At 38.2% G+C, this 144,179-nt stretch overlaps 2 protein-coding genes across 7 annotated transcripts; both read right to left on the bottom strand.

The window, feature by feature from the left end:
- Window positions 1-24,317: 24,317 nt before the first annotated feature.
- On the bottom strand, window positions 24,318-32,844 carry Srp19 (signal recognition particle 19). The gene is made up of 5 exons (XM_042692053.1): window positions 32,730-32,844; window positions 31,805-31,880; window positions 26,200-26,271; window positions 26,004-26,115; window positions 24,318-24,815 (listed from the first exon to the last, which is right to left on the bottom strand). The coding sequence occupies exons 1-5, from the start codon at window positions 32,768-32,770 to the stop codon at window positions 24,682-24,684; spliced, it is 435 nt and encodes a 144-aa protein (XP_042547987.1). The 5' UTR covers window positions 32,771-32,844; the 3' UTR covers window positions 24,318-24,681.
- A 9,443-nt stretch (window positions 32,845-42,287) lies between these two features.
- Apc (APC regulator of WNT signaling pathway) lies at window positions 42,288-138,601 on the bottom strand. Of its 6 annotated transcripts, none has more exons than XM_042692160.1 (17): window positions 138,517-138,601; window positions 102,268-102,420; window positions 94,184-94,268; window positions 92,753-92,954; window positions 89,704-89,812; window positions 85,919-86,032; window positions 78,038-78,121; window positions 71,920-72,024; window positions 67,906-68,004; window positions 64,086-64,464; window positions 62,451-62,546; window positions 61,157-61,210; window positions 57,520-57,659; window positions 56,558-56,635; window positions 55,629-55,745; window positions 51,521-51,735; window positions 42,288-49,697 (listed from the first exon to the last, which is right to left on the bottom strand). In XM_042692160.1, exons 2-17 carry the CDS (start codon window positions 102,400-102,402, stop codon window positions 43,127-43,129), a joined length of 8,583 nt encoding a protein of 2,860 aa, XP_042548094.1. In that variant the 5' UTR covers window positions 102,403-102,420; window positions 138,517-138,601; the 3' UTR covers window positions 42,288-43,126. The 6 variants fall into 6 exon arrangements, with proteins under 6 accessions (XP_042548094.1, XP_042548098.1, XP_042548095.1 ...); XM_042692164.1 differs by having other exon boundaries at window positions 64,086-64,161; XM_042692161.1 differs by lacking the exon at window positions 138,517-138,601 and adding an exon at window positions 115,886-116,029.
- Between the last annotated feature and the right edge of the window lie 5,578 nt (window positions 138,602-144,179).

The raw sequence follows: 144,179 nt of genomic DNA, 5'->3' as shown, positions 1-144,179 counted from the left end.
TGGCTCTGTTGATATGTTGGATTACATTTATTGACTTAGGAATGTTAAACCATCCCTGCATCTCTGGGATGAATCCTACCTGGTCGTAGTGTATGATTTTTTTTTATGTGTTTCTGGATTTTGTTAGCTAGAATTTTGTTAAGGATCTTTGCATCTGTGTTCATCAAGGAAATCGGCCTGTAATTCTCTTTTTTTGGTTGGGTCTTTGCCTGGTTTGGGGATGAGTGTGATATTGGCATTGTAGAATGAGTTTGGGATAGCTCCCTCCTTCTCTGTTTCTCTGAAGAGCTTGAGGAGTATGGGTATTAGTTCTTTAAAGGTCTTATAAACTTCTGTTGTGAATTGATCTGGTCCTGGGCTTTTCTTTGTTGGAAGACTTCTGATTGCTTCCTGTATCTCGTTGTAGGATATTGGCTTATTTAATTGATTTACTTCTTCTTTGCTCAGTTTAGGCAACTTGTATTTCTCTAAAAATGCATCCATTTCTGCCAGGTTTTCTTTCTTTAGAGAGTATAACTTTTGAAAGCAGTCCAGCTGGGCGCTGGTGGCTCATGCCTGTAATCCTAGCTACTCAGGATGCTGAGATCTGAGGATCACAGTTCAAAGCCAGCCCGGGCAGGAAAGTCCCTGAAACTCTCCAATAAACCACCAGAAAACCGGAAGTGGCGCTGTAGCACAAGTGGTAGAGCACCAGCCTTGAGCTGAAGAGCTGAGGGACAGTGTTTAGGCCCAGAGTTCAAGCCTCACGACCGACAAAAAAAAAAAAAAAAGGAAGTAGTCCATTAAAAATTGTTTGGATATCTTGGGTATGTGTTGTGATTTTTCCCGTGGCATCCCTAATCCTGTTAATATGGGTTTCCTCTCTTCTTTTTTTTTTTTTTGTCAGTCGTGGGGCTTGAACTCTGGGCCTGGGCGCTGTCCTTCAGCTCTCCAGCTCAAGGCGAGCACTCTACCACTTGAGCTACAGCGCCACTTCCGGTTTTCTGGTGGTTTATTGGAGATAGGAGTCTCACAGTCTTTCCTGCCCGGGCTGGCTTTGAACCGTGATCCTCAGATCTCAGCCTCTTGAGTAGCTAGGATTACAGGCGTGAGCCACCAGCGCCGGGCTTCCTCTCTTTTTTTAATTAATCTTGCCAATGGTCCATCAATTTTATGTATTTTTTCAAAGAACCAGCTTTTAGTTTGGTTAATTTTGGCTATGATTCTCCTGATTCTCTATTTCATTCATCTCTGCTCTTAGTTTGGTTATCTGGCTCCGTCTAGAAACTTCAGGTTCCATTTTTTCATGTTTTTCTAGCTTTTTTTTTTGTCCGGTCGTGGGGCCTGAACTCTGGGCCTGAGCGCTGTCCCTTAGCTCTTCAGCTCAAGGCTAGCGCTCTACCACTTGAGCCACAGCGCCACTTCCGGCTTTTTTTTTCTTTTTGCTTATGTGGTGCTGAGGAATCGAACCCAGGGCCTCAGGCATGCAAGACAAGCGCTCTACCACTGAGCCACCTTCCCAGCCCCTTCTAGCTGTTTTAATTGCAACATGAGATTATTTACTTGGTCTGTCTCTAGTTTCTTTTTTTCTTTTTTTTTTGTCAGTTGTGGGGCTTAAACTCTGGGCCTGGGCGCTGTCCCTTAGCTCTTCAGCTCAAGGCTAGCACTCTACCTACCACTTGAGCCACAGTGCCACTTTCAGCTTTTTCTGGTTATGTGGTGCTGAGGAATCTAATCCAGGGCCTCATGCATGCAACACAAGCACTCTACCACTCTACCAGCCCTGTCTCTATTTTCTTGATGTGGGCACTGAGGGCAAAAAATTTGCCCCTCAGGACTGCTTTTGCTGTGTCCCACAAGTTTCTTTGCGATGTGTTTTCATTTTCATTGAGGAATTTTTAATTTCTTCTTTAATCTCTTCCATTACCTAGGCATGTGCTGTTCAATTTCCATGTATTTGAGTAATTTCTGTGGTATGCTTTGTTATTGAAAACTAGCTTGATTCCACTGTGGTCAGATAGGATAAAGGGGATTATGTCAATCCCCTTGTATTTGCTTAAGTTCCTTGCATCAACTATGATATGGTCTAATTTGAAGAAAGTTCCATGAGCTGCTAAGAAGAATTTGTACTGTGTTGTTTTAGGGTGAAATATTCTGTAGATGTCAGTTCCGCTTGAAGTATGGCCTCACTTAATTTGGTAGCTTCTTTGTCAATCCTCTGGTTGGTAGACCTGTCCTTTGGTGAGAGTGGGGTGTTAAAGTCTCCTAGTATTATCATATTGGGATCTATTTTATTCTGTAAGTTTGAGAGTATTTGCTTAACATATTTGGGTGCACCAATGTTTGGGGAATATAAGTTGATGATGGTAATATCCTCCTCTTGGATTTTTCCCTGTATTAATATGTAGTGTCCGTCCTTGTCTTTTTGTATTAATTTTAATGAAAAGTTTATTTTGTCAGATATCAAGATTGCTACACCTGCTTTCTTCCTGGGGTCATTTGATTGGTAGATCCTTTTCCAACCTTTCACGCTGAGTTTGTTTGTATGTTTGGCTGAGAGGAGCATCTTCGGAAGGCAACAGATGGATGGGTCATGTTTTCTGATCCAATCTGCAGTTTTTTTCCTCTTGATTGGCGAATTAAGCCCTTTAATATTAAGAGATAGTATAGAGAGATGCATTGTGATCCCTGTCATTCCTTGTTTTCTTAAGTTTTTCATCTTTCCTTTCCTTCTGTGCTTGCTCAGTTAGACTTTTATTAATGACTGTCTAGGTGCAGGTCCCTGTTCCTGGTTGCTTTCTTCATGTTGTGTTCCCCCTCTTAGTATTCTTTGTAATGCTGTCTTAATGTTTATGTATTCTTTAGTTTTTCTTTGCTATTAAAAATTTTCAGCTCTCCATCGAATGTGAATGCTAGCTTTGCCGGGTTTATCAGTCTGGGTTGGCAGTTATTGGCTCTCAGGGCTCGTATGTTACTTTCCCAGGCCTTTCTTGCATTCAGTGTTTGTGTGGACAGATCTGCAGTGATTCTAATTTTTTTTCCTGCTGTAGTATAGCTCCTTCATTTTTGCTGCATGCAAAATTGTTTCCTTATTATTCCGATCTATCATTTTTCCTATAATGTGTCTAGAAGTGTTTCTCCTGGGATCTTGCTTGTTAGGTGTTCTATATGCTTCTGTTATGTAGGCAAGATGTTCTTTTTTGAGATGGGGAAATTTTTCACCGATTATCTTGTTGAATAGGAGTTGCATTCCCTTGCTTTGATATTCCTCACCTTCGTCCACTCCAATTATACGAAGGTGAAATTTCTTGGCACTGTCCGCTTGCTCTTGAATTTCCCTTTGGCATAATTTAAGTGATTTTTCCATAGCTGTCATTTTTGGTCCAGTTGGTGTACTCTGTCTTCTGTATCTGATACTCTACATTCCATTTCGTTCACTCTGTTAACTGTGTCTTCCATTGTGGTTTGCATGGAGGAAATGGACTCATTTATGGATTTGATGTTGGTTCTCAAAGTACTAATCTCACCTCTTAAAGTATGTACTGTCTCTATTTTGGCATTAATTTCACCTCTTCGTGAGGTTGTGCTGCCTCTCTTTTTGCATGCATCTCCTGTTTGATATCCTGCATCTCTTTTGATATTTCGACCCTGTGTTCTTTCAATTTCTGGTCTATTTCTCGCTTATTTCTTGAGTCATTGCCTCCAGCATCTATTGGATGTAGCTTTTCTCTTCCATTCCTGCTTTGCTCCCACTGGGGCTCTCCCCTGGGTGGCTGCTGGCTTTTGGGGATAGCTTGCTATTCTGGGTGTTGATAAACCTTGTAATTTTTTTCTGTGATTTTCACATGGGGATTCAGGGATTATTGGAGAGTAATCTGAAATTTTGTTTTGGTCAACAGGTGTCTGTCTTTGCTTGGTTGCTGTTTCTGTGCTGGTAGAGAGAGTCTGTAGCTGATCTCGGTTCTGTTGGGGGCCGACCTCCAGCTGCTGGCCTGACCCACATAGGGTTCTCAGCTCTCTGCTGTAGATCACTAGCAGTTCCCGCCTTTAGAAGGGTTGAGCAGCCTAGACTGCTCCTGTTTGCTCCTACAGGTGCTCTTGGCAAGATCAGATGTACTGGATGCACTCTCCCAGATGCTGGAGTCTGCTATGGGCTCCTGATTTTTTTTTTTTTTTGCCGGTTGTGGGCTTGAACTCTGGGCTTGGGTGCTGTCCCTCAGCTCTTCAGCTTAACGCTGGCACCCTACCATTTGAGCCACAGCACCACCTCTGGCCCTTTCTGCTTATGTGGTGCTGAGGAATCAAATCCAGGGCCTCATGCACCCAAGACAAGCACTCTACTGCTGAGCCACCTTACCAGCCTGAGCTCCTGACTATTATCAGGTGCTGGAGGCCTTTGTTGTCCAATTCCCAGGCTAGAATTTATGGGTCGGGTTCTGGTGGGGATTGGGCTTCTCTTGTCCTGAACCCCCGGGTCTTTTGCTGTCACAGGCGTGCGTGATTCCCAGAGGGTGCAGTTCTCTGTTTTCCTCCCCTTTGCTGAGGTGTGTGCCCAGCTTCTGACTTCAGTTGGGAGGAGTTGGTGTTGCTCAGGCACCAGATCCCCAGGTCTGGTCCTGGCCCCCGGCCTGGGGCATGCCGGTTGGACCTGTACTGCTATGTATCCCACCTAGGTTATGCAGCCTGCAGTACACAGTTCAAATTTCTTCCACTGTTGAGTGTTTTGACGTAGGGGCACTGTTCCTGGCTTGGGTGTTTAAGCTCCCTTCCAGGGGCACTCTTGCTCTAGTCTGGCCAGCTGAGTGTGCTCCATGGGCTGGTGGAGCTCTCGAACAGTTCCCAGTTTTAGTGGGTCCTGTGGTCCAGGTGTTGCGGTAGAGGTCTGGGTCAGGGTCTGGGGATTTCCACCAGCTCTGGTATTCCTTGAGAGATACACTGTCCCCTGCGGGGTACTCACCCTGGAGCTAGTTGTTGTTTCTGTGTGATGTAGGTCATTGGTTGCTGTTGCAATCAGAGTTCAGTTGAGGCGGTTGTGGGCTGAGTTGGGCAGTGGTGGCTCTGCATGTTTCTCTTCTGTCTCTGCCTCAGTTGATGCTGTGGAATGGGCTTCGGGCCTCCGGCCGAGGGGAGAGGGAGGGGCCTCCGTGCAGGTTCTGAGCACTGGGGTTTCTCCTCTGTCTCTGCCTCGGTTGACGTTGTCTGGGTTCATGCCATGGGATGGGCCTCCGGCCTCCGCCCAAGGGGTGGGAGTGGGGGCCTCCGTGCAGGTTCCGAGTGCTGGGGTTTGTCTCTGTTTGCGCTCTCCGGATCAGCACCAGTTCCTTGAAGGTCTTCTGCTCTGGTGTTCTGTGGGCGTCCTGGGTAGCTCTGGGGTTCCCACCGTGGGGCCGAGTCCACTCCTCTTAAATATAGTTTTGGAAACCTTAGCCAGAGAAATTAGGCAAGAATGGGGGAGAGGGGGGAGGCTGGGAAGGAATGTGAAGGGTAAACCAAAGGAGGAGGCTGCAATGCTTGGTAAGAAATGTACGCATTATCCTGCCCATGTAATTGTAACCCCTCTGTACAGTATGTTCACAAATAAAATTAAATTAAATTAAAAAAAAAGAAATTAGGCAAGAAAAAGACATTAAAGGGATCTGCATAGGGGAGGAAGAAGTTAAACTATCCATTTTGCAGATGACATGATTTTATATCTTAACAATCCCAAAAGCTCCATCCCCAAACTCTTAGAGCTTATAAACCATTTCAGCAAAGTAGCAGGATACAAAATTAACCCACAAATATCAGTCGCTTCTCTGTACACCAACAATGTACAAGCAGAAAGGGAAATCAAGGAAACAACTCCATTCACAATAAACTCAAAAAAAAAAAATCTAGGAATTAACCTAACCAAAGATGTAAAAGATCTATTTAATGAAAATTATAAAAAGTTAAAGAAAGAAATTACAGAAGACACTAGGAAATGGAAAGACCTCCCATGCTTTTGGATAGGTAGACGTAATATAGTGAAAATGGCAATACTGCCAAAATTAATATACAAATTCAATGCAATTCCTATTAAAATCCCAATGACGTACATCTCTGAAATACAGAAAACAGTCCAAAAATTCATACAGAATAACAAAAGATCTAGAATAGCCAAAACAATTCTAGGGAATAAAGACAACATGGGAGGAATATCCATGCCAAACTTCAAACTCTACTATAGAGCCATAATAACAAAGACAGCATGGTACTGGCACAAAAACAGACCCAAAGACTAATGGAATAGAAGATCCAGAAATAAATCCACATGCCTACAGTCAGCTGATATTTGACAAAGGAGCCAAAAACATACAATGGAAGAAACACAGCCTCTTCAACCACTAGTTGAAAACTGGGAAAACTGGGCAGCCACATGCACAAGACTAAAAGTGGACCCCAGCCTATCACCATGCACCAACATCAACTCAAAATGGATTAAAGACCTTAACATTAAACCTGAATCTCTGAAACTACTGCAGGACAGAGTAGGAGAGACACTTGAACTTATAGGCACAGGAAGGAACTTCCTGAACAGAGTCCCAGGGTCACAACAAATTGGAGAGAGACTGGACAAATGGACTACCTTAAAATAAAAAGCTTCTGCACAGCTAAAGCTATAGCAACCAAGCTAGAAAGACAACCAACTAATTGGGAAAAACTATTTACCACCAATATATCAGACAAGGGGTAATATCCAGTAAATACAGGGAACTCAAGAAACGAATCCCTTCCAAACCTAACAAACCAATTACTAAATGGGCAAGGGAACTAAAGAGAGACTTCTCAGACGAAGAGGTAAAAGTGGCAAAGAAACACATGAGGAAATGTTCATCATCCCTGGAAATGCAAGTTAAAAAAACACTGAGATACCACCTTGCCCCAGTTAGAATGACCTATATCCTAAATTCAGCCAACAATTGCCGGAGGGGATGTGGAGAAAGAGGAACCCTACTGCAGCACTGGTGGGAATGTACACTAATACAACCACTTTGGAAAGCAGTCTGGAGGTACCTCAGAAAGCTAAATAAAGACCTCCCATATGACCCAGCCATACTACTCCTTGGCATTTACCCTGAATAACAGGAACCAGGATCCAAGGACACATGTGCCTCCATGTTCACTGCAGCACTGTTCACAATAGCCAAGATATGGAAACAACCCAGATGTCCCACTACAGATGAATGGATCCAAAAATTGTGGTATCTATATACAGTAGAATATTATGCAGCCATTAGAAAGGACAAAATAATGGCATTTGCAGGGAAATGGATGGAACTAGATAAAATAAAATAAAGGAAACTTAAATCAGAATTTTTTCCTTTGGCTTACCACAAAGGTACTTTTTTCATCATAACTGAAAATAACTTGTATGTTACACTGTTTATCCGTATTTTTTGAAATAAAAGAGAAGGAAGGAAAGAGGGGTAAAGAATTCAAGACTTCTGGGATATCATTAAGTGAAGAAACATCCACATTTTCATAATACCATGTCAGAAGGAAAATGTTAAGAACATAGAAGAAAACATTCCTAATGTTGGTAAAAAATGTGGACATCCACATACAGGAGGTTTCTATAATCCCTAATAGACATCAGAAAAGATTTTAATGCTATAGGTTTAAAGTACAGGACAAAGAATTAAAATATGTAAGGGAAAAGAATCAAGTTACATTTAAGGGAATCCCAATTTACTAGATTTCTCAGCCTCTACAGGCCAAGAGGGCATAGGATGATTTCAATTGTGGAATAAAATAACTACTAGCCAAGATTACTATATCTAGTAATGTTATCTTCAGGGATGAAGGAGAAATGAAGATCTTTCAAGATGAGAAAAACACAGAAGAATTCATGATCACCAGACCATAGTTATGAAAGACATTTAAGGAAATCCAGCATCCAGAAGGCGAAGACAACAATCAACATGAACACATGTGAAAATATAAATCCCAATAGAAGAGTAGGTACATGAAAAAGAAATAGAAAAACAATCATGGGCTGGAGGTAAAGCTCAGTGGTAGAGTGCTTACCTAGTATCAATATCCTAGGTTTGATCTCCAGCGACACACACACACACACACACACACACACACACACACACACACACACACACCCCACATAGTAAACCATCAGGCCACAAAGATGGAGAAAAGAGCAAAAAATATTTGAAACAGGAATAATCAGAATAATAGGAGACAATCAACAAAATGACAAAACTAAGTCTTTAAAAGTAGTTACAAAAATAAATAATATTCTGCCTATCAATAAACTCATTTCACCAGTAAAGACACACAAAGTAAATGAATGGAAAATTATATTCCAAACAAGCAGAAATCTATAGTAAGCAACAATAGCTATGCTTGTATCTGACAACACAGACTTTAAGACAAAATGCTGTAAGAAGACACAAATAAGGTCAATATGTAATGATCAGGAATCAATTCAACAAGAAAATATAACTTATAAATCTATATGCATCTAATGTCAGAGTGCACAATTATATAAAAGAAACACTATAATATTATTTTTAAAAATTATTTGTATGTGTGTGCGCGCGTGTATGCTCATGGCTTTCCTGGGGCTTGAATTCAGTGTCTAGGTGCTGTCCCTGACCATTTTTGCTCAAGGCTAAGTGCTCTGCCACTTGAGCCACAGCTCCACTTCCAAATTTTTAGTGATTATTTGAAAATAAGAGTCTTTTGGACTTTCCTGCCTGGTCTGGCTTTGAACCATGCCCACAAATTGGTGCTGGGAAATTGATTATATGTAAATGATTGAAATTTGATTGATACTTTTCATCCTATACAAAAATCAACTCAAACTAGACTCAAGACCTAACACTTGAAACTCTGAAGCTAGCAGAAGAAAATACAGGCTAACGGTATTGATACAATTTTCTAGATAGGATCCCAAAAGCATGAGAAACAAAATTGACAAACAGAAAACAGCAAAAGAATCAAACAAAAGGGAAGAGACAATTTTTAGGGTAAGAGAAAATATTTGCCAGCTTACAGAGGGTTGGTTGATAGCTAGAATATATGAAGATTCAAAAATCTCTTTAAAAATCTAGTAATTTAATTCTAAAAATGAGCAAATGATCTGACTAGACAATTGTTAAAGAAACACAAATTAACTTCAAAGGAAAATAGAGATTACTAGAAACTGGGAAGGATGTACGATAACATTAAACTCCATTATGAATATGTATAGTTTATGGGTTTTTTTTTCTCCAGCCCTGGGGTTTGAACTCAGGGCTTGGGAACTGTCCCTGAGCTTCTTTTTCTAAGGCTAGCACTCTACAACATTAGCCACAGTGCCATTTCCTGTTCTTTCTGTTTATGTGCTACTGAGGAATCAAACCCAGGGCTTCATGCATGCTAGGCAAGTACTCTACCACTAAGTCACATTCCCAGCCCCTAATTTGTTTTTTAAAAAATTAAGACGATGTGGCTTAGTGGTAGAGTGCTTGCCTAGCATGCATGAAGCCCTGGATTGGATTCCTCAGTACCACATAAATAGAAAGAGCCAGAAGTGGTGCTGTGGCTCAAGTAGTAGAGTGCTAGCTTTGAGCAAAAGCAGCTCAGGGAGAGTGCCCAGGCCCTGAGTTCAAGCCCCAGAACTGGCAAATAAATAAATATAAAAATTAAGACCAATTAATTTCTTTTGTTGGATCAGTGTTTCTCAAACTTGTTCTGCAGAATGTCAAGGCCACTGTGAGGGGGGACCAAGATGGCGACGGGGCAGTAGAGAAACGCCACAGCTCTCTCCAACCAAAAAGAGAGTTCGAGTTCCAACGTTTAATCTCCCCAAGAGACCGACAACAACAAAAAGACGAACACTCAGAGAAAAACCAGAGGTGGAAAATAACAAAAAAAGAAAGAGAGGAAAAGAAGAATTTCAGAACAGAGAAGAGCGAAGACTCCTCCCCCAACCTTTACTGGCCGCTCGGCAGTGCGCCAAGCCGCCGGCCAGCCGGCCCGATGGGGGCTGCCGGAGCCACAGAGACACAGGGGGCTGCTTGCAGATCACCAGGTACCGGATTGCAGAACAGTGGATCGCCAGGAACAGAGAAACCTACCAGCCGGGAGTCTCCACGAGGATCCCACCCCCACCCCTCACTCTCCACCGGAGCAGAGAGGCTCCATCCCACCAAAGCCGCCCGGCACCAGCAGCGCGACAAAGGGACCTGTCGGCAGACCACCCGCCCGATCGCGATCGCAACTACCCGGCGGGGGGCCGCCCAACCCAGCCCGCAACCACCCCAACTGAACTCGGATTGCAACAACAACTGACGACCTACAGGGTGAGTACCCCACAGGGGACAGTGAATCCATCAAGGGAGACCAGAGCTGGAGGGAATCCCCAGACCCTGACCTAGACTCCCTACCCCAACACCCAGACCACAGGACCCACTAAAACTGGGAACTGTTCGAGAGCTCCACCAGCCGGTGGAGCACACTCTGCTGGCCAGGCCAGAGCAAGAGCGCCCCTGGAAGGGAGCTTAAATGCCCAAGCCAGGAACAGCGCCCCTGGGTCAAGACTACCAACAGTAGAAGAAATTTGAACTGTGTCCTCCAGGCTGCATAACCTAGGTGGTATACACATTAGCACAGGCCTAACGAGCGCGCTCCAGGCTGGGGCCGGAAGCAGGCCCGGGGACCAGCGCCGGAACAAAGCAAAAAGGGTCAGAAGTGGGGCTGTGGCTCAAATGGTAGGGTGCCAGCCTTGAGCTGAAGAGCTGAGGGACAGCACCCAAACCTAGAGTTCAAGCCCACAACCAGCCCAAAACAAACAAACAAAAACACATCAGGAGCCCATAGCAGACTCCAGTATTTGGGAGAGTGCATCCAGAGCATCTGATCTTCCCAAGAGCACCCGCAGGAGCAAACACAAGCAGTCTAGGCTGCTCAACCTTCCAAAGGTGGGAATTGCCAGCAATCTACAGCAGAGAGCTGAGAATCCTAAGTAAGTCAGAATAGCAGCTGGAAATAGGCTCCCAACAGAATCCAGATCAGGCACAGACTCTTTCTACCAATACAGAATCAGCAACCAAGCAAAGACAGACATACCAAAACAAGATTGAAGAGCAGTCTCCTGAACCCCCATGCGAAAATCACAGAGAAAAATCACAAGGTTTACCACTACCCAGGACAGCAAACTCACCTCAAAAGCCAGCAGCCACGCAGGGGAGAGCCCCAGTGGGAGCAAAGCAGGAATGGAAGACAAAAGCTACATCCAAGGGTTTCTGGAGGCAATGACTCAAGAAATAAAGCGAGAAATGGATCAGAAATTGAAAGAGCACAAGGATGAACTATCAAAAGATATACAGGATATCAAACAAAAGTTGGATGCAAAAATAGAAGCTGCACAAACCTCAGTAAGAAGTGAGATAAACGCCAAATTAGAGGTAATGCATACTGATCTCACCTCATTGAGAGGTGAGATCAGTACTCTGAGAACCAACATTGAATCCATAAAGGGATCCATTTCCACCATGCAAACCACAATAGAAGCCACGGTCAACAGAGTGAATGAAATGGAAGGTAGAGTGTCAGATACAGAAGACAGAATACACCAACTGGACCAAAAAGTGACAGATATGGAAAAATCACTCAAATTAAACCAAAGGGAAATTCAAGAGCAAGCAGATAATGCTAAAAAATTTAACCTTCGCATAATCGGAGTGGACGAAGGTGAGGAATTCCAGAGCAAGGAAATGCAACACCTATTTAACAAGATAGTCAATGAAAATTTTCCCCACCTCAAAAACGACCATCTTAACTACATCACAAAAGCTTATCGAACACCCAACAAGCAAGATCCCAGGAGAAACACTTCTAGGCACATTATAGTAAAACTGATGGATCTGAATAATAAGGAAACAATCCTGCATGCAGCAAAAATGAAGAAGGAGCTATACTACAACGGGAAAAAAATTAGAATCACTGCAGATCTCGCCACACAAACAATGAATGCAAGAAAAGCCTGGGAAAGCACCATACGAGCCCTGAGAGCCAATAACTGCCAACCCAGACTGATATACCCGGCAAAGCTAGCATTCACATTCGATGGAGAACTGAAAACTTTTAATAGCAAAGAAAAACTAAATGAATACATAAACATTAAGCCAGCATTACAAAGAATTCTAAGAGGGGGGACACAACCTGAAGAAAGCAACCAGGAACTGGGACCTGCCCCAAACAGGCATTACCCAAAGTCTAACTGAGCAAGCACAGGAGGAAAGGAAAGAAGAAAAACTTAGGAAAACGGAATGGCAGGGACAACAATGCATCTCTCTATACTTTCTCTTAATATAAATGGGCTGAATTCGCCAATTAAAAGAAAACGAACTGAGGACTGGATCAGAAAACAAGACCCATCCATCTGTTGCCTTCAGGAGACCCACCTCTCAGCCAAACATACAAACAAACTCAGAGTGAAGGGGTGGAAAAGGATCTACCAATCAAATTCCCCCAATAAGAAAGCAGGTGTAGCTATCCTGATATCTGACAAAATAAACTTTTCATTAAAATCAGTACAGAAAGACAAGGACAGACACTACATATTAATAAAGGGAACAATCCAAGAGGAGGATATAACCATCATCAACTTATATGCCCCAAATATCGGTGCACCCAGATATGTTAAACAAATGCTCTCAAACTTACAGAATAAAATAGATCCCAATACGATAATACTAGGAGACTTAAACACGCCACTCTCACCAAAGGACAGGTCTACCAACCAGAGGATTGGCAAAGAAGCTACCGAATTAAGTGAGGCCATACTTCAAGCGGAATTAACTGACATCTACCGAGTATTTCACCCTAAAACAACACAGTACACATTCTTCTCAGCAGCTCATGGAACTTTCTCCAAAATAGACCATATCATAGTTCATGCAAGGAACTTAAGCAAATACAAAGGGATCGACATAATCCCCTGTATCCTATCTGACCACAGTGGAATCAAGCTAGCTCTCAATAACAAAGCACACCGCAGAAATTTCTCTAATACATGGAAATTGAACAGCACACTCCTTAACAAGGCCTGGGTAACAGAAGAGATCAGAGAAGAAATAAAGCATTTCCTACAACTCAATGAAAATGAAAACACCTCACAAAGAAACTTGTGGGACACAGCAAAAGCAGTCCTGAGGGGCAAATTTATTGCCCTCAGTGCCCACATCAAGAGAATGGAGACAGACCAAGTAAATAATCTCATGTTGCAACTAAAACAGCTAGAAAAGCAAGAAAAAACGGGACCTAAAGCTACTAGACGAAGCCAGATAACCAAATTGAGAGCAGAGATTAACCAATTAGAAAATCAGAAAACCATAACCAAAATAAACCAAACAAAAAGCTGGTTCTTTGAAAAAATAAACAAAATTGATGGCCCGTTGGCAAGATTAATTAAAAAAAGAAGAGAGGAAACCCATATTAATAGGATTAGGGATGCCACGGGAAACATCACAACACGTACCCAAGATATCCAAACAATTCTAACAGACTACTTTCAAAAGCTATACTCTCTAAAGGAAGAAAATCTGGCGGAAATGGATGCATTTTTAGAGAAATACAAGTTACCCAAACTGAGCAAAGAAGAAGTTAACCAATTAAATAAGCCAATATCCTATAATGAGATACAGGAAGCTATCAAAAGTCTTCCAACAAAAAAAAAGCCCAGGACCAGATGGATTCACAGCAGAATTCTATAAGACCTCTAAAGAAGAACTAATACCCATACTCCTCAAGCTCTTCAGAGAAACAGAGAAGGAGGGAGCTATCCCAAACTCATTCTACGAAGCCAATATCACACTCATCCCCAAACCAGGCAAAGACCCAACCAAAAAGGAGAATTACAGGCCAATCTCCTTGATGAACACAGATGCAAAGATCCTTAACAAGATTCTAGCTAACAGAATCCAGAAACACATTAAAAAAATAATACACTATGATCAGGTAGGCTTCATCCCAGAGACACAGGGATGGTTTAACATACGTAAGTCAATAAATGTAATCCAGCATATCAACAGAGCCAAGGTCAAGAATCACATGATTATCGCCACAGATGCAGAAAAGGCCTTTGATAAAATTCAACATTCATTCATGCTAAAAGCTCTGGAGAAAATAGGAATAGAAGGAACATTTCTAAAAACAATAAAAGCCACTTATGACAGACCAATAGCCAATATTATACTTAATGGGGAAAAGCTACAACCAATCCTCCTAAAAACAGGAACAAGGCAAGGATGTCCACTGTCTCCACTCCTCTTCAACATAGTCCTAGAACCCTTAGCCAGGGCAATAAGGCAAGAAAAAGACATTAAAGGGATCCGCATAGGGAAAGAAGAAGTGAAACTATCCCTTTTTGCAGACGACATGATACTATACCTCCACGATCCCAAAAACTCCATCCCCAAACTTTTAGAAATCATAAGTCACTTCGGCAAAATAGCAGGATACAAAATAAACCCACAAAAATCAGTTGCCTTCCTATACACTGATAACGCACAGGAAGAGAGGGAAATAAAGGGAGCAACCCCATTCACAATAACCTCCCAAAAAATAAAATATTTAGGAATTAACCTAACCAAAGATGTAAAAGAACTATTTAATGAGAACTATAAAAAGTTAAAGAAAGAAATTGCAGAAGACACTAGGAAATGGAAAGACCTCCCATGCTCCTGGATAGGCCGACTTAATATAGTAAAGATGGTGATACTTCCAAAACTAATATACAAATTCAATGCAATTCCTATTAAAATCCCAATGACGTACATCACTGAAATACAGAAAACAGTCCAAAAATTTATATGGAACAACAAAAGACCTAGAATAGCCAAAACAATTCTAGGGGATAAAGACAATATGGGAGGGCTATCCATGCCGAACTTCAAACTCTACTACAGAGCTATAATCACAAAGACAGCATAGTACTGGCACAAAAACAGACCCGAAGACCAATGGAACAGAATAGAAGATCCAGATATAAATCCACAGGCCTACAGCCAGCTGATATTCGACAAAGGAGCCAAAGACATACAATGGAAGAAACACAGCCTCTTCAACCGCTGGTGCTGGGAAAACTGGGCAGCCACATGCAGAAAACTAAAAGTGGACCCCAGCCTATCACCATGCACCAACATCAACTCAAAATGGATTAAAGACCTTAACATTAAACCTGAATCTCTGAAACTACTGCAGGACAGAGTAGGAGAGACACTTGAACTAATAGGCACAGGAAGGAACTTCCTGAACAGAGTCCCAGGGTCACAACAAGTTGGAGAGAGACTCGACAAATGGGACTACCTTAAAATAAAAAGCTTCTGCACAGCTAAATCTATGGCAACTAAGCTAGAAAGACAACCAACTAATTGGGAAAAAATATTTACCAGCAATATATCAGACAAGGGGTTAACATCCTGTATATACAGGGAACTCAAGAAACTAATCCCTCCCAAACCTAACAAACCAATTACTAAATGGGCAAGGGAACTAAAGAGGGACTTCTCAAATGAAGAAATAAAAATGGCAAAGAAACACATGAGGAAATGTTCATCATCCCTGGTGGTGAAGGAAATGCAAATAAAGACAACCCTGAGATACCACCTTACCCCAGTCAGAATGTCCCACATCCACAAATCAGCCAACGACAAATGCTGGAGGGGATGTGGAGAAAGAGGAACCCTATTACACTGCTGGTGGGAATGTACACTTATACAACCACTTTGGAAAGCAGTCTGGAGGGTCCTTAGAAAGCTAAAGATTGACCTCCCTTACGACCCAGTCATACCACTTCTAGGCATCTACCCTGAACAACAGGAACCAATATATAAGGACACGTGCACCTCCATGTTTATTGCAGCACTGTTCGCAATAGCTAGGATATGGAAACAACCTAGATGCCCCACCACAGATGAATGGATCCAAAAATTGTGGTATCTATACACAATGGAATATTATGCAGCCATTAGAAATGACAAAATAATGGCATTTGCAGGGAAATGGATGGAGCTAGAAGGAATCATGTTGAGTGAGGTAAGCCAAGAACGAAGAGACAAACGGTACATGGTCTCCCTGATAAGACAAACGGTACATGGTCTCCCTGATAAGTGGATGCTAAATCCAAAAGGTTAGGTGATATGACAAAACTAACAGGACTTAAGAAACAAAGAACTCCCGCTCATCTGGTTGAACCACTACTAAATATCCCCATGCTGCTGATCACAAATATGGTATATAACATGTGAACACTGTTATATATTACAGACTGTGGTAGACAATTTGCTCCAGGGAAGTTAGAATGAACTTGTGACTTTGAAATTATGTAATCATTTAATCACAATCAAAAAAAAAAAAAAAAAGAACCTCAGGGAAGGGAGGGAGGGAGGGGATGGTAGGGGGAAAACAATGGAGGGGGTAACAATGTTCAAGAGGAAGTGTACTCATTACCTCACTCATGTAACTGTAACCCTCTTTATAGTAGCTTTACAATAAAAAAAAAAAAAAAAGAATGTCAAGGCCAGGTGCTGGTGGCTCATGCCTGTAATCCTACACTGAGATCTGAGGATCGTGGTTCAAAGCCAGCTTGGGCAGGAAACTTTTTGAGACTCATCTCCAATTAACCACCAGAAAACTGGAAGTGATGCTATGGCTCAGTGGTAGAGCCTTAGCCTTGAAAAGCTCAGGGACAGTACATAGGCCCTGAGTTCAAGCCCCACGATTGGGGGAGGGGGAGGGTTGGTAAAAAAAGAACTTCAAGATAAGGGGAATGTTGGGGCTGGGAAGTTGGCTCAGTGGTAGAGCGCTTGCCTTGCATGCCTGAGGCCCTAGGTTCGATTCCTCAGCACCACATAAGCAAAAAGTTGGAAGTGGCGCTGTGGCTCAAGTGGTAGAGCGCTAGCCTTGAGTTGAAGAGCTGAGGGACAGCGCTCAGGCCCAGAGTTCAGACCCCACGACCAGACCCCCCCCCCAAAAAAAGGGGAATGTTAAAACAGATTGCAGCTAGGACCTAACTCCAAAGTTTCTGACTCAGTAGTCTGGACTGGGGCTGAAAAATTTGCATTTTCAGTATCTGAGGTAATAGTGATTGTTTAAGAAATGCATTCTGAGATTAAAAAAAAAACAGTAAACTATACCTTTAGAGGTAGAGATATAATTTAGAGGTTTTCAGACTTGGCTACATATTAGCATCACTTAAGGAGCTTACTGTGGTGGTGTACACCTATAGTCTTAGGTAACTAGATGAGCATGGAAAACAGAAAAGATCTCTCAGAAAAGTCACCAGAAGACATTGTCATAAAAAAAAAAGTAATCTGTCTACTTTAATAGAAATACTCATTTAATAAATGAGTAAATTAATAAACTCTGGTACCTAGGTGCTGGTACACTTTAAAACTTCCCAGAGTTGAGAACCATTGTTAACTAGTAGTGAAGTCAAGAATCCTAAACTCAGCTGGGAGCCAGTGGCTCACTCCTGTAATCCTAGCTGCTCAGGAGGCTGAAATCTGAGGATCATGGTTCAAAGCCAGCCCGGACAGAAAAGTCCGTAAGACTCTTATTCGGGGCTGGGAAGGTGGCTCAGTGGTAGAGCGCTTGCCTTGCATGCATGAGGCCCTGGGTTCAATTCCTCAGCACCACATAAGCAAAAAGAAAAAGCCGGAGGTGGAGCTGTGGCTCAAGTGGTAGAACACTAGCCTTGAGCTGAATTGCTGAGGGATAGTGCCCAGGCCCAGAGTTCAGGTCCCAAGACTTGACCGCCCCCCCCCCCAAAAAAAAAGACTTATCTCCAATCCAATTAACCATGAGAAAACTGGAAGTGGCGCTGTGGCTCAAGTGGTATAGTGCTAGCCTTGAGCTGAAGAGCTGAGGAACAGTGCCCAGGCCCAGAGTTCAAGCCCCATAACTGACCAAAAAAATAAATCCCAAACTCTTTGTGGTAACTAGTGCATCAAATCCATCAGTTTCTATTGCTACTCTAACAAAATAACACAGACTTCACAAATTAAAAGCAATATAATTTATTACTGTACAGCTCTGCAAGTAAGATGTCCAAAATGGTTGGTTGGGCTGCATTACACTGAGAGACTGGAGAATTCATTTCCTGGTCTTTTCTAGAATCCAGGCATAACTCAGCTCCTTGGTTTGTATCTATTATTGTGCTCTCTAATTCTGTCATTACAGCTCCTTCTTGATGTCCACTTCTGGCATTTTTCATTTTGCTTATGTGGTGCTGAGGAATCGAACCCAGGGCCTCAGGCATGCAAGGAAGCGCTCTACCACTGAGCCATCTTCCCAGCCCCCAATGTCCCTGTTTCTTAAGAACACTTATGATTGCACTAGACCCACTTAGATATCCCAAAACAATCTTTCCAACTGAATTTCTTTTTTTCCTGGGGGAGTGGGTGGTAGTATGGTTTTAATGTTTTGAGCTCAGGGCCCTGTGCTTGCTAGGAAGATGCTTTATCACTTGATACACAACAGCCCTGTTTTGTGTTTAGTTTCTGATATAGAGTCTTGCTTTATGCCCTAGCTGCAATCATCCTATTTGTGCTTTTCTACTTCATTGCGACGATGAACCTGTGCCACCATGCCCCGTCAAGATGGAGCCTGGGAAAATTGGTTAAACACCTGTAGAAAACTAAAGTTAGATCCTTATATATCACCCTGTACCAGAATCAACTCCAAATGGATCAAAGACCTTGAAGTAAAAGCAGACACCCTGAAAACATTAAAGGAAGGAATAGGAGAAACTCTAGGGCTGTTTAGCACAGGCCAAAATTTTCTTATAAAAGCCCAGAAACACAACAAATCAAAGAAAGTTTTGGGATTACATGAAACTGCAGAGGTTCTGCATGAGAAAGGACATAGCTAGCAAGATCAATAGAAAGCCCATGGATTGGGAGATGATATGCACTAGCCATATAACATACAAGCACTTCATATCTAAAATATACTTAGAACTCAATAAATAAATCCCTCCCCCCAAAAAATCCTCAAAGAAACAACCATCTCATTAATAAAAGGGCTAAAGACTGAAGAGGAAATAAGAATGGCTAATAGACATGAAGAAATGCTCAACTTCTCTGGCCATAAAAGAAATGCAGGGGGGCTGGGAAGGTGGCTCAGTGGTAGAGCACTTGCCTTGCATGCATGAGGCCTTGGGTTTGATTCCTCAGTACCACATAAGCAGAAAAATAAAAAGGCCAGAAGTGGCGCTGTGGCTCAGTGGTAGAGTGCTAGCCTTGAGCTGAAGAGCTAAGGGACAGCACCCAGGCCCAGAGTTCAGGCCCCACGACCGGACCGTCCCCTCTAAAAAAAAGAAATATACTTATTACCTTACCTATACAACTGTAATCCCTCTACATAACCTTGACAAAAAAAAAAAAAAAGATGGAACCTGGGAACTTTTGTCTAGCATGTGCTGTCTTTGGACCTTAAGCCCCCAATCCTTGCCTTCAAAGTAACTAGGGTTACAGGCTTGAGCCACTGTACTCAGCTTCCAACCAAAAAGTCTTCTTTTCTTCTTTTTTTTTTATTGTGAAAATACTGTACAGAGGGGTTACAATTACATGGGCAAGATAATGAGTACATTTCTTTTTTTTTTTTTTTTTGGTCCGGTCGTGGGGCCTGAACTCTGGGCCTAGGCATTGTCCCTCAGGTCTTCAGCTCAAGGCTAGCGCTCTACCACTTGAGCCACAGCGCCACTTCTGGCTTTTTTCTTTTTGCCTATGTGGTGCTGAGGAATCGAACCCAGGGCCTCATGCATGCAAAGCAAGCGCTCTACCACTGAGCCACCTTCCCAGCCCCTAGTACATTTCTTATTAAGCATTGTATCCTCCTCCTTTGTTTCCCCTTCCCTTCTCCCCCACAAAAGTCTGTGTGTGTGTGTGAGCCATGGGGCTCGGATTCTGGGCCTGGGTACTGTCACTGAGCTCTTCAGCTCAAGGCGAGCACTCTACCACTTGAGCCACAGCGCCACTTCGTTTTCTAGTGCTTTAATGGAGATAAGTCTCACGGACTTTCCTGCCTGGGATGGCTTTGAACTGTGATCCTCAAATTTCAGCCTCCTGAATAGCTAGGATTACAGGAGTGAGCCACTGGCACCTGTCCCCACAGAGTCTTAAATAACATTTACAAAGCCTTTTCTGCAACCCAAAGCAGCATTTATGGTTTTTTGGAATTAGAATGTGGATAATTTTTATTGGGGCATTAGTCTAACTATTCCTTGGTCTGTCAGCATAATCATGCCAGATATCAGATATAAGCAAAGAGCACCTTAATAGTAGGAAGGAGCTTAAAAAAAAATGAAGCTGGGTACTGGTGGCTTCATGCATGTAATCCTAGCAACTCAGGAGGCTAACATCTGAGGATAGTGGTTTGAAGCCAGTTGGGGCAGAAAGTCCATGAGATTCTTATCTCCAATAAAGTACTGAAAAAAGCTAAAAGTGGCACTGTGACTCAAGTGGCAGGACACTAGCCTTGAACAGAAAGAAGCTCAGGGACAGTACCCATGCTGAATCCAAGCACCAGGACCGGCAAAAAAAAAAGTAAAACTATTTAATGTGGAAAAATAAAAACAAAAACAGGAAGAGAAAGGAATTTAGAAACAATAAAAAAATTGCACTAGAAATTTCCATGAAATTAGAATGCTAGTGGAAGAAAACTTGTAGATGATAAAGTTTAGATAAGTAGTTCAGTAGGGCTATTATTCAAATAAGGAGTTTCAAGAAAGTTTACAAAGGGGAGAAAAAAAATCAATGGAGTTGATGAAAGGAAACTAATATAATTTGTGAGTGGAGATAGGAGGAAGGAATGGGAATGAGGGAACAGAAGACACAGTATGAAATGTAATCCCTTTGTACAACACCTCTATAATAATTAAAATTTTCAATCAAAATGTCCAGAACTGAGCTGGGCACTGGTGGCTCACACCTGTACTAGCTACTCTGAAGGCTGAGACTTGAGGACCAGTTTGAAGCCAGCCTAGGTAGGAAAGTCCATGAGACTCCAAAAAGCCAAAGGTGGACCTGTGGTCCAAGTTGAAAGAGTGCAGCCTAGAGGGAAAAATCTTAGGAACAGCACTGAGGCCCTGAGTTGAAGCCCTACCGGTACTAGCACACCCTCTGCCGGCCCGCCCCCCCGCAACAAATCCAGAACTGAAGAATGACTGTTTCCACTTTGAGGGCTCACAATGTACTGAAACATACTGTTGTGGGATTCTTCAGCTATAAGGTGTCAGAAGACTATGAAGTAATTTCCTTAAAATTCTGAAATGATTTCCTATTGTAACTCTATACACCTAGTCAACTATATAAATAGAATATTTTCAGACATTCAAGGTCTAGGACTTTTTCCTCCCTCACATTTTTCTCTCAAGCAGATAACGAGAAGCTACATCAAACAACACAACACAAGAAAGAGGAATACATGGGCTATAAGATCTCTTAAACAGCAGTGAATTGAGTCATGTTCCAGAAGATGAAGAGTGAACTCACAATGAAGCTGTAGCATTAGAACTGATAGACAAGAGTTTAGAGGCAGGTAGAGCTCCTTTCAAAGATGAAATTAACAAAGTACATGATGTGTACAAACTTTTTGAAAGGACATTGTGACAACTGAAAAAAATTAAAATTAGTGATAAACATTTTAAAAACTGAAAAATTCAAAAAGTAAATTCAGAAAACAAACACAACATATCATAGTGTTTCTCAAATTCTAATATGCTTAAGAATCATCTGAGGGAATCTCATTAAAAGTATATTTGAATTCTAGTCTGGACCGGTGACAACTACATTTTTCACAAGCTCTGAGAGGTTAGTGCATATTTAACTTTTACTTATTTGGGTGCTAGGGATAAAACAGAGTGCCTTGAAATATTAGACAAATGAGCTATCACTGAACAAAATCTGTAGGACTTGACCAAACCTTTAAGTAGCAAAGGTACCACATGACTCAGTCTATGAATAGAACATATTGTAATATAACTATGAATAGTGATTAAAATTATGATGTATTAGAGAAGTATGGGAATTGTGCATGTATATAATGAGAGAGGCAAGAAAATAAAAGCATCCTCTCTTACAAAGGGAAGTTAATGTCTAAAATTGAAACAAAACTAGCCAGTGTTTCAAATTGTGGATAATTTTGGTAACAACACAATCCTTGAAAAGTGGCAAAGGATCTAAGCATATTTCATTAAAATGACACAAAATAGTCTTTCAACATATACTCAACCTTACTGAAAAAGATTCCATTTTTCACCCAACTAGTAAATAAGTTCCTTTATAGACTTACATAAGCAGCAAAACATTGTTAATAGGTGTGAACTCAGAGCATGGGAGCTGTTCCTGAGCTTATGCTCAAGGCTAGCATTCTACTAATTGAGCTACAGCTCATTTCTGGCTTTTTGGTGGTTGGAGATTAAGTGTCTCACACTTTCCTGCCTGGGCTAGCTTGGAACTGCAATCCTCATATCTCAGCCTCCTGAGAAGCTGGGATAACAGGTGTGAGCCATCAGTGCCTGGCTTGACTCTTTTACAGGTGGACATAAGTAACTTGAACAGCCATTCTTCCCACATTGACCTCAGTAAGTGTTTAGTGCTGTCTCAACCCTTTTAGAAGCTTGAGATGCTGAATTGGAGAATGTCAAACACGTTATGGTTAATGGAGTACAGACACAAAGAGGAATTGAACCAATACCTATAACAGCCTCCTTTGAATTTGGTGTTTTCCTAAAATAATAAATCTTTAAATTCCTCATTATTTTCTGTTCTACAAATATTCATTAAGCGATCTATTTTTCCAAAGGGGCAACTCTGAACCATGTATTACATATGCTCCCCACACCTGGAATTTTATTCATATAAGCTGGTATATGATGCTCACTATAAAATGTGTAACAAAAAAATTCTGCATGACAAAAATTACACAAGCATTCTTTTTTCTGAGTCTGGGTCTTGCTATGAGGCTAATACTGGTCTTAAACTCCTAGATTCAAATAATATTCCCACTCAGCCTCTCAAATAGCTGAAGCTACAATTATGTGGCCACCATGCCCACATAAAATTTTTTTTTGCATATCAATGGATCCTTTTCATATAGCCTGGCTGTGTAATGTCATTTAACTGTGCAACCTTGGATTTACCTATTTTGACATCATTTGAGATTTTTTTTTTATCACAAGTAATTAAAACAAAAATAACAGATTAGGAATATCTGAGGTAGCTCACAGAACTCAAGGAAAAGCTAAACTAGGCCTCAGAAGAATAGAAATAGACAGCTCAAAATGACCACTTTCAGGAATGCTTTGAAATGAATTCAGAACCTTCCCAATTTAGTTTCTTCAGAGAAGTACTTCAAGCTGCCAAAGCACAGGTAAATTACTTAAAAAATAATCAAATTTGTGTTGGGTGTAAGTGGCTCATGCCTGTAATCCTAGCTACTCAGGAGGCTAAGGTTCAAAGCCCACCCAGGTAGGAAAGTCCATGAGACTATCTCCAGGTAACCACCAAAAAGCTTCTGGAAGTGAAATTATGGCTCAAGTGGTAGAATGTTAGTCTTCAGGACAAGAGTTCAGGGACAGAGGCCAGGCCCAGAGATTAAGCCCCAGAACTAGAACACAAGTACAAAAAAAAAGCAAATTTGGGCTGGTAAGGTGGTTCAGTGGTAGAGTGTTTTGCATGCATGAGTCCCTGGGTTTGATTCCTCAGGACCACGTAAGCAGAAAAAGCTGCAAGTGGCACTGTGGCTCAAGTGGTAGAGCACTAGCCTTGAGCTAAAGAGCTGAGGGACAGCACCCAGGCCCAGAGTTCAGGCCCCAAGATGGACAATAGATAAATAAATAAATAAAGGCAAATTTAAAACTTAGAACCCAGGACTGGGCAGGTGGCTCAGTGGTAGAGCGCTTGCCTTGCATGTATGAGGCCCTGGGTTCGATTCCTCAGCACCACATAAGCAGAAAAAGCTGGAAGTGGCTCTGTGGCTCAAGTGGTAGTGTGCTAGTCTTGAGCTGAAGAGCTGAGGGACAGCGCCCAGGCCCAGAGTTCAGGCCCACAACCGGACCCAAAAAACAAAAAACAAAACAAAAAAAACCACCTTAGAACCCAGGATTTTCCATAGGACAAAAAAAAAAACCTAGCAACTACACAATTTGACTGAATATGATCTACAAACTGACTTCATTGACCCCATCTCAGAAGCCTAAAGTCCCTTTCTTCTGTTTTAGGCTTATACCTTCCAAGTTTACACAGCCTATTTTAATCTATTTTATTCTCTTCTATTTGCAGTAATTACTTCATAAGCAAAAGCTACAAAAGCCAGTTTAAAGTTTTTGTTTTATTAACTTAAGACAAAACAAGTATTTCAAATCTTATTAAACTTACTATGTGAAATTAAATGTTGACAATAGGATAACAAATACAGAATTTCAAGTAACTTCTAGAAAAGTCCATGGTCCATTAAGTCTTCTTTCTTCCACAAGAACCCATTGAAAGACAAAAACAAAAAATTATACTGCATAAAAGTTAACCACAAACTTTTGATGTGAATTTATTTCACTGTTAACTCCAATGATGAAGATGAGAGGCACAAATGTTCATAGTTCAGTTAAATGGAGTGAACAAAAGAAACCTCGATTCATGTCTCTTACAGTAGGACCATGTATCTGATGTTCATGACAGATCACTTCTTCTTCTTTCCTTTCCCCTTTTTACTTCCCTCTCCTTGTTGAAGACTTGGGTCACCACCTCCTGTTTTTTGTGTCCTTGTTTTTAATTTAGGTATCATTTCTGCTGCATACAACATTACTGACTTACCTAGGAACCAGAAGGTAGGCTTAGTGTTGTAAACATGAAAGGTCATTAATGTATCATTAGGTACAAGAAGGGATCACATAAAAAAATGGGAAGTTATTTTAAATATGACTGAAGACAGTAACTTGACTAAGTGGGTGCCTCTGCTGGAGAAAATGTACTGAGTGAGAACAATGCTAAAAACACTTAAAATGGAAAACGTGAAGATTAAAATAAAAGTTCTTGGTCTAATCATCAGCTTGAAGATCAGTAGAAAATATGTAAATATAGCAAATTAGAAACCAAATCAAGAGTATCATTATATCTTAACCTATAGAAACAGGATCTCTACCTAGTAACAAAGTTGAAAGGTCATTAGGCTATAACATAGCTTACTCTTATGTCCAGATGATCAATAAACAGTTAATTGCAGATCAAGTTCTTCAACTGTTTTTTGTTTATTTGTTTGTTTTTCCAGTCCTGAGGTTTGAACTCAGGGCCTGGGCACTGTCCCTGAGCTTCTTTTGCTCAAGGCTAGCACTCTACCACTTGAGCCACAGTGCCACTTCCGAATTTTTCTGTTTATGTATTACTGAGCATGTGAACCCAGTGCTTCATGCATACTAGGCAAGCACTCTACCACTACACCACATTCCCAGCCTGATAATTTTATATTCAACCTAGGAGCAATGATGTCCTTCTAGAAGTTTATGAAAATGTTCACATTACAATTTCTTTTGAGAACCATTAGGTTTCATCACATCCTCAAAGAGGTATTTTTGTTTTTGTGACAGACCTAGGGCTTGAACTCAGGCCCTGGGCGCTGTTCCTACTTCTTTTGCTCAACGCTAGTTGTGCTCTACCCACTTAAGCCACAGCATCAATTCTGGCTTTTTTTTTTGTAGTTAATTGAAGGCAAGGTTCTCATGGACTTTTCTGCCTGGGCTGACTTCAAACCATGATCCTCAGATCTCAGTGTCTTAAGTAGCTAGGGAATTATAGGAATGAGCTACCAATGCCTGGCTCAAAGAGGTTCTTAACCTAGAGAAGCACCTTTTTTCATTAGCAGTAGTCCTTTCTCTAAATTAACTTGTACAATGAAAATTCATTTATAACTTACAAAAGTTAATTAAAACCATTTTTTCTTGTGTGTTACAGAGGATTAACCTACCTCTGAATCTTAGATATTCATTATAAAACAGAAACACTTACGTGATGGGAACTGTACAAGACAGAGACTGCCATCTTCCTGTTTGAGCTGGACCCGGACTCTGCCTCTGTATTGAACATCACGATTCCATTCTCTAGAGTACATTTTATTTTTCTAACATGAATAAAACAAAAATAGGCTTTAAGAAAGTTATACCAATAAGATAAATATGAAAAATGATAAAGAATCATATCATACCTCAAGAAATACATTAAGTCCAACTGCTGAGCAAACATCTTGAATCTCTGTAGCTGTAGGGTTTTCGACAGCCTGAATAGTTACAAACAAAAATACTAAGTAGTTTTAAGTGGTAAGTGTTATACTGTTGGGTTAAGTCATTTCAACTACGAAGATAAAAACACAGGCTAAGGGCTGGGAATGTGGCTCAGTGGTAGAGTGCTTGCCTTGCATGCATGAGGCCCTGGGTTTGATTCCTCAGCACCACAACAGAAAAAGCCAGAAGTGGCACAGTGGCTCAAGTGGTAGATCACCAGCCTTGAGCTGAAGAGTGTAGGAAGAATGACCAGGCCCAGAATTTAAGCCCCACGAACAACCACCCCACCCTCCACAAAAAAGAAGGGAAAAAAACCCCCACAAACTAAATCCTAAATTGGCCAGGGTTATACCCTAGGTAAAACTGCATCCTGAGTTGTTTTAATTGTAATTTTTTAATTCCTAAGAATGACAGCACTGATGTGGCGATTTCTTTCTCTCTTTTTTTTGATGGCGGTGGGGCTTGAATTCAGGGTAGGGGTGCTATTCTTGAGCTCTTTTTGCTCAAGGCTAGCCCTTATACCATTTTGAACCACAGTGCCACTTCCAGTTTTTGAGTGTTTAATTGGAGATAAGAGTTTCATAGGACTTTTCTGCCTGGGCTGGCTTCACACCATGACCCTCAGACCTCAGCCTCTTGAGTAGCTAGGATTTCAGGCATGAGCCACCAGTACTGGCTCAACCTCTCTCTTAACAGAACATAAATGTCATGAGAGAAAGGACTTGGTCAATATATTCCACAGCACCTAGAAAACTCCAAAAATTGTTATTATAAACTGAGGGGTTAAAGTTTTATAAGTCAGGTAATGAGTACATTTATTTTTTGATAATGTCAGACTTTGTCAGTATATTCCCCACAACCTATCAGAATTACTTTCAATGTAATAAGAGCTCACTATTAAATGGTTAAACAAATGTACGTGCAACTACTTTAGAAAACTAGTAGTATCTATTAAAGCTGAGCACATGCTTATAGCCCTTCAATTCTACAGGGAATATATTCAACAGAAATGAAGAAATTAAGTTCACCAAAAGAATAGTTCTAGAGTATTCTTTGTAATAGGTGAAGATTAGAAGCAACCCAATTTACAATCAACAAAAGAAAGGATTGTGGTATATTCACATAACACAATACAAAAAATACAATACAATAGAGCAGTAGTAGTTAGTAGAGAGTTTCATCCCCTATCTCAGGACATTTGGTAATGCTTGGGAGACATTTTTGGAAACAACTGAGTAAGAAGGGGGTTGTTATCTAGTATATAGTACTAGCCATCTTAAAATAGACAGGATAGCCTTTTACAATGAAGAATTATCTGGCTCAAAATGTCAATGATACTGCTGTTGGGAAGCTTGCTATATAGCAATGAGAATTAAACTACACTCAAAGGAGTAGAGTATTCCTCAGTAATGGAGTACATGCTTAGAGGAAAGAAGGATGGCCAATAGACACATGAAGAAATGCTCAACCTCTCTAGCCATAAAAGAAATGCAAATCAGGGGCTGAGGTGGCTCAGTGGTAGAGTGCTAGCTTTGAGCTGAAGAGCTGAGGGACAGCTCCCAGGCCCAGAGTTCAGGCCCCCTCCCCCCCAAAAAAAGCAAATCAAAACAACATTGAAATACCACCTCACCCCAGTTAGAATGGCTATTATCAAGAACTCTAATAACAACAGATGCTGGAGGGGATGTGGACAGAATGGAGTACATACATGCTTAGTATATATGAGGCTCAGGGTTCAACCTTCAGCATCAAAACAAAATTTACACTTAAAAACACAGATCCATGGGAAGGGAGGAATGAGAGGGAAAGAGAAAACAACTTACACTAAGCAAAAATAAAGAAATGTAAATATCACCTGATGTGGAAGAAATAATTGCACTGTCAAAGCTCATAAAATTCACAAACTTTATAGACCATGATAATGACAATTTGCCTTGTGAAGGTTAAAATGTGTGACTTTAAGGAAGTATCACTATTCCACAATACTGTGAAATATGTGAAATTTATGTAATTACCTAATCTCAATTTAAAAAAACATAGATCCAAGCCTAAAATTCAGTGAAAAAAATAAGATATATAAATTAAAACCAAAAGCAAATGGGAGGGAAAAACTGGGAGTGAGGGAAGAGGTGACATTGTTCAAAAAGGAATGTATTCTTAGTCGGGCGCTGGTGGTTTATTCCTATAATCCTAGCTACTCAGGAGGCTGAGATATGAGCATCACAGTTCAAAGCCAGCACAGGTTGAAAAGTCTGTAGAACTCTTATCTCCCTAAGAAAACCAGAAGCAATGATGTAGCTCAAACTGGTAGACCACTAGCCTTGAGCAAAATAGCTCAGAGACAGCACCTAGGTCCCAAATTCAAGCCCCAGGACCAAAATAACAAAAACCAAATGCACACTTTACCTTATCTATGTTACTGTAATTCCTCTGTCCAACATCATTATAATAACGGCAAAAAAAAATTAAAGATAAAAAAATTCAAAACTAAGCAGCAGAGTATCCTGGAAACCAGGATAATAGGTACCCTCATTTGTGAGGGGACAGTGCATGGGAGAAGATATAAAGGATTCTTCCTGCATGCTGATAATGTTTTTTTGTTGTTATTAATTTGGGAGCTGGTTATTCAGATATATGTTCTAAGTAAAAATTAGTAATTAAAGATGTATTAGCTACTTATGAATTAATAAAAGACAATATGTTTTCTATATATCAATAAAGTTTTTAAAAAAATTATTCTGTCCTTCAGGAAGAATCTGAGTTTATTATCAAGAACCTGCCACCCTGGTTTGATGTTGGGCATTATTCTGATCAAGTGCTTAAGTATCTCTCTTTTCCTCAGAGGCAGCAGAGTAGTTTTTTTTTTTGGGGTCCGGTCGTAGGGCCTGAACTCTGGGCCTGGGTGCTGTCCCTCAGCTCTTCAGCTCAAGGCTAGCGCTCTACCACTTGAGCCACAACGCCACTTCTGGCTTTTTTCTTTTTGCTTATGTAGTGCTGAGGACTCGAACCCAGGGCCTCATGCATGCAAGGCAAGCGCTCTACCACCGAGCCACCTTCCCAGCCCCAGAGTACTTTCTTTTACGTACTAAAGTGCAATGAGAGATATTAAATAATACAAAAATGGTGAATTTGAGTTGTATGCTGGTGGCTTACACCTATAATCTGTAGTTGAGGAGGCTGAGATTTGAGGATCACAGTTTGGAATCAGCCTGGGTAGGAAAACCCAAGAAGTTCTTATCTCCATCTAACCAGTAGATGCCAGAAGTAGAGGAATGGTTCAAGAGGCAGAATGCTACATCTGAATGAAAAGGCCCAGTTAGAGGTCCTGAGTTAAAACACACACACACACACACACACACACACACACATACACACACGCACGCACGCAAGCTCGCACGCACGCACTCATGCACGCAGATTGAACCTGTAATCCTAGTTACTCAGGAGGCTGAGTTGAACCTGTAATCCTAGTTACTCAGGAGGCTGAGATGTGAGGATGATACTTTAAAAATCGCCTGGGCAGGAAAGTCTGTGGTTTGTGAGACTCTTACCTCAAATTAACCATCAAAAAACCAGAAGTGGAGCTGTAGCTCCACCAGCCAGTCTTGAGTAAAAAAACTAAGGGGCAATGCCGAGGCCCGGAATTCAAATCCCACTACACCCAAAATAACAAAACAAAACAAATTAGTTGTTTCAAAGTTACTTTAAAGCTGTCATATGTTCAAGAATGTACTCTTTAAGATACATACATCCTTAGGGTATCTCCCTCCTTATTCTACTTTTAAAAAGTATTAATTTTAAATTAGGGTTATTCTTTTGAAAAATGATAAAACTTAAGGCTTCACTTTCCACATATTCTTTAAAAACTGCAACTGCATTCTGGACACTACTGTACTATGCCATCATTTTAATTTCTTTTATTAAGACTGACATAATCTTTGGTTTAAGAAGTATAAAGGTAGGCTGGGAAGGTGGCTCAGTGGTAGAGCGCTTGCCTTGCATGCATGAGGTCCTGGGTTCGATTCCCCAACACCACATAAGCAAAAAGGAAAAAAGCCAGAAGTGGCGCTGTGGCTCAAGTGGTAAAGCACTAGCCTTGAACTGAAGAGCTGAGGGACAGCACCCAGGCCCAGAGTTCAGGCCCACGACTGGCCCCCCCCCCCCCAAAAAAAAAAAAAGAAGAAGAAGTATAAAGGTGGGCTGAGCAGGTAGCTCAGTGGTAGAGCGCTTGCCTTGCATGCATGAGGCCCTGGGTTCAATTCTTCAGTACCACATAAGCAGAAAAAGCTGAAGTGTTGCTGTGGCTCAAGTGGTAGAGCCTTGAGCTCCAAGCCTTCAGCCTTGAGCTGAAGAGCTGAGGGACAGTGCCTAGGCCCAGAGTTCAAGCCCCAAGACCGACCAAAAAAAAAAAAGGAAGTATAAAGGAGCAGGACACCAGTAGCTTACACCTATAATCCTAGCTACTCTGGAGGCTGAGATCTAAGGATCTGGTTCAAAGCCAGCCTGGGCAAGAAAGTCTGTGAGACTTTTTCTCCAATATACTATTCAGACAAAGCCAGAAGTGGTGCCTTGGTTCAAATGGTAGAGTGCTCTCCTTGAGCACAAAGAGACTCAGAGACAGTGCCCAAGCCGAGTTCAATCCCCAAGACCAGCAAAAACAAACAAAAAATTGCAAATGTCTGGGTGCCAGTAGCTATACTTGTAATCCTAGCTACTTAGTAGATTGGGTTTAAGGAATGGTTCAAAGGCAACAACAAGGCAGGAAAATCTGTGAGACTCTTATCTCCAATAAACTATTCAGAAAAAGCCAGAAGTGGTGCTGTGGCTCAAGTGGTAGAGAGCTAGTCTTGAGCACAAAGAGGCTCAGGGACAGTGCTCAAGCCTTGAGTTCAAGTCCCAGGACTGGCAAAATAAATAAATAAAAAGTGTAAAGGATCAGGTGCCAGTAGCTCATGCCTGTAATCCTAACTACTCAGGAGGCTGAGATCTGAGGATCGCAAGTGGCACTGAGGTTTAACGTGGTAGAGTGCTAGTCTTGAGCATAAAAGCTAAGGGACAGTGCCCTAGCCCTGAGTGCAAGCCCCATGACCCATCGAAAAGAAAGAAGTGTAAAGGGCCAGGCATGATTAGCATATATTTGTTATTCTAACAACTCAGAGACAGAAATACAAGGACAAAACCAGGTGACGATATGAAAAATTAAAGGATTGGAGTGTGTGGCTCAAGTGGTAGAGTTCAATTCCTAGTACTTTTTAAAACAAAAGTGTAAAATACACACACACACACACCCCCACACACACACACCGAGCTTTCATGTTACAAGTACTGGTTCACTGAGATATTTTAAAAACAAAAATCACTTCAGTTATGCAATAGCTCCCTTCTGGTTTCACCAATATTAATGAAAGCACTCCAAGTCTTGGCTGCAGTTCTCAGACCTTAAAGAAATGCAATGAGTAAAAGAATCTATTGTGATCCTAACAGGATAACCTCTTGGAACCCTTCAGAAGTCTACCAGCTACTGCTTACCTTACTTATGGGAATCCGCCTTCCTTCTGCGATGGTCTTCTTGTTATTTAAGTAAGCAGGATAGATACAAATAAACCTGCCACAGAAAAAGCATAGTTGTTTAATTATATAGATTACATCAATTTATCTTCATTGAAAGTACATCTATGACCATTATTTGATGAATAGCTTTTCTCTGAATTGTCTTAACTCATTTAGAAAGAAGACTATTCACCACCGCAAAAACCCATCACCAATTAGAAAAGGCCCAAAATGAATAACGGGAACAAAATAATCAACGTGACAACTCTTACATTCGACATAGCTGCCGGTTAAACAGTTGCGTAGGATGGGTGCTCACTCGCTTACATAAAAACACGTAGGTGCCGGGCGCCGGTGGCTCTCGCCTGTAATCCTAGCTACTCAGGAGGCTGAGATCTGAGGATCGCGGTTCAAAGCCAGCCCGGGAAAGGCCGTGAGACTCTTATCTCCTATTAACCACCAGAAAACCGGAAGTGGCGCTGTGGCTCAAGTGGCAGAGCGCTCGCCTTGCGCTGAAGAGCTGAGGGACAGCGCCCAGGCCCAGAGTTCAAGCCCCCATGACCGACAAAAACAAAACAAAACCATAAGGCACTTTGTCAGAGGTATTAAAAGCCATTCAGGAAACCAAGCAATCCTTTCTAAATGTAACACTCACTGAGTCCATGTCTAAGTCGGAACGTGTCCTCTGAGCACCCCGAGCCCTAGGGCCTCAACTCGGACTCTCCGGGCCTTGAGAGCGGTTGCAGCTGCAACTCCCCTCAGGAAAGCCGGTCTCGGTCAGGGGAGGGGACGGTCCAGGGCCCGGACAGGCGCTTAGCCCGGCTCAAGGGGCGAAGCCATTCTCAAGGGGTGCGAAGACGGACCCCCCGGCCTCCCAGCCAGCCCCTTCTTCCTCAGTACCCACCTGTCTTGGTCGGCCGGGGAACGCGCGGCGGCGCAAGCCATGGCCACAAACACACTCCGCTTCCCCACAGGAACCGCGACAGGTAAACCAGCCGGAAGTTGAGTCGGCGTTCTGAGACAACACGCTCTTCCGGAGGAAGTCCTGCCTACTAAAATGGTCCGCGTCTACAGATTCCCGCCCCCCCGCCCCGCTCCGTACCTGGATCTCTACTCTGACGTGGTCTGCGAACGTCTTCTCGCGAGAAGACTCCGGGACACTTTAGACGCGCGCGCCTTCGTTTGTTTATTTAAGTCCTGCGCTTCTAGTTTCTTTTCGCGGAAGTAGGTATTTTGGAACGAAGTACAAAGCAAGCAAGTTGTCTTTACTGCTGAATTTTGTTCTCTTGTTTCTTTGGAACTTGAAGCTTGCTTTCAAGTTGGCAAAGTGGGATTTTCTCTTTCTCATCTACTCCCCCCTTCTTATTTTTTTCCTTTTCTGGGCTACTCCCAGGGCTTGAACTCACGGCCTGGGCTCCGTCCCTGGGCTTCTTGGCCCAAGGCCTGGCTGGCTTCGAACTGTGATGCTCAGGTCTCAGACTCCTGAGTGGCTAGGCTTACTTTCGTGAGCCACCCAGCGCCAGGCCGCAGAGCGGACTTTCTATACCGCTGCAGGTAGCAAAGTCATTTGTTGGAATGTACTGTTTAAATGTTAGAAACTTGACTGTACACCCTTTTAAACTAATGCAGGGCACCTGCCTTGAAATCCGCCATATTTTTACGTAAGTTGTGGGGAAGAGTACGATAGCTTGGCTCATGGCTAGTGCTCTACCACTTATGCCACATAACCAGCCCTGCTCTTTGCTGGTTAATTGGAGATGGAGACTAGACTAGCTTCAGTCTGTGATCCCATTCTTCAAATCTCAGCCTCCTGAATAGCTAGGATGAGCCACAGGTACCCTGTCACCTTTTGTCTTCTTAATGCCCAGCTGAGTCCCAGAGTTAAAGTGGCATTTAAATAGAGGGCAAGTTTTGCATGACACTGGAGGATGCATAGAAAATAAAGATCTGAAGAAGCAGTTTCTTATACACTAGATTGGACAAATAATAGTTGTGAAAAAGCAATTAAATTATGTGAGGTTTAAAATAGTTAACATCTCTACGTAACTTATTTCAACATATCATTAAGGATGTTGCCTTCTTTCAGTATGGGGCAAGTGTCTTCACATGGGAATTTCACCTTTTACTGTAAGAAATAGTTCAAAGCTCTTTTTTTGGGGGGGGGGAAGTGGGGGGATCTGGTCATGGGGCCTGAACTCTGGGCCTGGGCACTGTCCCTCAGCTCTTCAGCTCAAGGCCAGCACTCTACCACTTGAGCCACAGTGCCACTTCCGGCTTTTTTTTTTTTTTCCTGCTTATGTGGTGCTGAGGAATCGAACCCGGGGCCTCAAGCATGCAAGGCAAGCCCTCTACCACTGAGCCACCTTCCCAGCCCAGCTCTATTGTTCAAGATCCTTTAGCTTTATCAATATGCCAGACAGAATGGATTTTTTTTTATTTGTTTTTTGAGATTGAATGTCACTGTTGCTGAGGCTGGTCTTGAACTGGTGTGAATTCATCTAGTGGCTTCAATCTCCCAGGCAGCTGAGATTATATGGTTGGGTAACAAAGCCAGCTCATATTAGCCTACTTTTATCTTCTTCAGTTACAAAGTACTATTTTCGTTCTTGTAAACACACTCATTTCCATGTTAGTGAAGGCTGTTCATTTTACATTTACAAAGGAACTTGTCAAAACACTTGGGAAAGTTCATCTTTATAGATGTAAACAGACTAAAAAAAATTAGCCAACTGAAAATCTCTTCAAATGCTTGAGTTGCAGTAAGGATGGATAATTTACCTATTTGCATTAATGATGGCTGACTATTAATAATGGCTAGTCTGACTGAAAGCATCTGACTTTTACCCATTACTTCACTTCCTGCATCTAATTCTTCCTTATAATTTCTTAATGCCAGATTAAGCTTGGTCCTGATAAAAATAAATTTTACTCCTTTGGTTGTTGCTTAGTTTTTTCATACAGAATCTTGCTTTGTAGCTCATACTGGCCTTAAACTCATGATCTGCCTACACAACCTTCTTTCTGAGTTCTTGGATTACAAATGTGCGTCATTATGCTTGCCTTCTTACTCCTTTTTGGGTGGAGGAGGATGAGGCATATTGGTACTAGAACCGGAACTCAGGGCCTTGAGAGCTTAGTTTTACTCAAGGCTGGTTCTCTACTACGTGAGTCATACCTCCACTTCTGGCTTTTTAATTGGAGATAAGAGTCTCTTGGATTTGTTTGCTTGGGCTGGGTTCAAATCTCAATAGATTTGTCGCTCCTGAGTAGCTAGGATTACAGTGTGAGCCACAGTATTTTTCTTTTTAAATTCTTTCTTCTTTTTAAAATGTTCATGATTCCTGGAAAAGGAGTGTCAAGCAATGACTGAAAATAAAGGACAATTAGGGATGAAATGAATTTTAAACTTTATTTAATTTAGGATATATCTATAGCTACATATGAAAAGGTGGAAAATTAATAAGGTTGTCTATATTTGATAATACAGTAGTAGCCTACTTACCATCGAGTTGTTTTCTTAGGAACATGTAAGTAACTTGAAACAAAAAAGATAATAAGCTGGGTACTGGTGGTTCATGCCTGTAATCCCAGCTACTCAGGAGGCTGAGATCTGAGAGTTGCAGTCCAAAGCCAGCCCAAGCAGGAAAGTCTGTGAGACTTATCTCCAATTAACCAAAAGGCTGAAAGTGGAGCTTTGGCTCAAGTGGCAGATTTCTAGCCTTGAGTACAAAAGCTCAGGGACAGACCCTGAGTTTAAGCCTAAGGACTGGAACAACAACAAAAAGTTAATAATAAAATTGATGATTGCATTTTCTGACTCATACACAGTAAGGGATTTAATAACAAAGATATTGGAGCTAACATTATTGAGTGCTGTTTTATGCCAGATCCATACTCTTACTTATCTCTACATTATTTTTCAAATGCTATGATCAGGGAGGTTTGATTTCTGATACTGAAAGGAAGTGATGTGGGTGGCAATAACAAGAGAGATCACATGGAAATATTTATTGAAGACTCAAGATAGAAGATTCAGCTTGGTTCCAGGGTCTCATGCCTGTAATCCTAGCTACTCAACAGGCTGAGATCTGAGGCTGAGATCATGGTTCAAAGCCAGCCTGGACAGGAAAGTCTGTGAGACTATCTCCAATAAACCACCAGAAAACCGGAAGTGGCACTGTGGCTCAAGTGGAAGAGCACTCACCGTGAGCTGAAGAGCAGAGGGAGAGCATCTAGGCCCAGAGTTCAAGCCCCATGACTAGGGGGAAAAAAAAAGAGGCTGTGATCTAAGATCATTGTGTGATGTGAGGGCTAGTTGGTGAGACTCTACTGCGATCAGATGAGATTGGCACCTTCATGGTATTATGGCTATAGATGTCCGTGAGACTATTTCATATTCACCAGCAAAAACAAAAACAGAAGTGGAGCTGTTGTTCAAGTGGTAAGAGTACTAGCCTTGAGCAAAAAAAGCTCAAGGATAGTGCCCATGCCCTTAATTCATGCCCTAGGAGCACATGTGCATGTACACATACACACGTTAAAGATTCAAATTTAAAAGTATAGGGTTGGAGCCTTATGTTAATAAAATTTCTATAAAATATTTTAGGATAGTACTGGGATTTGAACTCAAGACCTTATATTGGCTAAGCAGGTACTTTACCACTGAGTTACCTCCCTGGCTAAAATTTTGTTTGTACAAATTTTTTGTTGAGCTACATTTTCAGTCTTTTTCTGTCTTATTTTTCAGATAGAGTCTTGTACTTTTTTTGCCTGGTCTGGCCTGGGACCTAAATATGCCTACCTATACACTTCTATGTAGCCGAGTTTGAAATTACAAGTCCGATTTCACCATCCTACTTCCCATAAATGTAAATATATAACAATGTTTTGCTGTGTAGCTCAGAATGGTCTCTCACTTTTGCCTTAAACTCCTGAGTGCTGGAATTACTGATGTGTACCATGGAGATAGATCAATTTCTCTTTTTTGTGTGTTGTAACTATTCCTGTTCATTTGATATTATATCATTTGGCACTTAAGATTTTATAACTGATGTTTGTTTTCACAATGTTTAATACCATTTTTCTAGAATATCATAAATCTGCCACTACAATTTGCTGGTGCAGGTGTGATTATATAGTTTTAAGTTTTATTTATTTTCCATCATTTTGTCTTTTGTTATTAATTTTTTTCCCTTTTTGGTCATGAGGCTTGAACTCGGGGCCTGGGCACTGTTTCAACTCTTTTGCTCAAGGCTAGCACTTTACCACTTTAAGCCAGTGCCACTTCTGGTTTTCTGGTGGAGATAAGAATCTCATGGACTTTTCTGCCTGGGCTGCTTTGAACCATGATTCTCAGATGTTATCCTCCTGAGTAGCTAGGATTATAGGTGTGAGCTGCCAGCACTGGCTTTATCCACTCATATTATTATTATTAATCGCCAGTCCTGGGGCTTGAACTCAGGGTCTGGGCACTGTCCCTGAGCTGCTTTTGCTCAAGGCTAGCACTCTACCACTTGAGCCACAATGCCACTTCTGCCTTTTTCTGTTTATGTGGTACTGAGGAATCAAACCCAGGCCTTCATGTATGCTAGGCAAGCACTCTACCACTAAGCCACATTCCCAGCCCTCCAATTTTTCTTTTTTTGGCTGGTCCTGGGGCTTGAACTCAGGGCCTGGGCTCTGTCCCTGAGCCTCTCTGTGCTCAAAACTAGCACTCTACTACTTGAGCCAATACCACTTCTGGCCTTTTCTGTTTATGTGGTACCGAGGAATCAAATTCAGGGCTTCATGCATGCTAGGTAAGCACTCTGCCATGTAGCCACATTCCCGGCCCTGCCCAGTGCTTTTGAAATGTCTCTTCAAGATCTGAAGCGAGTATAGACTCCTCCCTAGAGAAAAAACAGCTGATAATATATAGCTTCCCCAGATTACACAGACAGGTAACCTATTCTCTGCCAACAATGCCTATCCAAGCAAGACTTCAATTCAGAAGCAAGCAGCATAGAAGCAAATGCCATATGTATATTTTATGCCAGTAGTGTCAGAGGAACCATTTAGGACTAGTGCATGGGTATTTATTGAATAGTCTCAACATATACATGGTCTGGGTATTGTTTCTGTTGCAGTTTCCTAGACTTACTTCTCTAGCCTTCACATAGATCTTAGACTTACCCAATTCTCTTTAAACAAACATCTTTTCATGTAAAGGATATGCTCTTTGTGTGTGTGCTGGTCCTGGAGTTTGACCTCAAGGCCTAGGTACTGTCCTTGAGCTTTTGTGCTCAAGGTTAGTGCTCTACCACTTGATCCATAGCCCCACTTTCAGACTTTCCTGCTTCGAACTGTGATTCTCACGATCTCCACCTCCTGTAGCTAGGATTGTAGGTGTGAACCACCAATAACCAGCAAGGGTATGTGTCAGATAAATGAGCTGTTTGGGGAATTCTTTGTAACTTGTTCCCTTCTGAATGCTGTAGTTTCATTTAGTGGTCTTCTTTGCCATTTATTAGTGCAGAAACCTTAAGTAAACCTTTTATTTTTGTGGGCAACCTACTACTTCCTTCCCCCTATGGGTTTTAGAATATCATCAGTTTTGAAAAACAAATGTTGTGGGTGTGGCTCAGTACTAGAACAAAGAAGGGGGGGGGCAAGAAACGGAAGGAAGAGAGGAAGAGAGAAGGAAATAAAAGAAAGAAAAAACGTGCTTAAAAATGTGAGGACCTAGGTTTGGTCTCCAGCACCATTTCAACAACTCTAAGATGCATCTAAATATGGTTGCTAGTTCGATCAGGAGCAAATTGAGGTTAATTCACAAGTCTCCCCCACCTCACCCAAGTCAGGAAGAATTGAGGTAGGTCTCAGAAGTAGCGGGGACTAATGTGACTTCAGTAGCTAGTGACTTATCTCTTGCTCTACATGCTTCCCTCCTAAATCTGTTCCCTTCTTTCTCCACTGGCTTTGTGTTAGCTTAACTTTCATCTTGACATCAACCACAGTAACCAACTTTATGTGAACTTCCAGTTCCAGCAGTCAGACTGCACTAGTAGTCATTCCCTCTTCTCCACAAAGCCAGGCAATGCAAGTCTTTTGCTACTGTCCAGCTGATGAGTCTCCGTTAGAACTGAGATCCATGTGTAGTGAAAACAGCTATGGTCAGGAGCAAAGACTGGGTACATGGGTCAGTGATTAATCAAGTGGAGCTGTTTACATCCCAAAAGATAAATGTAAGTAAGGCAGGGAAGGTAATGCTTGGCATTCTTTCAGCTGTTACCTCCGTAGTGTTGCTATATTCAATGGTCACGTGACCTTCACTAGTTTATATTAGTTTTTAATAAAAAAGTTAACAATCAGATAACTTCAAGAAAAACAAGCGAACAGTTATAAATGTAGAGAAAAAATTATCCTGAATATCAAAGGAAAGAAAGTGTATTTAGCACCAAGAATATTATACATATAGAACATACAAATTGAAAGAAGCATCAATGGCCTAACAAAAAGCAGAATAATTTTTTTTATAGACCACAGTTATAAGAACAGCAGGAAGATGATCTGGGTTTACAGGAGCAAGAGTCCATAGATTTCAACATTACATAGTAGTAAAGTCAGCATAATGTGAAGGAAATACACTTATTAGAAAGTGAGAAAAATAATTTATATGCTCCCTTTCAGCCAACTGGAAAAATCAAAAACTTGTTGGATTGTTTTTTTAAAGTAAATTGTAATGCTCTATTCAGTTCTGGGTAATTTACTCAGCTTTTCTGGAACTCTGTTTTCTTTCCTTTGTAGCACTAGAGCCAGCACTAGAGCTTGAACTTGAGGCCTAGCACTCACTCAGCTTTGTTGCTCTTTTTCCTAAGTAGTAAGAAACCCTGTGATTATATGAATTCATGAGTAGTGGCTTCATCCTTAGCAAGACTTATCCTTTCACACATCCTAAAATTAGTATTTTACATATAACTAAGAAAAATTTGACAGTATTTATAGTGCTATTTGGATCATAAAGGGCTTATCTCATTATTTCCCTTGCACCCAATTTTCTTTTAGTAATTTGTAAGGTTTAACATTAATTAACAAATGTCAAATAAATTAACATAATATATTTAATATTTTCTTTGTATCTCAAATCAACCTTCCTTTATTTCCTTTTCCTAGTCTTCTAATTTTACTGCAAATCCAAATTAGTTATTTGTTGTAGGCTGTCTTTTGCAGTAATCATTTCAAAGGGAACATTCGCTGATTCTTCCAACATAGAGGTTTATCTTCAGAATGACTTCTTCATTCACCTCTCAAGTTTATTCCCCACTAAGATATCAAAGGTCTAACTACAGATTTGCTGAGACAGAAGACAATTACTGCTGGAGCTTCAATGTGGTACTGCAGACAGTAATTCTCAAAGTATGTCTCCTTAATCAGAAGCTTCACTATCACCTTTACTTTGTTAGAAATGCAAATTCCTGTAGCTCACTCTCAACTTGATCAAAATGGGGTACATGACTCAGCAGTGTTTTAATAAGCACTTTTGGTGATTTGAACATACCTTTGTTGGAAAAAAAACAACACTGCTTTGAGTTTTTTTTTGCTTCAGTTCAAAGTAAATAGCAACCCTCTTAATAGTCGTCACAACTATTAACTATCCCCACTACTGGGTTTTAGTATGTTTTTTGTAACAAGCATACATTGGGAGTATTTAACTCACTACCACAGTTATGGCAGCACCCTGTGAACTTCTCAAGATAGGATTGAGATCTACTTCTTTACTAATTCAGAGCCACTATCTCTGATGATGAAAGGGTCTCATCCAGCAACCTTTTTTTTCTCAAGGTAGACTAGCCCTTCTCCTAATAGGGGTTGCCCACAAGAATTTCCATCTTCTAGCATATGCAATGAACTCTCCTTTCATTTTCAATATAAATTTTTAAAAACTTGAAACACTCCATCTCTTTCCATAAAAATATTTGAAGTGGATTATAAAAACTGGCATGCAACAATTCAAAATAGAAAATCAGAGGCAACAGCAGATACAACCCATATTCATGTCTCCCTGCTTATTGAAGCCTTCAAGAACACTCTAAACAATATAAACAACTTCAGATAAAATCTGACAAAAATTTAAATACAGATACATTCCAAAGATAAATAAATTGAAGAGTTTACAATAGAAAGAGGGTAGGCATTGGAGTAAACTACCTTAGTTCAAACCAGAGCAGTTTATTTTCTGGTGTTCTAGCTTAAAATCACCTCTAAATTACAATCCTATCATCTATAAAGACAATTAGAGGTAAGTAGATAATTAAATATATGATGTGACTTCCAGGGCACAAGATAGGTGTACTTACTCTCTCACATCTCTTCCCAGTACTCCAATATGTCTAAAAATCCTTTCCTTCTCCAAATGTAGAGTGCAAGAAATTATAGTTAAAAATAGAACTTTCATTTGTTCAGCTAATACGTGTATTTACTTCCACACCACCCTTTAATCTTTTAGGACAAACCCAGGGAAGATACATAATATATATATTATTTTGTTAGTAAGTTTATTTTCCTTCATGAAGGTTTCCTCCCTGCTGTATGAGGAAGTGGCATTGAACACAGCATCCTAGTGTTGTAGCCACCAAAAATAAAGCTTTCCTTATCAGGTAAGGATTTTAAAATATTCTTCTGGCTATATTAATGGTGTTAAACCTACCTCTGAAGTTGCATGTGATCTGTATTAGGAATATAGCAAAGTGACATTAACTGGTTACAGAAAATTTGCCCTAACATAGAGGTATTCATTTCAGACTCAACAGCAACAGGATGATGAAGGAATAAGACAGTAAAGCTAGGAAGAGACCATTTGTGCCTGTAATAACCAAATTTTCAAGTACAGAATACTATTAAGGAAAATAACACATTTTATGTGAGCCTATTATGTTCAAAACCTAGTCCTGCGCTAGAAAGTCTACACTGCTATTATATGCATTTGTTGTGACTGAACTCCAGTGGAGTTAAAAAAATGTGGAAAAATACAGAATACCAAGAATTGCTAATTACATCAAAACAAATTTCAGGAATGGTTAAATGACAATGGTCTTCAGTTTATTACAGTAAGAGGAGTTTTGCTTTTCTTGTGTGTGCCAGCTCTGGGGCTTGAACTCAGGGTGTGAGGGCTGTCTCTGAGCTTTCATGCTCAAGGCTAGTGCTCTACCACTTGAGCCACAGCTCCATTTCCAGCTTTTTGGGTAGTTAATTGGAGATAAGAATCTCATGGACTTTCTTGCTCAGGCTGGCTTCAGACTGAGAGATCTCAGCAGCCTGAGTAGCTAGGATTACAGGCATAAGCCACTGTTGCCTGGCTAGGAATTTTACTCTTAATGCATAGAATCTGAAGGAAAAAAGTATGTAAGCTTTTAAAATAGGCCCTTTTGCTAATAATACAAATGTGAAATAAAACCCTTCAAACAAATACCAATTTCACTAACAGTTTACATACAGCAATAATTTATTCTGAAATGTTCACTTAGTTTCTGTTGAGACACAATCCATGTCTCATTAATAAAAGAGCAGCCATCTCGCCTCAAATACCAGAATATACGACAGTTACAGCATAGCAAAAATTCTACCTACTTTCAGATAAAATCTAGTTCATGTAAAATAGTTTCATTCAATGTTTTACAGTTACACATTTTGGAGCACAAAATAGTGTGAGTTATTACACTGTAGCTATCTCTATGCATATCATGTGACCACAGAACTGTTAATCATTACTTCTGAAATTGAACCACCAGTTTCACTCATGCAGCAAAGCAAAGCAGGCTGGGTAAACTTATTCATCGGGAACCATATTACTGTGAATTTCACAGTCACATGATTAATTATAATGTTAGATGGAATCACAAGGACTAAAACATTTATTTTTGCATAAATACCAATTTCTCCCTGATGTAAGTTTAGTTTATAATCTAGAAATGATTGATAACAGCAATATATCATATTTCTATTTGTAGTGTTCATTATTTTAAGACAAGTGATAAAAGATTATGGGATGGATGCTACTTAAATACGTGTAAAACATACTGTACAAATATACTTGGCTTTACCAATTTCCCCCTAACTATCAAGAGTGCCTCCCAAAATATGATCAGTGAAGACAAAATGTACTATCAAATATGGCTTCCAGAACAAAACCCCTCTAACAAGAATCAAACCTATTTACAAAACTTTTCAATCTTTTAAAGTTTCATTTGAAACAAAATTTCTATATGCAATTTTAATTAACACCTATTTTTTTTTTTTTTTTTTAAGTTTTGTCCTTCCAGTCTTTTAAACAGATGTCACAAGGTAAGATCCAGAATGGCGCTTAGGACTTTGAGTTCCACTGGATTCTGTACTGTCAGTTTTTGAATCTCGCTTCTTTGTGTTATTATTCACTGGCGTTGGAATTTGAGATGGCCGGGCTGAAGTGCTATCTGCGCTGCTTTTCCTAGGGCTTGGGTTGTAATTAAAAGGTGTCACTCTGGCAGCTACAGTTCCACTAGGTGAACTGTGTTTGCTGGAGCTACTTGAACTGAATGGAGTGCGTTCGGCTATAGAACTTTCACTCATCTCGGCTGCAGGGACGGAATTATTTTGTCCCGGTTTTGTCTCTATTCCCTTTTGGTCTGGGGCATCTACCTGAATGAAGGAGTTCAGGCGGCTTTCCAAACCCAGGGTGTGCACAGGAGCAGTGCCATTACTCACATTTTGTTTTCCCTGATTATCTTTAGAATCTTTACCATTTCCCTTTTCAGAAACACTGTCAATCACTGGAGGAGTATTACCAGTGGGAGATCTTCCAGATCTAGGATTGTTAATGGGACAGTCCTCAATCCTCACCCAAACATCCTCTGTTTTAGAAACAGCAGGTGCCATTTGATAAATAAGAGTCTTTGATTCAGCACCATTTGTAGCACCTGAGGAAGTGGTCTGAGAAGTACTTGTGGGAGAAATTTCATTTTCTTTTATTTTTCTCCATGTTCCTTTTGTGGTTACTTGATTTTCTTTAGTCTGTTTGGTTCCTAAAATAGAGTTGACATGTTTTTCATCTTCACTTTTGGCTTTCTCACTGGACTCTGATGAAGCAGAAAGAATAGAAGATGAACTTCCAGTTCTTCTCCAGGTGCTTACTCGAGGAAGGGATGATGAATGTTTGCTGTGCTCCCGCTTCCAGGTTCCTGACCTATTGATTGGAAGTCTGGAAGGACTTTCAGAATGAGAGCGTGCTATATCATGTCGCTTTGCTGGTCTACCATCATTATACTCTATAGTGGGACTAAGATTAGGTGGGAGTTTTCGCCATCCACCAGACTGAACAGGGGAATGTGTGGCCAGAGACATATCAGGAAGGGAAGGACTTAAAACTGGTGTTTGTGCCTGGGACCTAGTGGGAGAATCTGGTCTGGAAGATGGTGAAAGAGATTCAAATGAGGCAGATTCCTCCAATTTTCTCCTTAGGGTTGGGCTTGGAGCTTCTTTGATGAAAGTAGACTGGCGTACCAATGCAGGTCTTTCCGATCTGTCAGATTCACTTCCACTTGACTTAGTTGAAGACATTCTGGAAAGCTCTACCTTTTTATTAGACCCATTACTAGTATTCATTTGATTTAGTCCTTTAGAAGCAGACTCACTTCTTGGGATACTACTAGCATTCTTGGATAATCCTGTTTGTTTGGTAAGGTTTTGTTGGCTCATCTGTCTGCCTGGGGATGTATAGGACATTTTCCCAGAACCTGAGGACTTAGTAGATGAGGTACTAGGGGATGATGTCCTGGGAAGCTGAGATAATTTATTAGGAGGACTTATTCCATTTCTACCTGGGGAAATTGAGCTTCGCCCTGGTGACTGCAAAGGTCTACTTAATGGTTGCTGGGTAGGTCTCGAAGGAGTAGAATCTCTAGATCCTGATCTAGAAGGTCCTTTATTTGACCCACCAATTTGAGAAGTCTGCCTGGTAATAGGGCTCAATTCTGATTTCACTGATGGCTTGGCTCCTCTAGGAGATGTGGTAGCTGTCTGACCTTCACTGGGGCTTTTGGAGGCTGGAGTTTTAAGGGGTGGGCCTTTTTTAGAAACAGGACTTGTACTTGAGGAGCTATTTCGAACTCCTGGAATATGAATCATTGTTCTACCTCTAGAGATTGAAGGCATGTTTGTTTGAAGGGGCTGTTTCATTTGGCTTGAAATTTCTGAATTTGACCGAACTTTTCCAGTAATTAAACTTTTATAAACTTTTTTTCCTCCTTTGATTCCTTTATTTTCAGATTCCATCTTTTTGGTTTCCAATGTGCTTTTCTCCCCAGGTTTGAGAATTCGTGGGCCTTTATTACTTGTAAAAGGCTTTTCTTCTTGATCGGGTGTAAGATGAAAAGGTGATCCCAAAGAAATTCCTGATTTTAGAGAAAGAATGGAATCAGAATCAGATGAAGCTTGTCTAGATAAGCATGCAGCAGCAGCAGCTTGGTGTAAACTACTCACTATGGAATTTGCACCTTCCTGAATAGCTTTCCAATCAAAATTTTCTGAATCAGGGGATAAACCATGTTCTGAATCTGGTCTCTGTATATCTTTCAAATCAAGTGTCAAATCTTCGGCTAATATGCCACCCATATTTCTGGGGCTATGTTTCTCATTATCACCTTTCAGCCTTGAAGGCCTTTTCTTTTTTGGCATTGCAGAACTTATACATTCTTGCAAAAGATCATCTTCAGAATCAATACTAAGAGAGCTGAGAGAACTGTTTCTTGAGAAACAAACGGGGGTATCTTCCACATGAAATGATTTAGGCGCATAACCTGATGCCTGAGGTTTACTTGGTTCTCTCTGTGAGTCAGGAGACTCAGTCTCTTTGACAGGTTCATTTTCTTTGTTGTTGTTGTTTTCTTGGTCAATGTCACTAAGAGAACTTAGAGATGAATTACGAGAAAAGCAAACGGGAGTATTTTCAATAGCAAAATTCTGTAATTTTTCATCGGTCGCTGCTCCTCTATCTGGTATGTCTTTCGATGGCTGTGGAAAGGTAGGTTGCTTCTGCAGTACAGGTTTAGACTGACCTCGATTTACTGTATGTTTTGTAACAGCTTGTGACTTATTACCTGATTGCTGGTTTGAGGTTAGTTCTGTATGACTAGTAACTTTAGCATCTGAATCTTTACTTTCTTTTCCTTTTCTTAACTCAGCCTTTTCTCTGGAAAGATCAACATCATCATCATCAAAGTCTAGGGAACTCAAAGAATCATTTCGTGAAAAACAGTAAGGAGTTCCCTCAATAGGGGTGTAATGGTGAGGTGAATCAAAAGTAAAACTTCCTCTGACTCGATCTTCATTATTTGGTAGTTTATCACTGAAGTCCTTGGGATTATTTTTTAAGTTCTGTTTCTTTGAATCTTTGTTGTCTGTGAAAGTTCGTTCAGCATTTAAGTTATTTTGTGAGTCTGTATTCTTCCTTGCATGTGTTCTACTTTCAGTATTTTGTGGCATGGGTTTTACTGGTGAAGTAGGTTTCTTTTTCTTACTATCCACTTGATTTTTATTAGTTCCAGATGAAGACATAGATGCTTGTTGGACCTGGTCCATTATCTTTTTCACTCGGAAAGGCTTGTGACTTTTTCCTTTGGGCATGGCAGAACTAATGCATTCTGCAAGAATATCACCTTCCTCTGTTTTATTGTCATCCAAGTTAGGCACAGTTATGGATGATGCTTTTCCTCTTTGGATCTCATCTGTACTTCTGCCTTCTGTAGGAATGGTATCTCGTTTTTCAAATTCACTTGGCTGGGCCCCTGCTCGGACCTCCTCTGCAGCAGCTAGTTCATTTGGAGGTGATTCTATTGTTAGATCACTTAGAGATGTAGCTGTGGAAAAGTTTATAGGTGTCCCTTCTACACAATATACCCGTGGCATATCATCTCCTGGTGTGAAACTAACATGTTTTTGTGCCTGTAACCTGTTCTGTGATGGCAGAAGTTTGTACACAGGGAGCTGGCTTGGTTTCCTTGCTACAGGTGGAGGTAATTTTGAAGCAGTCTGGGCAAGCTTTTTGGCTTTGCGTGATGACTTTGTTGGCATGGCAGAAATAATACATTCTTCTAATATTTCAATATCGTCATCATCTGATTCATCTAACAGATCTTTTTCTGAATCAGTAGGCTTTTCTTCTTTCTCTTTTTCTTGGTTTTCATTTGATTCTTCAGGCTGTTCTGGTTCTGTTTCATTCCCATTATCATTTTCCTGAACTGGAGGCATTATTCTTAACTCCACATCTTTCTGTATAAATGGCTCATCGAGGCTCAGAGCACTTAGGCTAGATGAACAAGAAAATCCATCTGGGGTGCTTTCTGTAGCAAAATGTAGTAAAGTATCAGCATCTGGAAGAACCTGGACTCTCTGAACAGCTGCATTTACAGTGGCTTGTTTAGGTGCACTCTCTCTCTTTTCAGCAGTGGGTACTTTATTTTTTGGTACTTCTCGTTTGGTTTGAACTGTCTGAGGAGGTGGTGGTGGAGTTTTGCTTCTGCTTGGTGGCATGGTTTGTCCAGGACTATCTGGAAGGTCACTAGGGCTTATAATACCACTTACCATTCCACTACATGGCTCACTTTGAACAGAGCTGGCAATGGAACGACTTTCAAAACTATCAAGTGAGCTGACAGAAGTACATCTGCTAAACATGAGTGGAGTCTCCTGAACATAGTGCTCTGGTGGACTTTTGGGTGTCTGAGCGCCACTTTTAGAGGGAGATTTGGCTCCTGAAGACAATTCCACAGCTTTGTGCCTTGCTGATTCTGTGGACAAACCAGAAGCCTGTAGTCTACTGGATTTGGTTCTAACATGCTGTGACACTGTTGGGACTTCACTTACAGGATCTTCAGTGGATCTAGTCACACTGTTCTCTTTTATTTCTGCTATTTGCAGCTTATTAGCAGAATCTCCTTCCTGTGTTGTCTGGCCACATCCTATTTCATCTTCAGCTGATGACAATGACGATAATGAACTACACCTTGAAAAACATATTGGGGTGTCTTCTACACAGTAAGTCTGTATTGTTTCTTGGTTGATAGAAGGAACTTTGCAAGTGGTAGATTTTTGAGTCTGACCACTTCTACTTTGTGCTGAACTTGGGTGCAGCTGATTTTGTCTCTTGGCATTAGATGAAGGTGTGGATGATGTATTCTCTGTGCTTGAAGAGATATGTTCTGTTTTAGTGCTTTGTGCAGTTGAACTCTTTGAAAATGAAAATGATTGTTTCTGTGAGGAAGACATGTCTGTAGCATACTTTAAACTATAATCAATAGGTTGATCTACATGATGTTTTTCCTCATTGTATTTTATACTATAATTTGTTGGTCTCTCTTCTTCTTCATGCTGTTCTTCTTCAGAGTAACGTTCACTGTAGTTGGTAGGTTTATCATCTTCATAGTCATCTTCCTGACACAAAGACTGGTTAACATTTTGATTAATTCCGTGAGTAGAACCAACTCGATTTGTTTCGGAACTGTTTGTTGGTCTTGACCTATATGGAGAAACACATTCCTGCTGTCCAAAGTGTGGTTGGAACTTGAGGTGCTTCTCATCAGTGCTCTCAGAATATACAGGGTAAGTGGTATTTTGACTTCTTGATTGTCTTTGTTCACTTTGTTTTATTTCGTCTTCTATTATGTGTTTAGGTCTTGCCCATCTTTCATTCTGTGAAGGGCTTTGCCTTCCAGAGTTCAATTGCTCATCTGAATATTTAAGACTATAATTTATTGGTGTATCCAGTTCTCCATCATTATCATCCATATGATTTGCACTATGTATTTTATGGGCTAGGTCAGCTGGATATTGACCATAACTGCAAAATTTGCTTTCATCATCTTCAGAATAGGATTCAATTGAAGGTTTCATTTGACCTCTCTTACCATAACCATCGCTACTACTAACACTATTTAAACTATCATTTGAAGATCTCTTATATTCTAGTTTGGCATAAGGCATAGAGCATGTCCTATTTGAATTTTCTGCTTTAGTGAAATTGTATGCATTTGAGTGTGTGTGGGCAGCAGAGCTTCTTCTTATTGCATTCCTTTCATCTGTTACACAATGTAATTCTGTAGTAGAGCCAGAACTTCTGTCTTCCTGGGAGGTATGAATGGCTGATACTTCTTCCATGACTTTGGCAATCTGGGCTGCAGTGGTAGAGATCTGCAAACTTCGCTTTGAAGAGGTTCCTGGATTTTCTGTTGCTGGATGATACGTGCTTAGGCCAATTCCTCGTTCTCTCTCCAAACTTCTATCTTTTTCAGAACGAGAACTATCTAAGCTTCCCCTAGAAGAAGAGCTAGGCAATACTGTAGTATTCAAATATGGTGAAAGAACAGTCATGTTTCCAGTATTAAAATTGTCTGATCTATTGTCGTCATGTCGATTGGCATCAAAAACATAGTCACCATAAAGACTTTGCTTGTGTCTTTGCTTACTACGATGAGATGCCTTGGGACTTAAATTGTCAATATTGTCAAAAGTTTCAGATAAATGCTGAGCATCTAATTCTGCTTCTAGGGCTTTTTGTTTCCTAACATGAAGAGATGGCAAGCTTGAACCAGGAGACATAATATTGGCATCCTTATACTTTGCAGGTCTGTTTGCCATGAGATTCCTTAAAGCTGCAGCACTTCCCATAGCAATCATTTTGTGCTTTGAATGAATGAGATTCTTGAGCATGCTAACTGCTCCCATATCCCATAATGATTCTTGGTCTTTAGGATTTCTTGCCGAGAGATTCCACAAAGTTCCACAAGCATTACTGACTATTGTCAAGCTGTGAGATTTTAAGTGCTGTAATAAGGTTTGTAGGCAATTGTTCTCTCTTAGGATTTGCCTGAAATAAAAACAAGAAATCTCAGAATTAAGCTAAAAAAGTTTAAGGTAACAAAAGGACAAAAATATAGTTCTAAAGATTATAAAAATAACAGGGACAATGAAACTGTACCAGTTATAACTTCCCCATTTAAAGTATTTATCTGTCATAGCAAATGAGTAGAAATATTATTCTTTTAATCTATTCTATATGTCTTACTCTGATTCAATAGCTTAAAATATTTTTTTGAGAAGATACATGTACTCTATTTGCACAGTGACATTTTTCTAATTTAAGTACCAAATATTATGAAATCTTAAAACTGAGTAAGTTTTAAGACTTTATGGTAATTTAATCTATAGATATATGCCACAATAGCAACAACTGAGCTTTCTTGGAAAAGCTGGACAGAACTGACTGATCAAACTGTAGTCAAATGTATGTCCCTAGATTACCAAACTTACTTTCTACAGTGGTCTCTGTGTTTCTGGATTGATTCTGTGATGTTGCTACCTCTGTGTTCTCTGACAGATTGTATGTGTAGTCATTACTTTAAAATATATAACTGAAAGGTGTTTGAAACATTTAAAACATATAAATACAAAGATTGACAATCAATATAATGGACTCTGGGACTTGAAATAGCTGCTACAGTGTTGTTTATGTGAACAAACTGACATTCAATGACAGCATATGATGCTCTAGTTAAAGAATAAACAGTAAATTTTAATATGGCAGTTTTCTCTTAGTAGACTAGTAGTCAACTGAAGATTTTGTGAGTTTAAGGAGTCTTCTTTGAAAGGGATATCAAGCTATACTCTGTGCATCATAAGCTTGAAGAAAAAATATGTTTATATTCTTATAGGCTCTTTTGCTAAAAGAATCTCACATTCTTTTGAAGAACAACATGGAGTAATACTGGATAAGTTAAACAAAAATTAAGCTGTAAGAGATCCCTAAATTTTTTGTGTCCTGAATCTGAAGTGATCTCTTAGGTTTCACAGATCTAGTAGCCTAATGAATGGCTGGTAGTTAAATAATTTTTTTTTTGTCAGGCACTGGGCTTAAACTCTGGGTGTGGGAGCTGTCCCTCAGCTCTTCAGCTCAAGGCTAGTGCTCTACCATTTGAGCCACAGTTCCACTTCCGGTTTTCTGGTGGTTTACTGGAAATAAGAGTCTCAGGGACCTTTCTGCACAGGCTGGCTTTGAACCGTAATCCTCAGATCTCAGCTTCCTGAGTAGCTAGGCTCAAGCCACTGGTGCCTGGTATAGTATAATTATTGATATTAAGACACCACTCGAAGGTGGGTGCTGGTGGCTCATATTTGTAATCCTAACTACTTTCTACAAGAAAGCTAGAAGTGAAGCTGTATACCAGAAAGTTCATGGATAGAGCCTAAGCCCTGAGTTCAAGTCCCAGGACAGGCACCCCCCCCGACCCCCCCCCCTCCAAAAAAAAAGACACCATTAGAACATGTGAACTTTTACTTGCTGCATCATGCTCATAGTTTTGGCCTTATTTTTAAAATAAGCCCCATATTCTTTTATATTACACTAATAAATAGATAAGGATTTTTTTTCTAACATTTGTACATTTTATTTTTCCTCTAATATGCATCATTCCTCTCAACTATCATTTACTTCCAGATTCCTTTAAGATACTATGAACTTTATTAGAAGGAATAAACTAATGAGTTAAAGGAGGAGTTACTATCTTTTCACTGTATTGATATTTTGGTTTAGAATATCTGTAATTACACAAAATACTATTTGTGATGAGGTCTTTTGAAGGAAATGAATTCTATACTAATTCATTTAAAAGTAATATAAGACTCTGAATATACCTGTGGTCTTCATTTGTAGCTATCAGGCTGGACACATTCCGTAATATCCCACCTCCACTTTCAATAATGGCTAAAGTATTTGTCTGGCTCCGGTAAGTGAGAGTGCCAACCAAAAATGCAAGTGCACCATCTACAGCGCATATATCAGCTTTATTTTCAGTGCAATGTGCTGACAAATTCCATAAGGCACTCAAGACGCTTTTGAGGGTGGATTCCTATTAAGAAACAGAGTATTGTCAAATTCTACTTAAGAGTTAGAATTTATTGCTGGTAACTTCTACTATATTTACTTTTATTGGATAAATTATTTCCCCTATTCTTTCCTTCACTACTGATTGCTCAATGGTAAGTTAAAAACTTCTCATTTAGAAAAACTTTCATAAAATGCTGAATGGAATTTAAGCCAGTTATATCTCTATAAAATGAGCATAATATATTAAACAAAGATCTTCATCCTAAGTGTTAAGATGATATAAATTCTTTATTCTTTCTAAAAATATTAAACAGAAAAGATGTACATTATGAAAAGATCACATTCTCAGGATAAATGGATACTCAACTTTTATATACCACACATACAGATATGGAAAGATTGAAAAAGTATGAAGTATTAAGAAAAAATATACAATATTCTACCTATATTAAAATGTAATATGTATATATTTTTAAAAATTTGATTAAAAAGTAACTTCTGAGAAGTAGAAAGGGTATTGGTAAAAGTATAAGTTCTTAAAATTTTCAAAGAAACAAAATAATTACAAAAAGCTACATTACCATAGAAACATTCTGATAAACAATTGGAGATATTTGGTTTCAATTTGCCATCATTTCTATGTCAGTTCTTGTTTTTGCTACATAATCAAAAAACATTTATTAGAAATCTATTTTATGTGCTTAGTGCTATGGCTTATATCTGTAATCCCATCCTCTTGAAGGCAGCTATCAGGAGGATTGAGGTTCCAGGGCAGTCCAGGCAAAAAAGTTAGCAAAATCTCGTCTCAGCAAAAAAGTTAGCCATATCTCATCTCAACAAAAAAGATGGGCATGAAGATACATGCCTGTCATCCCAACTATGTGGGAGGTGTTAAGCAGAAAGACCATGATCTAGGCTGGTCTGGGCAAAAAAATGTGAGACTAGGCTGGGAAGGTAGCTCAGTGGTAGAGTGCTTGCCTTGCATGCATGAGGCCCTGGGTTCGATTCCTCAGCACCACATAAGCAGAAAAAGCCAAAGTGGCATTGTGGCTCAAGTGATAGAGTGCTAGCCTTGAGCCTTGAGCTGAGGGACAGCACCCAGGCCAAGTTCAGGCCCCACAACTGACAAAAAAAAAAAAAAAAAAAAAGAAAAAGAAATGTACTCTTAAGCCAGGTGTTGGTGGCTCACGCCTATAATCCTAGCAACTCAGGAGGCTGAGATCTGAGGATTGTGGTTCAAAGCCAGCCCATGCAGGAGTCTGTGAGACTCTTATCTCCAATAAACCACCAGAAAACCGGAAGTGGCGCTGTGGCTCAAGTGGTAGATTGCTTGCCTTAAGGTAAAGAGCTGAAGGACAGTGCCCAGGCTCAGAGTTCAAGCCCGGCGACCAATTAAAAAAAAAAAAAGTGAGATCTTATCTGAAAAATAATGAAAGCAAAAAGGACTGGGATGTAACTCAAGTATAAAGCACTACCAATACAAGGCCCTGAGCTTAAATCCCAGTAGCACAACAACAAAACAAAAAAACAAAAACCTAAAAGGTACACTGTTCTTATTATAAGTAGAGGCACTCCTCCAGATAAAATAACAAGGGAATCTATTGTTGTTATTGCATGGGTAGGGGGTATGTCTTAGTGGTAGAATGTCTGCTTAGCATATAAAGATCACTACAGTCTGAATTTGCTTAATCAAGTCAAACATTTCATGGGAGGATAAGTCCTGTACACTCAGAAATAAGAGAAGACAGTGGCTCTTAGCAGAGAAAGCAGAACAAGAAAAGGCATGGGAATAGGGACCAGCAAGGGAGGACTGACGGACAGAAAAGACACAAAAGGAGATGAAAGATCATGCTAGGCCAACAGTAGAAATTAAGTTCAGCGGTGTCAAAAGTAGGCTTTGAATGCCACAACAAACACTTTGGGCCTAACTCAACAAACAGCTCAATACTTTATTGGCCTCATTAAGAAATAGTGAGCTATTATTATAGGCATGAGCCTGGGCTGAGATCCAGAGGACTGCTGTTTAAAGCCAACCTAGGCAGAAAAGTCTTGGAGACTACATCTTCAAAATAATCACTAAAAAGCTGGTCTGGAGTTGTAGCTGAAGAGGTAGAATGACAGCCAAACAAGCACACAACCCTGAGTTCAAGTCCAGTACTGCAAAAAACAAAAAAGGCTGACAATATTTTTTCAGAGAAATTTAAGAGTGGCAGAAAGGAAATGTTTTCAACAATTAAGATGTGAGAAAGGTAAGAACTCAGTTTTAATTACATTGTGACTGTGGTAAATGTGGGATAGTCAAGCATACTGAAAACAGAATGAACTCAATTGCAATTGGCAGAACAACTCTGGTATTATTGTTATTTTAATTGTTTTATGCTGATACTGGGGCTTGAACTCAGGGCCTCTGGCTCCTGCTTGGCTTATTTACTCAAATATTATGCTTGACCATTCGAGCCACACCACAATTCTGGTTCTCTCTACTGGTTAAATGGAGATAAGGGTCTCTGGGATTTATATACCTGGGCTGGCTTTGAACCTTGATCTTGCTTCCAGAGAGGCTAGGATTACAGGCCTGAGCCACAGGTATCCAGCTTTTTATTGTTATTTCAAAAGTTCTATTTGAGCCTGGTGCCACTGGCTCATACCTGTAATCCTACTTATTAGGAAGCTGAGATCTGAAGATTATAGTTCATAGCCAGCCCAGGAAGAAAAACCCTCAAGACTCCTTTTCCAACTAGCCAGCAAAAACCCCAAAACAACAATAACAACAACAACAAAACTGGAGGTGTAGCTGACTAAAAAGCTGAGTGAGAGCTGGAGGTACTTAGTTCAAGCTCCAGTACTATCACCAAAACACACACACCACCAGCACCAACAAAAACAATCCCTTTCTCCAAAGAAATCCCTAAATCTGAAATGGAATAAAGAACAGAATAAATTATATTAAGATGGTTCACTAGTTAATTTGCAGCATGACAATACCACTTGAGCTACATCACTAGTTTTGGCTTTTACTGGTTTAATTACAGGTAAGAGTCTTGAGAATTTGTCTGCCTGGGCTAGCAGATCTCAGACTCTTGAGTAGCAAGGATTATAGGCATGAGCCACTTGTGCCTGGCCTTTAAGTTTACCTAAAAACAAATAGCCAAATTTCTGAAATAGATAATCAACTTTCTTTCTTTCTTTCTTTTTGGGTCCGGTCGTGGGACCTGAACTCTGGGCCTGGGCGCTGTCCCTCAGCTCTTCAGCAAGACTAGCGCTCTACCACTTGAGCCACAGCGCCACTTCCGGCTTTTTTCTTTTTGCTTATGTGGTGATGAGGAATTGAACCCAGGGTCTCATGCATGCAAGGCAAGAGCTCTACCACTGAGCCACCTTCCCAGCCCAGATAATCAACTTTCTATAAGCATTATTATTTGGAGATTTTTCACTCTTGGGTCTCCACAACTCTTGATAAAATTATCAAGAAACTTAGAAAACTTTAGGGGATTGAGAGTTGGAGAACTCGTAGATAACACTTATTCTAATGATTTTTCAATCAGGAATTTCTTTTTAATCCCTTCTCCCTCCTGGAGGACCTGTGGCAATATCTGGAAACATTTTTAATTGGGTCACAACTTGGAGGAAGGTGCACTAGGAGTCAGAGGACAAAGGTTAAGTATGCTTCTAAATAGCTTACCAAGGCTCAGGTCAGCCTAAAGCAAGGCATTATCTGGTACAAAATGTTTCTAATGCTGAGGGTGAGAAATTCTGACTCTTAAAACTTTCCTGATTGCTACCTTGTAAATCTAGACCTAAACAATGCACTGGTGAGATAAGGTCAGAGATTAGGAACTCTACTGAGTGAAAGAAGGAAATAAAAAGTAACTGAACATGAATTCAGAGTACGATATTAAATTTTTTCAAAGGTACCTTTTTAACTTCCAAAGCACATTCCATTAATGCTTTCACACTTCCAACTTCTCGCAATGTCTTCTTACTATTTACATCTGCTCTCCAAGACAAATTTCTCAAAACACTTGCAACAACCTGCAAATAAATTTTTAGAATAGTCTGAATATAAAATGGTATCAGTTGTCTTTTTTGTTTCTAATGCTAGAGGTAAAAAAAGTATATTACAGGTTAAATAAACCATATCTAACATGCTGTGTTTTACATTTTTTTGCTTTTGTGTTTTACTAACACACACATACCACATTCTTACATAAGATCTGAATCAAAATACATATGGTTAAAAAATACATCATGTATTTGCTTCATATGCACCCTACACACATAACCTGAAAGTAACTTTATATGTTTCTAAATTGTGCATGAAATCAAGTTTCATGGTACTGAATTTTTCACTGTGGCCTTATACTGACCCTCAATATTTCAGATGTTAACGTGTATGTGGAGAGAAAAACTGTGAGGGAGCAAAGGAAGGGGTAACATTGTCCCAAAAGAAATGTACTCATTACCTGACTTATGTAACTTCTCGTTATATAGCCTATATAATGACAATTTTTAAAAATGACAAAAAATCAGATGTTGGAGCAGTTTGGATTTTGGTTAAGGAATGCTTCCCTTATATCAAAGCATAATAGCATGTATGGAAATGTCACAGGGAAATTCATTATTTGTACAATAAACGTGATTGAAGAATTACAATCCTAAGAAGAATGTTCTCTCTGTACTAAAGCAATTTCTCTAAAGTGCCAAATGGAATTCTTCCAATATAATTATTTCTCTTTATTGTTAAGAGAATTATACTTTAAACATTTTCTAAGCTACAGATTAATATAAATCAGGACATAAACTAGTTAATATCAAAGAAAAACACATGAAATTCTAGGTAGTACCTGCTGTAAGTCTTCACTTTCAGATTTCAGTTGGGCCACAAGTGCTCTCATGCAGCCTTTCATGGAGCAGAGAGTAGCCTGTAAAATTAGATGGAGAACAATGTCACCAATAGGGCAATCTGAAGCCATGCTTCAGTTTTGGCTACTAAACCTCAATCATAACTAATATTTTACCTATAAAAGATCCAGAACAAAATTATCTAAATGAAAGAGAGAAGCATCCTAATTGCTACTTTCTTTCCTTGACAAACTGGAAAATAAATAAAAAGAAATGTTAAGCAAACAGTTTTAAAGTCTTTTATCTGAATGGAATCAGTTCATATGCAACACTTGCTTATTATCAGCATTTTTAGAGTTTTGGTTTCATTTCTAGGAAGTGTTGGTAATACAATTTCTGATGTGCTTTTGCCTTTGTTGAGATACAGGACAACCAAATTAGTAAGGATATGCAGTGAATGTGAAGTACAGGTTTTTATTAGCCGTTGTTTACTCAGAGAAAGGTGACAAAAATAAAAAGCATCTAGTAGTTTTTGCATCATTTGTTTTAAAAAGTAGTTTGTATGAAAGTAAAGAAACTCATACCTGAGCTATCATTTAGTGTGTGTATATGTGTCAAGTCCTGGGACTTGAACTCAGGTCCTGGGTGTTGTCTCCGAATTTATTTGCTCAATGTTAAATATTCTACCACTTGAGCCACAGCTTCAGTTGTAGCTTTTGTGGTGCTTAATTTGAGATAAGAGTCTCACAGACTTTCCTGCCCAGGTTAGCTTCAAACCTTGATCCTCAGATCTCAGCCACTCTGAGTAGTATTACAGGCATGAGCCATAGCACCTGGGATACTTGAGCTCTCTTCAGAAATAGATCTACTTGTGCTCATTGGCTGGCATTCTATCACCGGAGCCATGTCTCCAACCCCAAGAACTAGATTTTATGAAAACAAAACAAAAGAAAATAAAACATACCTTGTTGGCTACATCTCCAAAAGTCAAGTTTGTCAAAGCCATTCCAGCATATCGTCTTAAAGTAATACTGTAGTGGTCATTAGTAAGCCCATACATCTCACAGTCCACTTGCAATAATTCTGCAATGGCCTGTAGTCCCCCTAATTTAAAAGGGCAAGAGGAAAAAGATAATAATCTAAAATTAAACTAATTGGTGTCTAGTTTATAACTTAAATATTAGGAAAAGAGATCTCAGAGAATGAGAATATAAATTTGCCTTAAAAATTATAGCCACAAAAAAACTGTTATGAAGGACTGTTATATAGTGTATTTATGAAGTACACCAGAAAACTATTCCATTACTGCCAGTTTCTCTACCCGCTAGTCTTTGCTTTACTGAATGAAATAGTTTTTTTCTATTTACTGCTAACAAAGAAGGCCATTTTCTAATTCTAGGTCCTCCTAAACATAAATAGAAAAAGGCAACTTATATTATTATTAGAACTTTACAAACACTCTTCACTGTCACATGCTGTGTCCTATATCATTTAACTTTTTTTTCAATCTGCCAAATAATACCTTTTGGAATAATTACCTTTAGGAATAGTGAAACTTCTAAACAAAACTATAGGAAACAACACTTTTTTGTGAGATAGAATTATCTGTTCATATTATTACTAATTAATTTTTTTAAACTTTAATAGTAGTCAAATACCAACTATCTCAGGATGTAGTATTTTCATTCTCTCTGATTCTTATCACCAGGTTTGCTCAATAATGCCCACAGTGGTTGGTGCTAAGAAGACAAGAAAGAAAACAAAGGGAAAAGAAAAGGAAAGACAATAAAGGAAAGGATTTAAAAAAAGTGAAAGTGTCAAGGGAGTGAACAAAAGAAAAATAAAAATGCACATGGAGCTATTAAAATATCATTCATCATCAAACACTGATCATCACAGGGCTTAGGCTTTTTTGTGTTTGTTTCTTGTTAGGGAGAAGTGGCTTTGACAGAAAAAAAGGTAATTCTTGGGCACTGTTAAGTCTTTTCAGTTCATTAATCTAGAAGAGGACCAGTATTTTCAGAAATGATCTGTAAGGATTAGCATATAGAAAAAATTTCAGGTTTGCAGAACTAAGTTCCATCTTAAGAATTCTAGTCCAAGATATTTACCTATAAGAAAATACATATCTTTATGGCTTGATACATATCTTTATGACTAGAAGAAATGACTAGAAGATGATTCTGAATGTAGATAAATGAAAATTAACTTGTCTAAAGAAAATCCAAGTCATATTTAGGAAGATTTTCCTCCATCCACTTATGATAATGGAAAAATGTAAACAGTGAACTAACCAATCTTTATGTCCTTATGGAGTTTACTAGGGAGAACAAAGATAGACAATGAAAAAGTAAGGGTGATGGATTATATGAAGCTCATGGTTAAGGTAACAGGTGGACTGAATTTAGATCTAGATGGATTGTAGTGCCAAGACAAAGGCAAATAAGAAATAAGAAAAAGGAAATAATACTTAAAGTGAGACTTGAGGGATGAATGAGTATCTATGGGGTGTGGCAACAGTACAACAAAAGGACCCTTAAGCTTGAAATGTAAGTCAACAAGAGAAGGCCCCTAGATGAGACTATAGAAATGGACAGATACCAGATCAAGTTAAGACCTTCTGTGCCACATTCATGCAGGCAGAAGGAAGAATAATTAATGCACATTTTTAATAGATTACTACAAGATAAAGTATGCAGAATTCATTATGATCAGACATAGGGAGAAGGGCAGGACAAAGTCTATAGAACAAGAGACAATGGTGTCTTGCACTCAGGATGAAAAGAACAATGACCTGAGATTTAACTAAAAAGCAGGATTAACGTCACTATAATGATGAAGCCATGGATGATTTCTTAAGATTTTAGTTTGATTAGAGGCTGTGGTAGGTAACAAATTCAATTAGTGACAGTTGAGTTAAAAGTGCTTGGAATACTGCCTGAAGGAAGATGTCAAATAAGCATTATAAAAAAATGTGTCTGAAACTTAGGAGAGAGATCTTGTACTGAAATACAAATATGAAAAACACTAACATAGTAAGTGAAACTTTGGGAGTGGATAATATTGCACGGTTTATAGAAAGACAGCCGAAGGTATTCAAGGAATGCCATTAATCTATATTTGATTAAAAAAGGAGCCAGTAATATAACTAAGAATTTTGCTCAGGATATTGATATGGGAGTCACTGAGGCTCAGGGTACTGATACCCCCAAAATTATGAGTATTATAAAGCAGACTATCAATACTGAGACAAAACAAACTAGGCTTTGTTTTAAATAAAATCCTTCATGAAACAGCAATATTCTGAATAATTTCTCAAGAAAGGCAAAATGCATCTAAGGAAGGTCCCAAGAAAGGAGTTGATGAGCACTGTTATATGGAAAAACTAAGTTTTAGAATTTGATTTTGCAAACCAAGATTCAAGATGTGGAGGATGTCTTTCCAATAATGAAGAACATGGCTAATGAAAAAAAAACTTGAAAAATTTGGAGTATAAGAGGAAAGCCTTTATGACTTAAGGGAAATAAAAAGAGCATGCCTTACATTTTCCTTGGTGCCTATGTCAGAAAGCAACGGTCCAGATGAACTTTATTATCATTTGTTGTCTTGGAACCTTATAGATAACAGAGGACCAACTGCTTCAGGTGACATTAAACAGGATTCTTAGGTATTTTTGTGTGCCAATCCTGGTACTGAAACTCAGGAGCCACAGCTCCACTTCTGGCTTTTGTGTGTGTGATTCATTGGAGAAGAGAGTCGCATGGACTTTCCTGCACAGGCTGGCTTCAAACTGTGAACCTCAGAATAGCATTACATGCATGAACCAAACAATGCCTGGCAGAATCCTTACATTCTTAATGAAGACTAAGTACTTAAAAAAATAACAGAGAGATGAATTTAATTTCTTAACGTGTATCACTTTTATTTTGTTTACATAGCCACCATTTGCATGAAATAACCCCATTCTAGACTAAATACTGGGGGCCCAGTGTCAATATTACATAGATTAATGCTTTGGAGTTTCTTGAGAAGTATTGCATGAGCTACTTATTAAATGTGATTCACAGGCCCTTCCCCCAAGGGATTTTGTTTGCCACAGGGCCAGTGAATCTATATGGTTTGACAAGTGCCTCTGGTGATTATTACAATCTAGAAAATTTGTGAAATATTAATGCAAATAAGTCATGAGATCCTTGGAAGCCAAGATCATACTGTAGGCATTATAAAATTCTAGTACCTAGCAAAGGTTTCTGGGACATATTTGGGAATTAAGAAATAAAAATCTCTGATGTTACAATCTAAAACTACCAGCACTAATCCTTGCAAATTTAATCCTGGTAGTTGCAGGGCTTCATATGTACAAATGGCAGTTCTAGATGATGGGGCTTAAGAATTTATGTTCACCTAATAGGACTTATTTCTTACTTATTCTTAGTATTCCCAGATACCTGTGCTGTCCTTACTGTCTCCAGCCTGAATTCACAAACCTTAACCCTGTTTTGGCCCCAGTGCAAAAATGGAGGCTAGAAATGAGAGAAAGGTAACATCTGTGGCTATGTCCCAGGCAGTCACACCCCCAGAGGCCCCATCCTGCTCCTCACCTGAAAGCCCCTGCCCTAGCTCCTGTGATGAAATGCCCCGGGTAGCCTTCCTACCTGAAGAAGGAAGAGGAACAAATACTGAGTCTAGGTTTTATTTTGAAATTCAGATGATTAATGTGTCAGTCCTAGTAGTCCATTGGAACATTTACAGAAAACCTTTCTTTGTAATATACTATAATTGAATTTTTCTGTTCATTACTTTTATCCCTTTCTCAAAATTGTGAGTATTAGAAGATATAAAATTTTTACAATGCTAATAATATACTGAAGAAGGGGGATCTCATAAGATTAACTGAGATTTCACAAGTCCTGAGGGAGGAGAGAATCATGGAGGCCTGTGGGAAGAAAAGCATGGCTGTAGGGCAGGCCTGAAATCTCAAAGTACACAGCCTCCCCAAGTGATGACTCTGACGGGGACAACATTCACTTTTGGGTGTGCAGGTTCTCTGTATTTAAGACTCTCATGACTTTATCATTTTTAAGATAAGTGATGAATGACAATGATGAGGGTGGCAGGAATACAAAGTGGAGGCTGGAATGTAATATAACATAAACAGTATAAAAAGCAAGGTACAACTACACTAAGATGGAAACTCAGTGTATGGTTCTTGCTTGTGGCATGACTAGAGAAATTCAATTCACATAAGATGGCTCAGCATGATGCAATTTATAAATATCACAAAATGAACCTAGACATCAAAGAAAAATCATTTCATGGAAAATGTGGTGTATTATAATGAAGGTTATATAAGGTCTAATGTGTGATTACACATACCCACAAGAGTAACTATTCCAAAATATAATTTTTCTATATTAACAAGTTTCAAATGTATCTTATAAAAACCCAGTAAAATACTGATAACCATAAAGATAAATGAAAGTAATAAATAGTAATAGTAGTATTTCCCCTTGGTATACATCAAAAGTGACTTATAGACTCCAAGGTAAATGAAGTAGCTTTACATTTAAAAAAATAATTCAAATTATGCTCTCCATTAGTTGTCACCACACAAGATCTACCTTGTCAACAGGGACAAGGAGTGGTATATTTTAGGATAAGAAAATTGAAGTTAGTTTATAACAGGGTAGCAGTTTTTGTGATTCAGGGGCTCTTCTCCCATAGAAACCAGGAAACACTGTTTTGTTATGAAGAGGCAGAAGCTGAACAGAGGTAGTAATCTTATTTCTCAAGTCATTAATTATTAAATATTTCTATATACTATGATGAATTTCAACCATGATTTAAAAATAAACCAGTGTGTGTCTATGGCATTAAGAAACACTTTTGTCTTACCAAGTTCATTCATTGCATGTCTATGTTCTTCATCAAATGAAAGTTTCATTAGAACACACACAGCAGGACAGATCTGATGTTCAACTGGAGCTGGCACTAAGAAATAAAAGTACCGTGTCCCATATTATTTTATTACTTCAAAAGCAATTCTGTCTTATACTTTGAAAGTATGCAGAAGTCATTAATATATTCCTAATGTACTGAAGTTGAGTGGATTAATAAGTATTTGCTGAATGGATGAACACACACTACAAATGAGTAAAGGGCTTTTTCTTGGGTCTATATAAAAATGCTTATTACTACTCGTATGTGCAAGACCTAGTCTGTTATATTAAGTCCAGTTACACTGTAACTCACATCATTTATCTAATGATGCTCATTAGATAAAAATAAAAAAATTCTGGTATATGTACTTTAACTATTGTTATGAGTGTGAGTTGAAAGGATATGGCTGTATATAAATGTAATGCCTCCTAGAGAAAGTTTACCAAAGGTAACTACATATTTAATGCTACGAGCAATGTTGCAAAAATCATTTTTGACATGAAATATTTATTAGAAATACTTTTTCCAAAATAATAATGAATCATTTCATAATTGTGGACAGGCAAATAAAATCATCCAGAAAGACAATGTTCTCTCAATAAAGCATCTTACTAATTTTTTTATATTAGAACTAGTAGATATAAAGCATCATTTCTCCTTTTTTTTTCTTGTTCTTGAACATACTTTAGATTTTTAAATAATCTTTATACGGCAGCTTAGAAAAAAAATCTGTTATAGAACGCTTCATAACTCATGTTTCACCATCATTTGTTTTCTTGCTTCCCAAATCAATACATTAATTCAACAGAATCATCTACTTATTCTGTGAGTTATTGCTGACTGAAAATAAAGTATTACCTTATATACTTATTACTGTTAGTTCTTGGCTACTGAAATGAAGTGAGGTCCCTAAGAAACCCAATCCTTATGTTTTCCTACTCCTAAGGGAAAAGGGCTAGTGGTCAAGCATTTCTTCCTAAGCAAAGAGCTATGTGACTTATGGCCCCAGTAACCAACCAGGGCCCCACTCTTTGGAGCAAGATGGTACAGTAAAAACAGTACTAAGCTAAAGTCAGCAGACCTGGCTTCTGTTCTTGGCTTTCACTTTTTAACTATGGGGCCACAAGCATCTCTGAGTCTCAGTTTCATTTATAATAATAGAGACTATAATACCTTCCCCCTTTCTACTTCACAAGGCTTGGAGATCAAAAAACAATAAGTAGAGCTGTCCACTGAATACTAACATGCAAATGTATGGTTTAACTTATGTGCAGTTATTTTTCCAAGGGTCATCTATAGAATGAAAGAAGACAATCTAGTTGTTCACATTTCTTTACAGCTGTAAGTTTTGCTTCCATACATTTCTTTCAATTTGCTGTTCTAATTTGGTTGGAGTATTTCACATAACATTTTCCTCTGTTAAAATTTTTTTTCTAAGGAAATACATACTTAAGCTTCAAAATGTTAGCAGCATATAGATAATATAAATTTCTTTTGTTGTCATAAAACAATGTATTAACTAAAGAAAGATTTATAATGTAAAAATTTGTTTTCAAACATGCAATGTGATATATAGTATGGAGAACATACTTGGATTTTTGTCCTGGTCCATGCCTTGTTCGTGGGCTTCCTGCCACTCCCAACAGGTTTCACAGTAAGCTCGTATCTGTTCCAAAAGATGAAGGACTCGGATTTCACGCCTGCCTCTCTTGTCATCAGGCTGTGAGTGAATGATGTTGTGGAGTGCTGCACTGGCCCTGGCCCGAGCCTCTTTACTGCCCCGGGAATTTCCCAACAATACAGAGTCTTTGTCATTGCCATGTAAGAGCTGGATGAGGAGAGGAAGACATCCAGACTGTCGCATGGATATACAGCTGTCTTGGGAGCTAGACATAGCTAGCAAAGTTCGCGACATATCATCCTTATCATGAGTACCAAGCATTGACAATAATGAATACACCATTTCCACCTGTGGGCCAAATGAGTTTAGAAACAAAATTATGACTTTAATATCCAAAAGCCAAAAGTAATGAAATTATGAATGGGATATTTATTTTAACTCATTAGTAACAAATACCTTTACAGGATGAAATAATGAGTGTTATTTTGAAATACCATCAACAATTTATGTGAATATGTAAAAATAGTAATGGCATTATATAGTGTTGAAAGAGAAAGCAGGTTATGCCATGCTTAAATTGCAATTTGGCTAGACCAGTTGATTTTATTTCAAGCATTGTTGCCTCCTCCTTTGTTTCCCCTTACCATCCCTTCCTATCTCCACCCCCCCTAGAATTAAAAAATTCTTTCTCACACAAAAAAATCTCACATACAGAGGAATGTGCTTCAACTTGTACAATTTAAAATTGCTTTTTACTCCTTTTAATCTAGAACTAAAATCAACATAAAACTTCTGCAACAATTATAATTTACTAAATATTTTCAACAATCATTAAGTCTCATCAGATTGTTAAAATTATTCATTTCTTTGGACTTAATTTTCACTGTGTATAGCTTTGTGCTTTTAAGCTGTTAAATGTGACTGTATCATTCACTAAAAATCAATGTAAGCTGGGCATTGGTGGCTCACCCATTTATGAGGCTGAGATCTAAGGATCCCAGTTCAAAAGATAGTCTAGGCAGAAAAGATTGACACTCTTATCTCCCATTAATCACCACCACCACTATGAACCGCAGCAAAAATCTGTAAAAAATTATCAATTTCTTCCTTACCACGTAAAATGATTTGGTCATTAAAAATGAAAATGCACAGCTAGGTGCCAGTGGCTTACATCTGTAATCCTAGCTACTCAGGAATTTAAGACTAGGGGGATTGAAGTTTGATGATAGCTTCAGTAGAAAAAGTTACCAAGACTCCATTGTCAATTTATCAGTAAACAAGCTGGGCTGGAGGCATAGCTCAAGTGGTAGTGTGCCAGCTGTGAGCAAGCAAGCAAAATGAGGAACAACTCTTCAGTCCAAGCCCTGGTAGTGGCAAAAATCAAACCAAATTTTTTTTAAAAAAAAAAATCCAGCTGAGCACAGTAGTTCACATCTGTAATCCCAGCTGTTCAGTGGGCAGAAAATAGGAAAATGACAATTCAAGCCAGCCCAGGCAAAAAATTGTCGAAATCCATTTCTACAATCAAATCTGACATGATGATATATGCCTATAATCACAGCTATATGAGACATAGATAGAGGGACTGTGCTCTGAGATTGGTCCTATGCAAAAAGCATGATACCCTATCTGAAAAATCACTAACACAAAATGGCCTAGCAATGTGACTCAATTGCTAGAGCACTTGTTCACAAGGCTGAGTGCAAACCCTATTACTTTCCCACAACTTCTGAAAAAGAAAAATGGTATGATCACATTAAGTTCAATAGTTTACTTAGAAGTAGATGAGACATAGGAAAGCAAAACTCAGTTATCTTGAATCTCTAATTATGATGTAGCTTCGTTTCAAAGCTAGAGGCTGCAAAATAAAAACATATTATGTAAGAAATGTTTCTCAATCAGGGGCAAATGTACCCCATCAGGACACATCTGACTATGTCTTGTAGACATTTGTGGTTCTAACAATTATTCAGTAGAGGTGTCATGAATACCTAGCAGGTAGAGACCAGGGATGTTCCTTAACATCTTAAGAGTGCAACAAAGAATTATCTAGGTACTAGTGCTGATGTTGTCATATTGCTCTGAGTGTGTAAACACACACATATTCTTAGATATTAAAGTATGAGGAAGGCAATATAAGTACTTTAAATAAACTTCATCAGATATTAGTTCAAATTTTGGCTCAATTGCTTATAAGCAACTGTGATGCTTGCCTACATGAGCTTTAATTTCCTGTGTTGAAGAAAAAAGAAAATTTACCAAATAGGATTTTATCTATAAAGATTAAATAAAATTATGCATTGGATTAAATGAAACAATCCATGTATATAGGCAAGAGGATGACATTCAAAATACATATTATCAATGCACAAATTACTTTAATCTTAAAAAAGACCCCTCCCTTCTTTCCATCCCTCCCTTTTTTCCTTCCTCACTTTCCTCCCTCCCTCTTTCCAGTACTGAGGTTTGAATTCAGGATCTTAAACTTGCTTTGCAGGCACTCATTACCATTTGGGCCTTGTCTTCAGTCCTTTTTATTTAGATTTCAGACAGGTCTTGCTTTTCTTGCCCAGGTAGCCTGGATTGTGATCTTTTACTTTATGCTTCTGTGTAGCTATGACAGGTGCATGTCACAACTTTTGAGATGGGGATACTGCTAACTTTTTTGCTCAGGCTGGCTTCAAACAATGATGTTCCTGATCTCTGCTTCTCAAGTAGCTGGGATTACAAGTGTGAGCCACTCCAACTGGCTAAAATCCATTTCTTTTTTATTTTTTGTTGATGGGACTTGAATTCAGGGCCTGAGCATTGTCCCCGAGCTCTTTTGCTCCAGGCTAGTGCTCTACCACTTTGAGCTACAGTGCCACTTCCATTTTTTGGAGTGGTTAATTGAAGATAAGAGTCTCACAGAAATTTTTCTGTCTGGGCTGGCTTCAACCTGTTTTCCTCAGATCTCAGCCTCCTGAGTAGCTAGGATTATAGGAGTGAACCACTGGCGCCCGGCTTAAAATCCATTTCATAAATCAACACTTTCAGTGTTGTATTGTTTAAAATAGAGTATATAAAGTATGCTGTGAAGAAAATAGAATTCTTTAGATCTAACTCAAAAATATACTGTTTAGTAACATTCAAATTTCATTTATATATTTTATATATTTTCACTAAAATAACTGTTTTCTTTAAAAACATCTTTTCTCAATCCTACAATATTTGCTAACATCTAAGATGCTCTAGAAAGCTTATTCATAACTATTGGATAGCTTTCACCTTAAATAGCTTTTCTATCCATTTCAATATATATCAAACATCATGGGCAGGCAAACTATACTTGCTGAAAATGACACATGAGAAAGAGTCTCTTTTCATAAGAGCTTCATGAAAATTGTTAAGTGATTCAAAGGAGATAGGAAATGGATTGCATAGAGAAGGTTAAGAAGAACCTTGGAATTAAAAGGAATGTTTTGAAGAAGCAAAATCTAGAAGACTGTTTAGGACTGATAGCCATTTTGTGGAAGGTAAAAACTAGTGTTTGCCACTGGAGACAAGGCATGGAAACAAAGTCACAAGGTGTATTTAGAAAGAAAGCCAATTTGCCTGGTGCTTAGGATCCTTGCAGAGACATGGATAATATCTGCCTAATTTGGCAGTTCTTATAATTATTATTTCCCTTTTGCTTATATTTTTTATCAAAAGAAATAATTTCATTTCTTCAAGGGATTAAACAAAAATTATCAAGAAAACTGAAGAATCTCTTAGCAGTAATAAGCAAGGTTTATAATCTTCTGTTACCTTGGTTCCCAGGTGACTTGTCAGCCTTCGAGGAGCAGAATGTGTGCTACCAGAACTCAAAACACTGGCTGTTTCATGATCTATTCGAGTAGTTGAACCCTAGAAATTCAGCACATTATAGTGTAATTTAGATTATAAATACAGATAACTCCACATGAAGGTATTCCAAGTGACCCATCTTTTATGATAAACAACGAGGCGTATCATTTTTTTTTAAAGAATAACCACTGTGATTGCTCAAAATGAAATATATCTATAGATATATCTCTGTAGAGATATTGATATTCATATCCCAGCTCGCTAGCTCTTTCTCCCTCTTTCTCTCTCTCTCTCTCGATGCTGGATTGAACCCAATGCATGTTCATGTTAAACATGTACTACAAAGCTTCACATCATCCCCAAATGAATACTTTGATCTGCACACTTACTTCTTTTTTTATGTTGTTTGAGACCAGGACTGGAACTTGCTATGTGATGCTTACTTTTGCTCACTGGCTGGCACTCTTACCACCTGAGCCATGGCAACCCCCTATAAACTTACTAAATATTACTTTAGAAAAAAGCTGAAGAGGGGCTGGGAAGGTGGTTAAGTGGTAGAGTGCTTGCCTTGCATGCATGGGGCCCTGGGTTCGATTCCTCAGCACCACATAAGCAAAAAGAAAAAAGCCGGAAGTGGTGCTGTGGCTCAAATGGTAGAGTGCTAGCCTTGAGCTGAAGATCTGAGGGACAGCACCCAGGCCCAGAGTTCAGGCCCCATGACCGGACGCCCCCCACCCCCGAACCCCCGCCAAAAAAAAAAAAAAGAAAAAAGCTGAAGGAAGGAGATCTTGTAGAAGAGCTCAACTAACACAAGTGTGGGAGTAAACCAAAAATATTGAAGAAATTTTAGAGTAATACATTTTCACAGGTTGAAAGAAATGAAATTGGCCTGTAGGTTCTAGTGTAAGAGTTTCTGTCTAGTAAGCATAAGACTCTGAGCACTACCAAAACAAATAAAAGAAAGAAAGAAAAAAAAAGAAATGAAATCATGTTTAGTTAAATGTAGTTGATTGATAGAAAACTATGAAGGAATTTTGGAATTCTAAAATGTTCCTAACTGCCCAAATACTATGGATATGTATTTGGAACAGACCAAGTCTTCCAAGACTTCAGTTGAGAGAAGGCCCATTGAAACTTCTATTGGAGAAAGACACAAAAATATAAATAACTGCATTATCATATGATTCTACATCAATGCATAAGAATATTTTTAAATAGGGAAAGCAATGAATCATTTAGGGCATATGAAATGCTATATTGCTTTAAATAAGTAATGAGAAAGATAGGCCTTGAGTTTTGAAGCAGAAAACCCATGGAAGGTATAAATATGGAAAGTAAATGGTGAACATTTACTGTACACCACAAATTGTGTTAAGTACATATTGTATTTATTCTCAAAAACTATTTTATAAAGGAGGTGTTACTGCAGCTCAGAATTTGTTACAAGGTCTAAGCCAGCTAGCTGAGGAGGGGGATTTTCTGGTTTCCTGACAAAAAGCCATTTATTTATTTATTTGCTTGCTTGCTTGTTTGCTTGCTGGGCTTGAACTCAGGGCCTGGGCACTGTGCTCAAGGCTAGCGCTCTACCACTTGAGCCATAGCACCACTTCCAGATTTTTCTGTTTATGTGGTACTAAGGAATCGAACTCCAGGCTTCATGCATGCTAGGCAAGCACTCTATCACTAAGCCACATTCCTAGCCCACAAAGCCATTTAACTTCCTATCATGGAATAACTCATTACATACCAGTTAATATCATATGGATTACTTCTTTTTCCTTTTTTTTTTTTTTTGGTCAGTCGTGGGGTTTGAACTCTGGGCCTGGGCCTTGTCCCTCAGCTCTTCAGCTCACGTTTAACACTCTACCACTTGAGCTACAGCACCACTTCTGGGTTTCTGGTGGTCAATTGGAGATAAGAGTTTCATGAACTTTCCTGCCTGGGCTGGCTTTGAGCTGTGATCCTCAGATTTCAGCCTCCTGAGTAGCTAGGATTACAGGCATGAGCCACGAGCACCCAGCTCATATGGATTACTTCTAATTATCTGTTACCTATATAAATAATACGATGATTGACTTCAAACATACCTGACTACTCTTGACTGTTGTAATGATTTTTTACAAAATTGCTGTCTAGAAAGGTGGTTTCATTTCATTCATACTACTAAAAGCAATCTGAGCCAGGCCCTAGTGGCTTACACCTATAATCCTAGCTACTCAAGAGGCTGAAATCCAAGGATCACTGGAAGCTGCCCAGGCAGGAAGAGACTCTTATCTTTAACCACTAAGAAGGCAGAAGTAGAGCCGTGGCTCACCCTTGAAGTATCCTGTGTGTGCTACAGGACTGGTACACAAAGCATTTTGAGAGTGTTTGTGTACTGACTCTTATCAATGCTGTCATTTATCTCTGATAACCCAATAACTCCCATCTCCTTTTAGTTGTAATTTATACTTAGGATATCATCACTAGCAAAACTGATCATCTTTCCACATATTTACTATTTTAATTTCTCATTTTAATTTCCTACTCATGTGCATGGCTTACTTTTCAAGTCTTTAGGAATTGATTTGTAAATACTATATGTATTCAGAATTTTAACTTTTAGCTTGTCATAATTGTTTGCAAGTACTGTGATCCTGACTTTTCTCGTACAATCTTGTTATGACTTCCTGGCATACTGAAGATTCACACTGGTAGGTAAGCCTATTGACCCTTCCTTTATAGTTTTCCTACCTACTTCACCATTACAAATATTCTACACATTTTCTAATTTTTTAAAAATTTTTAGTAGCTTCATTTTTTATAGTAAACATAATAACCTACTTAGAATATACTTTGATATAGCTAGTGTCACATAGATCTGAATTATTATGGGTATATAAAGATTTCAAAGTATACAACAATTACAATATGACCTGATACACTAGGAAAGCATTTTTTTCTGTCAAATGACTACACTTTTCTTCCTTCTACATATATGTATATAAATATATAAACATATATACCTATATATTATATATAAATATATAAACTTCCCAAATAATTTCCTAAACAACAGAGAAAGATCCCAAATGTTATTTAATTGCTTTTGTCCTGATTTACTACTTAAGAATTTTTTTATATTTTGCTAAGTAGTAATACTTAGGGAAGCATTTTCTTTGTTTTAGCTCAATAAAATAAATTTAAATATGTAAGTATGGGGCATTTTAAGCATTAAATTTCAATAAGCTACTGAAGCATATTCTTCTTAAAAATCAACAGTATTATCAAAATAAACACAAAAAGATCAAAGAAATCCTTTATGTTGTCAGTAGGAAACAATCTTATAGCCAATTTAGAGAAACTCCATTTAAAGAAAAAAAAATCACTCAGCAAAAATATAAATGTATTTGTTGAAGAAAATTTGGAAAATACAAAAACATCTCAATGAAAACTGTCATATCAGGCTACATTTTAATAAAACTTTAATTGAAAACTGGTGACAATTTCTATTGATGCTAACAATAATGTGGCAATAGTTAAACTTGATTAACATTAGAATCCTCTTTTCTAGTAAAATTTGCCTTCCTATACTGTGTGATCTTGAAGTACTACAGAAAATTAGAACTATGAGAAAGTCCTTGTGATTGAAAAAACAACCAACAAAACATGAAAATGTCTTTACACAGAATGCCTTAGAGAAAAGAGCAAACCTATTCAATGGAAGCAATAACTAGGTCAAGCATACATGTATCCAAACTATTTTTCAAAAAAACTATGCACACTAATCATTAAAGTAAAACAGAAACATGATCTAGAGCTATCAAGATATACTTAGAAATTTAGGAAACATCATTATTAAATATAATAAGGAAAATGATAGATATCTATTCTAAGAAAACCGTTAAGATTTACAAATTATTTTGTGAATCATTCCACTCTATCATTCTTTTTGATATTGAAACAGTTCATTTAAAAACATGATAATATATTTACCTGGCCACTGCTAGAAGTTGCCATGTTGATTTCTGCCACTCCTTGACCTTCATTCTGCCGCTCAGCTTCATGTGAGCCTGCTTCATGCTTGCTCTGAGATGACCTCTGTTAACATGGAGTTGGCATCATTATATACAAAAATGGAGTATGTTCTCTTAGCCCACAGCTTTTTTTTTTCTTTAAAGCTCTGAATTAATCAATGATACAGGCTGACAAAAGCATGAAACTGCACGTTACACTTCACAACCTCAAGCATGGCCAGCAGCTGACTATCTCAGCAAGAAGAAAGTGAATTGTATCCCTGGAGGATTGGAGCTGCACAAGACAAAGGATTTTCTGACACGCACAGAAACACCATCCTCTACCAGCTGTGCTCACATAGCTATCAGGAAGATAACCCAACAAATAGCTGACTTTTCTGCAAGGTCACACGATCCTGGTATTTAATGGGGCCGCAAATGTAATGAACTATCACCTAAGCTTACAAACACCTTTGTGTAGGCGTATTTATTCAGAGAATATATATAAAGATATATATTCTGCCAAGATAATTCATGTGAAACCAAACCACAAGCTCTTAGATTCTGATAATGACTAAAATCAAAACTCTTTCTAATACAACCACTATCTCTTATATTAAATAAAAATGACAGATTATAAAAAGAAGTCATTGTAAAAACAACACTGCAAAGCCAAAGAAAAGAATATTCCACTATTTTTACAGAAACACTGGTGTACTTTCTCTTGAAAACTATATTTTAAAATAAAAGTTATGCTTTAGTAATGTGACACAATCATTGATAATTATATTACAAAATGGTTTCCACTGGAGTTTCCTTAAACCTTAAGCTTTCCTAGATCATTTTAAAATACGACTTAAACTAATTTACATGTGATATTTTTACCAATTAAATAGTAATAGTTACATGTAAGCAAATGTGAGGCAGTACACAATAATCCACACCCTAAAATTCAACAAAATCAGTAAGAACAGAAATATATAATATCAACCTAAAGAAATAAATGAAAGATCACTAAGACCATAAAGATGTGATAGTATAATGATGTTGATATATTCCCAGAAAATATAATTACTAACATCTCCTTGTTCTAGGTACTAGGGACTACAATGCTATGATTGCTTGAAGCTTGCAGTCTATTTGGATACAGAAATAATGAAAAAGTAAAGTTAAAACTGCCAAACAAATGCTATGAAAATAATGCCTAAGGCACTATGAGGGTATGTAACATAGAGATGTGACATAGGCTTAGGGCTAGGAAAGAGCTGTTTGAATAATTAGGAAATTAGGAATAATTAGGAAATAAATAATTAGGAAAAAGTAAAGGAATAGAGAATGAATATCCTAGGCAAACAAAATACAATATGCAAACGGCCTGGGAAGGGAAAAATGGCTTCTGCCTTTTCTGGGCAGTCCTGCCCTGGCTGGCTTCGAATCACAACCCTCAGATCTCAGTCTCCTGAGTAGCTAAGATTACAGGCATGAGACACCAGCACCCAGCTCAAACTGACTTTTAAGTCAAATTTTAAACTGGTTTAAGTAGGCAGGAAATAGTAGTTAGGAGGCTATTGATATAAATGCTTCCTTTGCAAAAGGGGATCAGTGATACACATAAAAGTACAGCCACCTATATAAATCTGGTAAGAGTATGGTGCTAGATTGATTATGGGAAGTAGAGGAAAAGGTCTGGTGTAAAGTATTACTCCTATGATTATTAGCTCACAATAGAGGAATCATTTGCAGAATCATGACAATTGAAGGAGGATATGGGTTTTTTTTATGGTGAAAGGTAGATAGTAAAGAGTACTTAGGAGGAGATAATTTATATTTTAGATATACTGAACTTAAAGTAGGTTTCATACATCTAAATGGAGATGTACAATAGGAACACAGATTTAGGAATCTGGAGTTTAGAGCTAGAAAGTAAGAAACAATAGTGTATAGATCATAACTAAGTGCTAAGCATTAGTGATACTGGTAAAGGGATAGAAGATACCAAGAAAAAAAGAAATAGGCCAAAAGCAATAACTACAATAATTAATGTCTAGACAGAAGAATGGCCTATCAAGGTCCAAGAAAAAGGAAAAAAAAATTTTTTTAAAGTGTCATGGTAATGATAATGAATATGACAAAGTTTTAAAGTATCTAGTATTTACTAGGTGTTAATCATTTGATTTTTGTAATGTTTTAATTGTACAGAGGGGTTACAGTTAACATAGGTCAAGTAGAGTACACTACTCTTTCGGTTCACTTAATGCTCCTACCAACCCTAGTACTATCATGACTCTCATTTATTAGATAAAGAAATGAGAGGCACAGAGAATCTAAGTTGCTTTTGTTATGTACTTTTAGTTGTATGCCTAGTAAATGGGAAAGGTAGAATTACAACTTTTGCAGTCTAACACTAGAGCCCAACTTACCACTTACCCACTTAAAATTTTCTTTGCTCGAAAAGGTCAAAAGCTACATATGACCATGGAAAATGATGCTAAGAAAAATGAACTCCAAGATAGGGACACAGAAGGTTTTTCTTTGTCACTGTTGTTAATGTACTATGTGATTTTTTTTTGTTTCTTTTGTATGTTCTTCCCCCATGGTATAATCCCTGTTGTCACTGTATTTGATTCTGGTGCCGTGTATCTTGTATATACATTTTTCTAATTTGGGGAGGGGAGGGGAAATAACAAAATGCTGAAACAAGGATACAGGATTGATTCCTTGTAACAATGAGAAGTATAAGACACTATGTTGAAAACAAACCTTACAACTTGGTAGGGAGGGAGGAGTTGGGGAGAGAAGAGATAATAGGGGAAAACAAAAGAGTGGGTAATAAGGCGTGACAGGAAATGTACTCATCTAACTCATGTAACTGTAACCCCTCTGTACAGTTATCTTTATAATAAAAAAATTTTTAAAAAGACATTATAAAAATTTTTCTTTGCTCATTTCTTATTTTTTCCATTGACTCTGGCTAGTCTACAGGTCTACTTCCATCTTAGATCACTGTCTGAAATTACAACTAACAAGCTGCTGGCTCCTAACAAAATAGTCATAATGATATTCCTAATTCCTACACTTGGTGACACTTCTCCAAGTTTTCCTACAGTACAAGATAGGAATGGGAAAATTTGTTTAAATAATTCTGTTGAAGAATTTACATGCCAGAAAAGCTATTCAGTTTAAGTGTTCAATTAAATGTTTTTTCAGCAAATTTACCAAGCATCACCATAATCCAGTATTATAATTTCATATATGTTATATATACTTTCATCATTCCAATAAGATCTCTCCTGCCTGTTTTCAGTTAATCCTCATAGTACTCCTAACTCACAGACTCAGGCAACCACTAATCTACCTTTTGTCTTTATAAATTTCCTTTTCTAGGCACAGTCTGGATTATTTTATTAAGAAGATTTTTAAAGTTCATCCATGTTATGTTATGTATCAATATCTGCTGAACAAGTACTTTTTATTGCAGAATAGTGTCTTATTGGAAAGATATACCATATTTTGTTTATGCACATTTGTACTGTTTCTATTTTGGGCCACAATGAATAAAGCTTCTATGAACATTTCTCTTAGCTACCTAGGAGTGAGTGCAAATATTGGGTTATATCGTAATTGTATTTTGAGGAACTGCCAAACATTTTCAAGCGTTCACACCATTTCACATTCCCAAATTAAAAAAAAAAAAAAACACAAAAGCTTGTAAATCCCAACCCAAAATAAACTTGTAACAGTGCTGCAAAAGGAGATACTATAAAGAGACATCAAGGAGACATGGAGAAGTTCTATATGACCCTCTATCCTATCTCTTCCATGATCTGTACCCTTATAATAAAACTACATCCCTAAGTAGAGAGCTTTCAGTGAGTCATTCTAGGAAAAATTTAAACAGAGAGGACTGTGGGAAGCTCTAAGTTTGTAAACTGCTTGAAACAAGGGTGGATGGCTTGGGGCCACCCAAAATTATTGGCTAGCACACAAAGTGGTGTCAATTAAAGAACTTTGTCTCTAACCTGTAGGATCTGTGCTAATTCCAGGTAATGTCAGAATGGAATCCATGCAATACATCTACTTGGGTGGGATTTATAGTCAGACAGGGAGAAATGTGGGTGGTTTCAAAATTTGGACTGGTAAGTGAAATGAGAATAGTCTGGTAAATAACTATCTTTTACTTATGGGCTAATACTAATCTAGGCAGTTAGGATCCTAATTGAACAGAATTATATGACACCAAGTAATGGCAAAGAATTAGTGTCAACGGAGCTAAAAATAATTTTCTGAAGATTTAAAGCAATTGGAACCCAACTTCCCAGCTTCTGCTGTTTATAATCTAAACACACACGCACATACACTTTTATATATTCTTGTTCCTTCGTGTAAAATTTTCCCCTTCCTTCTCTACAACTTTAAGATTTTTTTTTGGGGGGGGGGGGAGGGGGGTGGTTAGCTGTGGGGCTTGAACTCTGGGCCTGGGCACTGTCCCTGAGCTCTTAGCTCAAGGCTAGCGCTCTACCACTTGAACCACAGCACCAATTCGGGTTTTCTGGTGGTTTACTGGAAATAAGAATGTCTCAAGGAGGCCGGGCGCTGGTGGCTCACACCTGTAATCCTAGCTACTCAGGAGGCTGAGATCTGAGGATCGCGGTTCAAAACCAGCCCGGGCAGAAAAGATGGTGAGACTCCTATCTCCAATAAGCCACCTGAAAACCGGAAGTGGCACTGTAGCCCAGGCCCAGAGTTTAAGCCCCATGATTGACCAAAAAAAAAAAAAAAAAGAAAGAAAGAAATAGAGTCTCAAAGACTTTCCTGCCTGGGCTGGCTTTGAACTTGATCCTCAGATCTCAGCGTCCTGAATAGCTAGGATTACAGGCATGAGCCATTGGCATCCAGCTAAAAGACATCTTTTGTTAGGAGTAGAAAGGAGGAGCATTTGCCTAGTTCTGTGGTTACTGGAAGGCTCATTTGCTTCTTAGCAGCTTTTTAATCATGCTCTCTGCTTTCAGCCTTTTTGTAATGCACATATCTAGAGCTAACCAGTAGAAGCCAGTTCTGGAATATTTTGGGACTCAATAGAATACTGTGTTTAAATGACTTTTCTATTGCTGATTTAGGAATAATTTCCTACAATATGATAGAATAGAATAGCTATAAGTTTTCATCTGCTTTTTAGATCCTTAAATTTTTGTATTACCCCCTCTTGGTCTTTATGCTTTAAAACTATCATTTTAATGGGGTTTGTGAGTAAGCACAAGTAAAAATGTTCAATCAATTCTTACTTTGGATTATATACAAGGAAGAGGCTGACTTACAGAGTGATGATAGCTAAATTAAGCTAATTGTTATAATATATACATATATATTGACATAGATACTATGAACAAATCAAGATAGTCAAAGTTTTTGGTATCTTAATTTCATAAAAAACTTAAAAAGTATCTCAATTCAGCTATACACTAGTGGCCCATGCCTGTAATCCTAGTAATTCAGGAGGTTGAAATCTGAGGATGATGGTTTGAAGCCAACCTGGGCAGGAAACTCCATGAGACTCATCTCCAATTAAGAACCAAAGAAACAGGAAGAATAGCCAGGTGCCAGTGGCTCACATCTGTAAGTCTAGCTACTCAGGAGGCTGAGATCTGAGGATTGTGGTTCAAAGCCAGCCCTGGCAGGAAAGTCTGTGAGACTCTTTTTTTTTTTTTTTCCTGTGAGACTCTTATCTCCAATAAACACTCAGGAAAGCAGAAGTGGAGCAGTGGCTCAAATGGTGGAGCACTAGCCTTAAGCTGAAGAGCTCAGGAACAGGGCCCAAGCCCAGAGTGCAAGCCCCACCACCTACAAAAAACAAAAAAAAACAAAAAAAAGCCAGAAGTGGAGCTGTGGTTCAAGTGGTAGAATACTAGCTTTGAGCAAAAAAGCTCAGGGACAGAACCCAGACCCAGATTTCAAACCCCATGATCAGTACAAAAAACAAAACACCAACAAAAAACTCCACCAAAACCTCAATTTTCTAGAATATCCATATATCAATAACACTTTCTTTCTTAGACAATTACCTGTATTTATATACAAACAAAAATTAAGGAAATACTAACCTCTGCTTCAGTTGCTTGGGATTGTAAAAGCTGTCGTATACGAAGTATGTCCTTTTCTATTTGTTGGATTCTGGCTAGTCTTCGCTAAAATAAAGTAAGACACCAAGTTAGAGATGTTTTTAGTAAACACATTAAGTATAAATAATTATACTACGCTACCATTTAACAACTCAGGGTTATGCTAAACTCTTACATAAGCAATCAAGTATGTATACATATACTTGTTTTAATAAAAATAAGGTTTAAGTAGTAGTAACCCCCCTCCCCGCAAAGTAACTTCTGTTAAAAGGTAGAAGTATTTTTCAGACTTTCCAAGCACCTACTTCAACTTAACATTACTTTTATCTTCAACACAAAGATCACAAAGATTGTGTAGCTTTTGCTTTCCTATTGTAAAGAGATCATCTGGTACCACAAATAACTACAGACTCAATCACATAAAAGTGAAATAATGTGAAAAAAATGCTTTCTTTATTAAAGCAAGACTTTGTTCTTATTTTTATGAATACTAGCAAAAGTAGAAAAAAACCTAATTACTTAAAACGATAAAAACTGAAGTCATTTTTAAAAATTAAGGTTACAATAATCATTACACAGGTATGAAGAAGCATTAAAATGGTTGTACCATTTCTTACGATAATCCTATACCTGACATTGTAATAATAAAGTGACAATGAAGTAAAACAGTATTAAAAACTAGTTTCTAAGCCGGGCATGGGTGGCTCACACCTGTAATCCTAGCTACTCAGGAGGCTGAGATCTGAGGATTGTGGTTCAAAGCCAGCCCAGGCAGGAAAGTCCGTGAGACTCTTATCTCCAATAAACCACTAGAAAACCGGAAGTGGTGCTGTGGCTCAAGTGGTAGAGTGCTCACCTTGAGCTGAAGAGGGCAAGGACAGTGCCCAAGCCCAGAGTTCAAGCCCCATGACTGAAAAAAAAAAAAGAAAGAAAAAAGAAAAAGAAAAAAAGAAACTAGTTTCTAAATTTTTTTTGGTATCTAACCCATGAGAAAAGTCTGAAGCTGGTGTTGGTGGCTCATGCCTGTAATCGTAGCTACTCAGGAGGCTGGTTCAAAGACAGCCTGGGCATGCAAGATTCTTTTTTATTTTTAATTTAATTTTATTGTGAGTGATGTCCAGAGGGGTTAGTTACATAAATAAGGTAATGAGTACATTTCTTTTCAAACAGTATTACTCCCTCCCTCCTTAATTTTCAACAGTCTTGTGAATACTGTTGTTGTATTGGCTCACTCTTTGTCCTTTGTCTCACCATTTCATTGTTCCCTTTTCCTTCCCCAAATCAGATAAACACATACAAGACACAGCATACCAATATAAAAAAGTGACAGCAGAGGATAAGCCAAAGGAGGGAAAAAAGGAAAAAAGAAATAACTTCCCACAGTACATTAAAAAACAAAACAGCCCCCCCCCCCTTGTTTCCATTTCTTGGAGTTCATTTCAATTAGCATAATTTATATGGTCATATGTACATAGCTATTGAGCAACTGTGATCCTCTGCTAGGACTATCCTAGACTAGACATTAATACTCATTATTACAAATGAGGGAAACCATGGGACCTATGTTCCTTTGGGCCTGGCTTATTTCACTTAATATATTTTTTCCAAGTCTTTCCATTTCCTAACGAATAGGCGATGTCATTCTTTCTGATGGAGGCACAGAATTCCATTGTATAAATATACCACATTTTCTTGATCCATTCATCTACCGAGGGGCATCTGGGTTGGTTCCTTTCTTAAAAGCTACTAATTTTTGAGGGTTAATTTTATATCCTGCCAGTTTACCAAAGTTTTGGATCAGCTTGAGTAAACTGGGAGAGGAGTCTATGGGATTCTTTTTTTTTTTTTTCTTGTCGGTTGTGGGGTCTGAACTCTGGGCCTGGGCACTGTCCCTCAGCTCTTCAGCTCAAGGCTACTGCTCTACCACTTAAGCCGCAGTGCCACTTCCCAGCTTTTTCTGCTTATGTGGTGCTGAGGAATTGAACCTAGGGCCGCATGCATGCAAGGTAAGCACTCTACCACTGAGCCACCTTCCCAGCCCTATGAGGTTCTTTAAGTACAGGATTATGTCATCTGCAAAGAGGGAGGGTTTTACTTTTTCCAGGAAGGACTTTTAACTACAATTAACCAGCAGGAAACAGGAAGTACCACTGTGGCTCAAAGTAGTAGAGTGCTAGCCTTGAGGGGAAAAAAAGCTCAGGGACAGTGCCTAGGCCCTGAGTTCAAACCTCACAAATAACCCTGCCCCTCCCCCCCAAAAAAGAGAGAGACACTTGTGAGCTTGCCAGCTGCCTGTGGATCATGCCTAAAATCCTACTCAGAAAGCTGAGATCAGAGGATCTTGGCTCAAAGCCAGCCTCAGCAGGAAAGTCTATGAGGCTCTATCTGCAACTAACCAGCAAAAAGTCAGAAGTGGTACAGTACAGTACCAGCCTTGAGCAAAGAAAGAAAAACCAAAAGCTCAGGAGCAGTACTCAGGCCCTAAGTTCAAGCCACAGGACTAGCATAAATGAGTAAGCAGGATCTCCTCTCTCTCTCTCTCTCTCCCTCTCTCTCTCTCCCCTTCCTTTCCTCCCTCCCCCCCCCTGTTTCTGTTCAGTTGTGGGGCTTGAACTCAGGGGCTGGGCCCTGTTCTTGAGCTCAAGGCTAGCACTCTACCATTTTGAGCCACAGCTCCACTTTTGAGTTTTCTGGTAATTAGAGATGAGTCTCAGAGACTTTTCTGCCTGGGCTAGCTTTGAACCATTTGAGCCACACCTTCATTTGTTTTATGCTAGTTAATTGGAGATAGGAGTCTCAGATTTTTCAGCCTGGGCTGGCTTCAAACTGTGATTCCTCAGATCTCAGCCTGCTGAGTAGCTAGAATTACAGGTGTCAAGTACCAGCATCTGGCCTCCTATCCACTCTTAATGAGGATTTCCTGGGACTGTAGGCACGAGTTAAGCTGTATTCTGTCACTAAAAAGCTAAGTGAGAGCACCTACCCTTGAGTTCAAGCCCCAGTATTTGGAAAAAAAAAGAAAAAAGAAAAGCAAACAATAAAATGAATAGGAAAAAACAAATGTTACTTTACTAAATTCTTACTAGTCAAAATACTTTTTGGTTCAACTTTTAGGGTTTTTCTAGGCAATCTCATTTACAAGTGACAATTATCACTTTCTTGTGGGAAATAGCTTACTTATAACACTATTTTTCTTTTTAAAAGTTTTTAAAAAATTGTTATTATAAAGGTGATGTACAGAAGAATTAAGTTACATGTCAGGTATGCCTACATTTCTTCTTAGACAATGGAACCCCTCCCTTTGCTCTTGTCTAGTTTTTCCCTCTAGTTTTATCCCACCCACAACTTGTATTGTTCAGTTTCAACATAGTGTCTAGTGAGTACCACTGCTATATTTACTCACCTTTGTCCCTCTATTTCTGTGCCTTTGACAACCCTCCCAAAGACAAATGAACAAACAAGCCAACAAAAAAGAAAGAAAGCAAGAAAACAAAGAAAAAACTGTTTCCATTTCTTGGAGTTAATTTTGACAAATACAATTTTATATAATCAGAGGCACATGGGAATTGCACCTAAGAATATCTTCCTTTGGTTTCACTATATGTGAATGTCTATAGAGTCCTGTATAATTTATTTTATGTATTTTATTTAATGTATTTATTTAATGTATATTTATTTAATGTATTTTAGTTCTCACTTCTGCAAATGAGATTAAACATGTGTCATTTGTTTCTCTGAGCTTGGCTTACCTCACTTAACACAATTTGTTCTAGGTTCATCCATTGCCCTGTAAATGACATACAATTATTCTAATGGCTGTTAAAATTCCACTGTGTATAAGTACCACATTTTTGATCCATCCAACTACTATAAGGTATCTGGGCTATTCCTACAACTTGGCTATTGTGAATAGTACAGCAATGAACATGGATGTGCAAGTGTCTTTATGACATCCTAGTTTGTGAAGTTCTGGGTAGATGCTCAGGAATGCTATGGCTGGGTGGTAGGGAAGATCTATGTTTGGTTTTTTAAGTAACCTCCAGATTGCTGTCCAGAATAGTTGTACTAGTTTACATTCCTAGCAACAGTGAAATAAGGTTCCTTTTGCCCCACATCCCCAACAAAATCTGTTGTTTAAATTCATGATGTTGGCCAATCTAACTGGGATGAGATAGAACCTTAGTTGCTTTGATTTGTGTTTCCTTCATTGCCAGCGATGTTCAGCATTTCTTCATGTTTCTTTGCCACTCTTACCTATTCTTCTGAGAAGTCTCTCTTTAGCTCCTCTGCCCATTTAGTGATTGGTTTATTAGCTCTGGGAGAGGTTAGTTTATTGAATTCTTGTATATCATGGATACTAGGCCTTTGCTGGTAAAAAATCTTCTCCAGTCTGTTGGCTGTCTTTCTAGTTTAGTAACTATGTCCTTTGCTGTGCAGAAACTTTTTAGTTTGATGTAATCCCATTTGTGAAGTCTCTCACTTATCTACTGTGCACTTGGGACTCTTTTTAAAACAGTTTCTGCATATGACTATAAGATCTAGTATAACACTTTATTTTTCTACTTGCATCTATAGAGGAGCCTCCAAAGTTAAGTTAAATATAGTAATGACAATAAGTACCTCAACCACATTTTAATTACTAAAATTATATAATCTCACTATTTCCCTATTTTCTTTTTTTTTCTTTCTTTTCTTTTTTCTGTTTTTTTTTTTTTTTTTTTTTTGGGGGGGGGGGGGGGTCCGGTCGTGGGGCCTGAACTCTGTCCCTTAGCTCTTCAGCTCAAGGCTAGCGCTCTACCACTTGAGTCACAGCGCCACTTCCGGCTTTTTTCTTTTTTGCTTATGTGGTGCTGAGGAATCGAACCCAGGGCCTCAAGCATGCAAGGCAAGCGCTCTACCACTGAGCCACCTTCCCAGCCCTATTTTCTTTTTTTTTTTTTAAATTTTATTTTATTTGTGAACATACTGTACAGAGGGATTACACTTACATGGGCAAGATAATGCATACATTTCTTACCAAGCATTGCAGCCTCCTCCTTTGTTTACCCTTCACCTCCCTTCCCAGCCTCCCCCTCCCCCCTTCCCCCCCCTCCCCCGCTCCCCCCTCACCGACATTGTAAAGCTCCTTTTTGACATGACAATTTGTACTTCTCATTGTTGCAACAGGTCCACCTGAATCCTTAAATGACTTGTTTTTCCCCATCTCCTCCATAAGTTATACTGACATCAAATACATTGAAAGCGGGGGTTATACTGTGCAGCCCTATTTTCTTAAATTAATATAAAGCATATGACTTTCCATAAATACTTGTGTTAAAAAACTTGTGCCCTATTTTAATTTTGTTTGGCATTCTTATCCATTCCTTTTCTTTACATTTTTTTTCTCATAGCTTCAGACCTTTGTGAGTTTTTCTGGTTTCTTCCCAATTAAGCATGAGTTAGGAGGTGAAGGAATGTTCTGGCTACTACATGTCTACTACCTTAGTAATTTGAACTGATGAATATTGACACAATCATTTATTTCATGCATCTCCAAATAATGAGCATTTAAATAGTTCCTTTTAAGATCTTACTCGTGTTACAATGAGTATCATAAAAGATATAATATCTCTATTATTGTACCCTAAAGCAAGAATTTCTGAAGGACATATTCCTAGAAGTACGATAGAATTACAGGGTCAGAGGCATAAGCATTTTAATTTTGGTATATAGCACAAAGCTGTCCTCCATCAATATTGAGTGTTTTGGGGCTGGGTATGTGGATTAGTGGTAGAGTGCTTGCTTCGTATGCATGAAGCCCTGGGTTAAATTCCTCAGCACCACATAAACAGAAAAAGCCAGATGTGGTGCTGTGGATCAAGTGGTAGAGTGCTAGTTTTAAGCACAGGGAGGCTCAAGGGCAGTGCCCAGGCTCTGAGTTCAAGCTCCAGGACTGGCAAAAAAAAAAAAAAATTTTTTTTTGAGTGTTTTCAAATGGCATTGATTTTGCCAGCCTGATAGTCCAAAAAGATAGTTTTTTATGTTACATTTCCCTTTATTACTCATGTTTAAACATCTTTTCATATTAACTAACTAAAATTATTTTGTGTTGAGATTCGTATTAGATTTATTTATTTATGAATGACAGGTTCAGGATATATAGTATTTTGAGGCTGTCTCTGAACTCAAACCTTTGGATTCAGCCTACTGCACTCAGTAGGCTGATCACAAGTGTACCTTATCATGCCTGACTTACATCTCACTTTTTTGCTACCTGGTTTTTCTTACAATTAATCTGAAATGTACTCCACATATAGAAGGCATACTAATACTATCATATGTGTCATGAACATTTCTGTCATTTGTCTGTTTATCTTATGATATGTCATTAATCCTAAGATTCGTATGGTTATTTTCAGAAAAAAGAACACGATGTTTTTCAAAATATGAAGTAAAATTTTATATTGCAAAACACTGTATTCTAGAATTAAATAAAAAATTACTATATCAACATATATGTGAACAAAATACCCCCAAAGAACTTCAATTAAGCTTTCTTCTAAGGGTTATTGATTAAATTTTTGGTAACACATTGATTTTGTGTCTCACAAAAATCTTCATACCTAACATCTCATCGATTTCAATGCCTAGCTATATGACAATAACTTATTACTTTTTACTTTCTATAAGGTACAAGAAAGATGAAGATAAATTCTTAATTTTATTATAGTAAAAATTATGTCTTTTATTTATAATTACTCTTTTAGGTTTTAAGAAATTCTTTCCTACTCAATCAGAAACATTCACATGTTTTCAATCTAAAGGTATAAAGTTTCACTTTCAAAGTGAATGGGCAAGGAAACAGTATTATGTTCATATTTTGTAATATGGTAATACATGCGTACATGAATGCAAATACATGAGCACACATATTCTAAGTACACACTAGAGAGTTGTGGAACTAACAGGTATAGACTATGAAATATTTCACAGTATGGGTGCTAAGTATTACCTTCATCTACAATCATATTTGAACATAGACTATACCTTATATTTAGGAAGCTACCACATGAAAGATAGTCTTATATTTGGAGAATATAAAAATGTCTTATGTAATATTTGGAGAATATAAAATGTCTTATGTTATATTTTTAAACTATGAAATAAACCTTACAAACACAGATATGTATTTATACATCAAGTATTTGTCTACTTATTTGCTTTTTACTTAAAAAAACTTTGTGTGCCAAAAGTTGAAAAAACAAACAAAAACCCAAAGCAAGGAAAGTCCTTATACTTATTTTGGAACAGACAAGTTAACCATCAAGGCCTCTATGAGACTTATGAAAATTAGTATACTAAATTCAGTAACCTATGAAAATTGTTGATAACAAAGTTAATGTTTTCTCTTGACAACAGTCCAGTGTAGAAATATGCAAGTACTTTTTACCCAACTTATTTAATCTTGCCTTTGGTTTTGTTATGTTTCCTTCCTTCCTTTTTAGTCTTGGTGCAAAACTTGAAAATGGTGATGTAATTTTCAAAACCATTATACATACTTAAGATTATATGAAGTAAAAATCAAAGGAGAGCTGAAGTATATTATCAGGTACTATGATCAATACCTTCTCCTTATGACTATAAGGCAGGACAGAATGGTACCAAGGGAAACGAAGTATGGTAGAGACAATATTATGTGAAAATTGGTTACAATGCAGCATCCATGAAAGATTATCTTGAAACAGTGCTGAGGATTGATCTCAGAGACTTGTATATATGAAGCAATATTTTACCACTGGGCTCTATCTCTAGTCCCATAAATATCTTTAATGACAAAATTTAATGTTAACAGAGCTGTCATTTTTATAGCTTAAAATAATTTACCTGTGCTCGTTTTTCCATATCTTGGCAAGTACCTAGTTGTTCATCCATAGCAACTCTGATTTGTCTCGCTTCATATTCCAGTTGCCTTCTGGTCATATCTGTTTGTAAGGAAAACTAAAACCACAAATAATATAAAAATATTAGTATTATTGTGCTTGTTTATTCCAGTAAAGCCAAAGGCCATATAAATACAAATAAAGAAAATGAGTAAGCCACTGTGTAAGTCCTGTACATGAGAAAATTATTTTTATTCCAAGGAATTTTAAAAAACTGATTATAGGTGCTAGATTCAATCTGAGTCCCTGATACGATGTAGAGTTAAAACAGTTGCTATAAGGTTAGAAATGGTTTAAAATTTATTTTTATTGTGAAGGTGATGTATAGAGAGGTTACCGTTATACAGATTAGGTAATGAGTACATTTCTTTATGAACAGTGTCACTTCTTCCATTGTTTTTTCCCAATTTTTTTCCCTCTCAAACCCTTTCCTCCCCAAAATGGTTTGACTATTAAAATATGTCCTTGGTTTAGTTAGGGTGAGCCTAGCTTCAGTTCCCTTATGCTTTTTCTAAAGCAGTATTATTTTTCTAGAGAGGTACTAGTTTAACTATTAAAACTAGCATGTTACTATAAGTAGTATGGAAAAATCAATAAATAGGTGCATTACCTATAAGATCTGTGTATATATATATATATATATATATATATATATATGTACATACATACATCCATACATACACTAAACGGAATTTTTCCATTTGTAAAGCTAAGAAAATGCTTATGTGTAATACAACCATTAATAAACTGGAAAAAATTAACACAAACTTTGGTAAAAAGCCTCAAAGTGGAGCAAATCAAAAAGAAATAAAAAGTACTTAATCATAGTGTTTAAAATAATTCTTCAATTAAAATATCAGACACTATTTCCCCATTTGTTAGGAAATGGAAAGACTTAGAAAAATTATATTAAGTGAAGTAAGCTAGGCTCAAAGAAACGTAGGTCCCATGGTTTCCCTTATTTGTAATATCTAGTATATGTCTGAGTCAAGCAGAAAAGGTCAGATGAGTTGATGTTAGGGAAATGAACACTAAGATAGTATTAAAATTTTTTTTCTTTCATGCGATTGTTTCTAACACATTTATAAGATTATTTCTTTGTTGCTTTGTATGTCCCTCCCCCACGGACCCCTGCTTTCACTGTATATGACGTTGGTATAATTTGTGGAGGGGAAGGGAAAAACAAATCGTTTAAATAGGGATAGGGATACAGGTGGACCCATTGCAACAATGAGATGTACAAGTCATTATGTTGAAAACGAACTTTACAACTTTGGTGGGGGGGAGGAGGGTTGGGTGGGGGAGGATGGGATGGGAAGGGGAAACAAAGGAGGAGGCTATAATGCTTGATAAGAAATGTACTCATTATCTTGCTCATGTAATTGTAACCCCTCTGTACAGTATTTTCACAATAAAAAAAATATCAGACACTGTATGCCAAGATTACAAAGGATGAAGAGGAAAAAGTAAAATATGACTAGATAAAATTATAGTAACAGAGTTTTATGGAAGGAATAATGCCATAAAAGGAATGAGGAAATGCTTTAGATTTTTTCACTTGATCTTAGCTAAAAGGCTGAGAAGCAACTGCTATAGATATTACATGCTCTCTGTGCCTACAGAGAACTGCATGAGACATCTCTGAATCAGAATAATATTCTAGTCTAAGGACTCCAAACTGTATTGTCATTTTAAGTCAGAGCAGTTCTCACCCCTTTCATGTGTAAGGAACACGCCATATCATGCAGAATGTATCTCTTCAGCCATATCCAAATTAGGTCTTCTTAATTCCCAGGAAGACCTTAAGGACACTGTCAGGGAAAGGGATGCTTTTTCTCCTGCTCAACAGTGATTGTTCTAGGAAAATGAGCATTTAAACCTCCAGTTCTAACCTCCACTCAGGAAATCTAATTACATGTTTTGAAAAGAGTTTTACTTCTCCTTGTATCTTTTTAAGTTACTATGTTTTCTCAAAAGTGCTAATCTTGGAAACTAAAAAAAAAAAAATCTAAAAAAGCAAGTAGTTTAATTTTAATTTGTTCTCTCTTTGAAATTAAATAAAAGATCTGCCAGGCACTGGGGGCTCATATCTGAAATCCTAGAGACTCAGGAAGCTAGGATCTGAAGATTACAGTCTAAACTACAATAGGAAGAAGTCCATGAGACTTCTATCTCCAGTTAACCAGCAAAAAGCTGGAAGTGAAGGTATGGCTCAAGAGGTAGAATTCCAACGCTGGGTGGAAAAAGCAAGGCAGGAGTCCTTAGTTCAAGCTCCACTACTGATACCAAAAAGAAAGAATATATAAAAAAGATGAGTAACAGTTGAAACATATAGGCATAACATTATGAAAGTATTTCAGAAACTTCCTTAATTTATGCCAGTCCATGTATAAAATAGCTAATACAGAGAGGTTATGAGGAGGAGGGGAGAGCTTTTTTTTACATAGATATATTTGTAAGAGGAAGTGTGGATCCCACAAAAAATAGTAAGAGCATGGCTATAGCTTCAATATGATTTTATTGCAAAAACTATCTGGCATGATATCTGTAATACTGTATAAAAAAGGGACAGATAATAAATATTCAAACAGTGTGTTTGGAAATTCAACAGACAGAATTAAAAAAACAAAATGGTTGCCCAAACATATATTCAGGTTAGAATTGTTATTAAAATTTACAAATTACTTCAGTTATCTTGAATTTTTAATAGATAACTATGTGTGTGTGTATGTGTGTGTGTATGTGTAACCGTGCGCACATGTGTGCGTGTGTATGTTGGTCCTGAGGCTTGAACTCAGAGACTAGGCACTATCTCTGTGCTTCTGTGCTCAAGGCTAGCACTCTACCACTCGAGACACAGCTCCACTTCTGGCTTTTGGTGGTTAATTGGAGATTACAGTCTCAAAGCCTTTCCTGCCTGGGATGGCTTCCAACAGTGATCCTTGGATCTCAACCTCCTGCTAAGATTACACACATAAATTTATGGCACCCAGCAACTCAGGTCTTTTTTTGAAAAATACATTAAAAAATTATCTTAAGTAGTTGTACAATGAAGTTGCCATTTAACGAAGTTTATAAATACAGTTTATTAATATAATGTATACAGTATCTCTTGATCAATATCAGTGTTACCTCTTCCAACATTCTCACCCATCCCTTCCCCTATCTACCCCCTCTCTCCCTCTTCTTAAATTTTGTAGGATATAAATTAGATTCTTGTCTGCATTTTCCACTTCTCTTCTTCATTAATCCACCTCTTTCCCTTTGGCCCCATCCTACTCCTTTCAAGTGTCTAGTACTGAACTCTGATTTTGGCTTTCTAAGGGATTACACTATTTGAGATCTCTCTTTAATCTATTGTATTTCAGTTAACACATTTGTATACAGTTACATACCACCAAACGTTTTAACTTAGGAATTTTGTTGTTGGTGATGGTGATCATGGGGCTTGAACTCTGGGCCTAGACATTGTCCCTAGGCTCTTCACTCAAGGCTAGTGCTCTACCACTTGAACCACAATGCCACTTCCAGTTTTCTGGTAGTTTATTGGAGATAAAAAAGTTTCACAGCCTTTCCTGCCTGTGCTGGCTTTGAACTGTGATCCTCAGATCTCAGCCTCCTGAGTAGCTACGATTATGGGCATGAGCCATCGGTGCCCAGCTTAACTTAGGAATTTTTAAAAGTCAAATTGTTAAATTCTAAAATAAGTGGTACTGCCAAGTTACTTACGTTTTCAGTTAAAGGAAGACTATCTATTCTTTTAGTGAGATTCTGAAGTTGAGCATAATACCAGTCTTTTTCCTTTTCCTCTTTGTCAAGATCAGCAAGGAGTAATGATCTATTTTTTTTAAAGAAAGATAAGTTTATACAATGCTAATACAGATGGCATAAGAGCAATCCTTAATCACTATTAAAGCTACTAGTAATGAATGAACAAAAACAGTCATTTGGATTTTTGAAGTTAGGACTTAAGAGTGTTATAATTATGATACTTACATTTCAACCAAATACTTTCTTATTTATAGTCTAAGAATATGATGAGAAGTAAAAGGTACAGCTATTTTATTATATGTAACAAAATCCAAAACTAGTATAAGAATAAAAAGTATACTAATAAGAGCCAGGTGCTGGTGGCTGATGTCTATAATCCTATCTACTCAGGAGGCCAAGATCTGAGGATCTCAGTTCAAAGCCAGCACAAGCAGGAAAGGCTATGAAACTTCTCTCTCCAATTAACCATGAAAAACTGGAAGTGGAGCTGTGCCTCAAAGTGGTAGAGACTAGCCTTGAGGAAAAAAGCTTAGGGACAACACCTAGCCCCTGAATTCAATCCCCATGACTGACCAAAAAAAAAAAAAGTATACTAATAAGGTAAGAAAGTATACTAATAAGGTAAGAAGAGCAGGAATGCTGCCAGAAACAAAATGAGAGAATTAGAAATTACATAATGTGGCTTTAGCTCTTAGCACCCAAAATAATATACCAACATTGAAATAAGAGAAATTTCTCTGATATGTCTTAGTTGTGAATTTGAAGATGAAATTATGTAATATCTGAGAAACTGATGGTGTTATCAATATCACTCTCAGTATATGTTGAGTATTTTTTTTATTGTGAAAATACTGTATAGAGGGGTTACAATTACATGGGCAAGATAATGAGTACATTTCTTAGAGTATTTTCTTTATCTAAAATTAATACCAGATTTTCATAACTCCATGAGGCTGAACCAAATCTGTGTTTTACAGAACTTGCCAAAAAAAAATCAAATGAAGTAACCAAGGTCATAAAATTAATATGTAACATATACTTTACCATTCTGAATATCTAACAGACATTTTAGGAATTCTAATAGGAAGAATAGTTAGGTATCATTTGTACATTAGTTATTTTTTAGGAAACATGAAACACTCGAAAAAAATTATTTTTTTTTCTGTCAGATGTGATGTGGGGTTTGAACTCAGGGCCAGGATGTTGTCTGAGCTCTTTTGCTCAAGGGTAGCACTCTACCACTTTGAGCCACAGTGCTACTTCTGAAAAAAAATTCTTGATAATGATCCATATTCTGTTTACAATAAGATAATGTTAACTTCAGGAAGAAAAGAGTAAAACAGTTATGAGGATTCTGAACTCACGTTATATCAATGTTTTTCTTTAAATTAGCATATATTTTTGTACAAACGGATTTATTTACTTATTTTTTCGCCAGTCCTGGGGCTTGAACTCAGGGCACGGGCACTGTCCTTGAGTTTTCCTGCTCATGGCTTGTGCTCTATTACTTGAGCCACAGCTACACTTCTGGCTAACTGGAGGTAACAGTCACATGAACTTTCTTACCTGGACTGGTTTCAAACTGCTATGATTACAGGCAGGAGCCAACAGTACCCAGCCACAAAAGGGTTTATTGTACTATTTCCCTGAATAAATATAATGTACTTTGAAGGCACATCAATCACATTCACCTGTCTTTATCACCCTCTCTTTTCCTCTTTCCTCTCCCTCAACCAAATAGTCCCTTTTTATATTCATGTCATATACAAATATACATATACATTTAGATCTAGATCCCTTCCTCTCTTCCCTCAGGGTGTGGGTACTGTTCTTCACTACTACTCTATCACTTGAGCCACAGCTCTACTTTCAGATTTTTGGTGGCTAGTTGGAGATAAACAATTTTACAAACTTTTCTATCTGGGTTGGCTTCAAATTGCTATCCTCAGATCTCAGCCTCTTCAGTAGCTAGGTTTACAGGCAAGAGCCACTGGCACTCAGTTGCAATATTTCTGTTTTTAATCTAGCTTATTTCTCTTAAAATGATGATCTCCAGCCAGGGTTGGTGGCTCACACCTGTAATCCTAGCTACTCAGGAGGCTAAGATTTGAGGATCAAAGTTCAAAGCCAGACTGGGCAGAAAAGTCTGTGAGACTCTTATTTCCAATTAACTACTAAAAAATGGTGTGATGGTTCAAACTGGTAGACCACTAGCCTTGAGCACAAAAGCCCAGGGACAGTGCCCAGGCCCTGAGTTCAAGCCCCAGAATTGGCACCAAAATTTAAAAAGCCATCACCACTTCTATTTTTCTGCAAACAAAATAATTTTATTATTCCTCCTCTTCTTCCCCTCTGCCCCCTCCTCCTCTGGGATGAATAACCCTCCACTGTGTAGGCATACTGGATTTTCTCTATCCTTTCATTGTTTGGTTGGCACCTTGACTGATTCCATTTTGAGCAATGCTTTTTTAAGTATGAAAACTGATAAATTAATAACTGTTTCCATTTTTTGCCACCTGTAATAGACCAATATACTAGATCTAGTAGTTACTCAATTTAGTTGAAAAATAACTAGACATTTAATTAAAAAGAAGTTGCAGATGTTGGAAGTGGTGCTGTGGCTCAAGCAGTAGAGCGTTAGCCTTATCTGAAGAGCTGAAGGACAGCGCCCAAGCCCAGAGTTCAAGCCCCACCGCCAAAAAAAAAGAAATTAAAAAAAAGAAATAAAAAGAAGTTGCAGATGTTAACCAGATATAAATATTATGATCATATGTATTAGTTAATGTGCAGAATATCTGATATGTGATAAAGAAAAGTCTTTAGAATCCCCGGAATAGAGTATTTAAATACAATTATATATTATGTTTGTGTTCAAAGATGCAATGGGTTCTTGAAATGTTAGCTATCATCTACAATAAATTCATAACCTATATCTGGTATTACAAAATAATATCAACAAACTTGGAGTGTACAAGTCAATATTTACTATAAAATGAACAGAAGTTACCTCTCTTTTTCAAGTTCTTCTAAATATCCAGTACTTTCTCTGCTTCCATTTACAAACCCTCTTCTTGGAAACGACCCCATAGGAACAGGACTGCACTCTCCTGAACGACTTGATACAGATCCTTCCCGGCTTCCGTAAGAACGGAGGGACATTTTTGATCGTAGTTTCACTCCAGGGAAATTGCTGCTGTCTAAGTTAAGTTCTAAATAATGTAAAAACACTTTTTTATGTAGCAACTGCTTTTTGTCATGTAAAATATTCCCAAAATTATGTTATGTGAAAAAGAAATCTTTGGTTCATATTTTAGCTAACAATGTACATTACTAAAAAAACCCCCAACAACAATCAATTACTTAGAAAGAATCAGAGTGCGTAATCTTTTCCTTCAATGCCAGCTTGAGTTAGAAAATAAGTGGTATGTTAAAATTAGACAAATGTACTCCCTTAAATCCTTTAGATAATATTTTGGAAACAAAAGTAATTTCTCTGCTTAGTTTCAATTATTAATAAGCACTTTCATTGTATGACACTGACATTTTAAGGCAAAAAAAAAAGAACCATTCTTTTAAAAATTCTATTAAAAAGGCTTGTTAATAAACTGATGTACTATGTAAAAAGACAAAGATTTCTATTCCAGATGAACGATAACTCTTTAAATATATCTGCTGCTACTTAGTCTGTGGTCTACAGAATACTAAAGTTCTATTTAGTGATTGGCAGAATGGCAATATACTTTAAAAAGAAATATGAAATAGTTTAATTAAAACCAATTTAATATTTACCCAAAAATGATAGCAAATACACTTTTCTATAATTGTACTTTAAGAATTACAGTCTAGGGGCTGGGAAGGTGGCTCAGTGGTAGAGTGCATGCCTTGCAGGCATGAGCCCCTACGTTAGATTCCTCAGCACCACATAACCAGAAAAAGCTGAAAGTGGCACTGTGGCTCAAGTGGTAGAGTGCTAGCCTTGAGCTGAAGAGCTGAGGGCCAGGGCCCAGGCCCAGGCCCAGAGTTCAGGCCCACAACCAACAGACAAAAAAAAAGGGGGGAGGGCTGGGAAGGTGGCTCAGTGGTAGAGCACTTGCCTTGCATGCATGAGGCCCTAGGTTCGATTCCTCAGCACCACATAAGCAAAAAGAAAAAAGCTGGAAGTGGCGCTGTGGCTCAAGTGGAGGAGCACTAGCCTTGAGCTGAAGAGCTCAAGAGTTCCCAGGCCCAAAGTTCAGGCCCCACGACCGGACCCTCCCCCCACCCCAAAAAAAAAGAATTACAGCCTAATAGCTAAGAGTGATATATACCAACAAAACAAAACAAAACCCAAAAACAAAACAGATACCAAAATCCAAATCAGGATGATCTGTACTTGATCTATACATTTAAAAGTTATTTGAACTTTAAAAGTTAGATTAAGACACTTTTAAAGAACTACCTTTTAGACGTTCTAATAAGTCAATCTGTCCTGAAGAAGCCATAGCTTCATCTTCAATACTTCCTTGTAGTTGTTTAAGTACTTCCTGTTAAAAAAAAATGCAGCATATTGACAAGAAAAAACTCCAGAAAATCTTGGCATGTAGATCTGCTTGGGGGGAGGAAAGAGTTATTTTAGACCACCCTGAAACATGATATAAGCTATAAGCACCTATATAATATGTATATATGTATAAATGTGTATATATACGCTATTATTCATTATATATCATATATCCAATGATAATATTACTATAGTAATAGTTACAGCTTCTGATTATGGTGACTATGAGGAATTTCTGTTCAAGACACTTATATGATACACATAAAAGAGGGTGATGGGGACATAAATATGATCAACATACATTATCCATATATATAAAATGTCACAGGGAAACACTGTTTTATATAGTTAATATATTCTAAATAAAAGACATCAATTATATCTTGTTTGCTCCAGGTTTGGGGCTTGAACTCATCAGGCCCTGGACTTTGCCTCTGAGCTTTTCTGCTCAAGTCTAGCTAGCATTCTACCACTTGAGCCACAGCTCCACTTCTGACTTTTTGGTGGTTAACTGTGTTCTACAGATCACAGCCTCTTGAGTAGCTAGGATTACAGGCATCAGCCGCTAGTGCCTGACTATTAATTATATCTTAACTATTAACAAGGTCAATTATTTTTGTTTTTTTTTCAGATAAATAAATTGAGACTAAGAAACTTTTAAGCTTTTAAGCAAGCATGTGTTTAGAATCCATGTCCCTTAAACTTGTAACAACTTGACCAAGGAAAATACCACATAAATGAACATATTATAACCTGCTTAATATTCAAGCTTTTACATATTATCTACTAGAATATGATCATCACTGATAAGATATTCAAAAACTGTAATGCTCTCTGCTTCCTGACTTTTGATGCTATTGTTTCCTTATAGAAATTTTCTTGATAAATTTTTCTCAGAGAATATTGGAAGCTCATTTATAAGGCTAGAATAGAATGTTTTTTAACAGTAATTTAGATTTATACTTTCCATATACTAAAGCATTCCATTCTGACTCCTGGAATAAGTCCTTTGTTTGATCAATTCAATTTTACAAATGCACTTATATTTGAACACTTGCAACCTTTAATAGTATTATTATCCTACAGAAAAAAAGTAATCTATAAATGCATTGAAAAGAAAATCTGTCCAACAGTGAGTGAATGCAGAAAAGACAACTTCAAGATAGTATCATTGTAATAAAAACATAATCTCTAGCCTGTGATCTTAGGATGTGACCTTTAAATAATAGACCAGGCTGTAGTTTGAAAGGCTTGAGTACAAAGATGTGTGAACATGTATTCACACTCCCATAGTATTCCCTCTGTGAGACAAAGATGCCTTTCCTGAAATGAATGTGGAGCCTCACCAAAAGGTCTACTATGGACTTCTGGTTATTTCATCTCTTCCAGTTTGAAAACTCATTATGAGCTACCCATGATTTTTCTAGCACCTTCAATATTCTTTCCATTCACTCTTACTACTTTTCCTCTCATATCAAATTCTATCATTACTCTGTTATCTCTTACTCTTGCAGCTCTTATTTTGGTTCAAGTTTATTCTTATTATTGTTTAAGCCGATCTAAACTACTAAAATAATCTCCTAAAGAGTCCAACCTTGCACAGAGCTGTCAAAATAGTTTCTTCAAAGTAAAGCTTTAGGGCTCCCTAAAGCTCTGGTTAGGTCTCTCTTTACAAGACTTTTTCTCCAATGCCTACTAGTGGTGATTCTCAAGTTATAGTTATGTACACCAACTTTTAAGCAAATAAATTCATTGAAATATATGGTTAAAATTTCTTGAAGCCTTTCAAAGTAGTCATTTTTTGAAAGTTACCAACTTACCTCAATGATGTGTCCCTGAAATTATTTTGTGTGTACTCTGGAATAAGTGGCTCACTAAAAAAAGGGGGACATATTAATTTATAGTCACATTTACTTTCTTTGCTTTAATGTGACAACATCTGGGATGACTTAAATTACTCACTAATTTCTATGACTAGAATATGGCTGGTTATTCTATAATAAAAATAAAAATAAGTCTAAATTATATTTCTTGCTTTTATAGAGGTACAACTTATAGGTAAAGTACACTAATCTTAAGTACCTGATGAATTTTTCTATCTGTGTAATTGTCACCTAGGTGAAGAAAAACATTTCTAACATTTCCGATGTTTTTCTCAGACCCTTACCAGTCTTCAATCTCCATAAATAATCATTGTTATGACTTCATAATAGCATGTGGCAGGTTTGGCATGTTTTTCATTAAAAATGAAATTACACAGTAAAAAGCCTTTTGTGTCTCAGGTTTTTTTACTTAACATAATTACCTGTGAGATGCATCCAAGCTACTGCATTTATCATTCATTATTTTTTAATGCTGTATACTAATCCACTGCATGAACAGACCTCAATTTATTCTTCTGTTAATGGGTAGTTACCAGTTTGGAGGCTATACTGAAGAATGTTATTATTATTATTATGCCAGTCAGTATCTGAGCTTGAATTCAAGGCCTTGTGTTTACACTCAGCTTTTCCTGCTCATGGCAAGTGCTTTACCATTTGTTCCATGCTTCAAATCTTTTACTAGGTATATGCAATCACTTCTCTTGTGTACATTTCAAGGAGTTCAAATGCTGAATCATAGTTTAAAAGAAACTGCCCAGTGTTTAATACTCCTCTCAGTAATGTAACAGCACTCCAGTGTTCCCCATCTGGCATGAATAGTCATCTGAATTTTAGTCATCTGAGTAGGAATCAAATGGTCTTTGGATTTTCCTGATGACAGATGTTACTGAACCTCTTCTCATGTGCTTATTGGTCATTTATCTTCCTTTCTGAATTGTCTTCAAGTCATTAGAATATATTTCAAAATTCTATTTCTTGGGTTACCATTTACAGGAATTCTTTATATATTCTGACACAAGTCCCTTTGTCAAACACACATACCACACACATATACATACATATATGTATAGCAAAAAAAGTTTCCCAGTTAATGGTGTGCATTTTAATTAATTAATTTATTTATTTATTTTGCCAGTCCTGGTGCTTGCTCAAGGCCTGGGCACGGTCTCTGAGCTCTTTTGCTCAAGGCTAGCACTCCACCACTTGAGCCACAGCCCTACTACTTATGGCTTTTTCTTGTGGTACTGAGGAATCGAACTCAGGGCTTCACGCATGCTAGGGAAAGCAACCTATAAAGAGCTTTCAGGGTTATGCAACTAAAATAGAAACACTTCCTTTTATTTTTTTAAAGTTTCATTAAAAGTATGATGTGCTAGGAACATCTCTGTAATTATAGGGGGTTCTGTTTCCAAGAACACTTTTGTTACTATTATGGGTTAACAACCCGCACACTTAAAAGCTAACAGGAATAAAAGAACCTGTAAAGAAATTAGGGGCATCAGTCCCTAGGTCTCTTATTTTTAAGATTAAAAAGTAACTTACTGCATTTTCGATAACTAAATATTTAAAAGCAAATCACTAACTGTGCCGATCTGAACTTTTATGGTTTTTTCCTGTCCTTATACTCTGAAAAAATTACTTAACATATACATGATTTTGTAGTTTATAGAACAACATAGAGATTCTACATTCTAGCTGAGATATAAATGCTTCATTAATAATTTGCCTACAACCAGATGGAAGTTAAGAGGGTGGGAGTTGAGAATTAGCCTGAGCAGACAAATCCAAGAGAATTTTATCTCCCAAAACCAGTAAACAGAGGTGTGGCTCAACTGGCAGAGCATCAGACATGGACATAAAGGCTATTGAGGACACAAGGCCCTAAATTCAAGCCCCAGCAATGGGGAAAAAAAAATTGCCTACAGACAATTCTTCCTCCACTATGCCATCTCTTAGCATGAATGCTTTACAGGTCTATAGAACCATATTACCTTGCTACTATGTTCAGGACTTTTAAGTCAATTAAGTTGACCCCTGAAGGGAAAAAATATATATAGTACATAGGATAGGGTAGGTTGTACCTGTAGTTGCAGCTATTTGGATATACATACATACATACATACATACATACATACATACATACAAACATACATACCTGTGTGTATAACCCAACACATATATTACACATATTTTGAACTTATCTGGCTCCAGATCATCTAAATCCCATAACAATCTGTTTTATATTTCTATCATAGAAAATTTCATTTTCACATCTCTAGCCCAGATATATCTGAACACGAATTTCAAACATAATTTTTTGGTAAGTATTTAATAATTACATCTCAGTAGGGAACCTTTCTAAACACAATCACAATGGTGTCAATTTGTATAAAAAGTAAAATACTTCTTCCTTAATATCCTCAAATATACCATCTGCCATATTTCTGTTATACACATTGTCTCATCTGCCAAAACATTTGTATAGTGTAATTAATCAGCAGCAAGGTAGTATCTTCTTTTGCCACTAGATGGTAACATTGCATACATTTTAGCTTTCCTTAGTTTAAATAAAATGGTTGAAGGAGACAGGCTTAGCCTTGGTTGGTGGTAAATAATGGTCAAGAAACAGGATCCCGGGCTGGGAAGGTGGCTCAGTGGTAGAGCACTTGCCTTGCATTCTTGAGGCCCTGGATTCGATTCCTCAGCACCACATGAGCAGGAAAAAAAACCGGAAGTGGTGCTGTGACTCCAGTGGTAGATTGCTATCCTTGAGCTGAAGAGCTAAAGGATATTGCCCAGGCCCAGAATTCAGGCCACAGACCCCCCCAAAATAAAATAAGATATAAGAAACATGATCCCATACTATACAATGTATTCCAAAATCTACTAAGTGTTTTTTGTGAGAAGAGCCACTGTAGTACATTAACTCTAATCCAATGTATGAAGTAACAGGTGTTCTAAAAGTGTATTTTTACCAATCAGTATTCTAATATGAAATAAAAAGGTGCTGGTTCCTGTTCCTTAAAACACATAATCTTTTAAGGAATTGATACATAACAATTTCATTTATGGTTGTAATTGCTATGAAACCAGGTGTCAATTTTGAAATATGGATTTAAAAAAATGCAGAAGCCATGTGATGAGTAACAAGCAATTCAGGATTAAATTTAGACATAGCTGAAGTTTCTATATTTCTGATGTATAATCAACTTGTATTTCACTGTAAAAATTTAAGTGTGTGATTTGGATTATCAGATACTATGCCGGCATACAGATGGATCTTAGCGTAAGGTAAAATGGTTTCCAAAGCATTTTTGTGTGTACTAGTCCTGGGGCTTGAACCTAGGGTCTGTGTGCTGTCCCTGAGTTTTTGCTCAAGGTTAGCATTCTACCACTTTGAGCCACATTTCCACTTCTGGATTTTTAGTGGTTAATTGGAGATAAGATTCTCATAGACTTTCCTAGCTGGACTGGCTTCGAATCATGATCCTCAAAATCAGCTTCTTGAATAGCTACAATTAAAGGTGTGGTGAGCCATTATAGCACTTAGCCCCCAAATATTTTTTAAATGAATTTTAAATTTGTTCAAGTAGTTAAAATCTTTAAAAAGAGATCTAAGAGTTCTGGAGTATAAATCAAGATAGGCTAACTCCGAGTTCTCTGAAAAAAATATACCATATTGAAGGAGATACAAGAGGATTTTCTTCTGCTTCTTTAAACTTTCGAAAATACATGCCATATATAATGATTTGAGGTACACTGTATTTATTAATTATATGATATCAAGCTCTATTAGATAACTAATTCCAATGGTTTTTTTGTTGTTGTTGTTGTTGTTTTTGGGTACAGTCGTGGGGCCTGAACTCTTGGCCTGGGCGCTGTCCCTCAGCTCTTCAGCTCAAGGCTAGCGCTCTACCACTTGAGCCACAGCGCCACTTCCGGCTTTTTTTTTTTTCTGCTTATGTGGTGCTGAGGAATCGAACCCAGGGCGTTAAGCATGCAAGGCAAGCGCTCTACCAATGAGCCAACTTCCCAGCCCTAATTCCAATGGTTTTTTGTGTGTGCCAGCTAGTCGTGGGCTTGAACTTAGGGTGTGGGCACTGTCACTGAGCTTTTGTACTCAAGGCTAGCACTCTTCCACGCGCGCGCGCGCGCGTGTGTGTGTGTGTGTGTGTGTGTGTGTAAGAGAGAGAGAAAGAGATTCATTAGAGATAAGAGTCTCACGGACTGTAGTTGTGGAGATGGGAGGGAAGGGATGGTAGGGGAAAAACAAAGGAGGTGGCCACAATGCTTGATAAGAAATGTACTCATTACCTTGCTCATGTAATTGTAGCTCATCTGTACAGTATTTTCACACACACAAGAGAGTCTCATGGACTATCTTGCCCATGCTAATTTCAAACCATAATTCTCAGGTCTCAGCCTTCTGAGTATCTAGGATTACAGGCATGAACACCGACTTCTGGCTGACTCTAGTGTTTTTAAGGTAAGAGATTACATAGTTTGTGGTATGGAAAAAACAATTTTATTCTACCTATGTTATTATTGGAGAGTTTTAGTACAGAAATAGAATATTAGAATAGTGAAGAATCAATAAAAAGATGAAGACAGGAATAATTTTATATAAGGCAAAAGGTCAAGGTTAATATTATGATGTTAAGTATAAAGAGTAAAAGGATCAGAAGTTATTTCCGGGATACACAAAAGCATAGAGAATAAGAGAGACTTTGAAGTGCATAGGAAAACAACTAGATAAACTAGGAAATGAATAAAGAATAAGAGTAGAAACCTGACAGGAAGAACAGTCAGGAATTAAGATGTTAAAAAGTAGGCAAGCTGAGAAACACTAAAAAGCAGAAAGAACTTCTTAAAGTACACAGAGGTTAACATTTGCTGATAATCCAAGTATTAAATTCTACAAAAGAAAAATATGCCTAACTGGAAATTAAAACAGCTATAGTTTTAATCTTGATTATTTTGAATCTAGAATATGTTTTCCCTACTGCAGACTGAATATAACTTTTCTTGAATGTTATCACATCTTTTCAACACTATTTGGCAAATCAGACAGGACCTGAAAGTGGCATAGAAAACATCTTCAACAGCCAAGTGATGGTGGTTCATGCCCATAATCCTCACTACTAAGGAGGCTGAGATCTGAGGATTGCAGTTCAAAGCAAGCCCAAGCAGGAAAGTCCTTGTGAGACTTTTATCTTCAGTTAACCACCAGAAAACCAGAAGGGGAGCTATGGCTCAAAGTGGTAGAGCACTAGCCTTAAGCAAAAGAGGCCCTGAGTTCAAGCCCCACAATTGGCCAAAAAGAAAAGGAAAGAAAAAAATCATCTTGTATGATACCTGTATAATACAATTTAAATCCTCATTGGTAACCAGGGATCATATATCTCAGACTGTGGTAAAGTCAGGAACAGGACTTTCAGTTCCAGGTTTGTTCCTAGATCATCCATCATGGTAGCATTTTAGAGTTAACAAGATATAAAGGAGTGGAAGGGGATGGTGATATTTAATATTTGAGATCTATCCTGAAATATGAGGCTGGTTTTTATGAACTACACAGAAAACCTTGCCTCAGTACAGTAACTTTTTAAAGTTGGTCTCCTATCTCTATCTCTCTCCCTATCTCCACCCCCGCCCTCTCTGTGTCTCTTTCTCTTTCTTGTGCCAGTCCTGTGGTTTGAACTTTGGGTACTGTCCCTCAACTGTTTTGCTCAAGGCTAGTGCTCTACCACTTGAGCCACAGCTCCACTTTGAGCTGTTTTGGTGGTAGGAGATAAAGAGTCCCATGGATTCTTCTACTTGTGCAAGCTTTGAATCTTGATCCTCAGATCTCCGCCTACAGAGTAGCTAGGATTACAGGTGTGAATTGCTGATGCCTGGCTGAATCTCTTACTTTTAAGATGAAAAAATAATTTAATTTTACATTTATCTTGTTTATATGATCCACTAAAGAACTCAACATATTTTATTTTTCAAAAAAGTGTTTTCATATGTTGCTTACCATAAATGAAGGGTCTTAGCTACCCCATTTACAAGAGGATTTGAAAAGGGATAAACTACGATTAAAAGTCACAGTCTTGATACCTTCATATTAGATGCCTCAGTTTCCAGTTTTGTAAGATGACTGGAATTATCTTCTAGCTCTTGTCGAAGATTTGAGTTCTCCATCTTCAGTGCCTCAACTTGCTTTAACAACTGATCATATGAAGCTGCAGCCATCCTTGGCTACCCTTGGACCTATAAGGTTAAAAAGGATTTTGAAATTCACTACTAAAATATATAGTGGCTGTCTGTATCAAAGAAAGGGATAAAGGAAACAACCCTCAAGACATTTGAAACAAGAAAAAATGTGTTAAATGTGCTCATTTGGTTGCAAAGCAATATAATTCAAGCAGCATCTTTCTAAGAGGATGTAATATTGGATCTTAGTTGAAGACAAGTAAGATTAAAACAGAAGAGAGAACTTTAGTAGTTAGAATACCTTTGCCTTTTTATAGGTGGATAAAATTTTTATAAAGTAAGATTTTTTTTCTAACTAAGTAGAGATATTTAAGATATTTAGATATATTTAAACAGATCTTATAGACAAAACTTAAGGAAAGTAATCATTGACAAGGATATAGTTATGTTAGTGATGTTAATCTATTTTTGGATTTTGATTAAGTTACAGATTTTTAGGGCCAGAGTAGATAAAAGATTATAGAGCTCATCATACATTCCATTTAATGACAGCTAGTCTTAAACACCATGGTAAAGTAATTCTGGTCACAAAATAAAATATCAAATAAAGACTCTAAATTAAATTTTGGTAGGATGAAGATAATAAGACAACTCTATTGAATATGTAGTCTAGGGACCTACTATATTCAAACTGAGGCTAGAAGAAAACTTAAATAAAATAGATGATCTTTGGTGTAGACTGGCAAAGAGAAGTGAAGCCAACTTGGTAGTGATTCATAAGCCTTGAAAAAAAGTGGAGAGACAGGATAGAGATGGATAACAATAAGGATAAGAGGTTCTGGGCATGAAGAAGTAGGATGTTTTAGGATTATCAAGGAAGATTCAGAAGACCCAGATTCGCTTTAGTTTAATGTCAAACATATTTTAGAATTAATAAAATCAAGAATATAGAATTCATATTTATGTGTATGCCAGAATCAGGGCTTGAACTCAGGACTCCAGATCTATGAAGCTTTTTCACTCACAGTTGGCACATTGCTTGAGCCATGCCTCCAGCCCAGCATTTTGCTGGTTAAGTGGAAGTAGAGTCTTACAGACATTACTACCTGGGCTGGTTTTAAACTGTGATCATCAGATCTCAGCCTCCTGAGTAGCCAGAGTTACAGGTCTAAGCAACAGATGCGCAACTTCTTTAAGAAATTAATTTGCTACATAGTCCAGGCTGTCTTTGAATTTGTGATCCTCCTGCTTTATTTGTAAGTGATGGGTTTGTAAGGGGACATCACAACAGTTGGCTAAGAATAATCCTTAATTATTTAAAGGCTAAAAGTATCATGCCATTTTTACACAAGCAACATTCAAAGACCTTGAGGACTGGGAGTGTGGCTTAAGTGGCAGAGTGGCCTACAAGCAAAAGGCCTGACTTTGATCCCCAGTACCATAAATAATTAAGGGTATAAATTAATGAATGAAACTTGTGTGATCACATTATGGCTATCATATCTTGTGAAATGGGGAAAACCTGACTTTAAATACACTGGAAGTATAAAAACATCAACTTATTTTCTGTAGTTTTCTACTAAAGAGATTCCTCACTATGTCAGTACAGAATAGGAGGAAAGAAAGCCAAAAACAACTATTCAAAGAGTTTTATCCAATGCTTACTGAAAAACAAGTGTAATAATAAGGCAAGAAGGCAGAAAGATTTCACAGGCAAAAGATAATTAAGATTAGCCAGGTGCCAGTGGCTCACACCTGTAATCCTAGCTACTCAGGAGGCTGAGATCTGAGGATCACGGTCAAAACCAGCCCAAGCAGGAAAGTCCACGAGACATCTCCAATTAACCACCAGAAAACAGGAAGTGGCGCTGTGGTTCAAATGGTAGAGCACTAACCTTGAGGTGAAGAGCTCATGGACAGCACCCAGGCCCAGAGTTCAAGCCCCATGACCAACAGAAAAAAAAAAAAAAGGCAATTAGGATGAAATGTGGAAGGACCAGCGCTGGGCCTAGAATTTTTTCTTTTAATAGAACTGTTTTTATTGTTTTGGTGTAAAAACAAAGTTATATTTGTCAGCACTTCCAGACTGTCCTAAAATAAGAAAATATCAATAGAAATCCAGGAAACTGTAATGTTGAAAAAAACGAACTTTACAACTTTGGCGGGGCGGGGCGGGACGGGGTGGGGCGGGAGGGGTGGGGTGCGGGAGATGGGAAAGGGAAACGAAGGAGGAGGCAACAATGCTTGATGAGAAATGTACTCATTACCTTGCCCATGTAATTGTAACCCCTCCTCTCTATGGTATTTTCACAATAAAAAATTAAAAAAAAAAAAAGAAATCCAAGAAACCAGATGAATTATAAGAGACCACTTAACTCTATGCAAACAAATCTGAAAACCTACATGAAGATAATTAATATAACTTAAGATAATTAAAACATCTTAACCAAAATTGACCTCATAAAGAAATGAAAGAAATCTAATAAGCTTTACAGTAAAAAGTTGTACTACTAGAAAATTGATTAGTATTACTTAACATATTAACATACCTATACAGAAAAAATATGATCATGCTGAAAATGATGAAAATGAAAAGACATTTTACAAATTCAATAGCCATTTCTGTTGTATATACTAAATAAAAAAACATTTTGGGGCTAGGAGTATTATAGTTGTGGTAGATAGATACTTAACATGTACAACTCCTTGGGTCCAATTCCCAGCACTAACCAACCAAATAAACAACCAACTAATAAAAAAAAACCACAAAAATTCGCCTGAACTCACTTAATATGACACATATCAGTTCTAAAACCAGCACTGTACTTTCCACAGAAACACTATATATTGTCCAAACTAAAGGAAGACCCATTTTTTTTTTTTTACTAGACTATGATTTACCCCGACAAATGAAAGGCAAACAGCTGTGAGTATAATTGGCAGATAAATTATATGCCTTGAATATATTAAAAATCAATTAAATATTATTTTTAAAACAGTTTACCAAAACATTGTAGTACAAAGCAAACAGAGATATTTCCTCTGGCTGGACACTGGTGGCTTATGCCTGGAACTGGAACTGCTCAGTAGGCTGAGATCTGAGGATCACTGTTCAAACAATAAAAAATAAAATAAAAAAAAAGAAAAGTCCATGAGACTCTATTTCTAATAAACTACCAAAAAGTCAGAGTGGTAGGAAGCTAGCCTTGAGCAAAAGAATCTAAGGGACAATGCCCAACCCCCCTATTGAGTTCAAACCTCAAGACAGGCACCAAGAAGAAAAAAACAACAAGAATATTTCCAAGAATATTTTACAGACATAGGCCAGATAGATAAAAAAAATTCCCATTTATACTTTTAAGTGAATATATATATATACACACACACACATATGTAATCCATAAACAAAAAGTACACAAAACACTGTGGAAATCTATAAAGATGTTTCTGACAGACAAAAAAGTAATCCTAGACTCAGAAGGCTGAGATCTTAGGAGAATCCTGATTCAAAGCCAATCCAGGCAGGATGTCTTTAACACTTTTTTTTTTTTTTTTGGGGGGGGGGGGGAAGGTCCAGTCATGGGCCTGAACTCTGGGCCTGGGCGCTGTCCCTCAGCTCTTCAGCTCAAGGCTAGTGCTCTACCACTTGAGCCACAGCACCACTTCCAGCTTTTTTTTTTTCCTGCTTATGTGGTACTGAGGAATCAAACCCAGGGCCTCATGCATGCAAAGCAAGCACTCTACCACTGAGCCACCTTCCCAGCCCTCTTTAAGACTCTTATCTCCAACTAACCACCAAAAGGCAGAAAGTGGACCTGTGGCTCAAGTGGTAAAGGATTAGCCTTGAACAAAAAAAAAAAAGCTCCGGAACAGCAAAAGTTCAGACAGCATCAAGGCCTTAAGTTCAAACTCAAAAAAGAGAGGAAAGATTTAAAAAAAAAGAGAGAGAGGAAAAAGAAAAAAACACTCAGGACTGGTGTGTGCACACACAAGCACACAAAATAGACTTCAACAAATATCTGTACCTGAAGATTTAACATCATAAAGATGGTAAAGATTTCCTCCCTAAATTGGCAGATTTTTTTTTCTGTAAAACTGTTTTACAGGATCAAAAAGAATGTCATTTAAGGCTTTTTCCCCCCTGTAGATAGCCACGTGAAAAATAAAAAAAAAACAACAAAAACCAAATTAACAAAAATAGGACAAAAAGTCAGGGGCTCAAGCTTGTCATCCTAGGCCTAGATCAGAAAGATTGAGTTTGAGGGCAACCAGGGAAAAAAGTAAATGAGACCACGCCTCCACCAATAAGCTGAGTGTACATGGGAAGTGTAAATAGGAGATTTAGGCAGGCCAGGGCTATATGCTCAAGTGTTCAGAGTGCCTGCCCTAGTAAGCACAAGATCTTCAGTTCACACTCAAAAAAAGAGAGGAAAAAGAAAAACCATCATAGAACACCTGTTACATATTAAAATACTGTACAAAGCCTTTATAATTAAAATAGTATATATTGCTGGACTCCTGTGGCTCACACCTGCAATCCTAGCTACTCAGGAGGCTAAGATCTGAAGATTGTGGTTCAAAGTCAGCCCAGGCAGGAACTTTCTTGGGACTCTTATCTCCAGTTAACCTCCAGAAAACTGGAAGTGGTGCTGTGGCTCAAGTGGTAGAGTGCTTGCCTTGAGCTGAAGAGCTGAGGGACAGCGCCCAGGCCCCATGATTGGCCAAAAAAAAAAAAAAAAAGAAAAAAGAAAAAGAAAAAGTAAAAGGAGTGAGCTTTGGGTCTTGAGCACATGCTTGTTCCATAACTGATCTACATCCCTAGAACAGATATTTAAATGTTTAAAAATATTTCACTTCAGTGGGAGCCATGGTTCACACCTATAATCCTAGTACTCAGGAAGCTGAGATCTGAGGGTCTGGTTCAAAGCCAGCCTGAGCAGAAAAGTCCCCAAGACTTTTTGAGTATCAAAAACCAGAAGTAGTGCTCAAAGTGGTAGAGCATTAGCCTTGAACAATACAGCTCAGGTACAGTGCCCAGACTCTGAGTTCAACTAACAAAAAAAAAAAAAGCATTACATTTTAATCATGGTAACAGGTTTCTTTTTAAATAAAGACATTCAAATGGCATATACCCTCTTCTGGTGGTGTGGAACATTATTTTAATTATTTTGTTAACTGGGTGTATGGCCCAACCTGAGTTCTCTGAAGTAAGGATGTCTCTGAGTAGATAGTAGATTGAGTTGTTAGGGCCCTTCAAATGGGAAGGTTGTTGTAAGGTACAAAAATATTTGAAAAATAATGAGGTTGAACCAGTCAAGGTGGCTCATTCCTTTAATCCTTGATACTTAGGAGGTAAAGGTCAAAGCCAGTCTGGACAGAAAAATTCACAAGATTTCCTATCAATAAGTAAATTCTAGGTATGGTGGTATGCACTTGTCTTCCTACCTATTCAGGAAGTGTAAATAAAAAGATTTCAGGACTGGAGGCATACCCACCTAGCAAGCACAAAGTTCTGCTGTTCAAACTCCAGTACTTCCAAATAAAGTATAAATAAGTAAAATAGAATAAAATAAAAGAATGGACTGACCCAGGAATGAATTCAAGGTCCTATCTAAAGAATTAACTAAAGCAAAAAGGGATGGGAGGTAAGGCTCAAATTAAAGAAAGCCTGCCAACCAATGGTGAGACTCAGTATATCATCAATACAACAATAATGACAACCACCACCACCACAACTACCACTACAAGAGGATGAGAATGCAGATGAAGCTCAATGGTAAGAGTACTTCTTGCTTATTTAGATGTGCAAAGTCTTGGGTTCAATTCCCAGCATATTATAAATAGATTTTTATAAGTGAAAGGTGCCAACCATTAAAGTCTTATGGACATCCATCCTTTAGTAAAGATAAATGGACGGACAAGGATTTAAAAAACCACTTAAAAAAAAGCTATACATAAATAGAAACTGCTTCTAGAAAGAAGGTCTGAGGTATGATAAGAAGTCTTCCTTTTTATTGTGTACCCTTTTGTAGAGTTTGAAGATCAAAACAAAAAGTTCTATTCAGTAGAGAAGGCAGCCAAAAGATATAATATAAATGGAATTTAAAAGATGAGAAACTGACCCCAGAAGGAAAAAAAAAACCATATAACAATTTTATAGTTCTGTATAGTTAATAGATGCAGTAATGGTTAAACATTCCCCCCCCACCCTCCCAATCTCCCAAAACATGAGGGAAAGTGTCAGACACTTTCGACCTTTTTTTTGGTCAATCATGGGGCTTAAATTCAGGGCCTGAGTGTATCCCTAAGCTTCTATGCTCAAGGCTATGTTCTATCACCTTGAGCCACAGTGCTATTTCTAGGTTTCTGGTGGTTAATTGGAGATAAGTCTCATAAACTTTCCTGCCTTGGCTGGCTTCGAACTGCAATCCTCAGATCTTAGCCTCCTGAGTAGGTAGAATTACAGGCATGAACCATCAGCACCCAGCTCTCTACCAAATTATTTAAGGCAAAAATAATTCCAACCTTATAAAGTCTTCTTAGAAGAAATCAGAAATATTCTACAGTGCATTTAATACTGTCAATATAATTGTGCTATAAAAGTCAAAAGTTTCATGGAAAAACTAATACAGACTATTATTGTATGGGAACAAAAAATCAGAAAACAAATATACAATACACAGTGAAGAAAATGTACAGAAATAAGGTGAGATTATTTTAATAATGCAAACATAGCTTAATGTCAGTGTCATTACTACATTAAAGAAAAGCGCTATAAGGTAAAGAACAGGTAAAGAAAAAATTTGACAATAGTCAATATCCACAGTGAATATTGTTTATAAGGTATAACGGAACTATGAAGATACCTGAACCTATAATAAACATTGTTCTTAATATTAAAATGTCAGATACATCTCTCTTTAAAATGAAGAATAGAGGCATTTTCTTTAAAGTATCACTATTACAAAAATATTTATGTGGTACTGTGGAATCAAACCCATGGCCTCATGCATGCTAGGCAAGCACTACCACTAAGCCAGTTCAGTTATACCATTTTTATTTACCACAATCCTAGCAATTCTAGTAAGCGAAGTTAAGATTTTTTTTGAAATGCAAATAATTGGCTGGAAAAGGAACAAGTACAAAAACTGAACAACTTTATCAGATTCCAAATAAATAAGCCAATTAAAAGCTTTAATTCCAAGTGCCTTTATACTGCAGTCATTTTAGTTTTTTTTTCTCTTTTTAAGAACAACCACCAATATAAGATCTTATTCACTTTTTTCCCCTTCCCATTTTTCCAATGCGATCAGTTGCTCTCACTTTTATCTCTGGGCTTGCCTGGGACCTCAGTCCTACCAATCTCAGCCTCTATATAGCTAGGATGACAAGCATGTGCCACCACACCCAGCTCTGGGTAGAGAAGAGGTTTTGTGAATTTTCCTGCCTGTTCTGGCCTTTAGTTAGGATTACTGGCATAAGCCACTAGGTAGTTGGCCTTGAGTAAATTATTCTTTTGGTGCCAGTCCTTGGGCTTAAACTCAGGGCCTGAGTACTGCCAGCAGTTTACCACTTACTTGAGTCACAGCTCCACTTCCAGCTTTTTGGTGGTTAATTGGAGACAAGAGTTTCACATACTTTTATGCCAGGGTTAGCTCAGAGCCAAGATCCTCAGATCTCAGCCTCCTGAATAGCTAGCTAGGCGTGAGCCTTTGGTGCCTGGCTGAATACATGATTTTTGATATAGGGTCTCAGACTATGTAGCTTAGGCTAATCTATAACTTGAGATCCTCCTGATTGAATCTCCCAAGTGCTGGAATTTTAAGTACTATACCACATACAGCTATAATGCAGTTGTAGAGGGACTTGAAAGGCAGTAAAAAGACAGTATTCCAGGAAAAAGGACACTATGATTAAAACTCAGATGTTGTGGGGAAACACAACTTTAGGTGAAATATAGTATAAAGTAATCAGGGCAAACAGGGAGGTAAAGATGTAAGTATGAATTGAAACAATGTGACTAGGTGACCAGACAGTATAAGGAGGCTAGGATTTAAATAGAGTATTCACAGGAGCAGTGTTATAACAGGCCTAAGAGATACAAAGGAAAACTCTGTAAGGGCATTTTGCTTTAACATTTCTCATCAATTATGACAGACTATATCAGAAGTAACTAATGCAATTTACATAAATTAAGTGAATAAAACCAATAATCTAAAAATATCTAGTAAAAATATATATCTTAATACTACTCAGTGGAATCTGCCTACCATCTTAAGAGATATAACAAATCTGGTAAGTGAAAATCTGAAGTTACTCCTCCAAAAGTAAATTCACAAAAGTATTATTTTAAAAAGTAACTTTAAAATGCTTTAATTTAAAAAAGATAAAGAACTGTGTTTGTGCCAGGCGCTTGTTGGTGGCTCATGCCTATAATCCTTAGGAGGCTGAGATCAGAGAATTGTGTTTCAAAGCCAGCCTTTCTTATCTCCAATTAACCACTCAAAAACTGGAAGTGGCACTGTGACTCAGTGGTAGAGTGTTGGCCTTGAGCTAAAGTACTCAGGGACAGCACCCAGGCCCAGATTTCAAGCCCCATGACAAAAATGACAAATAGAAAAAAGAATTATGTTTGTATACCTATGGTTGACACAATAACCTCACAAAGATATCCATGTCATCATAATCCCCCAAGTCTGTAAGTGTGTTACCTTATATGGCTACAGGGACTTTGCAGATGTGATTAAGTAAAAATCTCTAAACAGATTTCAGATTTTCCTAGACTGTCTGGTTGGCACCAATGTAAAGGACCTTGTTTTCACAAGGAGTCCAATGAGTCAGTTGGAGATACAGAGGGTCACAGTACAAGATTGTGTGTGTGCGCGCACACGCGTGTTAGCACTTGGGGTTTGAACTCAGGGAGCTGTCCCTGAGCTTCTTTTGCTCAAGGCTAGTGCTCTACAACTTAAGCTACAGCTCTAATTCCAGCTTCTTTCTGTGGTTCACCAGAGATGAGTCTCATGGGTGTTTCTGCGTAGGATGGTTTCAGACTGTGATCCTCAGATCTCAGCCTCCTGAGTAACTAGGATTACAGGTATGCACCACCAGCACCTGCTTAGAAGAGAGATTTTATATGTTGCTGGCACTGAAGATGAAGAAAGGCACTATGAGCTAAGAAATTCAGGAGGCTTCTAGACACTAGAAAAAGAAAAAAAAATGTATTATTCCCTATAACCTTTAGGGAAAAGGTAGTGTTACTGATAGCTAGATTTTGGTTTGGTAAAACCATTTTGAACTTCTGACCTCAAGGAATGGAAGACAGTATGTCTCTTTTTATTTAAACCATAAAATTTGTGGTCACTTGTTACAACAACAGAAAGTGATGCCAACACAGGGATCCCTCTCTTAGGGCTAAATTCCAGTGAAATCTTCTTACTGGTCTATAAGATGATCTTAAAATTAATCTATGAATTTGTTGATTCTACTCCTTTAAGGAGTGGAGCCTATTTCATTTCTTTTTTGGCCCAGACTTGGTGACTCCAAATGACCATAATATGGTAGAAATGATGGTGTGCAGCTTAAAACCAGGTCATAAATGGTTTCTTTCTAGTTCTTGTTGTGTTCCTTAGGGGAAGAAGGCTGCCATGTCACAAAGACATTCATGCAGCCCCAATGAGAGGCCCAGATAGTAGGGAACTAAACCCTCTTGCTGAGAGCCAGGGAGAAACAGAGACTATGTCAATGAGTGATCATTAAACAGATCCTCTAGTCTGATCAAGTCTTTCAGATGACTGCAACTTCATGAGAGATTGAGTTAGACAACCTACTAAGACATTCCTGAATTCCTGCCTCAAAGAAACTCTAAAATAATAAATGTTTATTTTTTAATCCACCAAGTTTTGGTGTGATTTGTTAAATAGTGACTTGTAACTAACACAATCTATAACACAATCATGAACAAGGACATACACCATTACAGTGTTTGTGTGTGATGAAAGGATCTGAAAAATCCCAGGGCCTTCACTAGAGTAAGTGATAAAGACAATGGCATACTTTTTAGCAGTAGTAACACCATAAACTCAATAAAGTTAAAATAGATCTTAAAAACTGTATTGAGTTTACAATATTATAATATCCAAGTTAAAAACAGACTTGGATATATTCACAAAAGAAGTAAAAGCAGGAACAGTTTACATACACCTGTGCTTACAGCAGCATTATTTATAAAAGACAAAAGATGGAAGGAACCCAAGTACACATTGGTAGAGGAATAAAAACACAAAATGTGTTATATGCATGTAAAAGACTATTATTCAGCCTTGAAAAGGGAATTCATATACATTACAAAATGAATGAAACTTGAAGATATGATGCTGTCAAATATTCCAGCATAAAGGGATCAATATTATATGACTTTTAAGTTCGTTGAACTGCCAAATTCATAGAGATAGCTTGGCTGCCTCCCATGAGTAAAGGGGGAAACTAGGAAGTTAGTGTTCTCAGAATTTCAACTGAGGAACACAAAAAAGCCTTGCAGATGGATGGTTATAGCTGCATAATATAAAGGTACAGTTATATGTAGTTATGATGGTGAATTTTATTTAATATTTTATTGCAATAAAATATTTTTAAAAGATACAATAAAAATAAATAAGCATTAAATGTCACCTTTATCAAAACAAGAATCAGTGAATATATATATATATATATGAATTTCTCAGTTATCATGTATCATTTTTATTTATCACCTTTCATAGATTTGGCATTTGATAGGTAATTCAGATAAATAAGTAGTGAATATAATTCTTCAAGTATTCATCTTTTCTAAATCATCATCTTCTACCCCATCTTATGTGCTTGTTCAGATAGGTTTCAGTTGGATTCTAATTTTAAAAATGGTGGTGATGGGGATCGAAATTGAACACATAAAAATATAAATCATGTGAAGTTAAGGATGGGGATGATGGTACATGCTTGTACTTCCAGCTACTCAAGAGGCAAAGATAGGAGAATCTGGTTCAAGGCCATCCTCAGCAAGCTCTGTCTCAAAAATAAGCTTGGTACGCTAAGACATGCCCTGAGATACAAGCTACTTGGCAAGTGGAATTAGGAGAATCTTGGTCCAAGGCCCTCTTGGGCAAAAGTACAAGACTGTATCTGAAAAAATAAACAAACAAAACCTAAATGCAAAAGGGCTGAGAATATGGCTCAAGTGGTAGAGCATTACCTAGCAAGCACAAAGTCTTGATTTCAATCCCAGTACTTCCAAAAATAAGTAACAAAATAGAAGCAAAAATAAAACAAATAATTTCAAAGACCGCTAAGCTACCAACATCTGTCATATATATCTTATTCTATGGAAAAATGAAATAATTTTTTAAAGTTTTAGTCCTTTATTTCTTTACTTTGGAACAATATTTCAATTTAACATTAATTACAGGATTAATAAGATCTTTAAAAATGTATTCATGAATGTCATTGTGAAAACTGGTGCCTCCTTATTTGCTTAGCTACCAAGTATTTTATAAAACATTTTGTATTGTAGGTATAACCCCACAATCATGAACTTCCTATTCACTTGAATGTCAGCAACTTACATTTTTTCAAATGATGTTATATATTTTGTATGCTATATATAAGAAGCATTATAAAACAGTTTTATAGAACTGAAAAAGAAGACGTAAATTCTTTACATCCTTATAGAATATATGACCTTGGATAAAGTCATTGCATACTCAAGAGAACTCTAAGATGTCTAATGAAAATAAAGCCACACTAAATTGATAGAATGAGAAAATAAATGCCAAAAACTGGGATTTAAAGGACTGAATATCAGCTTTTATGTTACAAATTTCAATGTGACATCTTTACTTCTAGCTAGTTTCTACCAGATTTTAAAAAGACATAAGTAGTACTATTGATTCTAAACTCTATGATTAAGTAATTTTTAAGCAGAAATCATTAAAAAATTTTCATATCCAATTTTTTATCTTAAAAATTATTGAAATCAAGTGATAAGTTCTCTTAGCACTATTATACAAACACTATTTAAGAGGCTCTGTCACTGATCCTGGAGGGCTTTACAATGAAGCCACTGTCATTGTGGGTCAGAGTGAGGAGGTGTGGTAGACAGGCTATCATAAATATGCATAAAAACAAGGCATTAAAATTATACTCCTCCTGAAAACATACCTTTTTAAACATTCAAGTAAAGGCCCAAATAAGTGCAATGAAAAACACCTTATATCAAGATTCTACCTTATGGGTATTCACTAAACAGAAATTTATCACCTATACGAAAAAGAATGGTGCTTTAAAATGTTTTCCTGTAGACTATTCACTGATATCTTAAAAGTGGCAAAAGAGAAATAGAAAATTACTTAGCAGATACAATCTTAAACATCAGGCCTATAAAAAATTATCACAAAAATTTTCTCAAAAAATTACAAAATAATTTCTATTATGAAGTGATTTGCTCATAAACGATCTAATTAATGGCAATAATAGGTTACAAAAGACTCACTGTTTCATACATAATTTATTAAGATTTCCTATAGGATTTGTGTTAAATCAAAGAACTCAAGCATGAGCATCTCTTTTGTAATGTAGAATCAAAGTGTCTGATACATTCCACAGTCAAAATATTCACAGCCTATTTTTCCTATTAGAAAAACATTTTTTTCTCCTTTTCAGGATGCAATTATAAACTTACGGCTTCTCATAAATGGACTTCTACCCCTAGCATTTACTGCAAGGTTTCTTATTCCTCTGCAGTTGTCCTTTCAGCCTGACACAGAAAGAAAAGCACTGCTGCAGTCATCTGCAAAAAGCCACTACCACTGCAGTTTGTAACTAACAAAAGACACTGGTACCTTTTCCACACCCTATTCACGGGGAGTTTTCTTAGATGTTTTAAAAGCAGGCACATTACTAGTGACCAATATTTCACCAGTCAACCAAATCACTCAAGCTCTGCAGTACCTGCCTTCTTTTCTTCCTACCCCAGTAGTCTTTCCATCGATTCCACATCAGCCATCAGAAGAGCTGCTTTGTATCTCCCCTTTTGGCTACTAAGACATGTGTCCTTGTGGCCAGGGAGGAAAAGCAGCCTTTGAATGGGCTAGAGCTTTTGCTCCTCGCCATGAATATCCTCCATTCTTTGTTGTCCTCTACTGGTTTCCTTAGATACTGTTATTCTATTTCACTGTCAACAGGCATTATAAAAACAAAACCCCTGCTAGCTTTAAAACCAGCTTTCTCAACGGCCTCCCAGTAACACTTCTGCCCCTCCCCCCCTCTTCCTCTTCTGTCAAAAACCCTGGATCCCAAGCACGGGAAATCTATCTCCCGTGCTGCAGTGGGGGTGGGGGAAAGGAGAGGGACTACGCCCCTGCCTCTTTGGCTTGGCAAATGGCAGCGGACCCCCGTGCCAGGGAAAGGCTACCAGTTTAAGACAGTCCATGGAAAATTGCCTCCTCCCTCCTCTAGAAGCAAGCCTGGCCATCACTGCTCCAGCACCTACCCCATTTCCGAGCCCCGCAGCACCTCCATTCCGTCTCCAGTGACACCCCAGCGGGCTGCGCCAATACAACCACATGTCGGTCACGTGTGCCCACGTCTAGCCAATCCGTGGGCTGGCTACCGGAATGGGGAGCGCCTTGGTCTGCATCCAGTGGATTACACAGCTGCTTCACGCTCGGCTTCCCGACCCCGAATCTCCCCTACCCCAACCCCACCTCCCACACATACACACTCCACAGCAGGACACAAGAGACCTGCATATCCCACAGCCAGCCTGGGACCTCGCCAGGTACCCAGCCTCGCCCACCCAGGGCAAGCCAAGGAATCGGATAATGCATAATAGAATGAGGTGAGTGAAGTCCACAGGACAATTAGCATGGGATGCTGGAGGTGAGCAGGACAACAATACATTCAATCTCATCCAGATGTGATTTACATGTTTGTGGCAAAGTAAACCACAATTCTAGTAAGTGTATCCACTCAAATTACATTTGAATCTAAAAGACTATGATAGCACAGCACAGTGAACAAGACCAGAACCTTGGAGTGCTAGCCTAGGCTAAATCTTCTGCTCTTGCCACTCCAGCTGCTTAACTTTAGACACTTAACCTCACCATGCTTCAATGCAGTCCTTTATAAAATGAAAATAGAAGTACAAAATAAAGGAGTTAATATAAATAGGACAATACTTAGAGCAGGTCAATACATAAATTTGGGGCTTAGTTTATTAGCATACATTAGTTGCTTAAGAAGTTTCCTTGTGACCTTTCCACATATATAATGTATCCTGACCAAGTTTATCTGCTCCATCTCCTTCTGCATCCACCCTACCTTCTTAAAAAAATTTCAACAGGTTTTACTGTTCCATTAAATGTACTATTTAAATGCAAATTCTACATTTCATTTACATCTAATCACAACATGTTTAAATGACTAATTTTATGAATTAGGACAATATCTAAACTTCCAAGAATATAAAATTTGATTTTAATTGTTTAACATGGGAATGGGCAGATTTCTATTATTTATAATCTGAAAGAATACTAAACCAGCATTTAAAATGAAGTATACTTACTAAAAGCTGATATTTTTCAAACCAATAGTATGACAAGAAGTAATCTACTTAATCATACTTAATAGTATGTTAGAGGCAGTTCAATTTTATTCAATATTATATATAAACATGCACATATCTATATGTATGTATATATAAAGCCAGGCATTGTGGTAATACCTGTAAACCCAGAATTTGGGAGGCTGAGACAGGAAGATCATGAGTTCAAGGTTAGCTTGACCAGTTCTAGAAGGGCTTGAGCCAGACTTTGTCATCAAACAAAAAAATAGGTATATGAAAAATAAAAGACACATCAAAATAATTCAGAAGTTCTCTTTTGGAAGGTATGATTATGAAGTGTTACCTGTTTTCTTTGTACTCTGGATTTTTTCTTCTTTATCATATACAAACACATATATCCTCCCTATGTTTCTGCCAAATGAACAAATTTATGATTCCCAGTTATTACAAATTACTATAATTAATTAGACATATCACTATAATTAATTAGGCTTATATATTAAGTGCTTAAAGTTATATTCAGAAAAAAATTCCTTTCATTTTTTTGTGGGAAGAGAGTAGGTCTGGGGTTTGAACTGAAGAGCCTTGAGCTTACTAGGTATGTGTTCTACTACTAACCTATGCCTCCAGTCCTGTTTTTTGTTGTTGTTCCAGTGCCAGGACCTGAATTTAGGGCCTGCTCCCTGTCCCTGAGATTTTGTGCTCAAAGCTAACACACTACCACTTGAGCCATAGCTCTACTGTCTTTTTGAGCGCTTAATTGAAAATAATAGTCTCAGAGACTTCCTACCCACCTGGGTTCAAACTGAGATCCCCAGATCTCAGCCTTCTGAGTATCTAGGATTACACTGGTCATTCTAAGATAGGCTCACACTTTTTGCCCAGGTTCACATCTATATAATAATTCTATTTTACATTTCCTGTCACAGCTTGGATGACAGGTGTGCAAAAACACACCCAACTTCTTTCACTGAGATAAGAGTCTCACAAACCTATTTGCCTGGAACCACAATCTTTCCAATCTTATCAGGTGCCTACCACTTGTGCTAGCTATTGGCTGAGATAGAGTCTTGAATTTTTTGCCTGGGCTGGTCTCAAACTGCAATCCTCTGCTTCAGCCTCCCAAGTAACTATAATTACAGAATTATAGCCACAGTGTCAGTCTTTCTTTCATATCTGAAAAGAACAAACATGAATAAATTTTACTCCATTTGAAATAACTCTTATGAAAATGATTTAGTTTTACAAAAGGCTTTCAAGATCCTGTTACTCACAGTGCATGATTCAGTGTACAGGATTTTTTATATAGTCATCATTTATGATTAACCCAGGATTTCTCATAAAGCCTACTTATGAGAAAGTATTATTCAAAATAAAGAATAAGTTACCCAAAATAACTTCTTAATATTCTTAGGAAAAATTGTCTTATTACTCTTGACTTAGGGGATGTTATGAATTAATATAATTCAAGCTATTTAGTAAAAGTTTTCAAGCAGACTTTAAGTTTTTACTATATGTAATTTAGAAATTAGATTCAAATGAGAAAAGTAAAAATGGTGGTATTGGGCTGGGAAGGTGGCTCAGTGGTGGAGTGTGTGCCTTGCATGCATGAGGCCCTGGGTTCGATTCCTTAGCACTACATAAGCAGAAAAAACTGGAAGTGGCGCTGTGGCTCAAGTAGTAGAACGCTAGCCTTGAGCTGAAGTGCTGAGGGACAGTGCCCAGGCCAAGTTCAGACCCCACGACCGAGGGAGAAAAAAAATGGTGGTATTGGTTTAAGAAATAATTTAAAATTCATCTAACAAGTATATCTAATGAAGACACATTTATAGAATAAACTGCTAACTAAATGCTAAATTCTAAAACAGTATTTTAGTATAAAACCCTGGCCCTTGCAGGTGAAAAAAAAAAGTTGTGATAGCTATGGAACTAAGTTTATGAGCCTGTACTGTAGAATCCTTTTAGTAGCTTGAGTAGATTTCAAAACACAATTAAGTCGAGATCACTGAGTTTAAGGCTCAATCACTGATATGTACCAGGGTGAAAGTACCAAGCACTGCTCTGGATTGTGCTTTCAAAGTCCCCCACTGCACTACAGTAAGGAAACCATTCTGAAATACTTTCAATTTAAATTGTTACACAGCCTTGCTTACAAGAGAGGGAAATTTTTTTAAAAACCTTAAAAATGTTACTTTCTCCTTTCAAAAAGCTTTCTAGGCATCTTGTGAAAATATGGGCAATTAACATGAGAATAAATAGTTGACTCAGGGGGTGGAGACTGGTGGATTGTAGTTTGAAGCCAGCTGAGGCTGAAAAGTTCAAGAGACTTCATCTCAACAAATGGCTGGTTGCAGTAGTGCATGCCTGTTATCCTCAGTAACAAGGGAGAAGCATAAATAAGTAGGAGGATTACAGTCAGGCCAGCCCAAGCCAAAATGTAAGATGTTGTCTTGAAAATAACCAATGCAAAAGGACCAGTGGTATGGCTCAAGTGGTAGTGTGCCTACCTAGCAAGTGCAAGGCCCTGATTTCAGTTCACAGTACCACCACATACACAAACACAGAAAAATGTTTTATTGCATTAAGAAACCAAAGAAATAAAAATAAGAGTACTATTTTTATTTTTAAATATATTTTAAAATAATTTTGAATATATATGAAATTAAGCGTCATCTGTCTTTCAGAGATTTTTAAATGCTTATATTAAGCAAGACCAGTTACAAGAAATCAGCCTATGTATAATTAGATACATGCACTAAAACTTATAACCCAAAGATATTCAACATTACTTACATATTGAAATATTTGAATTTCCTAATTATTAACAAGAGGTTGGTTAATGTACTTTAGTATACACTTACAAGATGATTAAAATGTTGTAATTATATGACAAAATTTACATAATTCATGTGATAATAAATAAAAGTGATTTTTTTTTTTTGTCAGTCGTGGGTCTTGAACTCTGGGCCTGGGCGTTGTCCCTCAACTCTTCAGCTCAAGGCGAGCGCTCTACCACTTGAGCTACAGCGCCACTTCCGGTTTTCTGGTGGTTTATTGGAGATAGGAGTCTCGCGGTCTCTCCTGCCCGGGCTGGCTTTGAACCGTGATCCTCAGATCTCAGCCTCCTGAGTAGCCAGGATTACAGGCGTGAGCCACCAGCGCCCGGCTAAAAGTGATTATTTTATTAAAACTTTTTGAGCTCTACCATTCAGCCACATCTAATCTCAATTTTTTTAACTTTTAATTTTATTATTTTTTATTGTTATTATAAAGGTGATGTACAGAAGGGTTAGAGTTACTTAAGTCAGGTAATGTGTACATTTTTTTTGGTCGGTCGTCGGGTTTGAACTCTGGGCTTGGGTGCTGTCCCTGTGCTCTTCAGCTCAAGGAGAGCGTTCTACTACTTGAGCCACAGCGTCACTTCTGGTTTTCTAGTGGTTTATTGGAGTTAAGAGTCTCACGGACTTTCCTGCCCGGCTGGCTTTGAACCATGATCCTCAGATCTCAGCCTCCTGAGTAGCTAGGATTACAGGCGTGAGCCATCGGCGCCCGGCTATGCGTACATTTCTTTTTGGACAATGTCACCCCTTTCTTTGCTCTCTCCCACTTTTTGTTTTTTTTAATTAATATGTATTTTTTATTGTAAAGATACTGTTCAGAGGAATTACAGTTACATGAGTAAGGTAAGGAGTACATTCCCTATCAAGCACTGTTACCCCTCCTTGATTTTGTTTTTAAACAATTCATTTCCACCGATAAGACCATGCAGAGATAACCAAATATCTTACCTTGTATGCAATTACAACAATTTTAGTTTTTTCCAAAATTCATAAAATTCCCACAACTCATCTCATAAGTCTTTTTCCCCCCAAAACTTAAATACCTTTAAGATGGACACAAAGTTACAATATTTTTTGAGCAGAGAGAGTAACATTTATGTCTCACATAACCCCTGGATCAAGCCAGTCAGTTATTGGAGGGCAAGGGCATATATATATAAACAAAGGACAAGGGCTTGCTTCTACTGTTTACTCTTCTGATTTCTGCCTCTCTTTCCTGCCTTATCCTTATCCTTCAACTGCAAAACCTACTTCCAAATCTTCCTATGACTACTACTTCATATCCTTCAGGACATGGCATAGATAGCACATCTCCAAAGAGACCCTCTATTATCATCTTATAAAGATTGAAGTTTTAAGTTGCAAAGTTTCTATCATGTTATTATGTTTTATAATCTTGAATCTAAAAAATTTCTATGCATCTATATAGTCTTTCTCCCTCATCACTGTTTCCCAAACAAGAAAATAAATTCCACGAAGACCAAAATTTAGATTCTCCTGCATTGCTGTTTCTCTTGAACGTAAGACTATAATTGGTACATTTTGTTCAGTGTATGAATATAGATGATATAGTGATAAGTACAGTATCACTTTGTAAATTAGTAAGCAATTAACACAACAAAAGTTTTAATACAAGGCAATGTACTGTTAAAGAAACAAGTAGATCATTTTTAGTTAGGTAATCAAGAAAAGAGTTCAGAGAGAAAACAGTGACTTGTAGGATGTTCAGGAATTTCTTAAGTAGAGATTTCAATTTTGTCTGCTAGATTAAGAAATTTAAACTCCACTCTATGCGAAGAAAAAAATGTAAGTATTTCAAATAAGAATATATGATGAGAGCAAGACCTGAAAAAATTCACAGGACCAGTATCTAGTTCTTAGGAAAGAGGAACAATAATCAGAACGAGCAGAATTGTATTCTTGTCATTACCAATTTATAGCTAAACATAAGGGGCCAAAATATTTTCAATTGAAAAATGTGCTTCTCCTGTAATCAAACGAACACCGAAATATATACTCTACAATTTTTTTTTTTTTTCAGGTAAGGGGTAGGTTTATTCAGTAGACCTGCTGGGACCAGGCAAGGTTGGCACTCCACGTGGCTGGGAAAGAGAGAGGAAAGAGCTAGAGCAGAGAGAGAGCAGAGAGAGCTAGAAAAGAAGAGCAAGAAAGGGGAGAGAGAGAGCAGAAAAGAACAGAGAAAGAGCTAGAACAGAACAGAGAGAGCAGAGAGCTAGAATTGAACAGAGAGAGCAGAGAGCTAGAAAAGAAGAGCAAGAGAGAGAGCTAGAAAAATGAACAGAGAATATATACTCTACAATTTTTATTTGACTTAGTATTATTTGGGAAAAGTCAACAAGTTATTCATTACTCTTGTTATTAATGCAAACCCAATTAATAAAATATTCAAATTTTGTATATATCCAAGAAAACCCATTTTTCCCCCTTAAATTCTTTTTTTTTTTTTCTAGTTATGGGGCTTGAATTCAGGGCCTGAGTGCTGTCCCCGAGCTTTTTTTTAGGCTCAAGGCTAGCACTCTCTCTCTTTGAGCCACAGCACCACTTCCTCCTATAAGCTAACATGCCTTAAACTGGTAAAACTCCAGTTTTAGGAAGTATAATATTTTAAAGTATCACTTCTCAAGCAGAAAAATTCTGATTAACTTTATAAATTAAAAACTTAAAGCAAGATTTTATGTTTGCCTGTATTTTATTCCAAAAATGAAAATCTTTCCAAGCCAGGTACTAGTATTCACACTTACAATTCTAGTTACTCTGGAGGCTGAGATCTGAGGGCTGTGGTTTAAAGCCAGCCCCCACAGGAAAGTTTGTGAGACTTTTATCCCCAATTAACCACCAGAAAACTGGAAGTGGCACTGTGGCTAAAGTAGTAGAGTCCTAGCTTTGAGCAAAAGAGCTCATAGTCCAGGCCCGAGTTCAAGCCTCATGATAGACCAAACAAACAAACAAAAAACAACAACCATAAAAAAAAAACAAAATCTTTCCTCTGGGAATAGATGACTGAAATTGTTATTACTCTAATGTTTAAAATATCATAAAATACCTACATTATATCAGATATCAGTTGATAACAAATGAATTAGCTCTTGGAATATAGCAGAAATGATAAAGAAGAACCAATTTTAATTGATATGTAAACCCAAAATTTGGTCTACATAAAAGAATATAGTACCTAACAATGTTTATCAAAACTTTAGTCAAAAAATGTTTATTTTCATACTAATATTCCCAATTCTTACCTAGAAAGAAAAACAAATTCTTTAATACCTTAGAGACCAACTGCAGATGTTATTACCTGATACTAACCCATTTTCTTCCTTTTGAGTCTCTTCTCTTCCTTTGGCTTTATGCTGGATTTTAAACATCTAAGGCCAACCACAGAATATAAATTTATTTTATGTCTGGATATCTGAAGATGTTTGTTATTATAGACTAAATAATTCAAATTTCCTATTAAGGAATTTTGTCCATTAAATAAGAAACCTCTGGGTCACATGGACTACCTTAGGGACTAGGAGGCAAAGCAACCTAAGCAATAATTCAATATTGAATATTTAAAATTACATTGAGAGAGAAGAGAAAGAAAGAAAAATCAAGACAATCTAATAAATGTATTGACTTTTTCACAGTATAGATGATGATGATTGAATTCTTTTGTTACTAAACCCAACATCTTTTGACTACTAAGCTTTACCACTGTTACATCCCAACCCAGTACTCCAAGACAGGGTAGAATTATCTGTATCTCCTAGCTTTTTTGTGTGTGCTGGTACTCGGACTTAAACTGCGGACTTTGAGCTCTCACGAGGCTTTTTCTGCTCTGCTCTACTATTTGCCTTAAGTCTGGTCTTCTGACTGGTTAACTGGAGGTAAGAGTCTCAAGGACTTTTCTGCTTTATCTGGCTTTGAAGTGGAATCCATAGATCTCAGCCTCCTGAGTAGCTAGGATTATAGGCATGAGCCATCAATACCTGCTATCACACTGCTCTTATAGAAGAAAAAAAAACTTTATTAAAATGTCATTTCATATTTAAATACATTTCTCAATTGATTCTATCAAGAAGCACCCTGATCTTGAAAGTTTTATACTTCATAAAACATGATAAAAGACCTTTTCTCAATCTGATGGTCGTTAATTAAAACTAGGTTTGCTAATAAATACTTAGATTTCACAGAAAAAGGGTTGTTTTGCTATATCTTATAATAGGAAACAATTTTTTTTAAAGAAAATGGGTAGATGGGGGGAGACTTATGGAAGGGGTGACACTGATCAAGATGCATTATACTCATATACAAAGGAAACAAACTTCTTTTTTTTTCCTAGTTGTGGGGCTTTAACTCTGGGCCTGGGCATTATCCCTCAGCTCTTCAGCTCAAGGGTAGTGCTCTACCACTTGAGCCATAGCACCACTTCCGGCCTTTTCTTTTTATGTGGTGCTGAGGAATTGAACCCAGGCTTCATGCATGTCAGACAAGCACTCTAGCACTAAGCCACATTCCCAGACACGCCCCCCCCTTTTTTACAACCACTTTAGAATAATAATAAATGAAAGAGATAGAGAAAGGGAGGAAGGGAGGGACAGGCAGGACAAGCTCATATTTGGTGATGACAACTTGGTTAGACTTGATAACTATTTTGTAAAAACAATCTATATAAAATCTTATTGGCCTGGAAGCTAGTATTTTCTTGCTCATTTTGAAACAGTTTTCTTTTTTCCTTTCTAATACTATGCTGGTATTAAGAACAATGATGTGTAAATACTTTTCAAAATACTCAGGAACCTTGGTTTCCATTGAGAAGTAGAATTGAGAATTTTTTACTGTTTAAATCTTTGTTGTTGAGATGTGGGAGACGCTATGTCGAAAACGAACTTTGCAATTTAGGCGAGGGATGGATTGTGGAGATGGAAGGGATGCTAGGGGAAAAACAAAGAAGGAGGAGGCAACAATGCTTACTAAGAAATGTACTCATTACCTTGTTCATGTGATTGTAACCCTTCTGTACAGTATTTTCACAATAAAAAAAATTTAAAAATTCTTCGTTGCCTGGATGATGCTATTTTTCCATTAACAACAACACAGAGCTATGAAATAAGTAAGTTATGAAATAAGTCTTATACTATTACTTAGTAAATGAAAAGAAAATCCATAATTATAAGCTACTGGAAAAAACCCTAAAATGTAAAAATCCAGTTCTTAGCATAAGCAAGGTTCTTTATGATTTGGTCCTTCCTGAGCCACACCTCCACCCTACCAGCTACTTCATTTTTCATACACTTGAGATTACATATTTGTCTTTCTCACTAACCTACTTGAGATCAAGACTCCTATAATGTCATCTTAATATTATCAACAGTATTCCATCCAGTCTTCTGTCTGATCCATAGAAATTCAAATACTATGAAGCTTCTCCCTCAATGCTTCAATGGAATACAAATCAAATACTAACTCAACTATGTCTATTTTTCTTCATTAGATTGTGAGCTCCTGAACAAGCAATTCTTCTTTCATTTTTGTAAACTACCAGCACTGTTTCAAGTACCTAGTAGAAATTAAGTATTTGGTGAGCAGGAGAATACACCTTAAAATAATAAAAAAAAAAACCTCTTTGTAAAACTACTTTATAATACTAAAAAATTTAAAACCAGACACTTGGCTTTTTTTGGCATATTTTTTCACAGGGCTGGCCTTTGACTCTAATCCTGCTTATGCTTCCCCCATATGACTGGGATTATAGGCACGTATCACAATGCTTTGTATATTTGTTGAGCTGCAAGAGGTCTCACTAACTTTTTTGCCCAGGCTGGCCTTGAACTGTGATCATACTGATTTCTGTCTCCTAAGTAGGTAAGATAACAAGACTGAGTTACCAAGCCCAGCCAGCACTTTTTCATTTAATTCTATTCTTATTTCAGATCACTAAGTCCTTTACCCCTACAAAATCAGAGCCTTTTCTATAGCTTAGAAATAGAGAAATCCTGCTGGGCGCTGCTGGCTCACACCTGTAATCCTAGCTACTCCGGAGGCTGAGATCTGAGGATCATGGTTCAAAGCCAGCAGGGGCAGAAAAGTCCATGAGACTCATCTTCAATAAACCACTCAGAAAACCGGAAGTGGCACTATGGCTCAAGTGGTAGAGTGCTTAGGGACACTCCAGGCCCAGAGTTCAAGCCCCATGACTGACCAAAAAAAAAATAGTAGAAAAATTCCACTTTAAAAGAAGAAGAGAAATGTTTACTCTATCAGGGGTAGGAGACCTTTTCTCTGCCAAGAGCTATTTAAATATTTGTAACATCATTTGCAGGCCATAAAAAATTATCAGTACAGGTAGATGGCCCACAGATAGGAATGAGAGGCATATGTGCCTGTCCTGTCATGTATCAAATGATTTCTCAGGTCTTATATGGGGATGGGGAACAGAAAGGTTCCCCATTCTGATTCTAGGGAAACAAGGAGAGAAAATGCTCCCAACATCACAAACCAAACCCAAAGATCAATGCATTCTTTTTTCTGGAAATAGTGCTACTCTATCTTAAACATAGCAGTTAATCCTACATATGAATTAAATGAAGAGAATCATTACAATCAACATAATTGTGTGTGTGTGTGTGTGTGTGTGTGTGTGTGTGTTTCTTTTGCCAAACCTGGGGTTTGAACTCAGGGCCTGGGCACTGTCCCTGAACTTCTTTTGCTCAAGGCTAGCACTCTACCACTTGAACCACAGCACCACTTCCCGCCTTTTCTGTTTATGTGGTACTGAGGAATGGAACCCAGGGCTTCATGCATGCTAGGCAAGCACTCTACCACTAAGCCACATTCCCAGCCCACCCATATCAGATGTTCAAATATTCAATTCCTCCTCTTCCACTCCATGTTTTGTTCTTTCCCAGAAGAAAACCTGAATTTCACAACAGGTTTGATACAGTGCTTAATGCTACTAAGTACATGGTGCTAATTTAGTATTTAATAAGATAGTATAGAAATTTATGTAACTCATAAAACAGCATACTTTAGTATTACTGTACTGTTAATCCAACTAACATCCTTATAACTTCATATATTCAATGAATATATCTATTTATCTTATTTGAAATCTGATAACACTGCCTCAAGAGGAGACTTTCTCTTGCATACATGTACTTTAGTCAAGGAGACTAGAATAATGTTTGAAAGTGTATAAGAGAAGGAATATATGTGTTCCTTGATTCCAGTTACCACTTTAAAAAAAGCCATGCCAGTACTGGGACTTGAACTCAATGTCTTGCACTCTTGTTTTTCTATACAAGGTTAGTGGTCTACCAATTGAGCCACATCTCCATTTCTGGCTTTTTGCTATTAAACTGGAGATGAGAATTTCTTCAATTTGTCTGCCCAGGCTGGCTTTTTTTTTTGTCAGTCATGGGCCTGAACTCTGGGCTTGGGTGCTATCCCTCAGCTCTTCAGCTCAAGGACAGTGCTCTACCACTTGAGCCACAGTGCCACTTCTGGCTTTTTCTGCTATGTAGTGCTAAGGGCCTCATGCATGTAAGGCAAGCACTCTACCACTGAGCCACTTTCCCAGCCCCAGGCTGGCTTCTTAAACTACATAAGCCATTTCTACTACTTCCTTAAACATTCAAGATTTTTTTTCTCCAGTGCCAGGGACTGAATCTACCACTGAGCTACTTCCTAGCCCCCTCCTAAGCTCTTCTGACAGGTTAATTCAGTTATGTACCCTCTATTCCCTCAGCACTTTCCTCCATTCTTTTTTTTTTTTGTCGGTCATGGGTCTTGAACTTTGGGCTTGGATGCTGTCCCTGTGCTCTTCAGCTCAAGGTTAGCGCTCTACCACTTGAGCCACAGCGCCACTTCCAGCTTTTTTCTTTTTGCTTATGTGGTGCTAAGGAATCGAACCCAGGGCCTCTGGCATGCAAGGCAAGCGCTCTACCACTGAGCCACCTTCCCAGCCCCCTTTTTGTACTTTTTATACTTTTACCAACACCACTGCCCAAACACAGGATAATGTGTATTAATGTAAAGGCAATCATAGCTTAGTTTGCCTAGAATTTTTATCTGTATGTTTGACCACCAAAAGACTTAATTCAGAAAACAAATTATTAGTAGAACATTTAATATACATGTAAGATTGAAAAATTATATTTTGTCCCTGAAATGTTAAAAAAAAAAACCCTGTAACCTACATAGCACAGAGTCCTAACATTAATTAATGAAAATAAAATCAGATTTCCAACAAAAACATGTATGTTCTTTCTCAGCTCAGTGCCAAGTGCAGTGCTCATCTGTAATAGGAGATCTCCATCTCAACCAATAAAAAGCAGGGCCTTACAAAAAGATCCAGCTTTTTCTAAGTAGGAAGAGTGCAGTTCAGGACTGCCTGGGGATAAACACAAGACCCTATTAGAAAATAACTAAAGCAAAGAGGACTGAGAGTGAGCTTAAGTAGCAAAGAGCCTGCCTAGTTAAGTGCAAGGCCCTGAGTTCAACTACAAAAAAGCTTGCTTACATGAAAGACAATGCCTGCAGGTGCTCTATTGAGCTGGGCCTCCATCTTCGCTACATCATAAATATTTTTAACTTCTCCAATTAATATGTTCTCTGCCTCCTTCCTTGGGGCTTTGAAAATAATAGGACCTCATTTGGTAAATAATACATGTTAAAGTATTTTAAAACAACATAACTTAATTGCTTAACCTCCCAGGTAAATAATTTATGCCATAAAAGAAACACTACTACAAAGGAAAAATTAATGCAGATATGTTAGTCTTCCTTGAACAATCAAAGGAAATTTTTGGACTTCTACTTGTAAAAACAGCAAGTAAGGTGATTATAATCAACTATCTTTCTGATGATAATTTAAAAGTCTAGGTAAAATAATAAAATAATCTTGAAAGAACCAAAAAACTGACAACAAATGAGAAATTAATAACCAGTTCAAATCCACTGTAAGTCAGGAAACAACTTCTGTGAATTTTGAAAAGCAAGTATTTACAATATTTGTTTCCTGCACTGAAAGACTATTTAAGAGTCCCACCACCATTACGGGTGAAGACTATAATGAAAACAATGTTAGGTTTTGGGCTAAGATTAAGAATACAAAGAGACAAGAAAAATTGGCATGTAACACACACACAAACACATCTAAACAAATCAAATCACCTCTACATTACTTATAATTCTTAATAATATCATACCTCATAGGTCAATGTTATGTAAATAGTTGTTATACTGTCTTCTGTCAGTTTACTAAAATATTGACAGTCTAAAAGAGTAATGACAATAAGGGAGGAGAGTAATAAAAATGCACGATATAAAGCCAGAGTAAACAGAACTAGATGCACCATCTGGGAAAGGATAAAGCTACCAATTAACGTTAGACTTTATATGAAGATAAAAAAGGCCACAGCGTCTAAATGAGGACAAAAATCTGATTGATGAAATAGCCCATTAATCTAAATGCTAAAAAGATGGAAAAACTAACAGACAATGCAAATATATAGTACACAATATGTGAAATTTAAACTCAACTATATCATGGAAGAGACCTATCTAAAACATCAGAATAAAGAAGGATTGGAGAGGTACAAGAATAGAAAAATATATACATACACAAAAAAATACATACCATGCTTGAGTTACACTAATCCTAGTTAAACTAGACTCTAGTGCAAAAGGTATTACCAGAATTAGAAAGAATAATGACATTAAGTCACTGACAAGATTCAAGTATTATGTAATTCTGTGCAACTACAAGCAATGTCTCTAATATCTATAAAGTAAAAGTTGGGAGAATTACAAGGGGAAATGAAATCCTTACAAGGGGAAATGAAATCAAAATAAAATATCTCAAAATACTCTTCCCTAGATTAAGAGACATGCCCTGATGAAAAAAATACAGAACATTACATGCAATGATTACTGAAGGGGAAAAAAAAGATACAGCTAGCTTTCTGTATTCATGGATTCTGCTCCCATGGATCAAAAATATATGAAAAAATTATGTCTGTACTGAATTTGCATAATCTCTTTCCTTGTTACTATTCCCTAAATATAGTGTAACAACTACTTACATAACATTAACCTATAAGAGATTATATATTCAGTATCACATTAGATATTACAAGTAATCTAGAGATAACTTTAAAAAAAGTATGTAGCTGATATGCCTAAGTCGTATATCAATACTATACCATTTTATATAGGAACTTGAGCATGGGAACCAATTCCTATGGATACCTAGCAAGGATTTCATTGAACTGAGGCAATAACACAGAGACCAAAGCCTGAAAAAACAAACCTTTGAAACAGAGTACCTTCTTGGATTATACTGTAATTATGTTATATGAGAAAAGAGTCTTTTCTATCAAAGTAGTTTGCTTCCTTTCTGTTAATCCTGAGAGAATTGTTTTTTGAAGGGGTCCTGCTTTAGCCAGGTGGCTTGGCCCTTGTTAATTACATTTTAGTTACATACATCTTATTCCCCAGAGCTCTAACACATCCTGTTAGAAACTCCTTGACATTTAATCATTTAATTAACATGCTGTTAATTAAGCCATTTCCTTTTGCAGATTGTGATCCTGAGCTAGGCTAATGGAGCAGAGCCTGCTAGGTTAGGAATAAAAAGGGAGCAGCCTGCCAGCGCTGTGTGTTTGCTGGTCAGATTTTTGGCCACTGGCACACTCTTTTGTAGAAGTAAACTTTGTCTTGCTGAGTTTCTTTCCAATTAGTGTCTTTATTCCTATGTGACACCGAGCTATTTCTAGCATAACTTAAAAACTAAGTAACAGAAAATCATTGTTTAGAAATGAAAAATACAATATTTCCAAATAACTCAAAAGTCAAGGAAAAAAACCACAATGAAAACTGAAAAACATTTTAAGTGAATTATGAAAATAATTACATTTAAGGGTTTTTTTGTGGTAAGGCTGGAATCCATGATCTTGCACCATGAGATATACCTTTAATCCCTAAAAATATCTGTTACATGAATAACATTTGCCTTTTGTTAATTGAGAAAACAGAGTTAGCTCTCTTTCTATATATACACAGGGTTTATATCCTTGGATTTAAAATATTTGGAGGAAAAACTGCATCTATACAGAACATCTACTGCTCTTTTTCTTGCCATTACCACCTAATACAGTTTAGTAACTATTTACATTGTATTAGGTACACGTGGAATACCTCTTATCTACATGCTTTAAAGTATCTCAGATTTTGGATTTTAGAGTACTTACACATTCATGAAACATCTTAGGGAATGGGATCCAAGTCTAAACATGAAACTCAGTTACATACCTTATATGAACATGCTGAAGGTTATTTTATAAAATATTTTTAGTGCACCACATTTTACCTGTGATACATGAGGTCAGATATAGAATTCTACTGCTGGTGTCAGGCTAATATGAAAAAAATTTAGAGCATGTGATCTCAGATATTCAAATCAGAGATGCTTAACAAGTATGCTTTAGGTAATCTAGAGATGATTTAAAATATGGGATGATGTACATAGGTTGTTTAAAAATTCTATACCACTTTATATGAGACTTTAGCATCCATGGAACAGTCTAGGAACAAATCCCTCTAGACATCAGAGGAGGACAAAACCTCTACTAGAATTCAGAAAAGCTGTCAAATAAATTCATACTCTTATTAACCACAATAAAATCACATTCATTCTTAGGGGTGCCATGTACTTAATTCAGGGTTCAGTAACAACTTCTGAAGGAATGAGGGAATTCTGTTTCTTTGCTCTTCTACAACCTTCATTTCTGTGTTATACAGAAAATCATTAATTCTTTCCACTAAGTGACAATACCACTAATCCAGAGAATATTCTAGACAATGAACTTTAAGAGCAAAAAGGTGATTAAGACAAGGTACAGAAATACATGAGACATAGACAATACCTACAAAGTCTGATATATATATATATATATATATATATATATATATATGCAAAATTGTAGCATGATAGAAGAGCTTATCAGTTTTTTAGCGATAGTGTTTAAGTTTGTGCATTGTTTGCACTCAACAAACACTAACAAAATCAAGTAAAAGAGATTTACTTTACTTTGAAAGTGAAAGAGTTAATGAAAGCCTAAAACTGCTACAGGAATTTGCTACCATGAAGTAGACTAGCCCAAAAATAAAACCAAAACAAAGGAGTGCCAGAACAGAACAAATCTCAGAGAAATTCAGCCAAGTTCTTGATGGTTTCCTATAAGCTGCTGGATGATGCCTTAGCTTAAAGTTTAACTACAAGATCTAATCATTTCCTTTATTTGTGAAGCTAGATTGAATTTAATTTTCTGTCACTTAAAATAGAAGAGTGCAGCTGGGCACCAGCAGCTCACACCTGTAATCCTAGATACTCAGAAGGCTGAGATCCGAAGATAGCAGTTTGAAGCCAACCCTAGTAGTAAAGTTCCTGAGACTCTCATCTCCAACTGACCACTAAAAAGCCAGAAGTGGAGCTATAGCTCAGCTTCTGTGGTGAAGTGCTGGCCTGGGAGTACAAAAGCCCCAACAAGAGTAAGAATAATGTAGATGAGGGAGGGGCTGGGAAGATGGCTAGTGGTAGAGCGCTTCCTTGCATGCCTGAGGCCCTGGGTTCGATTCCTCAGCACCACATAAGCAAAAAAGAAAAAAGCCGGAAGTGGTGGTGTGGCTCAAGTGGTAGAGTGCTAGCCTTGAGCTGAAGAGCTGAAGGACAGCGCCCAGGCCCAGAGTTCAGGCCCCACGACCGGACCCCCCAAAAAAAAAAGAAAGAATAATGTAGATGAATCTCAGCAAGTAATTCCAAAAGGCAAAACATTCACCTATTTCAATATGTAGATATGTAGCTGGATCTAGGAAGGAACAATTCTTGGTCCTGTAAGACTGTTTCAAATAGCAAATCTGACCTCTACTCACTGTTAGTGGGACCTGACAGTTTCTGTGACACCAAAATGTCCCCATGTATTTCCAAATGTCTTACCCATAAGGGAACCACAATCTATTTTTATAATAATTGTTATATATGTGTTTCTTACTCCACTGGGTATGCTTAAAGGTATTTAATATCAATCTTAAGTCTGGTACTGGTGGTTCTTGTCTGTAATATTAGCTATCTGGAACATGGAAATTGAGAGGATTGAGAGAAAAGGTCCATGAAGCTCCATTTCAATCAATAGTTCAGCATAATGAGATGTTCTTGTCATCCTAGCTATGAAGACGACTAGGTTCCAGGTCAGCCAGGGACAGAAGTTAAGATACCATCTTAACATAAAACTTGAGTATGGCCTGGCGCTGGTGGCTCACACCTGTAATCCTAGCTACTCAGAAGGCTGAGATCTGAGGATCACGGTTCAAAACCAGCCTGGGCAGGAAAGTCCGTGAGACTCTCATCTCCAATAAAAACCACTAGAAAACCAGAAGTGTTGCTGTGGCTCAAATGGTAAAGCACTCACCTTGAGATGAAGGGCACAGGGACAGGCCCAAGCCCAGAGTTCAAGCCCCAGGACCGACCAAAAAAACAAAACAAAACAAAACAAAACTTGGGTATGATAGTTTGTTTCTGTTATCCCAGCTACTGTGCAAAGCATAAATAAGAAGGTCAAGGTCTGCACTGGACCAGGCAAAAAGCAAAACCTTACCTCAAAAATAATGGGCAAAAAGGCTGTTGGTATGGCTCAAAGGTCAGAGTAACTGCCAAGCAATCACAAAGCTGAGAGCCTAGTACTAATAAATAAGTAAATAAATACGTACATCAACTCTTGGGTAAATAATGCTTTAAGTTTATTACTACTGTTAGGACATTCTTATTTATTTAAATTTTCTTCTCTATGTAATACTATAGTTACTTCACAGAAAATGTTTTGTTATTTTTCCCTCAGTCATCTGCCTACCTGCTTCCTTTACTTAAAAACCACATTAGCCCGGCGCCGGTGGCTCACGCCTGTAATCCTAGCTACTCAGGAGGCTGAGATCTGAGAATCGCGGTTCAAAGCCAGCCCGGGCAGGAAAGACCATGAGACTCCTATCTCCAATAAACCACTAGAAAACCAGAAGTGGCGCTGTAGCTCAAGTGGTAGAGCACTCGCCTTGAGCTGAACAGCTGAGGGACAGCGCCCAGGCCCAGAGTTCAAGCCCCACGACCGACAAAAAAAAAAAAAAAAAAAACCACATTAGTTTTCCTGCTTCCTTGCAACTAGGGCATGGGTGTAGTAGGATGTGCATCTTCACCTTCTCTGGAAGATTTATTTGGCTAATCAAAAGATGAGAAGGGCTGGGAAGGTGGCTCAGTGGTAGAACGCTTGCCTTGCATGCATGAGGCCCTGGGTTCTATTCCTCAGCACCACATAAGCAGAAAAAGCTGGAAGTGGTGCTGTGGCTCAAGTGATAGAGTACTAGCCTTGAACTGAAGAGTTGAGGGACAGTGCCCAGGCCCAGAATTCAGGCCCCACAACCGACTAAATAAATAAATAAATAAGAAGGCAAACTTCCACTTGGCAATGCGATGCCTGGGCAGAAAGCCGCAACCCTTATGGGACAAGTCTTAAGTGTAAAGATCAGCATACCAAGGAAGAGTGAAGCTTGAAGATGGAAAGCACCAGAATTCCTGATAATCTCACTGTGCAGCTAAATTGACTACTCATGGAATCCTCCAATTTTGAACGTATTTTTATGTGAACTACTGGTTAAATCAATTAGTTCAGTACTGTGTAACTTGAAGCCTAATATATATTTAAGATGTGATAACTGACAGTGGAAGAAGAACCAAGATTACTGTAAGGTTTCAAGACTGAACAGCTGAAAGAAAGGTTATTTATAAAAGAGAAATCAGGAGGAAGAATACAAACATATAAACAGAGCAGGCTAAGGGATCCACATCAAACTCTAATATGAGTTGAAACTAAAGCAGTACATTAAATAAAGACATAGAGCAAATAATGGAAGTGGAAAGTAGAGTTATAGAAATGAGAAACATCCATATAGAAATGAAGTACTTCATAAAGGAAAAAAAGAGCATCACCACTAAGAAACAGTGAAAAGCACACAGGACCTTGAGGACACTGGTTACCTTCCCACTACCCATTTCACCTTGCCAACACTGTGCTGCAGTACTTAATTCACTCCACAGGTTAGGCCAGTTTATAATCCTATACCTCTGGACAAAGATACTGCTACTGACCTGGCAGTATGATCTTCTATGATCTTCAATGAGAGGAGAGTTGAGGATTTTGAGACATATTACGAAAGAAGTCTTCTCTCTCCCTTTGGCAGTACACGAAGGTGGCTGACTGCAATAAGAACATTGCTGGTGGGGCTGGGAAGGTGGCTCAGTCGTAGAGCGCTTGCTTTGCATGCCTGAGGTCCTGGGTTCGATTCCTCAGCACCACATAAGCCAGAAGTGGCGCTGTGGCTCAAGTGGTAGAGCACTAGCCTTGAGCTGAGGGACAGCGCCCAGGCCCAGAGTTAAGGCCCCTCGATGGGACCCAAAAAAAAAAAGAAAGAAAGAAAGAAAGAAAAGAACATTGCTGGTTGCTTCCTTCATTAGAAGGGAAGTCTGACCATGAAGCCCAAACAGGACAATGTTAAGAAAATAGCAGGACCTCAGCCCTGATAGCATGATCTTTGAATAACCCACAATTCCAGCCATCTCTATGTACTTGCTAATTACATGAACTACTACACTAGTTGTGTTTACAATTGTTTGCAGCCTAGCTGATATAGGAAACTATGTTTATAGGGAAGAATAAAATTAAGACTGTAAAAACTGTGAAGAAAGCTTCAGAGACATAAGGAAATCAGGAAATAAAATGAGGAACCTAGAAAATAAGTTATTTTATTATTATACAATCAAGTGTATTTACAAATAATTTGAGAAAATTAAACACAGAAAAGGCCATTGGATTTAATGATGAGGAAATCATAGGTAATGTTTTTGTGCGTGCCAGTCCTGGGGCTGGGTACTGTCCCTGAGCTTTTTTGCTCAAGGCTAGCATTCTACCACTTGACACAGCTCCACTTCCGGTCACAACACCCACCCCCTCTTCGTTTAGTGGTTACTTGGAGGTAAGAGTCTTTTGGAATTTCCTGGCCACCGGTAACTTTTAAGACAGTAGTTTCCTTCGTAAAAATGTAAAGGAAGTCACTGATGAATTTATTAAGAACCACAATGTGCCAGATGTCAGATCTGAGGATCAAAGCTTGAAAACTCTTATCTCCAATTAACCTACAAAAAAATAAAATGAAATAAAAAATAAAATAAGAAAGCCAGAAGTAGAGCTGTGTGGCTCAACGGGTAGAGTGCTAGCCTTGAGCAAAAGTGCTCAGGAACACCAGGCACCAGTGGCTCACACAAGTCATCCCTACCTACTAAGGAGGCTGAGATCTGAGGACCACGGTTCAAAGACAGCCCAGGCAGAAAAGTCTGTGAGACTATCTCCAATTAACCACCAGAACATCAGAAGTGTACTGTTGCTCAAAGTGGTAGAGCACTAGCCTTGCATGAAAAAGCTCAGGGGCAGAGTCCATGTCTTAAGTTCAAACTCCATGACTGACACACACAAAAATGCTCAGGAACAGTGCCCAAGCACTGAGTTCAAGCCACAGAACTGGCACAAAACAACAAATGAACCAAAATGTACAAAACACTTGAGTGGCCTTTTAACATGTATTCTTCAATATCAATTTTGTGAGAAAAGAATTACATCCTACTTTATAGATGCAGAATAGCCTCAGTAGGGTAATTAGTAAGTGGTTTTTAACAGACTTCAAAACCTAATTTGAAAACTCTAGCTGGCTCACAGTGAATATTCTTCTACTATACCAGGCTCCTGGGATGAACGAATTGAACTTTTAAAAGGGGAAAGAGTAAGAGATGGTCATGGATACATCTGGAGGAACTGTTTTCAAAAAGAAGCAAAGACGTTATTTCCTCTGACATATGAGTAAATAGGAGATAATATAGAGAAGAAAACTGGGAATTGGAGGGAGTACTTCCTCAGATGGACATTTTCTTACCATTGACTGAAGCTCAGCAACCCAAACTTTCCTGTCTCTTCAAACTGAAATCAGATAACTTATAACACAAGAGCTAAAAATACATAGCTTTGGTTGTAGATTAATGAAGGCTACTAAGTACAAAAATAAAATGAAAATATTTATTTTTTTATTTTGTTTTGTTTTGTTTTTTGGTCCATTGTGGAGCCTGAACTCTGGGCCTGGGCGCTGTCCCTCAGCTCTTCAGCTCAAGGCTAGCACTCTATCACTTGGGCTACAGCGTCACTTCCGCGTTTTTCTGCTTATGTGGAGCTGAGGAATGGAACCTAGGGCCTCATTCATGCAAGGCAAGCACTGTAGCTACCACTGAGCCACTTTCCCAGCCCCAATATTTCTTCTCTGAAACCAAACAATGCTATCTCTAAACAGTATCATCTATGTTTTTAGACCAATTTCTGTAATTTTGGTGCTCCTGAGACATATCCAACTAAACAGTGACAATCACCTAAGGCAACTTCCTCAGGAAGTTGTACCTTTTTGTTGTTGGCTGTTGTTTGCTGTTGTTTGCTGTGCTAGGATCCAACCTATGGTCCAGCACATGTAAGCAAGTGCTCTACCAGGGAAGTTCCATCCCCAGCCCTTTAATTCTGCAGTCTGCACTTAGAAACTTTTGGCATGGTACTACTTTATCCCACTTTTTGTATCAATAACTGATTACACGGAAGGAAAGAGGGCTGAGACAGGTACAAACCTACAACTTATAAAAAATATCAAATACTATATATAAAAATTGTTACACACTGCCATCATTGAGAATACAAGAAATCTGAGAAGTCCTAACCTTAAAAAGGTTTTCTCCACTTTCGTCCTTTCTAAACAAAACAAAGGGCTTGTACAACACGGGATTTTAAAGCTTCAGTGTGCTATTTATGCTACCATTGAATAAAAGAATGAACTACTTGTCCTTTCTCGTGTCGTTACGTGATTATGTTACATGTATGTAGTCTTTTTGGGGGGGGGGGGGAAGGAACATAATAAATACACTTCCCGATTCTCTCACTGGACTTACAACGCTTACATCTCCGCCTCGAAAGCTCAGAAAGAGATGAAAGACTTAAGTGAACAATCATGTGTCCCGACCAACACTGTATCTCCATTCTGCAGGAGTTCTCAGGGTCAAAGACTTCAGATTCTCCATCCCAATCTCTTGAGGATTTGATTCTCCCCTCCAGGTGAACTCAATCCACATGCCGGACTGTCTGTCGGGTAATCTCCTCAGCTAGGGAAAACTAGCCGAAAAACTTTCAAAATGTACCCCCCCCCCCAAAAAAAAAGAGAAAAATTCAAGGAAGCAAGAAGCCCGAAACCAGGAAGATGAGGCAGCGACCACAAACACATTCAGGGGCGGAGGACCCACCCACCTCAGGCGAATGGAGAATGGTTTGCAAAGGTGAAGCTTCCTGGGAAGGCGGCGGGGAGGTGCGGGCGGCGTCACGACCCCTACCTGCCCGGGGGAGAACGGCGGGATGACTGGAGGCCGGGGAGGGGGACGCGGGCCTGAGAGGGGGGCTCGGGGCCAGGGAGGGGCGCGCGGCCCGGGGAGGGGGTGGCACGGGCGCGGCGTCCCGGGGTCGCGTGCGGCGGCCGAGGCCAAGCCGAGGGCGCTCGGCCGGGGCGGGAGACGTCGAAGCCCGTGGCCTCACTCACCTGCCAGATGCGCGCTCCGCAGCCAGAAGCCCGGGCGCCGCCGCGGCGCTTCCCCTCCGTCCCGGCGCAGCCCCGGCCGTCGTCGCCGGAGTTCCAGGACCCGGGGGTCGAGGATGGAACCGAAGCAGGTAAAGCGGCCACCGGCCCCGAGCGCAGAGAGGCGTACATAGGGGGGCGCCGGGGGCCCGTGAAAGGCAACTCCGCGCTTCACCTTCCTCACCGGTAACCAACAACGCTCCCCGGGCACAGCATCCTGCTAGCCCCGGCCCGCTGCTCCCGGGCCTTAGCCCGAAGCTTCCCCCCCCCTCAAGCAGCGGCTGGGTTTCCGGCGGTCACACTCCGCCCCTTCGCTAGTTGGCTTCCGCCATCTTGCTGGAGGCGGGAAGAACACAACGCGCAGGCGCGCGCGAGAGCGCGGGGGCATTCCGCTGCCTGGCTTTGACAGACGCGGGTGCGCATGCGCATCTCCGCTGTGCTCCATCGGCAGGGTCTGGATTCTCCCAGCTCTCCAGTGTGCCTGGGTGGTTTCCCTGGCCATTGCCTTCCTGGGCTGTGCTGTAGTCAGAGTAAACCTTTTCGCGCACACTGCAGGCATATTTTGCAAACATCTATGGGTCACAGACCCCAAGCTAGGTGCTGACAATAGGAAATAAATAAAAACTTCCAACGTTTAAGGAACCCCCTGATAGTGGAAAAGACAATGTTGAACAACTTTCTTGTTTGGGGGCTGCACTTCCAGCTTTCTTAAATCCTTCCTTTTCCTAGCTCCAAAATAATTTGCAATATAATCTCTGCTTACTGTCCTACCCTTCTCCATCCTAGTTTCTCTTTTTGTCTAAGTTTATAATTAAATATTTTGGTTTTTAAAAAGCCAAGTAGGCAAAACAATAGTGCATACTAACTACTTAGATGAGGACAAAAATCTTCATTAATTCCAGCAACATTTATGGAATGCCAACATTTACCCATGCCAGACACAGTTCTATGCATTTTGTATTCACTGATGAATCATCTCCCTCTTACAGAATTCATTGTTTAGTGGAGAGACAATAAAAATATAATAAATACATAACCTAAAAGCGCACCGAGGAGCCAGGGATGGTGATGCATGCCTGAGATGCATTCCCAAATGCATCTCTGCATTTTGGAAGCTAAGACAGGATGCCTGCAAGTTCTAGGCTGAGAGCCCCACCTTAAAACATATGCACATTCATATACACACACTTTAATGTTCAAAAACATGTTGAGTGCTATCAAAGAAATGCTGGTATGCTATGATGGAAAATAATGGGGTAGAGCAAGAAGATTTACTTAGGAAAAAATGGCCTTTGTAAATGAAACCTGAAGGAGAGCAAGTAATTATACATATAAAGAAATAAAGGAAGGCCTTGTAGGTATTCCAATCATATGTACCAAGCAGTAAGGCCTCAGGAGCTAAAGGTATTTGAATATGAATCATAGAGAACAGTGCTAAATTAGAGGGACCACTTGGAATTAAATCCAATTGCTTACATGGCTTCAAGGACCTCCTTGATTTGACCCTGCCTTCCTTCACCACACCTCCTGGCATTGTCTATGTAGCCTTCTCTTTCTGTTCCTCTTACCTGCCACACTCATTTATGAGTATTTATGGAACATCAATCTTGTATTCAGTATACTCTGCTAGAAACCTAATCCTTCCTACAGCTCTGCTAGTTATTTATCCTTATTTTATATATAGGTAAGTACAGAGATGGAGTCACTTGTTCAAGGGATACATGGAGAGATAGTGCTGGCCCTAAAGCGAACGCCTTTCCCATTTAGAGATATTGAATTTGATGACAGACTTATTTGGTGATTTGATTCTGTGTCACTAACAAGCTTCCATTACAGATTTCAGCTACTGTACTTATGAATTCCAGCCACATTGCTAGTCTGTGTACAGTCAAAAGGCCTAATTGGAAATTGCTGTAATTCTTTTAGAACTCTTTTTAGAATCATTTTCCTTTTTTAAAATGCTGTGTTTCTTTTTATTCTTACATATGCATTTGAGTATAGAAAAAGAAGAAATGTGTGTAAAATATGTCTTACTCCCCATCTACATTTCTCCTATGTATTATTCTATGACTTTTTCCAAATTATGCATCTTATTTCCCTCTATATAGGTTAGCTGCCTCAAGATATCTGGGAAGATCTGCTGAAAAAGGATGGGGCTACTGCCTTATTTTAGGGTCCATCCAGTTCTTAAAGGAAGTAAGAGCAACATTCAACCCATGATGAGCCAGGTGCTGCTGACTCACGCCTGAAATCCTAGCTACTCAGGAGGCTGAGATCTGAAGATTGTAGTTTGAATCCAGCCTGGGCAGGAAAGTCTGTGAGACTCTTATCTCTAATAAACCACCAGAAACCAGAAGTGGTAAAGTGCTAGCCTTGAGCAAAAGAGCTCGAGGACAATGCCCCAGCCCTGAGTTCAAGCCCTACAACTGACAAAAAAAAAAAAAAATGATGACACATGTTCATCAACCAAACCCAATCAGTAGGGTAGGACTATTTAACCTTACAAAACTCATTACTGCATTCTCACTATAGAATAATCCTTAGACTAAATCCTAAAAACATGACAATGTCTTTAGTTTCTATTTTGTTCTTCTCTTAGGTTTACCATCTGTTACAGTTGAATTGTATTACTCTCCAAAGATATAGTCCTAACCACTAGTACCAAAGACTCTGACCATAATCAGAAATAGGTTCATTACAGATATAATTATGTTAAAACTAGGTCACAACACAGTGGAGAAGGTAACCCAATAGGGCTATTGTCCATAGAAGATGATTGTGTGGAGGCAGGCAGAGAAAATTCAAGTGAGGACAAAGATAGAGATTGGAGTCATGTAACTGTAAGCCAAGGAATACCAAATGTTATCAACAAACAATTCTTGCTTGCTTATATGTATATTTTTTGTAAAGATCCTGTACAAAGGGGTTACAGTTACATGAGTAAGGTAATGAGTACATTTCCTATCGAGCATTGTTACCCTCTCCTGCTTGCTTGCTTTTAAGAAAAGGCAACCAATGGGGCTGAGAAGATGGCTCAGTGGTAGAGTGCTTGCCTTGCATTCATGAGGCCCTGGGTTCAATTCCTCAGCACCACATAAGCAAAAAGAAAAAAGCCGGAAGTGGCACTGTGGCTCAAGTGGTAGAGCACTAGCTTTGAGCTGAACAGCTGAGGGACAGCGCCCAGAGTTCAGGCCCCACGACCGGACCCCCCCCCCCCCAAAAAAAAGAAAAAAGAAAAGGCAACCAAGGATTTTCCCACAAGTTTCAAAGGAAACATGGTTTGATGACACACAGTTTTGGATTTATATCCTTTTGAACTGTAAACCAATCAATTTCTGTTGTTTTAATCCAACCAATCAGTGGTACTTCATTATAATAGTGCCAGTAAATTAATACATCACATATATGTATATATACATATCTATGTACGCACACACATATGTGTGTGTGTGTGTGTGTGTGTGTGTGTGTGTGTGTGTGTATATATATATATATATATATATATGCAGGACCTAGAACAAAGGAAGGATATAGGGCAGGCAGTGAGGATACCTAGATTATTGCCCCAACTGGGCAGCAAACCAGCTATAAAACCGCAGGCTAGTAACTGAGCAACACGTTTCTCATGTGTACAAACAAGGATAATGATAGCTACCCTGCCTACCTCAGAGATCTACAGTGATAACTAACAAGTATTTGTCTAGTGATGCTATGACAAAAAGAGTCTGACAAATACTAAGAAACAATTATGCAAAAGGCAGGGTTCCTGCCCCAGGGAATTCTACAGTCTGGCTGAAAAGATAAGCATTTTCCTATAAGGCCAAGCACTAAGTTTGTGGTTTGGATCTTCACTTTTGATGCTGAATCAAGAAAGGACCTTGTAGACTGATGGAGAAGGGGGACTTCATTAAGGACCTTCCCAGAAAAAGTATTTATTAGCATCATTTTAGATATCCACAGGATTTTTAGGAACAATGCTGAGCATTAGGTCCACAAATGGTCCCAAGAAGCCACCACTATATTCAGAGCTAGATACAGATACCAAAACTAAAAAGGCCAATACAATTAACCTAGATTCTGGATGATGTCACTGCTGTTCCTGGAAAATAGGTATAATTACCATTGCTGTCACTTTGCTCAACAGAATGGACAGTCATTTGATCTTCACACACTAACAAGCCTGGCATGAGGATTAATGATTGACACAGTAAAGTCATAGTTAAACAATCCAGCTACATGCTCTTCAGTGGAAACATAATGCAAGCTACATGTATAATTTAAAATTTTCTAGTAGCCATGTTAAAAAGGTTTGAAAACCAGGGGAAATTAATGCCAGTAATTTATTTAACCAAATATATCCAAAATATTGCCATTTTATCATGGTGGGTAGCATATTTAGCAGCACAGCTGTAACTGATAAGCATGTTTGGAAAATGAGTACAATAGTTTCCATAGTGAGAGGTAGGTTCTGCTTCATGAGGAGGGCAAGGGTTCACATGTAATCTTATAAATGGAAGATAAAGTTAAACCAAGACTGGACTATGGAAAAGGGAAAATGGTAGACCAAGACTTTTTTTTAACTTAACTTTCTTATTAGTTGTCATACAGAGGTGTTACCAATTTATGTCAAATAATGAGTACATTTCTTTTGGGGGGGGCAGTGTCACCTCTTCTTTCATTTTCCCTCAGCTTCTACCTCCCATCTCTGCTCACAAGTTCATTTTCCACAGAGTATATACTGACTAGCATGATGGTATTTGTTCACCCTTCGTCCCTCCCTTTCTGTGCCCCCTTTAACTACCCCTAAAGAAAAGGAAAAAAAAAAACAACCAAAACCAAACACCACCACCATCACCAAGAATAATAACAACAACAACAAAACATTTCTCTGAACTGGAATTCATATGATAAATAGTATTTTAAATGTTCAGAGAAGTTACACCTTTGAGTTCTCTTAAGAGTATCCTCTTTTAGTCTATATGTGAATGCCTGGAGTCCTGTATAGGTTATCATGTCTAGTTATATTTTAGATCTAGCTTCCACGTATGAGAGAAAATGTGTCATTGTTTTTGTCTGAGTTTGGCTTACCTCACTTAGCATGATTTGGTCTAGGTCCATCTATTTCCCTGAAAATGACATAATCTTATTATTTCTAATGGACAAGTAAAATTCCATTGTGTATATATATCACATTTTATCAATCTACTCATCTGTAGAAGGGCATCTGGGCTGTTTGCATAACTTGGATTTTGTGACTAATGAAGCAGTGAATATGGATGTACAAGTGTCTTTACCATATCCTGACTTGTAATGATCTGGACAGATATTGTCCAAGAGTTATGGTTGGAGCTGGGTGCTGGTTGCTCATGCCTGTAATCCTAGCTACTCAGGAGGTTGCGATTTGAGGATTGCAGTTCAAATCCAGCCAGGGTAGTAAAGTCCATGAGACTCTTTTCTGCAATAAACCACTCAGAAAACTGGAAGTGCACTGTGGTGGTTCAAGTGGTAGAGTGCTAGACTTGAGCTGAAGAGCTGAGGGACAGTGCCTAGACCCAGAGTTCAAGCCTCATGACTGACAAAAAAAAAAAAAAAAAGTTATGTCTGGGTCATAGGGAAGTTCTATGTTT

The sequence above is a fragment of the Dipodomys spectabilis genome, unplaced genomic scaffold, assembly GCF_019054845.1.
Source record: "Dipodomys spectabilis isolate Male_0828 unplaced genomic scaffold, ASM1905484v1 ptg000147l, whole genome shotgun sequence".
NCBI classification, from domain to species: Eukaryota; Metazoa; Chordata; class Mammalia; order Rodentia; family Heteromyidae; genus Dipodomys; species Dipodomys spectabilis.
Note: the sequence above shows the minus strand (reverse complement) of the source record. Positions and strands in the feature narration are given on the sequence as shown.

Coding starts and splice junctions, on each gene's coding strand:
- Srp19 (XM_042692053.1), bottom strand. CDS start 32,770: ATGGCTTGCGCCGCCGCGCGTTCCCCGGCCGACCAAGACAG. Junction 26,116..26,199: donor GACTTAATGTATTTCTTGAG/GTATGATATGAT, acceptor TATTCATGTTAG/AAAAATAAAATGTACTCTAG. Junction 24,816..26,003: donor TCTTGTACAGTTCCCATCAC/GTAAGTGTTTCT, acceptor TCTGGTTCCTAG/GTAAGTCAGTAATGTTGTAT.
- Apc (XM_042692160.1), bottom strand. CDS start 102,402: ATGGCTGCAGCTTCATATGATCAGTTGTTAAAGCAAGTTGAGGCACTG. Junction 92,955..94,183: donor CTTATTAGAACGTCTAAAAG/GTAGTTCTTTAA, acceptor TACATTATTTAG/AACTTAACTTAGACAGCAGC. Junction 51,736..55,628: donor GTGCTTTGGAAGTTAAAAAG/GTACCTTTGAAA, acceptor GTTTCTTAATAG/GAATCCACCCTCAAAAGCGT.